Below are 144,179 nucleotides of genomic sequence, written 5' to 3' on the forward strand. Positions count from 1 at the left end.
GAATTGTTGGTAGGGGGTCAAAGTCTCTCCATGCTCTCCCTGTAACCACAGAGAAGCTCTCCAATGGTTTTCAGTCATTATATAAATAGAAATGCAATCTTTTGGGCAAATACTCTCACTGTATTGCAACATTTAGAAAGCCGGTTATGTAGAGTCAAAATCGTAATGAAACATACAGCCTTTTTTTTTTTCCCACTTCGAACATGTATGAATAACACACACACGTATACAAAACTGAAAACATTTTATTTACTTTTGTTCTCTTAACAGGATTCTTAATTATTGTCAGTCTACATGTACTATTCTAGTCGTAAATACAGAGATTCTATTCGCTATCAATATCAAACTCCCAAAATAATCTATCTTAAAATACAATTAGATTAGAGTTACTTTAGAGACCTTTGAAAGAAAATACCATATTTGCTCACGTAATTTGTGCCATCGCATTTTTCGTACACTAATTTTCAAAGAGTTAACTAATTTTTAAACTTTATTTTTATTCCGTGCATTTTTACGCACATTATTATTTTCAATATGGCATGAATTCGATCAAATATCAATTACCCGTACAATGTTATCATTAATTAAGAACTAACAACAGAGAATTCTAAGTCTATATACATTGTATTCGTTATGACTGTCATAAATTTGATTAATGATAACTCAAAATTACTCTTATGTTACAAAATTACAATTAAACAGTAATGTATTCTTGATTACACGATACTAGAATAAAACTCAGATCGACCTCTATTTAAAAAAATACGCATATATTATGTACCCAATTTTTCAGTGGCCAGAATAGATGAGAATTTGCAATAAAAGTGTACAAATTACATGAGCATTTTTTAAAAATTTAATACAACATACATACAACTGAAAAAAAATGATGTATGGATAAAAAGGCACTTATGATCGGATCTTCATTAACTTGTTGACATAAAATAACGAACTAAAATCATACTGGAAGAAATCAAAGAATCCTTCACTAATGAGGTGTTTTTAAGTCAAAATAAATCGTCATACTATATTAAAACAAGAACAATAAAAACATTATGTAATATTCAAACACAATCTTGGAGAGAGCATGTGGATCCCGCATAAATATAGTTAAGTGAATCGTACAATATTAATTATTCACTCGTATTGCAACCACATTGTATATGCCTTTTCAGCATTTCCCAGTCTTGGCCTTCAAGTAACTTATTTCATGTCCTTTAAAATGGAAAAGTACAAAAATATTGATGTCTATTAAACTAATATCTCAGAATAGAGAAGTTCTCGGAGTACACTGCGCAACAAAGAAATGTACGTAACGAGTTTCTCTCCCTTACAAAATAACCAATTTGATATATTGGCTGAAATCAGTCCACGTACTTGTACCCGTGTTGGACGGTCAACTGCAACTGTACACCGAATCATACGCGACAATTTGGCACTCAGAAGTGCACACAAGCGGCGGGTCCATGTTCTGAAGCCAACACATCGCAGAACGGCGGGTGGCATGCAAAAGGCTGTATGAAGGTTATCTGGCAGGTGACAAATGGGGTTATGTGATCACCTTAGATGAAGCATGGGTCTATGAGACAGGATCCCAGCAGAGGCGTGCAATTTACTACCGCCACAGTGATGGAACCGATCATGCAAAGTGGGTTCGCTCCTGCAAGGAGAGTTTTCCAAAGGGATGTATGGTAGTGACTGGTTTCTGCGCAAAAAGAAAGCTTCCGATACACCGGGTGCCATCAAATGTCAAGGTGAATGCAGCGTATTATATCGAGCATGTACTGGAACCCATCTATCGCCAACATGCCCCGGTTTTGTATGGCAATGACAGAGTGTTCATCCACCAGGACAAGGCCAGCAGCCATACTGCCAAACGAACGGTGGCCTACATGACACGTATGGAACAGGAGACAGGTGTAAAGGCTATCCCATTTTGAGACATCCCCGTCAAGTCACCAGATGCATCCCCTATGGACTTCTCTGCTTTCGGCCTCCTCAAACGGAACATCTATAAGCGTCGTCCGACGACACTTGGTGGCCTTTGGAAAGTGTGCAAAGAGGAGTGGGCGAAATTGGATCAGGCAGTGCTCAATAGAGGTCTCCTTCAGTGGAAACTACAATGTCGTGCAATTGTTCACCAACAGGGCTCTCACATCGAACATGATCGCTGGTGGAAACGAGGTTTTACGCCCTAGGGCACGGGTCTGTACTTCACTACCTTCTGTAATTCGAAATAAAGAATGCAGATCATTTTGGGGGGCATAGTCCTTTGTAAATTAATGAAAACTGCCCTCAAAATTAATTCCGAAGCTATTGGAAAATAATTTTAAAAGAGGGAAAACACGTATTTCTATTCACGGCGACCTTTGAAGTGGATGTATGGGAGATAGATACGAGCAGCACCATAGCAACCTTCCACTAAAATGGATGCCATTTGACATACCTTGAACCTGTACATATCCAACAGTAATGATGGTAGTTGTTCCTTTGTTTTGTAGGTACAGTCACGAAAGAAAATATTCTTCTGTTGACAAAATTCTTTTCTTAATAACTCAACAATAAATTAACCTATTACAGTACCGATTTTGGCAAGTTATCAAATTATAACTAACTTATGAATAACAACAAAAAGATTCAAATTAATTAATTTGTTCCCGAGTTATTGGCAAAAGAAAATTTGTCAACTATCAAATACTTTCTTTTCCGTGTGTACTATAACTATAGCCGTCAGAAGAAATGTTGCATATTTGAGCATATTGTCATTTAGTGCTCCAGTGTCACAAGTGAACCGAAAGCTTTGAGTGATAGTAATATCTGTATTGAGAATGAATAAATACACATTTCGTAACTTAGATTTCTCTACATTTTTACGACAACTGGTTACCAACAAAAAATTTTACCTTATTAAATAATAATAAAACTATTTTGCATGTACTTTCATACGCGGTGATGCCCGCCATTAATATGTGTATAGTGACATCTTATTTTACATTATTTTTCTGATAGAAATTCAGAAAAGACAAGTGAAAATATTTTCAGGAATCGTAAATTTTAAATATTTCGTAGACAAAGATAGATATAAGATGACAGTGTCCTTACATCTGCAATATCAGAGAAATGTTTCCGTCTGCTGCCTTGGTTATAAAAATATGACCCATTTGTTGCGAATAACATTATATAAAAACGTATGAAATTTTCATGTTCACCATACGGAGCTTAGGAGGAAACATGAAGTTGATCAGCTTTTGCAGCGCAGTGTTACCAACGAGATATTAATCTACTCTGAGATTATTATTATTATTATTATTATTATTTTAAAATCACGATTCTTATTTTAAAAACAATTTTCAAACTAAAGAAAAAAAAAAAAAAGAACCAGTATCACAATTTCGACTTTGCAGCGGTCTAATACTATGAAACAAAGTAATAACTGCTTTTGAAATAATATTTACCGACGCATAATCTTATCGCTAAATATGACATCAAAACTGAAGGATGTGCAGCAATAAAGAATTCTCAAAGACACGTGTTGTTTCATACCACTTTCTAATTACTAGGCCGCTACAAGGCCCGAACTCTTATCCAAATCTTTGTTTCTCCATTATTTTGAAAATTACTTTAAAAAAAAAAAAAAAAAAAAACCACTGCGTCTCCACATTTCTTTACTTTCCCTTTTTATACGGGAAACATGACAGTATAATAAGGTATACAAAAGGAATAATACAACACATTTGCGTAGTTATAACAAAATATGAAAACGAATAATAAACTCATTTGAAAACACTATATATAACACAAGCTTTGACCGTTGTTCGTTATTTGGTTACTTTAGTGCTTATCAATAACAATACTAAAACAATGCTTTTCATAAAACATAACACATTAATAAGGATCTCTAGTAAATATACACCCATTAAAATAGCTTTATGTATTCATATATTCAATGACACTAATATCAGTATTACGAAAGTTAGTCCAAAAATAATGAATATCTACTTTTTGCCTTGTAATCACCCTTTATTCACATCTATGGGTAGAATATTTTCTTTTGCTCTGACTTTCTTTTATTACCATACCATCCATGGACTGCAAGGCAATTGAAAACATGATCTGGTGAAACAGTTTGGAACAATTTGTGTATAATATTACACTATATTTAAATTTTTGTACTTTAGATTCTTTCCACATTATATCTTTGTTTACTTGTAAGAGGCTATTTTCATCAATATGCTGATAATAAAGGTACTCACAACATTAATACATAACTTCATCATCATTTGGTTTGGAGAATGGATGTATTCAATTATTTCACTTAGAGATCAATGAAAATATATGAGATTATTCATGAGATTTAGACAAGATAGATCTATTATTAATTACTCAACATGAAATCAGTCTTCTCGCTTTCTAATAACAGTTTCCCTGTAAATAACGATTGTTTATATACTTATTATATACAAAGTAATGGACGTACAAATGTAGTACATGACACACTAAGTTTGTGTCATCATTTTTTTAAAATACTTTATTATTTTAAGAAAGGAAAAAAAAAATTGTTTCGCCCTTACAAGTCGTAACACATAAAATGTTTAATAAAAATATCACGATACTTCTACAGGACATGAAATGCAATGGGCTCATTCAGAAGTTAAGCAGTTGAACAAAAGTTGATTTCGTCGAATGGAATGTTGCCTCAACGTTAAATGCCAGTATACACTATGTTTATATTCTTGTAACATTGAAAAAGTTAGTTAACCTGATTTCGCATACCTGTCATCATGATGACCATGATGAAACTGAAGAGTTCTATCAATTTACACAAATAATTTTGCACAGGTTCATTTCCTGTTCAGTATGTATTGCATTCGATACTGCATGATTGCTACTGTATGACTGATGTTACTGAACGCGCCCACTGATTTAGATCGTTAATTTTAATAGAGATCGAACGAATAGCAACAACTAGACAAACACTGTAAGTACAAAGATGTATGCCGCAACATATTAACTGCGAATAAATTCTTAATACCATAGAAGAATAAAAGTGTTGCTGCAAGAAATGTTTGTTTGTAAAATTAATCCCTTAGAAGGTTGTTTTAGCAACAATACTTTACCCAACTTACTTTTCATAAATTCTTTATTGATCATATTGAATCATGTCTTGGCAGAGATAATCTTATTTACTTTAAGGACTTATATATCACTTCTACCACGCAAAATCTTACAGGAATTTCTTACACCTATTTCTTTGCTTCTTAAAACCATCATTTTATTATTATTTTCGCACAAGTGAAGAGTTTATTTTAGGACTAAGAATAAAAAACTGCAAATCTTTTCACAGTACGTATCTTAAAAGAATACTTCAACAATGAACACCAATACTGTCCAGTGAGTTCAAATATTACTTTCAGAATTCTATACAAATATTTTATATGTTCGTCGAATACTATAAAAGTTAGGATACGACTCGAAATTAATTCACTGAGCAATACTACCGATAACTGTAGTAAAAAGTAAGCACAAGAATCCATTGCCAAGTTTTCACAGGAGAAACTGGAATTGACCTCGTACATTATACATGTAACGTTCTCTGGCAAAAGCCAAGCTGTCTTAAAACACATATTTAACAGTTGTACAGATATACGGCTTCTGTTACCACAATGCTTTTCCGTGTTGCATCCCAACAACGTTGGAAAGTAATTTCCATTTTCTTATGAAAGGAAACTAAAATTTGGTGGATACGAAATAAACTTGACTACATTAATCGACACTTACATTCATAGTGAGATTACCAACAAATTCATACACATATAAAGGCTCAGTACAATCACAGCACAGGAATTTCGTTATTATTGCACATATATGTTTCCGCATTCTGTTTCAGCAACTTTTCCATGATTTCAATATTCTTCTTCATTCTACACGAGAGGAAAGTCTTAGTGAACATTTCCAGAATAGATCCAAGTCTTCCAAGACTTTTGATCTCTACTGCACCGTGTTGTTCAAATTTTGTCCTGCAATAATAATAATAATAATAATAATAATAATAATAATAATAATAATAATAATAATAATAATAATAATAATAATAATAATAATACCTAGATTTCATAATACATGTAAACGCACCGATTAGATTTTTTTAAACGTAATTCGCGTGCACACTGTTCTCTATCAGGAACATTTGAAATGTATATTTCTTCTTGGAGAATTTAGCAAATCTGTACCAGTATTTTTCATCATCCGATACATTTTCATCAACTTTTGTCCTTGCTGACTCTTGGCAGTTTTGTTTTAATTTGGTTTGTTATATGGTATGGACATTAGAGACTTTTTCTTTCCTTTTGTCAATTCACACTGATAAGGAAATTACGGGTGAAAACGCACAAAAAGGAAAGCAAAAAGTGTAATGTTAGCAAACAGTGATGTTCGTTTTTCTGCAAGATAGTGTAAACGTCCGCAAAAGCAGGACAGAGTAGAGCACGTGCTGTAACTACAGGGCGTCTATAAAGTCTGACCCCGGGCCATTTTTGCGGAAAAGGGCTGGGTGGATAGAAAAGTCAGCGGACACGTTTCTCGTTATTTTTAGTGGCATATATTTTGAATGAAAAAGTTGTTTCCCAGGTCCCCCTAAGGGTCCAACCAAAATTTTCAAATGGTAAGGGTGGGGGTCAAGTAGTATATCGTTGGAAAGATACTGCGAAAAGAATCAAGATGAAGCAAGTCCCGAGTCTCTACGCTCACTCTGTACAAAATAGTAGGCAATCAAAATGTCAACACAGTTGTCATGAAAGAGTTTGTGACCGCCATTTTGCATAGGGTGCACATAAAGAGTCGGGACTTCCTTCATCTTGTTTCTTTTCACAATACCTTTTCCAACTACACACTACTTGACAACCCTTACCATTTGACAATTCTGGTTGGACCCAGTCTGGGACCCTCCAGTGACCCTGAGGCAATAAGTTTTCATTCAACATGTGTGCTCCGAAAAATAATGAGGTACGTACGCGCCGATGTTTCCATCCACTCAACCGTTTCCGCAAAAATGGCCCGGGGTCAGGCTTTATAAACGCCCTGTCGGTATGGCACGTGTTCTTGCGGACGTTTACACCAGCTTGCAGAAAAACGGACATTACTGTTTGTTTCAGGGGTGCTAACATTACATATGCTTTCATATTTGTGCGTATTTGCCCATTGAGGAAAGTACGTGAGCTCAACCGAACAAATACGCATAGAAATAAGAGTATGAATAGTGTTAGTATCCCTAAAGCGATAGGTGATGTCCGTGTGTCTGCAAGATGGTGCAAATTTGCACCAATAGATGGCGCTACGATATTCCAGGGAAAGCCCGCTCATGTCTATTGCTACACTATTCACATCAGTGCAAACACTTGTTCTTCGCGTGAGGAATGGTTAAATATGTAGTGAGACGTCAAATGGTGCGAGAGTGGTGATCAATCCGATGAATGTAATGCGATTGGTTGGAGTGAAAGTGCGACGCAAAGTACGTCCTGAGGAAGGAATTGGTCTGGAAGATAAGACATTTGCATGTTTTCTAGAAGAATTAATTATGCAAAAATATGGAAATCAGTTAGAAACCGAAAATCTCCGAACGTTACAGCGCAGTAGTGAAGATTGTGAAGAGAATGAAGAGGAAGAAGTGAGAACGTGTAATGACACTGTAAGTCCTGCAAGAGACAATGAAAATAGCCAGAGTGAATACGAACCGTCGCCGAAAAGTTGATGTCGACAGTATGATCACATAGTTTAGTGATGCCACACTGGAGAACATATTCGAGGACAATCATGTGCGCGGATTCATCTTTATATATATATATATATAAACCTCTTGCAACGATACCCGAAACTAAAGAAAAAAGCAATATTAAATGCGTCTTACAATATGTAGCAAAGAAACAGAAAAACACGGCTGCGTTCAAAGGAAATCGTACACTACAGTTAGAGATAATTAAGCAAGATACCACAGCAAAGTTTGATGAAGCTCGAGATATGGGAGTTAGCGTCTATTATTGGCACTTACAACTCTGGGTGATGGAAATAGCCACAAATATATAACTAAGCGTGTATTCTTCGAATTTCACAGCTTCAATAAGATTTATTACAAATTTCAAGCGGCAGTATGGAATAATATCCCGTCGAATCACTATGTTACAACCACGGAAAGAACATGATGAATCACGAAGAAAAGTATCTCAATGGAATTTGTGTGGAACTGTGATCAAAGCTTGTTCAAATACGAATTATCATCAGACCGTACATTGCCGAAGAAAGGAAAGAAAGATACTATCTCGACGTTGCAGTCGATGTATTGTGCAACACACAGCCGACGTCTAGCTGAAAAATTGTATATACCCTTTCAAGAATCCAGAGGTAAATTTGGTCCTCGTGTTGCACGGTACGTGGAAGGAAGATGCCCTCTTAATGTAGTGGTGAACGCAAGTGTGAACGGGAAGATGACGAAAGAACATCTTACCAAGCTTTTTGTGTCGGTATTAAATCCACATTTATCTGACAACGATACATCGCTCGTACTGTTTGACTCTTAATCGAGACACAAGGATGAATATATCCTCCAGGATGCCTCTGTAGGAAAACGTGTCGATATGAAACTAATCCTACCAAAAACTACAAAATATGCTCAACTTTTGGACTATATTTTTTTCGGCAATACAAACTGTTTGCCAAACGCATTACTGACTATCTCTAGTTACGTTCCCGTGCGCAGCAGCCGAATTTACACGATCGGTTCTTTCTCCTGAAATTACATTCAGTCATCAACAATCAGTTCTTGGCGGATATCTATAGACCGATGCTTCGTTAGGCATCACAGAAAGCTGGTTATGACAATGGCGAACCTGTGCAAGGCTTTCAAAAGTGCAATCGATGTGCTTTCCATATAGATATTAAAGAGTATGCGGTGTTCACATGTGACAATTGTTCTTTTGTTACCTGTGCATTCTATAGTCTTTCGTACTGCTTTGGTCATTTTATTGAGAATCCTCATATGCACTTATAGTTACGCCACGTTATCTACGTGCGCCTCTTACTGTGACTTCTCGTGGAGGTTTCCAACGAACATCACCATTTGCTTGAAGATATTGTTTCATCTTGTTTCTTTTCACAATACCTTTCCAACGATCTACTACTTGACTCTCCTTACCATTTGACAATTTTGGTTGGACCCTGTCTGGAATCCCCCGGGGAACCCTAGAACACAACTTTTTCATTCAAAATGATCCCTCCCAAAAATAACGAGATACGTGTTCGCCGATTTTTCCATCCACCCAAATGTTTTCTCAAAAATGGCCCGGCGTCAAACTTTATAGACGCCAAGTAGTTATGGCATGTGCTCTACTTTGCTCTACTCTTGCAGACGTTTACACCATCATGCAAAAAAACGGACATCACTATTTGCTTCCGAGGTGCTAACATTACACATGCTTTTCTTTTTGTACGTGTTCACCCGTTCGAGCCCAAGTAATTTCCTTTTGAGAGCTAATCCAGGGTTCCCTCTTTATTTGGAGAGCACGAATTTCCTGACTTTTCCAGGTCATGATTTACAAATTTCCAGGTCTATATATAATGTTAAAAAAAAAAAAAAAACTACTAACTAAGCGATCTCCCTTGTAATGTACGTCATAACATAAAGAAAGAAACTGCGCAAACGCGATTTGCTTTGGTTTCTAAATTGAAAATTACATCTCGATTTTGCTGCCAGTTAACAACAAAATTATTCGGGTTTTCCAAAAATTGTACATTTCTAGTGAAAGTCCTCACTACTAGAATATTCAGAGCTGAATTTATAATAATTCAGGTGCAAATATTATGTTTTCTTTCATATTTGACAATTTCTGTATATCAATTATAACCAAGAATTTCTTTATAAACTTGCAATAACTTACGCAAAAATGTTTCCTCAAAATACTATCTAACTGCCAAAGTGTAAATTTTTACACATCTCTCGCATGTGGAGGGTAAGAACTGTCTGGCTTCCCCTCATATATGTTGTATACCAAGACACTATGTTGTCAGTATAGTTAATGATTATTAATTGTTTTTGGTTAATATATTACGAATAAGCCAAACTGGTATATTTTTCATAAATGATAAAGTAGTTTTGATTGGAGTCGAGAAATATGTGATAACAAGAATTTTAGGAATGGCCAAAAAAATGCATCAAAAGATTGCAATCTTGGCCAACAATTAGTTTTTGGATCAGGGACCACAAAATTTTTGAATGGCCCCTAAATCGAATTTTCGCATTTTCTACGGAATAAAGCATATATTGAATTAAATGATAGTTTGGATTTAGCTACACTATATGTAGTTCTCCAGATATAAGGCATACAAGAAAATTTTTGATTATCCAATAAACAGGAAATTTATCAGAATTAGTAAAAGCCGGTGTCCTACGTACGAAATAAAGGAAAAAGGTAATTTAAAAAAACGATAAGAACTTCAATAATAATCTGAAACTACAAACGTTTAGCACAAAATAATACTAACTAATACTAAAAGTAAAAACTATCAACATAATTATGTTAACTGAAGTTGTTCTATTGCTGTTAGTAATAAATAATTGATTAATATTTTAGTATGCTATTATTAAGCTTATTAATCAGGAATAACATAACATTAAAAGAAAAAGGTATCTTTGGTTGAAAGTTTCATCAATGCACAGCCGTCACGCGATAAATAGTCACTTTCTTTTACAAGGTGATAAGAGTAATTGAAGTATTTCACTACTCAAATTTTACTCTTAAACGCTAAAAAAACATACCACGGCATACGGAAAAGGTCTTGTACCTTCGTAGCCTGTCGCAAATCACTGCAAACACATCTAAACTTATGTATTAAATCACTCGGGAAGTTGATTCATATCCGAGTAACTTAAACACACTGACAGTATTTCATGTACTCACCATTTTATGATAAGAACTCCGTATGTGTGCTTAGAGATAAAAGCAAATGAAAGCATTAATTTCTCAAATAATAGATGGAAATCTACAACATTACATTATTTTAATTTGACTAAAATACAGCATATATTAAAATTTATTTTTATAAAAATTACTATGTTGTAAACAGGAAATCTTTTTCAGGAGTGGAGATAATCATCTTTGAGTAAATTGAAAACAGACTGAATTTATAAAAACTACGAAATAACGGGGAAAAAGTTCTTTATATCCTCTCTTTCCATTTTATTCCTTTGATTATCGTAAGTTACACCCATTACTACATTCTTTATTGTCTACACAAAACTTTATCTCTTGGCACATAAATTATTTATTCACCTAAGACATTGTTTTCGACATTTTCCAACAAATATCTTTTCCGATTTTTGAAAACTATAGGACGTATCCATCCTTCTTATTCTTGGTGATGTTAACTGACGTTAAAAAAAAAAAAGGAATTAACGAATATTCCTTCAAGAAAGATCTATAGTGGCTTAAAATTTCTGTCGTTACGTGTGCACTAGTAAGGTAATATATAATCCGACTAAATTTTCAATGAATATTATTAATATTAAATGAGAAAAGCTAAAAGGATAATACTCACCGCAAAAGATATGTAACATTTAACAAGTAGCGCCTTCGGAAGAAACCTCTTTCTTCATCGGCTGCTTAAAATTCATCGCGGAATCATGTTTAATTGAAAAAAACAAAAGCAGCAACGGGACGAAACATCAAAGAATCCTATTACATCCATAAAAAGAAACCCATACGTAATTTAGAGAGAGGAGAAATAAATATTATTTGGAGTAATCTTTTCACTACATACTTTTGCCATCTGGAAAGCAAAAAAAGAAAACTGAACAGCAATGTGCAATGACAGTAAGTGCTATTCCCATGTGTTTAATTTTTTGACAGAAGATTTATTTTTACATTTCTTAACTTTTTTTTTTTTTTCATTTTTACTTTTCCAAACTCTCCTTCATCCTTTTTAAATCCTTTTTGAATTTTAAGCAAGTCAATGAAGGAAGAAGGTTCTTTCGAAAGCGTATTTGTTACATGTAGAAGAAAACTCTACTATATATCTTTTGCGGTGAGTATTAGCCTTTTTGCTTTTCTCATTAAATATCATCATCGCTCGCAATACTGTGATCATTAATATAAGTTTATCAATATTACCTAATTACACCATACAACATTATTTTAAAAATGTAATTGACGTACCAGTTAGGATTTCTCTCATCCACCAGAAAGGTTGATGATTCGACCATGTCTGCCGTGTCTGCCCATGTAATATTTCGGCTTCGAATCCAGTATCTTCGGCCTACGATATCCAACCAGCATTCTTCTTCAATATGTACAGCTGGCTCATCCAACAAGGAGATCTCATTATAAAGAAAAGAAACACGAATTTTATTACTTCTACTCCAAAATTATTTTCCTGGATCTATCATAGATCACTGAAATTTGTCCATTGCTAACATGACGGTATTTTAACAAACAAACATAGAAAATTAAATAAAGACTTCAAGTATTATAAAGATTTATAATTACCATTTCTATTTTACATTCTTTAGGATTTTTTTCTCTAAATATTCTAAAATATTTAGTTTTAATCAAATCTGAGACTTCTAAACACCAACTTGTAAATAAAATCAGTCCAATAAGTTTCTAAGTTAAAGGAAGTCAGGATTACGTTGTAGCAAATGTCAGTTTCTTTTAACCTTTCATAAATATGAAGCTGCAAATTTCATTTCCACAGAATACCTTAGAATATACTATCAACATTACACTAAATATCCAAAATGAAATTATATATATATATATATATATATATATATATATATATATATATATATATATATATATATATATATATATATATATATATATATATATATATATAAACTGTGAAAACAACGTTTGTATTTCAAATATCTAATTAAACTACAGAAAACTCTCACTACAAATAATTTTGACAAGCTAATATCACAATTGTGCACAAAAGCGGTAAATTGGATACAGTTCCATCCAATAATGAGTAAGAATATGGAGTAACTAGTGAAACAACAATGTGGGCCGACAGACGAAAGCTTAGAAAACCCATCAACAGATGTTGTACACCACAAACTTATATCGATTGGGATTGAACCAGTAACTCACCGCTTAGAAACTGAAATCTTTAATTTCAACATTCTACAGCTAAGGGAGAAGGATGAAAAGTGAATGATTATGAACGAATTTGTCGAATGAAAAAGTAGGAGAAAACAGTATAAGTCAGAGCCAAACCACAAGCAGGATATCGTTTACCACGAACTCACATGGCCTGGGATCGTACCAGAAGCCTCTGGTGAGCATTGTACCACTGAGCCACCGTTGAAATTAATCGGTGGAAAGAATAATTTAAACCTGCTAAGGGTAAACATATCTTCTTAATACTTTATATCCAATACTTTATTTTGAAATGGTTGCACACTTATTACACTCAGTAAATTTTATACGTAATGATAGGTATAGATTTTGCGGAACAACTCCTTTGACCTTCCACTTGCTTGAACTGATTGACGATATCTAATGTGTGGATATACTACGGTAGGTTGATAAGTTCTCAGCCTACTCAGGTTCAAGCAAAGCTAGATATAAAAGTTATATACGTTCATGAGGCTTATAATTTGTGAAGCTACTGTGCAAAATTTGGTTTGACTAAACCAAATTTAAATTTGTTTTTTTCAGGTCCAAAATTAGGATGTCTATCCACGTCCCAGAAATTAGTAAATTTGAACACCGTGCATTCATCAAATACCTCTTCCTAAAGAGACTCTCGCCGAAGGAGATCCACCACGACACTGGGGGACAAGGCACCATCATATGCCACTGTGAAGAAATGGGCAGCGAACTTCAAACGTGGGCAGTTTGGTCTAAACGATGATCCAAGGTGTGGCAGACCAATTTCAGTAACCTCCCCCGAGATGATTGACGCCATCACAGGATGATTCTCGACAATCGTCGAATCCCGCTCAAACAGATAGAGGACACATTGGGCACTAGTTATGAACGGGTGTGGAAAGTTATCCATGAAGACTTGGATATGAGGAAGGTCGCGGCAAAATGGATTCCGAAACTTTTGAACGCAGATCAGAAACGTGAACGGGTGGAGGCAAGTAAGGCAGTTCTGTCACAATTTCAAGCGGATAAGGCCAATTTTTTTTGCAACGGCTGGTAACAGTGGAAGAAACCTGGTTATATTTCTACGATCCCACGACGAAACAGCAATCGGCGGAATGGCGCCACAGCGGTTCTCCACGTTTGAAGGCTAGGACACAGGGATCCTCTGCTAAGGTCCTTGCTACGGTCTTCTGGGATTGTGAAGAAATTCTATTGTTGGATTATCTGAAATCGGATGAAACCATCAATGCAACTTATTATACATCTCTTCTGGACAAACTGAAAGCAGAACTAAAGGAGAAGAGACGTGGAAAGCTGTGAAAAAGGGTAATCTTCCTCCAGGACAATACGCCCTCACACAAGGCACGTCTGACATTGCAAAAATTGGAAGACCTACGGTTTCAAATACAGAAGCATCCACCTTACTCGCCTGATTTGGCTCCATCAGACTTACATCTCTTTTCTAAATTGAAAATGTTTTTAAAGGGAACGCATTTCAATGGTGCCGATGACGTCATTTCTCAAACAGGCTTGGTTTTCAGAGAATTCATCCGACTTCTACTTGCCTGGCCTGCAAACACTGCAGCGGCGATGTGAAAAGTGCATTGCACTACAAGGGGAATATGTTAAATTAAAACACCAAGCTTCGCTTCGTATCTACTTGTTTTCTCGGTGAGGCTGAGAACTTATCAATCCACCCTCGTACACAAAAAACAAAATTAATTACCTACCAGAAAATATTGAAAACATAATTATGATTCTTTAAATAGGGGCCTATATGTAATAAGAACTGTCCCTAAAACTCTTTGTCATACAGAGAGTTGAAGAAGAAAAAGAAACATCTCATCGTGTACGGTTTGTTGCGATTATGTTTACTATTTCCCGGTACGCAATTCGTTATATATATATATACGAAAGCCGCCATCTTGAATTCACGTCAAGATTTTTAAATGTGAACATGGTCATGAGGCACATCATTTTAGGCTAGAATTTAAATTCAAACACAATTGTGATATCGGTTTGTTGATATCTTAATGTGTTCAAAAAGTTACATTCATTTCAAACTGCTAATTTTACCGCACTGTTTCTGTTGTTGCAGGTGAATAATTAAGCCGCTAACGACAGCAGGGAGGAAGGAGTTGATCAGGGCATGGGGAGGAAGGAGTGCAAGGGCTGTAGCAGCTGAATTCAATGCCAGGCACCCAGATCGACATCCTGTGTCCCATGTTAGTGTCGCCCAACTCTTTCAGAAGTTCATGGATATTGGTTCCATAGCAGATAAACCCAGGTGTGGAAGACCCACGACCGAAACAGATGAAGCCGCATCAGAAGCAGTGCTGCCATCATTTGCTACATCACCACACCGCAGTACCTGTCGTCTATCCATGGAATGTGGTGTCAGCCGTACATCCATCAGACGTATCTTACAGAAAAGCAAGTGGCATCCGTACAAATTGCAACTTCAACATCATCTATCTGAAAATGACCCTGATCGTCGTGTGGACTGGGCCCTTGCACAGTTGCAAACGGATCCCACATTCCACACACAAATTTTCTTTTCCGATGAGGCCAATTTTTAAGTCACTGGGGAAGTGAATAAGCAAAACTGTCGCTATTGGTCCCCGACAAATCCTCAGTGGGTTGACCCTTTCAAAATGGTAGGTACAGGCAAATTAATGTTGTAGTGTGCTCTATGGGGCACCAAATTAATTGGTCCATTCACCATTCCTGGTACCCTCACTGCTGAACGGTATTTGGATATGTTGCGGGATCTCATCCTCCCTTCCATATTGTCCGAGGACGGCACATTTCCACTCTTTTTCCAGCAGGATGGTGCCCCTCCGCATTACGAATTACCGGTCCGTACCTATTTGGATAAACAATTTCCTGGACGTTGGATTGGACCCTGTGGTCCCATTGAATGGCCTGCACGATCACCAGATCTGACGCCCTTGGATTTTTATCTGAAGGCAAAGGTATACGCCGAAAAGATCCGGGATCTTGAACACCTGGAAGAACGCATATTTGCAGCCTGTGCCGATATTTAACCAGAAACTCTTTTGAGGGTCATGGACAATTGGGTTGAACGACTTCCTTGTGCATAACTCGGGATGGGGCCACGTAGAGCACGTGCTCCGCCATGCGTGACAGGTAAAATTAGCAATTTGAAATGCCTGTAACTTTTGAACAAATTGATATCAACAAACCGATTTCACAATTGTGTTTGTCTTTAAATTCTAGCCTAAAATGATGTACCGCATGACCATGTTCCTATTTAAAAATCTTGACGTGAATTCAAGATGGCGGCTTTCAAGATGGCCGCCATCTTGGTCACCATCACAATCCGACTTTCCCCTCGGCCTACTCTGTTACTACATGGTTGTTGTTCACTATTTTCCACGAACACGGATTTTACAAGGGGTGGTAAGGGACTTATGGTTATTTTAGTAGAGTGTTATCTTTCCTTGAGATTCTGAATCGATTCCAAGAAATCGCTTGCCACTGTCTATTGCACTTTTTTTTCTATGACGATTGCCGTTAAGATCGGAAACTATTGATTTCTACCACTTCTGTTTTGAATGTAGGGTTAACGGAGGAGACGGGACCTTTTCTTAAGACGCTGAATCGATTGAAAAAAAATGATTTTATGCCTCTCGATCTCTCACTGTGTTTGCTCTAATATCTGTCCACAAACAGACGGATGGAAATAGCCATTCTATAGGTTTTCTGACTCTTTTTTTTTCTTTTTTTTAAGCATAGTTTGAAGGTTTAAAAGATACGTAGATCACACCAAAAATTCTTGTTTTCCACACTCCTTTGGAAAAATTGTTGATCTATTGACAAATCTATAGACCTGGCAACGCTGAACTGAAGTGGATGAACATAAAACACGATTGCTGAAGATTCTAATTAATTTACCTTCTAATGATGTAGAAAAATAATACCTTTCCCATTTCCATATTTGGATCTTTATATTTAAGAAAATGAATGAAATCTGTAAGTTTTACGTCCCACGGTTATGCCGGTGAGGCTAAAGGAGACGGTGATGATGAGAGATGAGTGAAATGGTGGAATGAAGAAAGTGGGAGGAAACGGGAGAACCCGAGAAAACCCACGAGCACGATGTTTGTCCACTACAAAGTTCACTTGGCGGGGGCTGGGATCGAACCCGGGACTCCAAGCACCAGAGGTGAACGCTCAACCACTGAGCCACCGCGCCCCCCTCTTTATATTTAGGAATACATGAAAACTATTATTTATTGGTTTATTATGGATTCTAAAATTGGGTCTGTTTTCCATAGATGAATCCCTTCTATATCGCATTTCGGTTTCTATGGCCAAACAAATACCAACTGACCACGAGAGTTTCTTTTAAATGAGATCATTCTAATATAGATTCTATAGCACTAACGCGTCACTACAAATCAGTCGCAATTTGATTTGTAAGTCAGCATTTCATTACGCAAAGTAGTTCCGGCAATCACATAGTTAGTCGAACATACCTTTCGCAAAATGCATGGAATAGCATTGACGCAAGTAGCGATCCTCTTCAAATAATGAATTCCAGAATTGTCTGTAAGAAATACGGAAATGTATTTTAAATTAATTATAACACTAAGTACTACACGAACAATGCAAGCTAATCAAACAAGATTTCTTGCTGCTAACATGCAACATACGGTATAAAGTAAGTAAATAACAGAATATTCGCCAGTTTGATATTTTTACGATTAGATTGAGACAGAAAAACAGGAATTGAAAGATCATAACACAAAGCTGGAAATAGTAGTTCTAGGTAACAAAAAGGTCAGAAAGGAAGCTAAATAAATATATTATTAAACAATTGAGTTTCGTTACGCAACTTGAAACTACAAAAGATTTCCAAACTACGCGAATTCAATACTGAAACTGAAGAAGTACATCTGTAACTTTTGGTTGGAATTGATGGATAAGAATAAAGATGGAACCTATTCATCGGACGCTGAATGCATATCAAAAAGCCATTAATCGCTGTCTCTTACTGTTTTTCGTCTACGGAGATCAATATTAAAACACAAAGTATCTACCGAAGTAGGAGATAAATTTCTACCACTTCCTGTATTAGTAAATGGATGCAAGTAAAGATACCATCTTTTCTTCAGACGCTGAAACGGATCCGCAAAACTCCTCATCGCTATTTATTATTGTATTTGATTTACGGCGATCAACGTTAGAACCGGAAGTTGTTAATACCTATCAGTTCAAGTTCAGATAGGGAATTAACGGAATAGACGGAACCTGTAGTTGCGACGCTGAATCGATTCCACGAAAACTTTTGTCGCCATCTCTTATAGTTTTACCGCAAGTAGTATTCAATTTCTACCACTTCCGGTTTTAGTAGAGAGATGTGGGTGAAGATGGTACCTTTTCTTCAGACACTAAACCGATTCCAAAAAGCCGTTGTTCCCGTTTTTGTTCTACGGTGATCGACGTTGAAATCCGAAGTTGTTCATTTCTACCACTTCCGGTTTGAATCGTGGTTTAACAGAGGAAATGGGATCTATTATTGGGAGGATGAATCGATTACCAAAAAAAGTTTTCGATATCTATTATCGTTTTGCTCTGATACCTGTTCACAAACGTTCGGACAGATAGACAGACTGTCCATCCTACATGGCGCATTAAAAAAAAAAAAGCCCATAGTTTTTTTTTACGCGGGATCCGCAACCCTGATGAAGTTGAGCATGCTCATTCTCTGCTTGCAACAGAAATAGAATCGTCTGAATGAAATTGCGTATGTGCGAGTAGCAGTAAAATGAAATGGCTGACGCAATACAAAATCCTACCAAATTTGAAGTGAGATCTGTCATACAATTTCTGAACGTTAAAGGACAGAATGCAATTGACATCTATCGGGCATTGTGTACTATTTACGGACCGACAGTAATTCGTGAGTGGAAATGTTGCAGAGAGTTTTGGAAAGGGTGTTTAAATATTCACGACTATGAGCGTAGCGAAAGGACCAGTGTTCAGACGGACGATCTGGTGGAACGCGTTAACGAGAAAGTGTGATCCAATAGGTGGTTCACAATAACTGACCTCGCCAAACAGTTTCCAAAAGTGTCTGCGAAAACAGTACATCGGATTGGGTTATCACAAACTGTGTAGGAGGTGAGTACCCAAAATACTGATAGACGCTCACAAAAAGCGAAGAATGACAGCTGCACGTGAATTTTTGACCCGCTGGGGGAGGATGGGAATAACTTCTTTTCGCACATAGTAAAGGAGAATGAGACCTGGATATCGTACGCCACTGAGGAGTTGAAGTAATAGTCAATGCACTGGCGGCACTCTGGTTCTCCTAAACCGAAGAAATTCACACAAACACTATAAACACCAATTCACAAAATCATGGCAACCGTGTTTAGGAATCAAGAAGGTGTGGTTCTCATGGAATTCTTGAAATTAGGACGAACAATTACAATACATGTGTACTGCCTAACACTGAATAATCTGAGATGTGCATTTCAAAATCGGCAGAGAGAAATGCTTCCCTCTGGAATTCTTCTCATTCATGACAACCTTACCCACACATAGCTGCTCGTACTGTTGAGGTAGTTCAAACATTTCGATAGGAACTATTCGATCATTCCCCTTTACAGCCTCGGCTTTGTCTCCAGCGATTTCTTTCTTCCTCTTCATTTGAAAAAGTGACCTGTATCGAAGCGTTTCAACAACTGTGAAATGCTCAAGATATCAGTTCTAGACTGGCTGCAATCTCAGGCGGAAGATTTTTACACGGAGAGTATACGGAAGCTTGTATCTCGAGGTTCATGATGACTACGTCGAAAAATAGCCAAGGTATATACTTGTATATCAATCACAATACGTTTCTTCTTCTATCATTTTCTTGTATATATATATATATATATATATATATATATATATATATATATATATCCCTGAGTTACCCGCGGTAGAAAAGTTGCACTAATGCCCGTGCACGGACTTAGAGATCGTGTTTTCTTTTTATTGCTAAAATTTGATTATAATGAAAAACAAACGTTGAAATCTATGACAAACTTTAAAATTACATAAAATAGCAAGTATGGTGGTGGTAATTACGTTTTACGTAATTATATGCTTACAATAATAGGTGTACTTAAAAAATGTCTACTAAAAGCTTGTAACTAAATATCTAACTACAAAAAACGACTTACTAGAAATAACTTATCAAAAAACATTGCTTTCAGGCCAGTATGCTCTCCACAGATGTATCTCTTGCATCTGACACTTGTAAATCTGGGTTTTCTGTTATGCTTCCACGAATAAAACGAACATCTTCCAGCATTACCTTCGACAGTTGCAGGTTGCTGATGATCTGGAACTCCAGCGGCTCTTCGAACCCTTATTTGCAGTTCACGAGGAAGGTTTGTCTTCGCTGCTCTGGGCTGGGAGGGGTAGAAACGGGAGGGGTGCTATACGCACTGGATGCACGTGTTGCCAACTTTAGCGATGTAATAACAAAAAATAACCTACGCCCGGAACGTGAGACCGTGCGCGAGTAACGCAGGGATATTTATATGTGCTCTGCATAAGACTTCCGATACTTATGCATAGTACAGTTTGAGACTCTAATAATGAAAAAGATCTCAACAAGAATGAGAATCAGCCGTCTAAGACTGGCAAGGGGTTTTACCGGTTTGCATATCACCGTTCCGAACATCCATAAACGAAATGAGTTACTTCAATCAGAAGGAAACAGTGGCATACGCAAGAGGGATTCGAGCATTACCTTCCTCCCTTGTGCGGATATTAAGGAAATATAAACATTTACTATATTACGATATATATTCAAAAGACACGCTTGTCTTGAAAGGATATCGAGATTGAGTGCTTATCCCACCAACATACATACACTTGATAATATTCTGCGTACGCCACTGAGCAGGAGAGTACGCCTTCAATCGATGCCTTTATGACATGAAATACTACACGCTGCATATCATAAAGGTAAACGAAGTAATTCATGTTGGGAAATAGTGCTATGTAAGAAAGTATACATTCAAAAAGGTTATACTAAGAAATTAACGAAATTAACACAACTTTTGAAATATAGTTTTTAAAAAAATAAAAAGTATTCTGTAACAAGAAGGATGTTTGGCACAATATTTTAAACTTAATAAAACCGAAAAATCTTGAAAATTTGCACAGGATAAATACAGACATTACAAACCATACTTATATCTCTATAACATGGTAATCAAAATACTAAGAACAATAATTCTACAAATCTTCCAAAAATTAGCACGTATGTAGTAGCAGCTTACCAACTTTTCTCTCAACTTCTTGCACTGATAACACATGTTCCTCTTCTCTCGTTGGATATTTCGTTAGATGTGTTTTCATGACCAATTCCACTGGATAACGATATACATGAGTCATCATTAGATAAGCAACCATGGTCTTAACGCAATCAATTCAGAGATCTGCCTGTGATTTAAAAATAATAAAAGTAAATAAAATGTTTATTTGAAATAATCAAATCTAATTATACAATGAAGAAACAGATGAAAATTCTAAACCTTGCATGAAATCAGTCTAATGATTGTCAGTCTACACTATTTAAAAAAAATGTATGGATTATTGTATTAAAATGGATTAAAATGTAGGCCTATTCAGATAATGCAACGAATTACCTTATTCAAAATTACTTACTTGTTACGCTCCAAATTCGTGAAAAATAGCTCTCATTCTAGATACTTCAAACTCCTTATTTCTTTATCAACACATCCTGAGGTTACGAACACTTTCAACTAGTTTCCCTGTTACATCCTTCATTTAACTACTATTGGAAGAATAACGAGTATTCAATATGTGAAAAGTCACTATTTTTGTGATTACTTCATGTCCATTTCTCTTTCTACTAGTGAAAAAGAGCCTACAAAATGAAGATGGCATTTCAATAGGAAGTAGAATGATTAGGTGTATAGAGTTTGCAGATGATATGGCGCTTATTGCAGAATCTGAAGAGAAAATCAATAAGATATTAGAAAACTTGAGGAAGAGCTTTGAAGAATATGGGATGAAAATATATGTTAGAAAGACAAAAGCCATGGTAACTGTAACCAAGTGGTCGGTCTCAAATATAGAAGTAGGAAGAGAGAAAATAGAACAGGTGACTAGTTTTCGATACCTCGGTAGTATTATTAGTAATGATACAAAGTGTGAACGTGAAGTAAAAGCAAGGATTGGAATAGCAAAAGAAGCCTTTACGAGGAAGAAAACACTATTTTGTGGAACTCTGAATAAAGAGTTGAAAAAAAAGACTCATAAAATGCTTCGTGTGGAGTATTGTTCTATATCGGTCAGAAACACGAACATTATGCAAAAATGATGAAAAACAATGGAAACTTTCGAAATATTGGTGTGGAGAAGAATGGAGAGAATTAACTAGGTCGAACGGAAAACGAACGAAACGGTGTTAGAAATGGTGAGGGAGAAAAGAACAATTTTATACATTATTAAGAAAAGGAAGAAAAACTGGTTGGGAGATTGGATAAGAAAGAGATGTATTCTGAGGGACGTGCAAGAGGGTCTGGTGGCAGGAAAGAGAGGGAGGGGGCGAAGGAAGCTACAATTATTGGACAATGAAAGAAAAGAAATGAAATATTTAAGTTTTACGTCCCACGGTTATGCCAGTGAGGCTAAAGGAGACGGTGATGATGAGAGATGAGTGAAATGGTGGAATGAAGAAAGTGGGGAGAACCCCGAGAAAACTCACGAGAACGGTGTTTGTCCACCACAAAGTCCACACGGCGCGAGCTGAGATCGAACCAGGGACCCAAAGCACCGGAGGTGAACGCTCTACCATTGTAATTATTGGACAATATCGGAACAAAAAAATCGTATGTGAAGACGAAGACGTTAGAGGAAGACCGTGGAGTATGGCAGCTTCTTGGTTGCAGCAAGTGAGCTGCCAATAATGGCAGAATACCTATGATGATGATGACCATGTTCATTTACTACTAAAATTTGTAAAAATATACCTTGTTAGCAAGGGTGGCTTTCAATGATTTCTTAAAAAAGAATCATACTTCAGTCCTAGTTCTGAATAATCTTATGTCCGGGAATCATTAACGAAAAAAGAAAATACTTAGATAAATACATATACTATGAAGAGTATTTAAACTGAAAAACACATATTTAGATTGTTTATTTAAGAAAAAAAAGTAATTACTCCAAAGGCACCCAAAATTAACTAACTGTTAACGTTTCCGCAAAACGTTAGTTACTTCCTCAGCACATACCCTTTCAGAAAACAAACCTTATATGTGGAACTACTACTACGAGGGTCTGCTGATAAGTTCTTGGCCCGACCCCCCTTGCACTACCCTGATGTAATTGATGTCATGTGAAATGTTGATCTTTTATATGTTTAAGTACCAAATTTCACGATTCTACCATAAACGGTTTTTATTTTACAGGTAATTGAATGGACCATGGCGGAGCCAGATGTCAAATTCACCAAAGAGGAGTTGCGAGGTGTAATGAAGTTCATCTTCCTGCAACAGAAGTCGCCCAAGGAAATCCATGGTTGCATGCTAGACACATTGGGTAGACAGTGCCCTTCATACTCCACTCTGAAGAAATGGTGTGCGAACTTCAAGCGTGGTGAATTTTCAACAGAAGATGGTGACAGGTGTGGCAGGCCAGTGTCAGTGTCAACTCCGGAAAACGTGGACCAGATTCATGACCTGATTTTGAGCAACAGACTGATTTCGCTTCAGGAGATAGCTGACAATGTGCACATATCCAAAGAACGTGTTGGGTCAATAATCCATGATCAGTTGGACATGCGCAAGCTTTCTGCGAAATGGATTCCGAAATGTTTGAACGCGGATCAGAAACGCGAACGTGTGAGATCATCGCAGGTGATTTTACGGCATTTTGCGAACTACAAGGACGATTTTTTTAAATCGGCTTGTTACCCAGGATGAAACGTGGTTGCATTACTTTGATCCGGAAACCAAACAGCAGTCATGCGAGTGGCGCCACTCAGGATATCCAAGGCCCAAAAAATTCAAAGCACAAAAGTCCGCAGGGAAGGTACTTGCCTCAATATTCTGGGATAAGGATGGTGTTTTGCTCTCAGACTACCTTTCAAAGGGCCAAACCATAACTACAGAGTATTACTGCAGTTTGCTGGGTAAGGTAAAGGACGCTATTAAAGAAAAGCGCCAGGGAAAGTTGACACGAGGTGTCTTATTCTTGCAGAACAATGCTCCCGTCCACAAGGCTAGCAGAACAATGGATTTTCTGAGGGACCTAGGGTTTCAGTGCATTGACCACCCACCTTACCCGCCAGATCTTGCCCCTTCTGATTATTATCTGTTTCCAAAACTCAAAACAGCACTGAAAGGACAGAAATTTCACAGTGATGAAGATGTGATAACAGCTGCGGAACAGTTTTTTTTTCAGACCTTAGGTTTTTTTTTTTTTTTTTTTTTTTTTTTTTTTTTTTTTTTTTTTTTTTTTTTTTTTTTTTTTTAATGGGTTGGAGAAGTTGCAGCATCGAAGTGCCAAGTGTGTTAACCTTCGAGGCGACTATGTTGAATAGCTTCACATTTCATGCCTGCAGCTCAAGTCATTCTGGGTCGGGCCGAGAACTTATCAGCCCATCCTCGTACTTCGAAGGCTACTGTACTTCAGTTTGAGAAAAAAAATTAAAATTGTGCTCTGAAATGTCTTATGTTAATCAGTCACCAAATTTTTTTCTAACTGTGACTTTAATTTGCTACAAATTTTTACAATCTGTAAAAATTCGCTTGAATTTTATTGAAAATTCGATCTAATATTTCGTAAAATAGATACATGGAGAATGCACTGTTACAATTAACTTCTTTAAAAAGTTGGCTCTCCGAAAAAACCTGAGTATTCCTTATATATTAAAAGTAAGAACCTTCAGCTCTAGTTTAAGGAATACTCAGGTTTTTACGAAGACTCAGCTAAACGAGTAAACAAGAAAGGACTTAATTCTCACAGCACGTTTTGTGCATCTATTTTAAGAAACAATTTTTAAGCTATTTTTTTAAGGATCTAAAACCTTTTAGTAAAATGTACTCAATAAAAGGCACAATTAAATTAGTGATTGATTACGTAAGACACTTTTTCCAAGACCTACGTTTAATTTTTCCTCCACTCAAACATTGTAACCGTCGGAGTAAGGGTGTAGTCTTTGAATATACAAGCCAGGAAATAAAAAGATTCTTTGCGTACAGTTCTAATAGGACTAATTTCATTCAATCAATTGTGTTATTAGTAGACTGATATAAAAACTTTAGCGAAGCAAATAGGACTGAAAAGTAATTTCTTGATTGAAGAGCGAAGCTTCCTACCATTCGACTCGATTGGCATTTGTGTGTCTGCCCGTCCGTATGTTCCACGATAACTCGTACAACTTACCCATCTTAACGAAACTTGGTATTTGTTTTCCTACAACATGCAGAAATAACTCTATTGTTTGGGATTGCAATCCATCAAGTACAAGACGGGTAAAATCCACACCATGTTGCAAGTTTGCGCATGTACACGCAAGACAAATTTTTAATATAAACCACGTAAAAATTATTCGATATAACAAAATTTAATGTATATTTTCTTTCTGGCATGTAAATATTTTCACATGCTTAAGATCAAAATCTACCACGAAAGGGTGAATAAAAACCATCTGAATTTCAAAAGCACCGAGAAGTAGGAGTGTGTAGGGCTGTTCTGGGAGCGGACTGGGTAGCGTACTGCTTAACGCATCGGCACGGTACGCCGAAGATCCCGAATTCGACTCTCGGTCCAATCATACACTTTTTCACTATTTGTGTATTACTGAATTCGCACCGACAGAGGGTTTAGTGTGTAAAAATAAGTTTAAGTCGGTTGTTTCTTTCTATTATTAATATGTGGTTATTTTCATTTATTACTTATGTACCTTTTTTACTCTCTCTTACTTTTTATGTGATTATTTGACCTTATAACTACCTCGAACTTATTATTATTATTACTATTTGTTTTACTTTTTTCTCTTTCTTAATGACAAGGGTGAGGTGGTGGAACAACCCAGGATGAATCTCCTTCGTTTTAATAAAAGCATCTGAATTGAAAACTACTTCTAAAAGAAAGAACGAAATAAATAAATAAATAAATAAATGCAGTCAAACATGAAAGCTCCATAAACATCCCAAAAGCCGTACTTACCGTTCAAATAAGTATGAGAAATGATTTTCTCTTCGCCTTTGGCCCAGTATCACTCATAAATAATAATAATAATAATAATAATAATAATAATAATAATAATAATAATAATAATAATAATAATAATAATAATAATAATAATAATAATAATGATAATGATGATGTTTCTGGCGTTAAAGTAGCCTTCAAGTTGGCGATTAAGACTCCCAGCAACATTGAGAAGTTACTTTCAAGATACAAAAATTATTTTACAGATAAATTATCAATGTCTGGAATTTACAAAGCAATTTGAAAATGTAAGAAATTGTACACCGGCCTGACAAAGAGAAGTTATTCCACTAGGATTAAAACATACAAGTGATATTAGGGGGACTGTCAAGACACCTTCAGGCTTCATATCAGAGAACCAATGATGTTGAAGTACATCATAAAGTTTTTCGCTTATTGAAATGAACGTACTTCAAACTTTCTCTACGGAAACTATAAATCCAACGATAAATTTGGACAAGGGAAACCTTGATAAGAGATGGGATGGGATTACAAAATAATTGAGAATGTGGGAGACAAGTGTGCCCCCCCCCCCCCCCCGCTCCCAAGGAAATTAGCTCTACCAGTGAACTGCCGTGTTCCTACAAGATTTAGAATTTATTGCTCTAAATTTGACTTACACAATTACAAAATCTAGATGTAATTGAAAATAGGATCTGTGATTTGAGACTAGCTACTATATTTATCATAAATCAAATACTTCTCGACTTCAAGTTCCATTTTTCATTTATTCAAAAATGATGCGATTTAGTTATTCTGTCGGTTTTATCTGAACTGCCAATTCAGGCGCTTGCGCTAATGGCTCTGAAGATTTTTTCCATCTGTAAACTGTGAAATTATAATACATCACATCTTAAAATGCTTACCCTACATCTATCATTACTTTTCTACTCAACATCATCCATAAACAATAGTGTATTCTTGGAAGTATTTCAGCAATAAAAATAACTGTCATGTCAAGTGAATAGTACTGCAAGTGTAGGTTTCAGCGCATGGTTAATGTTATATATACTCAACATAGTTATGTTTGAAATTTGGGAGTAATACATGCAACTGCCACTTTCTTCTTAAGTGAATCCCCTTTGCAAGTTTGACCATGTTAATTTTTTCCACGTCTTAAGGAATCCAGAAGGTATTAATTGTTATCTGTATATAAGGTATCAAGGATTCATACATTGAATTTGTATATATATTTGTACTTATCTCATAGTTGGAAATAAGCATGTAATGTGACAGACTAAGCAGGTTTTGTTGTTGTTGTTACATTGAAGATGTTAACAGTAGTTCAACGTAACACTTTGTTCCTTTTTTTCAAATTTTAGGATGTTTGTAGGTTGAATTTTTAACTATATGATATACATCCAATAGTATTTTTGATGCTTAATGTATATTTTAAGACGCATGCTACCTAGTTCGCTTCCTGACCAACCATTCACTTTCATTCTTCATGTCAGCTATAGGGATTATGGAATGAGAAAAGCTCGGCTATATCCTTCATTTATCTCACCCAATATATTATCGATAATAAAATCGGGACGTCTAAGATAGACAGAATACGATGCTCCCAAGAAGAACGCGCGTAGAATGCGTAAGAACCAAGTAGGGAAGCATAAAAGAAAGAGATCTTCGGATAAGACAAGGCGAAAGACAATGATACGTAATTTCTAGCTTTATGTCCCGCAGTTTTGCTCGCTGTAACCTAAAGGAAACGGATAAATAATGAGAGTGAATGTCTACAAAAGAATTGGTGGAATGACAAGGTGGAAGGAAAGGAACACCCGGAAACCTATGGACACGATGTTATTTACCATAGGAGGGAAGTAATATAAAGCATGTCCATCACACGGAGGACTACATAAAGCAAGGTTTTAGGAAAAGGTGGTTTAGTAATAATTAAGACTTTATTGGTTGACACACAATAGCATACAATGGTGGGGTTTCATTTCTGCAATGACGAACTTTCGGGTTCCGAAAGCCACTGACTGAGTGACTAAGATACGTTATAACTAAGAGACAATCAGAATAAAATTGTTCTAGTTTGTATTTCCAGAAAATTGTAGTAGTTTCTATATTGTAAAAAATCAATCTAGTGTCCTTTTTCAAGGTTCACATTGACTTGAACCATATTACACAAACGGTTCTATACGTGTTTCTGCTTCAACATCAAGGCAAACTGTTCAACAGTGTATTAATCCGAAGTAACGTTTTTTAACACAGTGACGTATACTTTGAAAATTAACTGTAATACAGAAGACATGAACTCCTATACGTCTTTCCACAAAATTATGATTATGTAAATGTAATTAGTCCACTACCCACATCAATTGATACCTGGATATATTATTATTATTATTATTTAAGGTAATTGAGAATATTAATTCAGTCAGCAAAACTCCTATTGAGTCGTTAAACCAACGTTCATTTGCCAACACCTTTGGAAATAATAAGTTTAAGGTAGTCAAATACCACTGTATAACTTATCAGCACTTTTATAATTTATCGTGGATGCCTAAAATTCTGTACTAACTGTGAAACGAAAATCGGATTAATAAACTGAATTTAAAATATGACAAGTTATTACTGCAGTCCTCTCATATTGTATATATTTACAACAGTAATTGTACTCAGGAGAAATCTCGGAGTAATAAAGGCTCTTGCTTTCTATATTTATTTTTGTGAATATCTACTTCTTTAATGTGGATATCTACTTCATTAAACAGTATTTTTGAAATCAATTTGAAGATCAATCTATATTATACGTATTAGTGCTATTGCAATTCTTTGTGGAGGCTACGGTGGCTCAGTGCCTGAGCACTTACCTCTGGCGCGTGGGGGTCCCTGGTTCGATCCCCGGCCAAATAAGTTTGTGATAAACAACATCGCGTAGGTTTTTTTCTCGGGGTACACCTGTTTCCTCCCACAATCTTATTCCATCATCATTACTTGCGTTAATCATCCGTCTCGCATAGCCTAAAGAACATAATCATGAAAGATCTAATTCTTTTTTTGTACATGTCCAAAAAAGTCTTGTGTTTAAAAGAAAATGAAAAATTAAGAGTAGTACTGTAGTCATCCCATATTATATTTACAACAACAAATTTTACCAACAAGAAATCTCGGATAAGAGCAATTTAATATTTACTTATGAAATAGTACTAATATTATCCCAATCATCGTCAAAATTACCTTCTCCGCTTTATTTATTTATTTTTAATAAAATATGCCTTAAAAACGATTCTTTATGTAAGTGATGAAGAACTGTGTAAAAACCTTAGTGTCCTGTACAGTATGTCTGGCTTCTTGTAAATGTTTAAATAATTCAGAAACAGCTTCTTTATTGTCTCGAAATCTTTTATGTGCTCTTTCATTTTAATGTTGATGTCCCTTTTAGTTATAACCAGGCCCGTATTTAGGTAAGTGCTATTCTGTGCTCGAATACAGGGCGGCAAAATTTTGGATTTTTTTTAAAAGATTCGTAATAAAGTAATATTTAAAACTAGGAACCCTCCGAGTCCCACACAAGGGTGAGAAAATATGTTAATGTTTTTAATTCGCTCTAATTATACTAGATATTATTTAACTAGCTTATCTGATTGTTTTTAAAGTCATCCTCTCACACCTCCACCCCAAGGGGTGAGGATGAGCTTGAACTTCATGAAAACTGATACCGTTAAACTCAGCGACCTCGAAAACTATGAATTCAACACTAATATCTATCGTTTTGGATCATTTTAAAATGTCGCTGCCTCCCTGGGAAGCGAAGTATGACCTTGAAGTTGAGTTGGATTAAAACTGTCATTATTCATCTCAGCGACTCCAAAAACTATGAATTCCACTCTAATATTGGCCGTTTTCGATTATTTTTAAAATGTTCCCATGTTATTCTTATGGGGACTTTGCACCCTCATATCTCAGCTCAGGTATGACCTAGTTACCTAGAACAGATCATCTGGATCTTTTCTCTGAGAGCTTTAAACCATATTAAACTTTCGTATTTCTATCTACTATGGTTTTCGAGTTAAAAAGCGCTACAGACAGACAGCTTATTGTATTATTAATATAGATGATATTAAATCATTACTGACGGTGAATAATGTAAACAATTATTTTTCCCTATCATCTATCACCAATAGTTCTTGGTGTCTCACACTGACGTCCCCTACCTTCGGGCAGAACACCACATCTAATCATCATTGAAAGAATTAGGCCATTTAAAATTACGTTGTAACTCTCGCAACTTGTAATACCTTAACTGCTACTCAACAAGAGCCTGTATGTTTGCAAGATCAAGGCTTGTTTCTTTGTTTGAGAAATAAGTTTGTGCGAGGGACAAGTGTTCCTTTTCGTGTAAATGTCACTTTCAGCTGTTCGTTTATTTTGACAAAATTGTAAAGTTTTGCACTTACGCCCTTACACTGTAAACATATTTGTATTAACTTCTAGTGCTTTTAATAATAATGTAGTGTATGTTTCAGTGCTTTATTTCAGATCTTTTCATAACTGTGAACATAATGAAGAATACATTGTAATAATTTAATATTCTTTTTTCTTATTTTTGTTATAATTATAGGTTTCTATTACTATAATTTTTTTAAGTTTTGATCTAGTGAATGCTTCAAACTAGACCGACGATAGTTCACGTGTTTTATTTTGTGGGGTCAGCGATTTCTTGGCGCAAATATATTCAGTTAATTTCCTCGTAACCCTTAAACTAATGTAAAGACCACATTTTTTTCGGAACCTCCTTCCGTAATTAGAAAGGAACTGCTTCCATCCCGTATTGCCTCGCTCAAATTGTATCCAATTAGCATACTTCGAATTTGGATCAAAGAGGGCGTGAAAACTGTGATCATTGCTATATCAAAACAGAACAACTTCGTCACCACGTGAATATAATCCCTACTCCTCACCCTCCTTCCCACTCAACTCTATCTCTTATCTTTAGAAAATAAAGAGTTTCTAAGAGTTTCCAAGAAAACCATTTGGAGGCAGCTTGACTTTATTTTAATACCAGAGGTCACTTTTATGAAGATTGGGACAGCGCATGGGACACCTTGAGGAAAAATCGCTACAGGCTCAGAGTACTGGCTTCCATTATAGAAGGGATTCTCGGAAAACTCGATTCCCACCCCCACCCGAAAACGCAAATATTTTTAAAAAATTTAGACATCATTCGCGGCAAGAACCTGCCGAAAAGCCGTTTGTAAGATTTTTTGAAATACAGTACATGAAAAGCAGTTGTTTGCTCCAATGAAGTGAGTATATTATTGATCGAATATAGCGTATACCCGCGTACTGCCTAAATTCTAGAAGGCTATACGATAGTTTCCAAAAATCAGAGGCAGGTATACGCCGTATACCCTCCATTACATCCCTGTCTATTTGGCAGGCATACTTCCAGGATCATATATTTTAAAAGTTCATATATTTCATATATTTTAAAATAATTAAATCGGCTTTTGCAAGCAACCTCTCATCCACTTCCCATGGACAAATTGACTTGATGTTTTGCAGATTGATATATGTATGAACACTACACATCTATTGGTTTGAAATTTCGCGAACATTGACGTATTGAACCCAATATGGCCGATCAAAATGTCAATGTGTCAACGACTCGAGTCTAGAAAACGAATTGTACTAGGGAAGTACAGTATCACTAGACGTGTACGAAAAACATTAAACAGTTCTAAATATCGCTATCTGAAAACCAATATGTCTGAACAAAATCCTGAACCAAACAGCTCGTACTACAAAAATGAAATTTGGTGTAAAGGTCCATTACCACTAGTAGGTGAGGAAAATAATACAAATGGATCATAATTTCTTCATCGTGTATCCAATATAGCCGCGAAATACGCATATAAAATATACACTGTAAACAGTTCAGGTGGTTTCGCATAAAAATTACCTACAATTCACTGGAACAGATTTTGCAGGTGAAATGCCAGTTAAGTTAAAAATGTTGCCAGTTCCTGTGTTATCTGTTTGAAGTGTTACACGCAAACATATACTGGTACTCTTCATTTGGGAAGGTCTAGAACGCACTAGCCACAAACGTCCTAGAATACGCGTCTTAAAGTTTGCAAACCATATATATAACAAAAATCGCCCTAGCCAACACTGGCACCGTGGCTACACAGATAACATCGTGGTTTACGGTCCAAGGATCCTATGTTCGAACCCGGCGAAAATCGAAATCAGATTTTTCGTTACTCACGTAATTATTAATTATTCTATATATTGTTACAGCAAACTAAATATGTATTGGTCTATTTATCATTCATGGAATGTTTCTATTGAAAGTCATGCAACTATACCGATGAAATTACGGCACATGTTTTGGTGAAATTGTGGCGTCAGAGTGCCATATATTTCACCAAAATTTGACGGTATAACTTGTAGAGTGTATAAAAATAAGTGTTAGGTTAAATGGTGTAGATACAGGAAAGAAAGTAGAGACTGTTTGTAGTCAATGGTGCGCTACGGAAGTACATATTAGGTGTTACATGTACTCTCGCAACAATCGGGAATATATGCTCGGAGAAGAAATCTAAAAGGCACATATATATCAAAGGTTATAACAATTGTAAGAACTATAAAGGTATTCTAGCACGTTTGTGGATAGTGCGTTCTAGACCTTCCCAAATGGACAGTACCGGTATATGTTTGCGTGTAACACATCAAACATGTAACACAGGAACTGGCAACTAACCTAACTGGCATTTCACCTGCAAAATCTGTTCCAGTGAATTGTAGGTAATTTTTATGCGAAACCACCTGAACTGTTTACAGTGTATATTTTATATGCGTATTTCGCGGCTATATTGGATACACGATGAAGAAATTATGATCCATTTGTATTATTTTCCTCACCTACTAGTGGTAGTGGACCTTTACACCAAATTTCATTTTTGTAGTACGAACTGTTTGGTTCAGGATTTTGTCCGGCCATATTGGTTTTCAGATGGCGATATTTTGAACTGTTTAATGCTTTTCGTACACGTCTAGTGATACTGTACTTCCCTAGTACAATTCGTTTTCCAGACTCGAGTCGTTGACACATTGACATTTTGATCGGCTATATTGGGTTCAATACAACAACATCAGCGAAATTTCAAACCAATAGATGTGTCAGAAAACATTACGTCAATATGTTCATGGAAAGTGGATGAGAGGTTGCTTGCAAAAGCCGATTGGCATGACCTTTGCCCAGCCATATTGGATTTATCCTTTGCTATCGGCCCGACATATTTTACCAGTATTCCTTCGTGGCTCTCCTCTATCTAAATATATGCGCAGTTTCCGGATCCCCGATTCTTGGAAGAGAACCTTTATTTGTAAGACCCCTCAAGGTTCCGGTTTTGACAACAAAATTTGTATTTTACTATTGGTACGGATTAATATATGGGTTCACTCGACCAGACGGCTCTAACAAAATCTATAGGCAAAATACGATGTCAAACACTTTTCGTAAAAGAAGCAGAGTGTGAATATAAGTAATTTCTGTCATTAGATATCATATTGAAATACATTTTCAATAGGAGTGAACGTATTCTAAGTGTAACTATTTACTGAAGCGGAAGGCGTAAGAATACAAGAATGCGAAAAAAGTGGAAATAAGCGGAGGGAATGTTCTGTTCGTGTTAGCAATAGACATTTGCGATGGATATAATGTAAACATACGATTTTATTACAAGGAATTGTGTGGTAAAGAGCGTCATATTATAAAGTTTTTGCAGCGTCATGGTATGTTGAAACGTAAAATCCACTATGCGAAGTGTGAAAAAGAAGTAAAAATTCAAAACAGACGAATTTCCCCTCGCAGAGGGCCATTTGTACCCTGGAAACCAGTGAAGTTTGAAAGTAAGAATTATTACGATTATTTAAGTGTTTTTGAAGGTGAAAACTATTGCGGATATTTTATGTATTTTTCCACTATCCTTGTTTAGGCGTATGCCCCCCTTCGCTGACGCGGCTGCTCATTACGGACGCACCCCGTCGCTCCTCTCTGGCCCCCCTGCTGCGCTCCTGCCCTCACTCGGTTAGATAGCATTCGAGGTTGTAGTGGCCACCTAGCACAAGTTAGTTCGTGGTTTATGTATTAGCTTCTCATATAGTGCATGCTCTGCAAGAAGAAATCGGAAAATGCAATAAATGTGTGAATATTTGGTAGAGCCGTCTGCTCGAGTAATGCCTAATATATTTCTGATACACATAACAGAAAATTTATAGTAATATATTAAAAAGTAGTCCGAACTCTTATGACAAATCTGCTACATTAAATACAAAATTTTCTGCATACAAAGTGCACTCTCTCAAAATTTCGTCTTGGGCACAAGTCTCAAGTTCCCTGTCAAAATTAGACTCATGTACAAGGATAGGATTCTTTGACTTCCTGTACCAATCATAGCATGAGTTATTATCATTACCGTAACTACCATCTCGTATAGCAATGTTATACATTTCGAAGATGGTTAATTTTGCGTTTAACGTTCCTTTCAGTACTGATGCTACATGACACGTGGATTAACATCTTAAAGGGGAACCCAAACAACATGAAGTTCCATCCGCACTCAAGGCGCGCATACTAGCCCTATAGCCATGAGGGAGGTCCACATATGACAATATTAAATTATCGCACACAAGGAAAGTAAAGCACAAACATTCTCACATTCTTTTGTAAATATAGCAAATTTTGACTATATCTCTTGATGAAAACATGTTGTACACTTATAAATACAAGCAAAAGGACAAAATTTGGTAAAGGGAGATTCAATCTTCAAATTTACAGTTAGCAATGTTTCGAACATTCATTCAATATTGTCAAATATATGTATATATAAAATGAAATCTTTGAGTTTTACATTCCACGGTTATGCCGGTTAGGCTAAAGGAGACAGTGATTATGAGAAATGAATGAAATGGTGGAATGAAGAAAGTGGGAGGAAACGAGAGAACCCCGAGAAAACCCACGCACACGGTATTGTCAAATAGAGAAATAAACCTAATTAACATATTGTTACAGCAGAAATACGACAATAATTTCGTGGATTACTAAAGAAGCATTGCCGTTCTGCCAAGGCGCACAAAGAATGGTAAGCCGATAATATTTGTAATTTAACCTACAGAATCTTGAAACCTTACTGAAAATGAATCTCGTCATACACCTACATATTACTTTTCAAATTCTTTGTCAAAACATGGAACTAATAATTTAGTGCTAAGCCTGGTAAAGCCTGATTTCAAAGAAAATAAATACAATGTAACACCTTACCGTCTCCTTTCTAGTACTCCTTCAAATACAGTTCCAACATATGAAAAAAGTATTAAGCTTAACGAGTAGCTGTTTTGCAACTTTGAACAAATAATGGATTGAAGATTATTTTTAATGAACTTTAGGCTTACTCATTTTCTATTTAGTTAGTTTTACAAACAATGACTAATTGTTTCAAACATGACAATGATCTTTGACAGATACTATCTTCTTTGTAAACACTTACACATTAGGCCGAAAAGCTTTCACGATCTGTAACAAATAAACTAAAGAAAGCTATTTGTTATATAATATATAATTAAAAACTCAACCTAATAAAAAAAACTATTATGTTTTATAAAAATTACTGGTCCACTTTATTGCTGCGACTCACATTTAAATAAAATGCAAAATTATCCTTTCCTGCCTATGATTTCACAAATCACTCTCCTAAACAGAAACGCAATACGTACTTCTTTTGTTTCGCAAATGAATAACAGCAGAACATCAATATTGTTACTTATTGTTCTAGAAAATATTGGTATTATAAGTAAAAGGAGGTAGCCCTATTAGCCCCCTTTCGTTGTTCAAGCATTGGTGTCCTCAGTTGCCCTTTAGTAGTAAGAGGACGAAAATTAAGGTTAAGTTCTGCTGAAAGCATTACATTATTTGTGTTTGTATTCCCTTGTGTCCAGCAAAAATCCTTGGAAAAGTCTCAATTTGTTTGCTTTGATTATGACGTCTCTAGATAGATGATTGTTAAAAATTATTATGCTGACATTATTATTGATAATTATGCTTTTTTCTTTTTAGGTATCAGTGAAAGGACTTACGGACATTCCTTACATATTTGTATAAGTTCATGACTGTTCAACAAAAACAAGGGTCTCTCTCGGATTGTTTTGATACCCCAGTAAAATTTATGATGAGCAACCTAAATAAGTCGTTACGGTTTGCGTCAAAGGAAACACAAAATGTCGATTTAGTTTACAAAAATTGAGTTAAAATCAAATTGATCATTCTCCATCCATATTTAGTAATTTCCATGATAAAATATTCTCCAAATATTCTCATGGGAGCAACATGCGCCGTAAAACCCGTCTGTGGGCAGCCATGCCTTGTCCTCACAAAAATGATCTCCGTATCCCAGGAAAAAAATATGAATACCCGCCAATTAAGATGATAAAAACAGTGCCTACACAGTTCTGGACTAAATAAAGCCCAGAAAAGCTTCCTAATTTACTTTAAAACATTTTGGAAGTACACTGTTAACAATTTTTTATTTCCAATGTTCTGCACTTACACATTGAAAAAGGATCTGAAGTTAGTTTCTAGCTACTTCTTTTTAAATATTCTTTTCTAGTATTCAACCTGTGTCAACCGAACAATTTAATTACTCATTCTACTCACAGCAGACGGTATACACAATACTCAGCAGTTTATTTTTCGAGTGTTAAAAGAAATCAAATTTATGTCACACTTGTCCCTTCAGAAATTGTCAACTCAAGAAAAGTACAACGCAATAACGAAGCTTTCTTTTGTAAGCTTAAATTGCTAATCTTTGTTTGACTATATGATATGCATCGGTTTAAGAATTATTACCATCTCAGTGGCAGAATATTGAGCAACGGTAATAAAAAAAAAAAATCTGTATTGAGAATAGACACACTCAATACATATTAATCACAGGGTTCTACAAATTCAATGCACACTTCACAATATCACCCGCTCTTCTGTTCCTTAACCAGAGGTAGTTATTTGAGATTGTAAACAAACTCAACACACATATGACCACTTCACTGCAAAGAAATAGATAAAAATTAGGAAGCGAGTGAATGTCGAATAACCTCTTCACCAATAACCAGATATGTGAGAAGGCTCTTTGGCGCCTTAAAATTAAAATTAACTGGTTAGCCCTGCTTTGAAGCAAGGGGACATTGAGACAGACTTCGAGGCAAATTGAGGTCAAAATATTCACTTTGGAAAACCTGTAAATTACTGCCATGGACACCCTCATAAAGCGATTGGAGTTCATCACTAAGAACACTTGTTGAATATTCATTTCATATACGTTTTGAGTAAAATAACGATTAGTTTTTATTCGTTAACGACTTTTTTAATGCTTGTCAATTAAAAATTAGCTCCTGGAAAATTTAATATATTAAATTAAAAAATAAAACTCAATTTATTGAACTCAAAAATAAAACTCAACTAATATTTAATCGTTAATTTTCTAACGGATAATTACCAGTCTGGTAATCACAGTAATTAGTACTAAACAACAGGGCAATTAGTAGTTAGTTGGGCTTCATACATTCATCTCTTACCGTGATTTCTTCTAAGATGTTTACAGACAGTGGCGCAGTATTAGAGTAGGCAGGGTAGGTATTGCCTACGGGCGCTGGAAGTTTCGGTATATTAGGGGGCGCCCCAGGTTTTTAATGAAAAAGAAGCAAATTATATAAATAGAGAAGCAAGTTTCGCGGTCTTCCTTTCTGAACATGGTAAGAATAAAAATTCCTGCTCACTTCACTCGCAGTTTATTACATTTGAGTATCAAATTATTGGCATTACTGTAATCTCTTCGAGATTATAGCAATGTATGATTAAGAAATTAATCATCCTGTATTAATACGATATCAGTCTTATATTACATGTACTGAGCTTACTAACTTTAAATAAAATTCCCCTGAGCAACAGGCTTCAACAGTTAATAATAAATTCTATTACCTATAAGATCTGGATTAAAACGAGTTAATTGGCATGATTATGAGGCACAGTACAATCGCCATGTACCGCGGCTACATAGAACCAAGCACAAGCACCAAGGATCGACATACCGGGCAACTGCCTGGGGCACCAACTTTAGCATCCCAAACTAACTTTCGAACATATTTTCTAACATCATTGTAATAAAATGTTAAATATAGGCTAGGATTGAGTGTGGAGGAAAGGGGGGCGAAAAGACACTTTGACCGGGTGAAAATCTTCCTTATGAATTGGACATCTCTGATCTAATAAAAGAATTTGCAGAAGTAAAAGTGAGAAAGAAGCACTTCTAATTTTGTATACAATTTGTAGATTTAAAAAAAAACCGAAAATAGAAAATGACTATAAGTGGTTTCACAAGATTTTATTATTTATTTTATAATTATGTAAAATCGTAACATACTATATAGATATATTCATTTGAAATCCTCTTACTAAAACTTGACACATTACTGTTTATTTATACTACCACTGAAAAAGAAGTCCGAATTTTACATGAATATTTTAATGAACAGGACACTCTGTCCAGTTTAATTTTAAAAGACATACCACAATGATATAAAAAGAAAAAAGGTGAATACCGTCCTACTGATAATTTTCGGTTTATGGCCGTTTCTACGCGTACGCATGTTATAGATGCTTCATGCATGGAGCCTATTCGATGGATCAGGGGGGCACTACATATTTTGCCTACGGGCGCCAAAGACCATCGTTACGCTACTGTTTGGAGAACCCTGCGGAAAGTCGTGGCTGGGCTTTTTCGATATAAATCTTGGATAACAGTACCAATCTGTCTCTAAATATGAAAATTAGCATTCCACGTTAGTTATTCCCTTAGTACGGCACTAATCATCATATTTTGTTTCCTAAACAACCAAGATGAGTATTGTTGAAAAAGAACAAGTTCATCCATCATGGCATCTAGATATAGGAACCATTAAACTTGGACAAGTCCGTTTTAATTTCGAAAATCCTCCTTGTAAGGTATACGGAAAACAATTTGTATTTGTAGAATATAGAAATATATGTCCAATGCATCTAACCTTATAATGGTTGTAATTGTTTTGGAGAAGAGTATTGTCGAGTTCGGCAGTGTCCGCCGTAGTAAACACCCCATGTATTGCTGTTCTGCAAGAAAAGGAAGAGAGTTGAGAGTGGGATTTCCTTTAAACCTACACTGCATTTACACGTAATACACTCCCTTCTTTTTCTACTATTTTCCTTATTCATCCTACACTTGACATTTTTATCTCACTTTTTCCCTTATTCAACTGGGCCTTCAGCCCTCCTTCACTGTTTGAACTTCTCTCTCGATTTATACCTCTTTCTGACACTTTGACATTTTCTTATCCTGGTTGTCACTTTTACCTTAGTGAGTTTCTTACAAAAATTCTCCTTAATGGGGCGTTTACACTTGGTCGATTTAGTCGCACGAATAAATCGACTCGCTGCATTTGCCACTAAATCGAAGCAACTAGGCCGAATCAGATCGATGAATGTGTTCAATTATTTCAACCACAGAAAATAGAACGTCTTTCAATTCAGTTGCTAGTCGATTAGTCGCCTTCGATCAACAAGCGATTAAGTTGAAGTCCCGTTTACACGGTCGATTAAGTTGAAAGTGACGTCATTTCAACTAAATCGAACGCAAATCGACTAAGTGTAAACGCCCCATAAGAGGTGTACAAAAGATAATTTGAGTTTCTGATGAAGCCTATATGTTCAGTTAGTTGGCGAAACTGTCACGCAGTTACTAGTTTATAATAAACATTAGTTTGCTCAAAAATTTGTAATTTAGTGTAAGATAATTTTATTATTGCACTAATATATTCGGAATCAGGCAATTCGATTCATTCGTGTCAACCTTCGCAGTTTACTGCTCATTAATTTTAATCAATTTATATTCGTAATCAATTTCTCCACAAGACAAGTTTTTAGTAATATGGCCGACTTGACTTTATAGTCGCGGCTATCATGTAAATAACTAATTTTGTTTTATTGTTCTTTGCTTTATAAACATATGACAGACGACAGCCGCCCAATAAATGCATGGAACAAATGTCGATAGCAGTTTATGGTTCATAGAACGAAAATAAATGTTTATATTCAATGTAATATAGTGTTTAAATAATGTAGCTTTTAGAGTAAGAATAGAAGAGAATATGACGATTTTCGGGTTGCAGCAAAATTTACTTAGTGTGTATGGGAAGAAAATATCTTCCTTATTAAAAGTGTGCGGAAGCTATAGAAGTTATTGCTCGAACAAGGTATCTTCTGTTTACGTTTTTAGTTTTGTTGTTATAGTGTGTCCATGAAGGCTCTCCACCCGTAGGTTTGAGTATACCAGGGAGCAACTCCATGTAATTTTAATTTATTTGATGCAGACACAGTTTATAGATCCATAGATGAAGTAATGGTGCAGTTTTGCTATACGGATCCACGGATTGTAAAATGTACGGAAAAATTACAGGAAGTCTTTAATTTGCTCATTGTATGTCGAGAACAGAAACGAACCCACTCCTGCGGGGCTAATATTATTACTACTGCTACTATTTATACTATGGTTCCATTTTTGAAACTGCACGAAAATCAGTGTCGTAACAGGAAGTCGGCTTGGAACTTTATTATGGGAGCAGTTGCAGTCCCAGGTGGAGATTCCCGAGATTCCTTTTAAGAGATTTTATACATTATGCATATAAATACAGTGCGCGGGCGTGCTTAAAACTGTATAGGTTTTGTTTAAGAACAGTAGAAATAATTGAAAAAGTATAATTCACATTTTTTCCCGGTAAATGTTTAGCAGAAGGGGCCCAGAAGTAGGGTTAACTACTATATCGCCGGACCAGTTTTAGGAGATTTGCCGGGTCAATTGGAGATTTTTTTTAAGTTTGTGAGGAAAAATGAGTGAAAGTCAGGTAAGGGGAATAGTGGTTGTATTTACTGATTGTTTTTGACGTAAGCGGCACTGTATGTGGAGGCGGATGGACTATTTAGCGGTGAGTTACACTTGTTTTATTATACGGATCCATAAATTGTAAAATGCACAGAAACATTTGGTCAAGTCTTTAATTTGCCCATTTCATGTCGAGAACAGAGCCCCTGCGGGGTTTCTAACCCGTTTCTCCTACTCCTCCTCCTACTACTACTACTTCGTCTTCTTATATTGTGGATCCGTGTAGTAAAACTACACGCCTAATTACGTAATCTAACGTAACGTAATGCAATCCAACCAAATACAGACGAATGCAGTACATTTTGCTACTTTTGTTCAATTTTCAAATTGGTCTGTTGATACAGCAGTAATGCCCAAAAGTACGTAAAAAAAAATACAAAATTTCCGGGAGAAACGAGAGATTTGTACTTAGACCTAAATAACCTAACCAAATCTAACCTAAACTAAAATAAACTAACCTAATATTAATAGAAATAAGTGAAAGTCTATCTTTTTTTCTAAAATTATGGTGGGCCAAATCCCACCAAAGTATCCCCACCAAACATAAACCAAAGTATCCTAATGTGAACAGAAACTACCGATATTATAACATATTTTAAAAAAAGAAAAAATAGCTGGACCCCTTCTGCTAATCATTGTCCGTTCAAAGTAGTGCTGTCAACGGGTCGAGCGACTCATCTCACGTCTCAGTCACCACCGAGCCAACAGCTCGCCCAACCGAGCTGGCTCGATCCGTTGGCTCACCTGAGCTGAGCCGAACCGAGTTAATGGCTCATTTCAACCCAGCTCCCTGGAGCCGATCTGAATCGATCCAATGGTTCATTCCAATCGAGCCGGCTCGGACTGTTAGCTCAGTTGAACCGAGCCGAGCGCGTTGACATCATTAGTTCTCATGTTCCTCCATTCCTGTCGGACAGCCTTTTCGCTACGTATCGTTACGGAGGGTAGTTTTGATTAGTATTTGTATGTTGCATTTACAATACTTTAATTTGGTCTTTCGCAGTGCTACACGTTCCTATAAAAATTGTGATGGTTTTACACTAGTAACGTTATGCAAAATAAAATACAGTTTTTTTACATTGCAGAGATGCCACAATAGCGGAAAACAATATCTAATACGGTCCTTTTTCATATGCCTTTATTTATTTTAACCATTGTGTACTTATAATTGTTTTGCTAGTAACTTACGTTTATAAATATAAAATATAGCTGTATTACATATCATTTAAATCAGTCACCACAAGAAATTTGTTCCGTAGAAATGTCTTTATATACAGAATGTTCATTTTTCTATGTACATTTTTCAAAATGTTGTGTTCTTAACCTTCAGCTGCATCATATAAACCAGTGCCAAAGGAAACCAACTTATGTTAGGTGGTCTCTAAAAGAAATTCACTTCTGCTGCGTAGAGTGCCTGGTTTGATCCCAGCTTGTGCAAAGTGAACTTGTGGTGGACAAACACCGTGTGCTTTGTTTTTTTCATATTCTTCCGTTTTTTCTCTCGCTTTCTTCATTCCACTGTTCCATTCATTTCTACAATCATCGTCTCCTTTAGCCTAGCCGGCATAATCGTGGGAGGTAAAACTAAAATATTTCATTTTTCAAAAGGCTGCTGTGATTAGCCAGTTTATTCCGTAGTATAAATAAGTGAATGATGATGGAAGAATTGAGGAATCAAATGTGAGAGGAAACGGGAGTACCCCGAGAAGACCCACGGACACGATGTTGGCCACCACAAACTTACTTGGCCGGGGATCAAACCAAGGACTCCACGCAGCAGAGGTAACTGCCCTACCACTGAGCCACCATGCCCCCCTGCTGAATGAAAGTGAGTGATAAAATGGAAACAAACGGAAGAGACCTGAGAATGATCACGTACTTGATGTTTGTCTAGGATTAAAGTTGTTATAGAGTTATATAGAGTTACCAGAGTTCGAAAAATATAATGCTTAGCTCATGTGATTGTAATTCTGTGATAGAGTCTCGGGGGCAATTGTGTGAGCTTCGGATTCCGAGTTAGAGGCCCAGTCTCTTGTAACATTGATGGTGAAAAAACATGTTGAACCCCATACATCACACTCCAATGGAATCAAACCCATGAAAATATACAGCAAAGGAAAACATTTCAAGCGTCACCATTCACCTACTTGAAACTTCGTTTATATTGTGTTTAGTAATATTTATTATACTAAATATATTGTTGCAGGTTAACAACAGTAAAAGACGTATATTCTCGGGAATTCAGCCTACTGGAACAATGCATATTGGGAATTATTTTGGAGCAGTACGCAAATGGGTTGAGTTACAGAACGCTGGAGAAGATGTAATTTACAGCATTGTAGACCTACATTCTATTACATTGCCTCAGGTAAAGTAGTCTTTAAAAAATGACAGAAAATAATATACTTATTTTCGTATGAATGCTGTGTGTATGTAAGAATTCACGGGACAAAATTTAAAAAAAAGTTTAAAATTATTCCCTCCAAAATATATGCAGGACTTAAAATTGACGAACAGTGAGACAAATTATTGGAAACACTTAATTTGTAGCTTAGTTTTCTACTGGACCAGGGAGGGAATTAGATCTGTAGTGTTTAGTTTCACATTTTTAATCGTTGTTATGATTGGCTGAATCCGTTTTGTTCAGCGTTTAGAGCTATTTTCCGGGATCTTGTTGTATTTAGATGTAACTCTTTCTTTGTAACTCCTTGTTTTTACAGTGTCTGATGAAGCCAGTGTGTTTAGTTAGTTGGCAAAACTGTCACGCAGTTATTATTTTAAAATAAACGTTGCTTTGTTCAGTGATTTGTTCTTCTAGTTCCATATATGAATATGTTGTTCACAATTTTTTTAAAGATTACTAGGCCTATTTTTCATTTTTACTTTATATTATAATATTACCGTAGGATAATCACAACAATAGCAATAGCACAAAATTACAATTATATGATAATTACAAAAAATGTAAGTGATGTTTTTCTTGGAGCAGACAAAGGTCAAGACAACGCATAGTGGTCGGAAACTTGGAAAAAGCGGACAAAAATAGTTTATTCCGAAACAAGGGAAGTTGACGGACATCTCGCTATCGTTCTATACGTAATTGTTCTTTCTAAATCGATTGCAACTACTGCGAAAGTGACTCGAAGAACCCCTGGTGCACTGCATGCAGTTATATATACACAGGATGGTCCAAAAGTGTGGAAACTCCTCGCATAAATGTCAAATACTGCAAAATATAACAAAAGGAATAATGATGGGGAATAATAAAGGTGAAGAGAAATTGGGAAGGACACAGAAATGAAAGCCACCATCGTGAATCATGCATACAGTGTTACCTTATGCTCAACATAACGTAACATGGCCCGGTGCTTTTGAGCACCTTGTATATTGGAAGGGAAATTTTAAAATTTTATTTAGAATGTAAGAGAAATTTTTATTTTATAGTAGGAAAACCGTAGGTCGAAAATTTTGCGTAGTTTTAGTAAAACAGATCGTTTCAATGGATATTATATGAAGATTACATGATTATTAATTATAGGTTGTATATTTTACGTATTTATCCAAGAATATATCATTATTTTAGACAAATAAGTGTATATTCCAGCTTTTTCAATGGTTTTCAGTTTATTTCTATTCATATTTCGGCATAGGGAATCTTCTCAAGAAAGCTAAAAATTTATTTCGTAAAATCTTCTTCAAAATTCCAAATTAAGAAAGTCAGCCATAATTTCTTCTTGGTGCATCTCTTTGTTTCGATGTAAATTATTTGATTGGATAATCCACAATCACAGCTGCGGCTGAGATTTCGGTTTTCTTTGATCTTCACACAGAAGCCTATCATCCGATAGTTACGTCACGATTATCTTCCAATTAGGGATCATCTTCATGTAATTCTTTGTCTTACGGCGTCAGCCATTTCAGGAGACAGACGTGCAGTGTTTAGCGTCTGCAGAAATTGTGGAATAATTTGTGGTTACGTTAAACTGTGATAAATTCTTCGTTTTGGCGAATATTGGAAATTGTCAGCAGAGATAAACGTGCTGTGTTTGGTGTTTTCAACAAAATTATTAATCCAGTAATATTCCAATTGTGAAGTGATTTCGTATTTCATAAGGGATACTAGCATGGTAGATGTCTGGTGTTACGGAATGAGCTCCTTGGCAAATTTTACGCTCTCGGTCAGCCAGAGAACATAGGAGAAGCCAGAGGAGACGGTGACGGAGAGGAAACATTGAGTCGTTGTGCAGGCATCGAGGAAGAAGAAGTCAAGCGACGCTCGATGGGTTTTTCCGGATAGGTGCTGCAGGAGTTGGTATCCTAAACTGTTTTGAGACCACAATTTAAGAGTTTCCCAGAAAACTCGAGTGGAGAAAGGCGTCAGGAATTTTTTTTTATATATATCAGTTCAGTCTCTGTTTAAGAAGCGGATTCAAGTAAGTAAGAACCAGTGAAAGTGAAACTCACTCCAGGTATTTGGCATCTTTAACTTTTCCTTGTCTCGAGAAACAGATATGTGTGAATATATTTTTCTGGTGTACGTGTAAAATCCATAACATGAAGTGTTAAGTGCGTAAAGTTTTCCCTCAACGCCGCACACATGCAGATTCGGGCAATGTGACATCGTGATTTCATTCGATGGGGGGGAAAAGAAAGCTAGAATCTCAGCACGGAGCGATTGTTGTAACCTCGAGAAAATGTGTGTACCACACACACATTTTCCCCCAGTGAAGAAAAGATGTTTTAGATTCCCCTACAATCTTGAAAGTATTCATTTTCGGTAACACTGCTCGAAATTAAGTTTTATTTATTTTGGCATGTTTTCTTTGGTTTTGAAACAAAATGATTCTAAACGTTGATTTTTGTAAATAAGTGTCGGATTCACGGCTACAGTTAAGTGCAAGGGTACATGAATTTTGCGTACCGGTAACTGAAAACTTTCGGCAATAGGCTAAACCTTCGTAATATTTTAAATCTGATACCCATCAAGGTTAGAAATTGCAGTTTTTTTTATAATTACTAGAAAATACCTTTTTCTTCCTTTTTTAAGAAACTCAATATATTCAAAGCGACACTAATGCAAGTAACCACTGCGTCTTCGGTATGAATGTGGTAGCGAAACAAAAACAAAATATAAATACAAAATAAGGATGGTGCTTTATGAAATAAATGTGTGATTTTTTTTTCATATATATGCTTGTTTAGGTTAAGTTAGTATAGTTAGAATAGGGATTTAGGTTTAAGTATGTCAATATGTAAGTGAATGTTTACCTGTGCTAGATTGTCTAGTGGGTCCGAGCTGCAAGAGAGGTCGCGAAGAGCGTAAATCCTCTACGCCGGCCGCAATCTCTATGCACAGAGAAGTATAAGCACCAAAGAATATATAAACACAAGTGAAATTAGCTAACCACAACAGTAGGCAGTGAAGTATTATTTTCAGTAGTGTATTGTATTTATATTGTGTCCTTTTATTTGTTTTTGCGTGTCGATGCAATGTCAATGATCTGGAAGGCAAGAATATTAAATGAATATTAAAGAATATGAAGATTTTGGGAATATGAGCAAAAGTAAAGAATGTTTCGGCTCTGAACGGTATAGAAATCGATCATATTTCTTAGATGGGTATGTCAGTTTAATGTAAAAATTTTCCTGTTATCGAATATTTTGTCCAACACTATATTCATGAATATTTTAAAGAATAAAACTTACTAGCCGTGAAAACATCTTTCTTTTCGAATACAAAATCTAATTATCTTGTAATTTTAAGAAGTAGTAGGAATATGGAGTTGATGTTTTTGGTATGCATGCGAAGCATGATCAAAACAAAGAGCAGTATGTACAGAATAAGTTTACTGGGGAAATGAAATAGCTGTGAAATGCAGGGAAGAGACTTTCCTTAGTGTGACCGAGTTGAAAACAACCGAATCTGTAGAAAATTTCTCATTTTTATCAGTTTCTATCAAAATCTTAGTTTGGACTTTTTTTTTTTTAATTACAAAATTCTGTTTCAAGATATTTTTTTTTTTTTTAATTCAGATAGGGCTTTCACAGACAACACTAAGATCTTCATTGTGCTCATTGCCAGCTCCACTCGTAGGTCGATGTCCTGTGTCTGTGGTCGTGGTTCACAACCTATTCCCGGATGGGATGTGGATGATGAACTGCAGGCCTGGATATCGGACTGTGAGTCGAGATGGAAGAGAGTTTGGAAGCTTTATATTTCGGGCCAGATTTGAGTTCTATTTTCCGTAGATGATTGGCTTGGTGAGTGTATCAGTGGCTGTTGATGACGAGCCCATACGGGCCCAGTAGGTTCGGTGTCACTAGTCAGTGATACATTCAACATAGCATGTAATCTCAAGGAAAGGGAACATCGTACAAAAACACAAATAGTCAATTACAACATTCAATTAATTCATTTATTTATTTTACTTTTTACTTTTTTTTTTTTTTTTTTTTTTTTTTTTGAACGTAAAAACAGTTTATCAATAGAAAACATAACATGTTCACGCCTTATGTAAATTGGACATCGCTAGCCAGTACGAAGTTATGACAGAAGTTAATATGCATCCAAGAAGCGGTTAAAGGTTCAATGTGCTCTCCCTCCAATTGTATGTGCAGCTAATAAAAAGACGGTGTAAAACAAATGTGTGTTTGGCCTTAGAATACAAAATTAAAGTTGCGGTTTTGCACTCGCACCGTCTTCGAAGAAACACTAATGCTTACCGGAGTGTAATTTAGTTCAGGATTACGTTGTTTCGGTAAGATTAAAAGATTCAGTATAGACTCTTCTTATAAAGTACTGCACTGATGTGTAATATACAGCAGCTCCACATGACTGATAGTTCATCACTGCAATATGTATGAGGCTTGCACGGGAATGCGGCGTAGGATCGAAACTGCGTAGCATCGAAACTGCGTACGATCGAAAAATTCAGCTCAAAACCTGTTTCGATCCTACGCAGTTTCGATCGTACGCAGTTTCGACGCTACGCAGTTTCGACCGTACGCAGTTTCGATCCTACGCAGTTGCCCTGAAATAATTTAAGTTTTAATCATGCGCTCAAAAAATATATATTTTTTTCTCTCTCTTTAATTTGTTTAACCTGTGCAGCTATAAATTAGGGTTATATTCATGGACTCCACACGACCTAAACTGCGTAGGATCGAAACTGCGTACGGTCGAAACTGCGTAGCGTCGAAACTGCGTAGGATCGAAACTGCGTACGGTCGAAACTGCGTAGCGTCGAAACTGCGTACGGTCGAAACTGCGTAGCGTCGAAACTGCGTAGGATCGAAAGTGCGTAGGATCCACACTGCAGGTAGGATGGACAAGTTACAGGCGTATGGATTGAGAATCAATTATGATTTGTAATGATGACTATGTCAGAAGTGTAATACTAACTTTGAAACAGCTTCGACGGAATATAATGTAAAATAGTTATGTAATATGAAGAATTTAAAGTAATGAAGAATATGATGTATGATGAATATTGAAGGATAAGAATAATAATAATGTTTAACGAATATTTCGATTGTAAAGATATTATTTCTAAAGGCTATCAGAAAGTTAGAGAAACAGAAGTCAGATAAAGATTCATATGCTGTTCTGTGTGTACTTGTCTGCGTAATATGAATGAAAATTTATATGATTTTATGTACAGCTTAACGACCTAATCACCAGTTATTCATATGTATGTCAACAACGTTACAATATTGTACTTCGCTTTGGGAGTTTCTCATTTGTACGCTGAACCTCAAATCGATTTATAATTGGAACACGTACCCGTGGGAGTAGGAGCATTTCAATGTATTCCGTTACATTTCACAAAAATATTTTTAACCGTAAAAGATTCGAAATTAAACTACTATTCAAATAGAGAATAAAATTACGAAAGTTTACAACTATTACTGGAAATCAATGCTGTCATCCATTTTGAACATTTTAAAAGAACATAGTTTCTAATGTATTGAAATTTCATTTCTTATGAATAGTTTGAAACGTTGTAAATAGTTGTAAAGAACCTGCAGAAAATTCGTCAAAATCCTCCTACAATGGGGAAGCCGTGTTAGACATGGAGTTAGTGGATGCAGATGGTGGCATTGGAAAAGTCCGGGTCTCCCGAGCACAGTGGTGATATCAGAAACCGCGCCCCAGCCATGAGGCTCCAGAAAAATGGGGTCCCGAAGTTTTGGGCGCGGGTTCTTTCTATACGCCTATTAAACATGGAATTGTATGTGGGTGGTGAAGTTGGAAATGTTCGGGTCGTCTGAGCACAGTGTTAACGTCAGAAATTGGGCCCTTGTCTCAAAGGTCCAAAAATGGTGTCCCGAAATTTTGAGCTTGGCTTCATTATATTTTTCTTTTAAGCATGGAGTTATTGGATACATATTGTGGTGTTGGAAAGCTCCGGGACCTGAGACTCCAGAAATGAGATCCCAAAAGTTTGGGTTCAGGTCTCTTTTATTTGCCTATTTAACATGGTGTTGTACTATAGTGTTAGCGTTTGAAAGGTCGGGGTCGATTAACGAAAGCGGTAATGTCAGAAATTGGGCCCTGGCCTCGAAGCTCCAGAAAATGTGGTTCCGAAATGTTGGACTTGAGTCCACTCTATTTCTCGTTTCTCTATCTTACTTATAATTATTAGATAATAATCTCAGCTCCTAAACACGTATAAAAGATACCGAAGTTATATTTCAGCAAAAAACAATTACCATAAAACATCTCTTTGCATGTGTAATGACTGAAATGTATTATACTTTGCTTCCCTCCCAAATAAATAAATAAATAAATAAACGATTACAGTCGATAAGCGTAAATCTGGCAGAACCTATTTTCCGAAATCTAAAACAAATCACGCAGATTGTTTATTGCTTGTTCGAGATTGTCCACATTACATTTTCGGTCGCGATTGTCCACATCACATTTTCGGTTTTTCATTGTATGTAATTAACTATACCATAACAGAAATTCCCGCTACGAACAAATTACACGTTAGGTATACGCCTATGTGTCTCGTCTCGAGGACTTCTGGGCCGCAGTGGCTTAGTGGCAGAGAGTTCACACATGCTGCGGGGCCCTGGTTCTATACCAACTTGCGCAAAGTGGGGTTTGTGGTGAACAAACACCGTGTGTGAGGGTTTTCTCGGAGTTTCCCTTTCCCACAACTCTTTCATTTCACCATTCCATTTATTCTCATCATCTGCGTCTCCTTTAGTCTACCCAGGATGACAGTCGGACATAAAACTTAAAGATTGCATTTTCATTTTCACATTTGGAGACCCTGTATCTGTGTTCCTTGAGTGCCCCAAATGCTAAATAATAATGGGTTGGAAGGCCCATGAAGTTTAGTACCTGGTACACTCATTATCTCAACTTGCCCAAAAAGTTAAGGGCTCACGTTAAGTTAACGCTCCAAAACTTTGATTTTCACACCTTATTAACTATATTGGCCCAAAAGATGACATTTGTTAGCCCATCGATCTTTATCTCGACTAGCCCAGAAAGTTGGGAGGCTCTGGTGAAGTTAGCCCCCAAATTTTCGGCGCCTATATCACATTTACTATGGGAGAACGAAAGCTGAAATTTGGTAGCCTATCCAGCCCGTAGACAGTACTATGTAGGCCATTCATTCTCTGGACCAGCCCAGAAACTTTGGGGGGGGGGGGGTCACGTTAAATTAGAGCCCGAAATCTTTGGCGCGCATATCTCATTAACCCTTTCGGGACAAAATCGATTTTGGGGTTTTTGGTAGACTTTCAGTTAATGATTTATTGCCCAAACACTGTTATCCCGATTGATATCGTTTACGTCTTGTATTTTAGAAGAGGGACATGGCTATTTTTTGGTGTAAGTTAGATTGCAGTGTTGCTAACGGGAGGGATTATTGAAAAAATGTAGGAGTGAAATTTGAAAAAAAAAATCCCTAGCCGAATTTCATGATTTTTTCTAGCTAGGAACACCGAAGCCACAGGAGTTCAAGTCACCTAAAAAGAATTTTCTGGTATGTTGACAAGGTACAGTAAAAACCTGAAGTCGCTGGCTGCCATACAAATAAGTGCATGAGATGGCACGTTTGCTTTGGGTGGGTGGGTTCTTCTTCACAACTGCTGTCCTGATGTTTCTCACAACGCGTGGTTTCCTGGCTGGACTCCTTTCTTCACTCTCACGACTTGATCTTGACATTTAGGGCTGGTGCTTTTACAGCGCTATTACCCTTCCTACTGCACGCTTGATGATGATGTTGCTGCTTGCCGCACACATTTTCACAATCACTGACTCATTGCATTTTGCATCGGGAAGTGCACATATATGACCTTCGCAATAAGGTGTCACTTTAACAGAAATACTAGCTGCTCACCACAACAACTTCCACAGCGGTGTACGTTACTCACTACTGGATTTACGGGCTACTGACTTCTGGTTCCTTCTTCTACGCTGTGCTCGTTATCAGCACTGTAAACCACCTTGGGTGAACTGATCTGTAGTATATGAAGGACTCAATGGGAGGGGTTACAATCCCCCCTCTTCGGTACGCCACTGCCTAGGTATATGACATATTTAAACGGGATGTGTTGAGTAATAGAAAAGATCTTTTCGCAAACTCTCTCTAGTGCATTTTCTATTTACAAATTGTGGTTAGGTCATTATTAGGTAACTAAATGTAGGCTCGGAAATATGTCTCCATCATGAGACATAACAAAATGGAACGACAGGGGCATCGTACAAAAAATATTTATCCAAATCGCTGCATCACCGAAAATCACGAAAAAAGCACTTTGATGCATCTTAAGTACCATTTACTCTTATAAGCTTGAAAATTAATTTTACTAACAAGGGATGTATCTGGACTCGGACGGAAGAATCTAAATGAAACCATGTAGGTTATATAAATTATTGGACACAAAAACCGTGGGGTCAGTCATTCCCATGTAAAAGTCTGTGTTTGTCGACAGGCGGCATCTTTGTGTTCGGATATGGGGTGAACTATTCATCTTGATACGCCTTTATAACTTTTAAGCGAATAGATATATAACAGTGGCGGCGTAAGACAAACAGGGGCCCGGGGCCAGTGAAGTAGATCGCGGCCTCTATTTTATCAATTGTTATTTATACACTTCTATTTTTGACATACATTTACATAATCATTATTTCTGTTTTGTCCTCCTCCTTTCCCGTTGGGTATATGTTTAGATCATCTTAATCTGGGATATATTAAATAAATGGGGGGTGACATTCAGCAACCCTGTCTATTTTTTAATGTTTAGAACCGCCTTCAGTCCGGTATCTAAAAATCAAACTGGACCATCATTGCATTTTTCTTTTTTCATTTATTTTTAAACAAAGGACACGATTGAAAAAAGATAGGGATACAAGTGTAACGGAAATACAACCCACGACAGAAATAAAATAATCTTAAGAACAAATAAAACGTAAGAACAAAGAATCCAGAATTTATCCTATACTTATACTATCCTAGTATCAATGCGTACTGTAATTAGATGGAGTAGTGGAAGTAATGCTCCTAGTAATACATTTAGAGACAAATTTACGTACAAAACGTAACAATGAGCTGATATTGAAAAAATTGCAAATAATAATACATCCGATGCTATTTCCAAATGTAAGCTCTATGTTTTCTAGAATTTTCTTTTTCGGTTCTCGCATTTGATGTTTCTCCTGTTTCAATTTCTCACATGGTCAAGTTTATTCATAGTTTCTCATCTGTCTGGGTTTAACTACATGTGTTTTATTTGATTAGATGTTTCTCCTACAATTAACCCCATTCACTTTAACATTCGGGTTGAGTTGATTTTAGTTTATCGTAACTTTCAGCAGTGAGGCTATATGAGACGTGGACCTACTGATTAACGTGGAATACGAATCAAATGAGCTCCCACCGGGAATCCAACCCGGGTCTCCCGCGCCAAAGGCGTGTACGCTTAGCCACGAGGGAGCTCCACTTTAACATTCGGTTTCTCTCCAGTATCATACACGACACTTAAACATTTTTTCTTTTTCTTGCCGAACTATCAGTAAATTATGGCTAGAGTAGATTTCTCTCCTGCGTGTCTTCACTTATTTTCCAGTGATAATACACGATCTATTTAGTTCCACTGTTTTTGCCGAACTATCAGTGAATAGTTAAGCACTAGAATATTTCTCTCCTGCTTGTCTTTTTTACTATTGTTTCTAGATTTCACACTTGTTTTATATTGTTTTGTATTTAATAATTCAGTCATGTTGATCTTGTCACTTATGACCACTGGCGGATCCACGGGGAGGGCGGAGGGGGCGACCGCCCCCTCCAAAGGTTTTTAAAAATTTACTTCCAGCATTTACCATTGGGAAGGTCTTTTCCCGACCTATCCAAACTTTGGGACAAGACTACCACAGTCAAATCAAAATGTGTGGTACTTAACAGTACTTAATACAGGAATATTTGAAGTGTGACTACTTCTGTCCCTAGTTCCTTGAGGCGGTCAGTATAAGCCCCAAATGAGCGAGAATATGATTCACAGGTTGGACGAACAGCTGTAGGAAGAAGGGTAAATTTGCACAAAAAAGGTATATTTTAACATTGTGTTCTAGAAAAAGGATATGGAAATGGAATTCGGGTCCCGAAACTTCAAGTACCTTCACCTTGAATAAAGAAAAACATAGAATCTTCAGCGCTCCTTACCGAAAAGCTCTCTGAATCTGAGACTTTTCTTTTGGTTGATTGATTGATATGTATTTATGTCGTTTATCAAAAGCGATGCTTTACATAACTAGAGTTTAAAGTTGGATCTGAACCACTGTAGTGCGTTCGATGCTCAGTCACCCGGAAACAAACCACAGACATGTTGTTCCGTTGGGGGGCGAGCAGGGCGACGGTCCCTAATGCCGAAGTAAGGGGGCGCAAAATTCGGCTAGAAAAAGAAAAGAAGGAAAAAAGAGAGGAAAACTTACTTCGAATATTTTAGATCAACATCAGTATTTTTCTATCTAATATTTAATTTCACCGAGGTCAGATTTATACTTGTGCACATATATAAAATGGAAGGAAGAGAAGTAATAAAAGTGTGCTCAAAAACAAGGAAAAGCAGGGTTTATTTTTGAAAATTTTCTTGTGCCTCGCGCCAACCATGGTGGCGCTTCGCGGCTAGTCTATCGACCTCACTTATATGTACGGGAGCGCCGTCGTATACTCTCGCCCCAAGCGCTGATTTTCCACGGCACGGCACTGACCACATCACCTCATACATCAAAGATCAAAGGTACTTTCGCTACCTACTAGATCAACAAAGAGAGCCGTGATTTTTGGGGTTCAACGCGGAAATATTAGGAAGAGACCAGGGATTCATTGTGACTTTTAATGGCATTTCATCTTTTCTTGGGAAATGACACAAGCTGTTATTGTAATTCATATATAAAAGACGAAGTCCTAAGTGAATAACTTATCATCGCACAGGCCAAACCGCTTAAGCTAGAACTTGAAATTAGAACAGTAGTTAAGATTTGTGTCGTAGGGTATCATTAAGGAAGTGCCGGTATTTTTTGAAAATTCGAAGAAAGGAAGGGGGAATGGTGTGGAAATTATTTTAATAAAATGGCCATCTCTCCGAATCCCTTAAGGTTAGAGACTTGAAATTTGGTATTTGGATTTCTTATTTAAAATAATTTTACTAGCGTGTCAACGTTTTTTGATACTATAGTAAAATGGAGAAAACAAGAGATGGGAGGAAAAGGGACGCGGATTGCAATTATTATAGTAAGATATCAATATCAAAGAATCTTTGAAAGTTAGAAACATGGAATTTCGTATATGGACTTCCCACTTAAAATAATTCAACACATATTTCAGTGCTTTTGATATTTTATCTAAAAGGGAAGAAAAGGGATGGGAAATATTATTATAAGATGTCCATATCTCAGGATCCCTTATGGTTAGAAATATGAAAGTTGGTAATTTGATTTTTTATTTAAAATAGTTCAAAATGTATTTGAGTGGGTTTGTTTGCCACTTAACGTAGAAGGGAAGGAAAAGAGGTGAAGGTGGGTCACTAAAATGTCTTACGAGGTGTTTGAATTTCGTGACAGAGTTTTAGCTCAATTCAATTGTATATGAAAAACACAGAAGGAAGAACGCGAAATATTGTGCCACAGTATCACGTAGGAGCATTTGCAGCTGCGCAAATCTGTCTTCAACATTGGGGGAACAGGTAAGACCGTTCCCATATTTTTTTTAAAATCGATATTCAAAATATTTATAAAGTTGCAAGACAGTGCTGTGGAAGGTTCTGGAGAGCAGAGTTTTCTTGAACATTGGGAGGCAGGCATATTTGAGGCTTATTCTGGGAGGACATCAATTTCATCTCACTTTCCTTTGTGGCAATCGGACACTAATCATCACATTTCTCCCCAAAAGATACATTTCAAATCGGATTATTGGGGGTGCAGTACCCCTAGTTTCAAGATTGGAGGGGCGTCCTCCTCATCCCCCCCCCCCCGGATTTGCGCCAGTGAGAATTTGCTATATTGTGCGAGGCTGTATGCCGAGCAAATTGGAGGTCTCAGGGCAAAGCTCCACCCTGCGCGAAGGATACGATATTATAATTGTATTGTTGTTGTAGGCATAGCTATAATTATACTATGTTTCGTGGACCCCACAAATATAGAGATAGATGAATTTTGTAACATTATTTATGCATGTATACTTTTGTTATCTACTTTTGCGTAGACCGAGCCTTCCTTTTTTCCAACTGTTGTCCCGCAATTGTTATTCAAAATATAAATTATTAGATCAAATTGTACACTCTTTCGTTAAAATGAAGGCCATCGTCAATACAGTATTTTTTTTTATGCAAGTGCTGTGCAATACAGTGCATCTGATATATTGCAGTGACTATGTGTGAAGTGAATCATGTCACCACCTCGCTTCCAAAACGGAAATGCGTATTTAATTTAAATTTATAGAAAGCATGTACTTTCATATAAAAACAATACAAGTTCGGGTCCCAGTATGGCATCTGGGAATCAGGTTTACACCCCCCTCCAGCCCCGGATTCATATGCGTCCCTTTCTTGCAAATTAGAATTCTGGTCACCTTGAGGCTACGTTCATCTTCCAGGAAGCGAACCGCCCCTCCCAAACGATCCTTCTGGATCCGCTAGTGCTTATGACTATTTCCATTACTACTTATTAACATACTTAGTATTAAAATATATTATAACAAAAAGTCCTGAATATATTGAATAATTGGGGATATAGTATAGATTAAATATGTGAGCACAGAATTCCACTACAGGTTATACCATCCTACTTTTCATTAACACCTATCACAAGTCAATTGACATATCTTGATGGCTTCTTATTACTCTTTCGGTACTTTTGTATTATTACCTTAATTTGAAACATGAAACTACTTTCGACAGTAGTTCCACTACCATATTAGTCTGTGTTCCACAAACATTCAGAATGATACCTTCCTTGCTTTGGTAGCAGCGAAAGTCTCAACTATATTATCAAAATCCAAAGTGGATACTATATTTCATTTTCGATAGGAAGAATGGTCAGTTTCGTGAGTCTTTCGTGACTCATTATGGAGCTCAAGGATGATTTTATCAATTTCATTTTACTGAAAGACCTTTCACATGATGTGACAGATACGGGCAGTGTTATGAAAATCTGAAAAGCGGTTGCCAAACTTTTGTAAACTTCAAGCTCCATTAAAGATACATATTTCAGTATGCATTGTGGAGAAAAGTCAAGTTTTTCTTTAGCTTTCTGAGCACACCTTAGTGAACAGATTATATCCTTGCAATCCTGAAATAATTCTACGCCATCCAGATCATTCGGGTAGAACAAAGCCAAATCAAAGAAACATTCTTTTAGCCTTTCCTTGCTCTCATCGTCTAGCTGCTGCACAAAGTTGGCCATAGAACACAGGAATCCAAATCTGTCGTTCAGGTCGTGCATCTGAGTAAAATTGTCATACATTTGTTGTCTCATCTTATCTAGAATTTCATTGAAAGAGCGCTTCACTTCGGCCTGTGCAGTCAGAGGTTCACCCTTTGCTACTTCTCCAGGCATGTATCTCCTTCTCCTACTGCGTGTACCTAGAGTTATGTTCCATTCTCTGCAACTTCCTTCAGCTGCGGATATGATTTCCTCGTCCAGCTCAAGTCTCCAGATATCAATGGTGTCAACCAGACTCTGTAACTGAACAAGGGTTTGATTGAAACTCATATCCTGAGATTGAAGGCAATTTTGGATCCAATCAATATATGAAAGAACTGCAGACCAGAAATACAATAAAGCGATGAAGTTACATGACTGGATGCTTGCAAGAAGACCAGCGTCTCCTCTAGTAACAAGCGTTTCAGTCGAAGTGTCACACAGTTCTTCCAACAAATCAATTGCTTGATCCAACTGACTACAAAGTGCCTTCACAGCTTCTGCTTTTGAACTCCATCTGGCGTCACTTTCATGTTTCAGACCAATCTTTACGTGCTTTTGCAGCATATTCCATCAGTGAGTAGATCTAGAGAAGAATACAAACATTCCATTGCTCCTAAGAAAGTGACCGCCAGAACGTTAACGTGCGCAGCATATACGCCACAAGGTTCAATAATTTTTTGTTACAAGAAACGCAAATGGCCAAAGGACGTATATTCCTTATCAAAATTTGAACTCCAGAATATTGCCTGGCCATTGTAGCCTGATTTATCGTAAGACTGGCCTCTGCAATCTTAATATCAAGCCTATCACGTTGAGGTTTCTTCAGCATTTCAGCAGATATACTCTCAGCAATCTTTCCTTCGACAGTGATGAAATCAATAAATGCTTCCGGAACTTGAACAGAATCACGCTGTATGTCAACAAATCGAATGATTTATCACAACTGTTCCACATGAGAACAATCAGGAGTTGAATTAAATATTATGCTGAAGTATTTGGAATATTTGAATTTTGAACACTTGTTTTCTTATTGAACATTTTTTTCACTCTAAATTTTTGGGCTGAAATGTAAATTCATAAGCCAAAAATCAAGAGCAAAAATGGGGAAACCAATCAAGCAAAAGGATTTCGCTCGCTGAAAATTCAACTTGTAAAGGACAAAAGAAAAAAAAAATGTAAATAAGTGAATCAGCGACTATAGCGTCTCCACCAAAGAGCTTTTAGTTAGCAACATAATGCTAATATCCTAATAAAGCATTATGTACATTGATCCCTCCTTTCTGCCTTTCTCTTGAACTAATAAATAGATAAATAGTGATATTTTAGGAAGCAGGCTAGCAGACGGGGCCCCATTACTTTCATCATAAGACGTTAAAAGGTAAACAACACAATATACTATGACTTTCTTTTATTATATTTTAATCTACACAGCTTTTCCTTTAAATTTCTGAGATTATTGAACAGAGTGAAACTTTTATTCATATTTTAATCCACATACATTTTTCCTTTAAATTTCCTTGGGGCCCCAAGAGCGTGAAAAGTTTACTTTACTTTATCTATTTTTCACCTATATTCAGAGCTTTTTTCTTTAAATTTCTTTGAGAGCCTCCACGATAATGAAACTTTTATTTTATTTATTTTTAATATACATTCAGTTTTTTTCTTTAAATTTCTTTGCGGGTCCCCAAGAGAGTGAGGCCCGAAGCTATAGCTTGTTTAGCTTACACGGAAGTCCAGCGCTGATTAGCTTTATTACACATATATTTCTGTTGTTTCATCCGTTATTTGAGGTAATATTGATTGACAAATAATTTCGTTTACTTTTAGGGAAGGTGTAAATTATAAAACTTGGCGGCCCAAATGCGTCTCTGCTAACAAGGTTCCTTAGTAATTATTTATTACCTACCGCCGGGGGCCCCTACACAGTGGGGTCTGGGGCGGGAGCACCGCTCGCCCCGCCCTTACGCCGCCACTGATATATAATGCTGGGATTTTGCACATACAAATATCAGCAGGGTGACATTTTCTGGCATACTCTTCAATACCACCAAATTAACAGTGTTGCCAACCCATCACAAAGTTATTTTTTTTAATGGCACTACGTCAGGTTATTATAAATTTCAAATCTACATTCAAAGCAAAAACAAACCAAACCAAACTTGTTGTTCATTGTTGCAAACCGAGGACGCTACAGCATCACCAATATTCAGGAACGCGAAAATTTTGGAGGCCTCTACAATGCTAATAACTGAAGTAAGACGGACGGAACAGTTGCAAGGAATTGAAAATTGCATTTCCAAGGACTATTTCGAAAAAAAAAATAGTGCTTAGATACGTACCATGTCTAATTACGTAGATTCTTTTTAAAGGTTGTGAGGATCATAATACTGTAAAATTGTTGTTTATTGTTGACACCAGTGTGGAATCCAAAAGTGTTCTCTGTGTGGTTTCTGTCCTAAAATGAGGAAATATCTTCGATTGACGAGTTTGAGTCGTATATGGGTGTGCATGATGTCTCCGAGGTGAAAGTGGCGAAATCCGTATTAAAATTGGTGTTGTGGTTATTTTATTATAAAGAAATAAAAAAATAGGCCTAATGAACGTTAAAATTCCGTAATCTTTAACAATGAAATCTAGTGCAACGGAAAAACGAAAAGTGCATTTTTATCAGTTACTATTCGTTAAAAGTGTATGTTTGAAATTTTCAACAATAACAATGAGTGAAACAAAACAATTTTAATAACATATAACCATAATATGGATACATCAAACATTTCAAACGATGTGCAATGTGCTCATTGTAATAAACATTTTCTTAGCCAAAGAGGCTTATCCATTCACACAGGGAAATGTCATCACGCGACACGCAAGAGTAAGGACAGTAACGTGAAACTTCAACAGCCTACCAACTATATTTCGGATTTATTAACCTTAGATTTCAGTGACAATTCTTCTGAACTTTTAACCAAAATGAATGATCTTATGTCTTATTTGAAGGCTAATGTTCCGGTTCATCGTCGTGTCCCGCGCGGTGCTCGTTCATCGGTAGCTGATTCTCTATGTGATATTATTCGTAATATCAACAACACCAATAATGTTGATTCTTGGATCGACCTTTTAGTTTTCCCCTACGCAGTGCTTTGCATTCCACCGCGTTCTGAGAAAGTAAGTAATCTCACCACTTGGATGAAGCTAAGAGTTAGAAACTGGAGGGAACATCAGCGTGAAGTATTAACAAAGCAGCATCGAGGGACCAACGAACTTCGCAAACCACAAAAATCCGGTTCAATCAATACGAAAAGCATCGAACAAAAATTAGCAGATGGTGATATACGTGGCGCTATCAGACTACTGATATCCGATGACACTGTGGCTACGCCAGATACGTCAGTACTACATGCTCTACGAGAAAAACATCCAGCCCACGTTCACTCATTCATCAATCCCGAACCACCTGAGGACTCGACTACAGTAACTAAAGTCTCTTCCATCGAATTATTAAAGGCTATAAAATCCTTCCCCTCTGGTTCGGCAGGCGGAATGGATAATCTCCGTCCCTCAATCTTAAAAGATCTACTTATAAATCAAGACTTTGATTCAAGGGAACGGTTAACCACATCCATTTGTGAATTTATGCACTTAATTATATCTGGGAAAGTGCCGACCATTTTACGACCAATTTTTTTTGGTGCTTCACTTATAGCACTGAAGAAGAAAAGCGGTGGAATTCGCCCAATAGCTGTTGGCAATGTTTGGAGACGCTTATCAGCAAAAATTATCTGCTTCCGGATACGAGATTCATTAATTAATATACTATCACCACACCAACTTGGGGTCTGTATACCATTCGGAGCAGAATCAGCCGTACATGCTGCCAGAATGTACTACTCATCTTCCCATACTGAAGTGAAAGCATTTTTGAAAATTGACTTCCGCAACGCCTTCAATGAACTCAACCGCGACTCAATGTTACAATCTGTTAAAACTAACTTTCCAACGTACTATCCATACATCTACCAATGCTACTCCGAACCAAGCAATCTTTTTATAAGGGATAACATAATTCACTCACAACGTGGAGTACAGCAAGGCGACCCACTTGGACCAGCACTGTTCGCCCTAACAATCCATCACATTATTAAGGATATTAACACAGATTTAAATATCTGGTACTTGGATGACGGTACCATAGCTGGAAATATCGACGTAGTACTACGCGCTTTTAATAAAATTCGTCTAGAAGCTTCATCTATTGGATTGTTTCTTAACTCTGCCAAATGTGAAGTGAGTTTTCTGAGCGCCAGAGCTGATGAAGTCCATGACCTTTATGAAAAGTTTAACGAAGTAGCACCTGGTATCAAACTCTTATCACCTACCAATGCGGAACTTTTAGGGGCTGCCATCTCTACCGAATCAAGGAGCAAAATTTTATTGGACAAGATATCAAAATTAGAATTCTTCTTTTCTCAATTATCAAAACTTTCTGCACACTCCGCTTATTATTTACTACGAGCTTCACTCTCACTTCCAAGATTACTGTATTTCCTCCGTTGCTCCCCTTCTTGGCAGGATGATAAATTACTTGACAAATTCGACCACACTCTTAGAACAGGACTGGAATCCATTCTAAACTGTTCTTTGAAAGACAGTTCATGGTTACAAGCTTCCTTACCAGTTGAGAATGGAGGCCTTGGGATTCGTCGAGCCATGGATATCGCCATACCTTCTTTCCTCGCATCATTCTATGGCTCACGAGAACTAATTGGATCTCTTCTTCAACAGGAAGTTGACTTAGACTCGATTCGAGATGTACAAGAATGCACCGATAAATGGACTAGTCTGGTTGGAATGGATCCCCCACCTATCGACAAAAGACATGTTCAGTCTGTTTGGGATGAACCTATAGTCAAGCTTCGTTTATCTTCACTCCTATCATCAACTAATAACCCAGATGACAAAGCCAGGCTGTTAGCTGTCTCTTCCTCCAAAAACGGAGCATGGCTTCAAGCCCTACCTTCTCACACACTCGGGCTACACCTTTCTAATGAGAGCTTTCGTATTGCTACAGCTCTGCGCTTAGGTGCTAATATTTGTGAGCCTCACTTTTGTCCTGCTTGCAACGCATATGTTGATAATAAAGGATTACATGGCCTTTCATGTAAAAAAAGTGCGGGAAGACAATCTCGACATCATATTGTAAACGACATTATTTGTAGAGCCCTCGTTTCAGCGGGAGTTCCTTCAATAAAAGAACCAAATGGTTGTTGCCGCTCTGATGGTAAAAGGCCTGATGGCATGACCTTGGTACCGTGGAAAAATGGAAAAGCACTAGTCTGGGATTTCACATGTTCCGATACGTTTGCTCCTTCCAACTTACCCCATTCTTCAATTCAGGCAGGTCTCGTCGCCGCTCACAGAGAATCAGACAAAAGACTAAAATACTCAAACCTATTGGACAAATATTGGTTTGTAACAGTAGCAATAGAAACCAGTGGGTCTTGGGGTCACGAAGGATTTAATTTAATTAATGAAGTTGGTCATCGAATAGCAATCAAAACTGGTGACCCCCGAGCTACTGCATTCCTTTTCCAACGTATCAGCATCGCCATCCAGCGCGGGAATGTGTCATCGATCTTAGGCACATTACCTCCTGGTAAAGAACTGGACGAGATTTTTCTTCTATAACACACAATAAGACGGAAGGAGACATATCCGAGGAGGCTGACAACCACTTTGACTATGTTCATGAAGAATGTTTTGAATCCAGTTTGGATAAATATATATTGTTTGAAGTCATGGCTAATACCGGGAACTGTATTAGATCGAATAGACTACAACATAGAACAAGGCCAAGTGCAGGTACAAGAAGGACTTCAGCAGCTGCAGAAAGCAGAGAAACATCAGAAAAGAAGTCGGAAAATGATGTGTGTTCTAGGAGTGGCAGCTTTTACAATCTTCTTGATGGTGCTGTTGATTGTGGTGAAATCTTAAAATGTTTTTATTTTACTAATTGTGCTTTGAACAAGACTGAAGAATAATTAATGATTCCTTTTATGAATTCGTCGTCTTCTGCTTTAATGCGACATTTATGTATAATATATGTTAATATTAATATTATATTTGAATTTCCATTTTCTTTCAGCGCGACATAATAGTTCAATTACAATGCAAGAACAAAAGAATTTCTATTTTCTGTCGACTTGCTTCTGTATGTGAATTTCTCAATCAATAAATAAATTTTAAGTTTACGGCAATTTGATAATTCAAACCGTTCTGGAGGTACAATAATTATTGTTAAAGTTACCAATATTTCCTAAAATAACGTAGTCCTAGTTGCGATAAATTTTGAAAATGACATTTTTCTTCCCGATCAAAATGTAATGCTGAAAAGCCTGTCAATAATTTTCAAAATGTACAAAATATTCCTCTCACACACAAATTCCACATAAAAGTTGTGCAATTCATATTTTCTTTTCTCAATTTAAAAAAGCATTACATTCACCACATTAATAAAATATTGTTCACGAAACCAGTCAATTAAAAAAATAATAAAATTTACAATATAATTAACCATATTTGCAGTGTAAAAAAACATATTTACAATATTTACCATAGCCAATTACATTCGGCATCATTGCTCATAATTAGGGATGCGCACGAGACGAGTCGAGACAGGATTTTCCTTACAATTTCGAGTCGAGACACGGCTCTTCGAATAGAGAAATATACATTTTTCGAGTCGAGACATCACTTTTACAGCACATTTTCGAGACGAGACAGCCACAAATCTTGTCTCGTGCGCATCCCTACTCATAATTCAAATACGTATTAAAGTAAAATAAATTGAAATGTCCCTTATTTTTTTTAAACATCCACATAAAATATACATTCACTAACATAATGAAAATGGCAATTTAACATTTCAATCGTAGACTTCAAAGCAGCAAAAGCAATTTTCTTTTGGGTGAATTTAGGCACCCCAAGTTTTGTAAACACGTTTCTTGCAACATGTGTTTTAGCTCCCCTGGATCCTATGACCAAGGGGAGAACCTCAAATCGCTTGTTATAATGGACCTAATGTTTAAGTCTTTCATACTTAGTTATTTTCTCTTCTTTTGCCCTTACATCCATGTCATTTCCTTCAAACGTAATGATAATGTCAATTACATACTAACACAGTTATTCTCAACAATTAGGTCTTGTTTCAATTGTACATTCTCAATATCAAACTCTAGCTCTTTACCCCTCTGATAGCCTCTTAACGCGCAATGTCTTTCAATAATTTGAACAATCTGGTTATGCCTGACTATACGTCTGTTGGCATAGTGATTTCTGATGATAAGTGATTTGGAGATACGCTCAATTTTTTGAAATTCTTAGAACCCCACTTCCTCTCCTCTTCCACATCGAATTTCCAAAAACCCTTCCTTAGTGGTACCCTACGTCATAAATTATACATACTGTGCACATTTCAAGTTCCTACCTTAAGCGATTTGGCCTGTACGAGGATCAGTCAGTCGGGGGGGGGGGGGGGAGGTTGTTCATGAAGAACACCAATGTAATGTATTTCTATAAAACTGCATATAAGACAAAACAACTGGAAGTTCCAAACAATAAGTAGAAGAGATTTAAATTCAAACAGATGTACTGATGCCATTAAAAATTAAAACAACATTACACTACTACAATTATCCATATTTACAGTGATTTCCATACACACATATATATATACATATATATATATATATATATATATATATATATATATATATATATATATATATATATATATATATATAATGCCTGCCATACGTCCCGTAAAAAACGGGAGTCCCGATTTTGGACTCAAGTGTCCTGCGTCCCCATCAATTTAGACGGGACAGGCAAGTGTCCCGTATTTTAGTTCCGTCCCATTTCAGCTCTCAATATAAGCTTATCTATATCAATATGAGCAAGATGCAACGTTCATTGTTTAAGAAAAGAAAATTATGTTTCGTATAATAAATGAATAGCATTTCTTGTACTAATATTCTTTGTGAAAATCCATTAACAACTTTTTTTTTTGGGGTAAAGACAATTTTCTTGAGTCATCCTAGAATGGGTACTATTATGTCTATGTACGACATTGTAGATTGATGATTTTTTCGTCTGCTAGATTCTTAAATAACATTATTTGGGTAGCATTTTCAAATAAAAATCTCATGTAAATGAAAAACACTCTACAGAAGCATAAAGTTTCCTGAGAACGCTTTAGATTGTTCGCTATTTCTTTGTATCCATTTCAAATATTGCAGTGAAAATGTTTCAAAAAAATGTATTGCGTTGTAAAGTTCTTTAAGTGGGGGAAGAGATCGAAGGTGTCCCGTATTATCATGGAAAAAATATGACAGGCTTTATATATATATATTATAAATATATATTATAAAGTACTATATGAATGAAATTGAGTCGTATATTGTAATGTATGAATGAAAAAGGATATTAAAGTAATTTTTATATAGGGGAAAGTGGGATAGAAATGGGTAACTAAGGTTTGATGTGTTGTCAAAGTCAAGATTGGCAACAAAATGGAATGATGATCAGAACAATTACTCTTGACTTATAATTCGTGAATACTACAAAAATGTGATAGGTTCTGTCTATTGTTTTGCATATATGTTTTGCACAAAAAAGCAAATCACCCGGAAGTACCCTAATGGTGGGGTAAGACCAGGTGTACATGCTAATCGGGTTTCACCCCACATGTATCGAGTATGAAAAACGTGGCATCGCTAAACTAATACAATTTTATAGTTTATTTTATGTATGTATTAGTATGTTCATTTGTGTTACGTAAGTCCTCATGAAATGTGCAACAAGGAGTAATAATTACCTATTCAGTCACTAACAATCATTGCAATCCCGTCGACCACTGAAAGAAAAACTACAGTAAACACGATACAAGACGCTGACGGTTGTAGCAGCGGGGCGAAATGGCAGTTCCTTCTTTACGTGTTAAAGGCTGCCGAAAACATGAAAAAATGAATTCTAAAGGTCCATAGCTCCAAAACTATGGGATCTACTGTTGTCGAGTCAAGACTTCACTAAGGAACTAGTATGTGCTCTATCCAAAAATACATGTTTTATATTCCTAAGGTACTCACGCAACAATTTTTATGGAGGTAGTTGGAGAATACTTTATATCATAGGCCCGTAGTTAAACTCCCTCTATAAAAATTGTTGTGGAAGCACCTCAGGATTCTCACACACGCATTTTTGGATAGGGCACATACTAGTTTCTAAGTTAAGTCTTGACCCGACTGCGGTAGGTCCCATAGTTTTGGAGCTATGGACCTTTAAAATTCCTTTTTTCATGTTTTTGGCAGCCTATAACACGTAAACCGTCGCTTGTAGAGGGATAAATTCTTAAGGTCTTTTGAATTTGGCTAATCAGAGTGCTCCTTTAACCCGCGTATATTCGACGATAACCGTTCGGGATAAAATCTGCTCGCCATGTAGACCTAATTTTATTACAAAATGACGACTGTCTATTTACTTTATTTTATAGTTCTTCCATATTCACTTTCAAATGATCGGCGCCAGTTGCCATCTAATAAAGTTGATGCGTTTGTTGCTTCTAGTACACAACCACTTTGAAAAAAGAAGCAATAAATGCATCAAATGTGGGAGATTAATTTAGAACACCAAAATGGTACATGCCTAGCACATCTTGTGCTGTTAGGGTTTCTTCAGAAACATTTTGTAAAACAATTGAAAACACATCGCGCGGTTTGTATTTTGAAATTTTGCGTATACTTGGATTTGTTTAAGTATTTCTTTCTACTGTGTTTGCCTGTAGCTTCAGTTCATAAGCCTTTATAATTAGATACCCAACATATTTGGCAATCACGCAGAAAACAACACCGAAGATTCTACACTTGTATTAACACACAGGCTGTGTGTCATTTCAACTAGCGGCATTTGACACACAACTCCAAACGGAGAGTGAGTTGTTCTAACCACTTGTTTGTGTTATATTTTAACACAATCGTGCTAACACATAGGCATGTCGTTGAAATAATACAACGATTTTTTACAGATAGGCACTTCCAGTAGAACTACAAGGATTAAATTTGGCAAAGTTTTTAGCCTCCTGGGACTATATAGAAAATTTCCAAAAGTGAATATTTTCCATTTTTAGCAGCTTTAAAGAGACAAAAAACTGTGTAATTTAAATAGACTTTTTGGATGTACAAAATCTCATATTTTAGGTACCGTAATTGAAATCGGAATAAAAACTAGGGATTTTGGTATGTTAGTAGGTTTATGAGGCGCGAGGCCGTAGGATGAGAAATTTTGTATCTGGCGACAAATTCCCACCTACTTAAAACTAAACTGATTATATAAACATTCAATTTTGCCAATTGCCAAGTTCATAAAGAAATTGAAAATCACAGCAACTGGGTAAGTAAGAAAATGCTAATCCAAATGTCAATTGAAAGAAACGGAAGTCTTTTAAGTAAATATTGGCAACAACGCATTCTAATTTTCCAACTTGGTCAAAAGTTAGCAGGGTTGGAAAAAATACAGTTTTTTTTAAAAAAAGAACAAAACGCGTGTTTAAAACATGAAAAAAGTGTTTAAAATGTTTTAAAGATGTTTTAAAAAACACACAAAAAAGTACATGTTTTAAACATTTTGAACAGTTTAAAATATTATTTTAAACATATTTCAAAATCGTGTAATCACGTATTTATTAAGACTTTTTGCTCTTTCAACCGATCTTTTCATTTATTTTATTCTCTTTAAGACTACACAGTGTTGGGTACAGAACATTTCCGTATAGATTAGTAATTTTGAACTTATTTCATATAACGACCCCTTTTATTACACCCTCTTGCCAGCGACTCTCATACAGTAAGTATTTTCTTGGATATAGTAAACTTTTAAGGTAGCTTTTAAAATTTACCAACTATAGAGGTTTCACACAATCCATCAATATACATGGCAAAACAAAAGTCTTCACCATCCTTGTGCGTTGACAACGGGTTGAGGGAGAATGATGAATCTTGGAAGTGGTCTGACACATCAGATGGTGCTATCAAGCATCATGGCGAACATCTGTGCTTAGTATTCGAAATTTCAAATGCAAATGGTGTCATGTTACATGAGGGCTAGAATTTTACCAGAAATGCTGTTGTGCGGTTATTTTAACCATAAAGAAAATCACTTCGAGTTACCGCTTCTAAAAGTTTTGTAGTTATGCCTTTAGGGGCTAAGCTAGCGTTTCGTGGAGGCGGGTGAGATTTTTGTTGCAAAATTTGATTACTATTTCATAACACTGGTGCTAATAAAATTATTTTATGATAATAGGGCTACGTTTTCGAAAAGTAATGTTTGAAGCACACTTCATATTGTGCTAACTTTATATTTTCTGCAAGTCTATGTAATTGGTTGTTTTTTGAGTCAAAAATTTATTGACGAAAGGTAATATTTGGGACGTTCAGAGCACAATAGATCCAAATCCATTTTCAATAAACTTCAGTTTTCCTCAGCAAATGAATTATATTTCAAAAAATAATACTTCGCAGTCAAGAATCCAAAACAAATGTAACTAAAACCATGCGAAAAGGCGTGGGATAGTTTCATATGACAGCCGCTAGTAAGGGCGTCAGTGGAACAGGAGGGCAACCACCCTCATCCGCACCCTGCATTTCAGATTTTGGGGACGGTAAGACAGTTTTAGAAATCTTTTGATAAGCAAAGTCCAACAGAATAAGCCTGAGGTAATTACACCGAATAAATACGAAGAACATACAGATGATTAAAACTGGGAAGTTGCTTAGGTCCAATTTCCTGAATTTTAAGCAGGCCCGAAACTCGAAAGTAGAGCCACCTTTGAAATCCTTGGGTAAAAAAAATATACAAGAAAGCAATATAGGCCTATAGCTCCTTACGGCCAATGATCAAAATCCGTATTTATTCGGTGCAGGGACTTCAATTTTTAAATGTTGGACTTTGCTAAGCAAAATGTTTCTAAATCTGCATTACTGCCCCCAAAAATCTGAAATTCAGGGTAGAAGACGGATGATTTCTAAACGAACGCCCCTATCTAGCGGCAATCATACAAAATTCTAGATTCCTTTTTTTCAGGTAGTTTTTCTTTCTTTCATCTCGGATTCGTGGTTGTGAAAATATGACATTTTACGTCGATGTATTCTTTTGAACACATTCTGCATTTATGTAACGTAATTATGCATCATTGACTATGACATTCGGAGCTTGACTTGTTAATCATTCCAACGCTGCAACATACACAATACAAGTATAATGTTAATATCTTAAATATATGAGCAAGGAGGGGGAAGGGAAAATTAGCCCTCCTCCCCATTCCGTCAACGCCCTTGTCTAGCGGTTGTCCTATGAAACTCTAGTCCATACGCTTTCCCGTGGTTTTTGTTTCATTTATTTCATACCCTATGCTACGAAGATATTACGTTTGCTGAGCAAAAGTGAACCTTTCTGAAAATGAACTTGGATCCCTTGTGCTCTAAATGTTGAGTTGAAGCCAAATTTATCCTGCAACCCAAGTTTGTTCGAAACATATAAAATTAGTTTGTTTAGTTTGATTGATTACAACTTGCATCAGTAGCAAGGCTATATGAGACAGGGCTTTTTGTTTAAAGTGGGATCTGACCCACTAATTTTGAAATTTTACGTGGGATCGCAGTCAAAATCTATACAGCAAATTCCGACGCCTCGTGTCTCTATCCTCAAAAATTAATGTTAAAAGACTGAATATTGCACCCTGTAGCGTGGTACATACATACAAACAAACAAATTGAGATCAAATTGTCCCAGACCTTGACGTTCAGCACTAACGTTATAATAAGTATCACACTTGGTTAGTTACACGATCGACTGCCATACCTTGCGTTTCTCACCTGGTCTCTTCATACAAGCTATGCCAAGTTGTAAAGTTTCAAAGAAAATTTAGAACTGTGGTGGGGAAGAGGTACGAAATAAAGTTTTCATAATATAATGTAAAAGATATTGTTGATACAAAATTAATTGTTACCTGAAGTTTCCAGTTGCATCTCAGCCACACCACTGACGTTAGATTCATCAGAAGCAATTTTCGGATCAACATTTTTACCATTTGTTTGGGTTTCCATTTTTACCAAGCATTGTATTTTTCATAATGATTTTCGTTCTTGGATCTAAACCACCCATTTCTTTCTTACACGTTTTGCAACAAACTCGTTTGATCGTTTACTTACCTGATTGAGTTTGAGTTACTCTAATAAATTTGTACCAAATCATGTCCTTTTCTTCACGTATAACCCATGTTAAACGATTCCATGTTGTACGGAGACAGAACTAACATGTACTGTACAAACGAATGCTTGCGATATTTTAATTTCAGAACCTCAACGTCGCAATGAATATAACACAACAGTTTGTTTCCGTGATAATTATTTTATTTATTTTTTAATATCAGTTCTATAAGTAGTCCAACCTTCGACTACTACACTTTCTCGCAAGTTAACTGAGAAGCATTTAAACAATACAATATACGTTAAAAATAAGGAGGAAAAGAGACAAAATAAATTGTAGATCACCACATTGACCTGCTGTAGCCACGAGAAATCAAACCATTCACATGGGAAGAAAATAGTCTTCTGATTGGGGAGCAGTTTTGGACAGTTCTCTTGCTCTGGAAGATTTTTTTTTTTTTTTTTTTACGAACATAAAATAAAATGCAAATAAACATATGTTTAAGACAAGTCTTCAAAATACACGTGTTTAAAACAAAATGTTTAAAACATAAACAAAACTTGTTTTAAACAAAATCAATTGTTTAAAAAAAGTTTTAATCATTTGTTTTAAATATTTTGTTTTAAACAAAACAACCCTGGAATTTAGTAAATTTGGGACGAAGTCCAAACTAGCAAAAACTTGAACTAATTACATGAACCTTCGATTGTGCCACCTGCAAAGTCTATAAAAGAAGTGACAATTCACAGCAACTAGGTAACTAAGAAAATGTTAAGCTAAGTCAATTGAACTTAACGGCAATCTTCTGAACAAGGAATTTGCCAACTTGATCAGAAGTAGTGGCCTTTGGGGGGAGGCTTCTCCTTTCTCCCTGCTGAGACAAGACTTAGCTTTTTTGGTCCTCCTGAATAAGTCATAGTCCCCCAAGAAAAACTTCCTGGGTACACCCCTGTATGATTATTTAATTATATTTGTCACTATTTTATTTGTCAGTTTCGTTTCTATGCAGTTTCGATCGTACGCAGTTTCGATCGTACGCAGTTTCGATCCTACGCAGTTTCGACGCTACGCAGTTTCGATCGTACGCAGTTTCGATCCTACGCAGTTTCGACGCTACGCAGTTTCGACCCTACGAAGTTTCGATCCTACGCAGTTTCGACGCTACGCAGTTTCGGTCGTATACAGTTTTGATCCTACTCCGGTTTTTCCCTATATAACTTCAAAAAATTACTATTACTTAATATTCTGTGATTATAAAATAATTGTTTTTTTATTGCTTGATCATATGACCTTATCTGTTTTCGATCCTACGCCGGTTTTAGTTTGGATCGTACGCAGTTTCGATCGTACGCAGTTTCGATCGTACGCAGTTTCGACGCTACGCAGTTTCGATCCTACGCATGTAACCCGCTTGCACTACAACTTTGATTCAGTGACGAAGGGCAATCCAAATTATTTGCAAGACAATATGCCTTTTCCCTTTGTAAGGTTCAGATAGCGGATCTAGATTGTGACCACAACACACATTACTCATCACGCATTTCCGATTAAATGGGGCTGAGTCCTTCAGTTGCACTTGAATGCAGCTACTTCCAATGCTCAAGCTTTGTACTACTCATGGTCAAGTCAACCTTAGTTTGCAGGTAAGCAAGGATAAGCTCAGACTGCAAAGCTACTAACATCAGCGTATATGTAACTTTTCGGTAACACTAACAAAGCTATTATAAATGATATGACAATGGATAACAAATAAAACTCTTCACTAAACACACAGTATTTGAGCCCAATGTACTATTCAACCGCTTTAATCGACCTTAGAAACAATATAAATGGTTAAAATATACCATATTGTTTGGTTCATTTTTTACTGATTTTTCGGCATTTTTATTTGCTCATGTTTACACGCATTTTATAGACAGCGAAAACATTCTTATGTCCTGAAACTCCGGATTTGGAAGCAGGAGAAATACTTATAATCAAATATCAATACCCATTTCATAGGGAGCGAAGTTGACAAAATCGATTTTTGAACGCTTTTTCCCAGTTTCCGACCACTGTGCGACGCAGTAGTTGTTTGAAACCCACCATAACTCATCTGGTGTTTTATGTAGAATGGCGGCAGAATTGTTTGCATTCAATTCGTCCAGTGTGTGCTGATTATTTCTGTATACCTTACTCGATTGATATACTCCCACCTCACAGAAAGAAGCCACACGTCGAAAGGTCCGGTATAATCTCGAAAGCCATAGACTCTTTGATACCGTCCTCTCCGTCTTGAATGCTTCATATACTGCACTCGTGTTGGGACGTCAGTTTGATATGTGCGCTATTGCACCATCTTGTTAGGAAAAGGCGTTACCTCATTTTTTCTCACTTAGTTGTTACATTTAACGATCAAAGTTAATAGTGTCAATAAAGAAGAATAGACCGATTATCCTGCGTGCCTACAAAACTTATATCTTAATCATAAAGGGGGTTTCAAATATTGATCTGGGGTTAGTATTGGTCCAAATACTGTTATTCAGGCTATCAGCAAGTCAGAAAGATTCTCAGCCATGCTTTATCTGACATTAAATACAGCGAAGGATTCAATACAATGATTTCCTGTAGCCATATACAGTACCTAACACGTTTCACATAATCCGGAGGCTTAAGTTCCTAGAAAAATATAATTTTGTATCGTTTAATAAATTTTAAATCTAACTTAAGTATACGACATGTGTCGTCAGATTCCCGTTTCTTGGGATTATTACCTGTTTGACTTCTGAGGGCTTTGCAACATACGTCTGCGCACTTCCACAGTATTGTTTTCAATTCGCACTTTCTTCTGTATTATATGTCCTGTCATAAACTGAACCCATTTCAAAAGATTCGTAATTAGTTTCTATATTTCGTACTTCTAAGGTGCTGGCGTGTTGAGAAACTTTTCCCTGAAATGTGCTCTGACACCCTTGAATGGTCTGAATGTAAAGTATCTTTCCGCTATGAAAATAGACATCTCAAGATTTAAGTCCATTCCGCAACTCGATACTCATCAACTTTACAACAACTACTTGTTTCAGCTGTTGCTGATAATTCTTCTTACATTACGTTAGTCACGCGCAGAACATTTGAACCGTTCACAATCATTGTTCTTGAAGAAAACTCATGTACAAGGATCCAGCAACAAACTTTTAGTTGCCGCACCGTGTGTAATAATTTTCTATCATCTCTTCATCGTTGAATCTTCATTAACTAATTATTCAGTCGATTGCTATTTCTATTCCATGCATAACGCAGACAAACCAATGAAAATTATAAAATTTTATTTAATTTTACAAGAGTCTATTTTCTCTTCCAAAATTATGTCTGTGCCCTGAAATAAAATAGCAAATTCATACCTGAAACTTTCATCATATTCTCATTTGTAGTATAATAGTTTTAATAAAACGAATACACCGTAAGAAATGAACAATTTATGTCGAAAGTAAAATGCAAAATATGCAAGTAAATATTAGTTCTTAGCAAAAATGCTCCTGCGTTGGATCCCGATCATGAAAATGGTATTAACATACTGTTACAGGTCTTCTCTGATCTATTTTTCAGTGTATATTCTGGTACTGGACTGGAATCAGAGAAGTCCTTAAACAGTGTGTTATGATTCTCATGTTCGAGGTGCAGGCTAGGGGCATTTTTGTACTATAATAAACATACACTATGTGATCAAAAGTATCCGGACACCCGGCTGAAAGTGAATTACAAGTTCGTGGCGCCCTCTATCGGTACTGCTGGAATTCAATATGGTGTTGGCTACCCTTAGCCTTGATGACAGCTTCCACTCTCGCAGGCATACTTTCAATCAGGCGCTTGGAGGTTTCTTGGGGAATGGCAACCCATTCTTCACGGAGTGCTGAACTGAGGAGAGGTATCGACGTAGGTCGGTGAGGCCTGGCACGAAGTCGGTGTTCCAAAACATCCCAGAGGTGTTCTATAGGATTCAACTCAGGACTCTGTGCAGGCCAGTCCATTACAGGGATGTTATGGTCGTGTAACCCCTCCGCCACAGGCCGTGTAGTGTGAACAGGTGCTCGATCGTGTTGAAAGATGCAATCACCATCCCCGAATTGCTCTTCAACAGTGGGAAGCAAGTAGGTGCTTAAAACATCAATGTAGGCCTGCGCTGTGAGAGTGCCACGCAAAACAACAAGGGGTGCAAGCCCCCTCCAACTTATAACACTAGTGGAGTCCCGCTCAGCTCTCGCCAAAATATGTTAGAGTAGTGGCATAGCAAAAAGAGTATAGCATTTTGGTGTTATACTTATTCTTGATTATTTTTCTACGAGGGGACATTCTTGAATCATGAAAATTAAGACTGTGAATAAAAAAAAAAAAAAAACAAATTTTTGTGTAGTTTGTAGAACTTCACTATTTTCACTTTTGGACTTCCATTCTTCAAAACAGAACTACAAGCATTTAAACAGTATAAATATTAGTTACGAAGCATGACACTAATAACGACAGGAAACTTGTGCAAACTTTAAGGCTGTCGCAGAAATGACTTTAGTTGCATAAACATTTTTCCATTATCCACAATCTTCTTGCAGAAATAACTACTAGTATCTTCTCTGTGAAAAATGTTATGTATACTATCTTTTGTTTATTAATGTATTTTTTTCTCCTGGAAATTTTTCACAAAGAAGATAATTACACTATAAATTACATTTTTTTTTTCATAGTCTTAATTTTGATAGTTCAAAACTGTGCCCTTGTGGATTAATAATCAAGAATAAGTGTAGCAGCGGAAGAAGAGTTACTGATGAAGACTCCAGTGAGGGTAGAAATCATTTATAATAATACAATATACTTTTGAAGTTCAAAGTTAGTACTTAATTTTAATTTAATAATATACCGTATATCCTATAATATTCATTAACAAGTATCGAACAGACTAAATTGTGACGTCTCGCTTTCTTGTGCTCCAATAAAATGAAACCTACATAGTAAGAATCTGGAAAACGAAAATCTTCTTGTACGATAACTAGCATAGTTTACCAAAATAAAATTATTAGGAAACCGACTGAAATTAATATTTCTTTTAATAACCACTTCTCAAACGAAGTAAAAAAGTTTATCACTAAGAACGTGAACACAAAAGTATCCAACGAACAACACGTACGTAGGCAAAATGTTAATACTTTCGACAACTCACTGTTTTTACATGTAGTAACTAGTCAAGAAAAATGATAAATAGTACAGTAAAAATAAAAAAGCAAAAGTTCTTCAGGATATGACGAGGTTTCCGGTAAAAGTTTAAGGCAATGCTCTCATGAAATTACAAATATCTTACGTTTTATATCAAATAACTCATTTAGTGCTGTTGTTCATGAGGCATTGAAGTTAGCAGTTATTAAACTCTTATATAAAAGTAGTAATAAAGATCATACGTCGAACTATATACCAATATCCTGTCTATCTACTTTCTCCATATTTTTTGAAAAACTTACAAGCTTCCTTAATAATTTTAACTTAATTTCTACTGCTTAAAATGGCTTTAGATCAAATAAATCTACTGAAACTGTTATTTCCTCGTTTCTCTATTCCGTTCTAAGTTTTTTAAACAATAAGGAGTATGTAACTGGCATATTACTTGATCGTAGCAAAGGATTCGAGACGATTAATCATGAAGTATTACTCAGAAAACAACAAGATTTTGGAATTAGGGAGAATGCCTATAAATGGTTTAAATCTTGTATCTCCAACCGGGGTCAAACTGTTGAAATTATTTTTCACACTCGTAACGCACAAGAAATAAGCACGTATTATTCGGACACTAAAAAGTTCCACAAGCTTAACATTAACGTTAATCATATAACCTTTTTTTTTTTTTTTTTTTTTTTTTTTTTTTTTTTTTTTTAATGCAATTTTTTGTTAATTTATGTAACGTTGAGTTGCTGGCAAAATTAACATTTTAAAAGTAACACTTTTTAAGTTTCTGAATAGAAATAGACCTACATTGTTTATTACTGTGGGTATTGTTAAAAGGAAACACCATTTCTCAGACACAAAACAGAAACTATTTCTACATAGAGTCTACTTCAAAACCATCGTAGGCCCATTAAGTATGTAGGTAAATATAGAATTAAAATAGGCCTGTCACATAATTCTAACTCTCTTTTCTGAACGTGTTTGTTGCTGACTCGTCGTGTTAATTGCAAACTCCTTCTCTCTACAGAATTACAAGAAAGAAGGTGTCTGCTCAGAAGATTCTCAAAAAACGTAACGTATGGTTATGCTTTCAGTGTCCTGATTGCTTCACTTGTGCATTCTGTCCGGCGTTTAAACTGTGTTTCTTGAACTCAGTATATTCAAAAGAAAGATGTTCTGAATCGGATCTTTTGTTTTAAGAAAGGTTTACAAATCTTGATTGTGAGCTTTGTGGAGAATGCAGTGGATACTTATGGAGTATAGTTTTTGAAAGAAGTTTCTTTTTGGTTTACAAATCTTCATTTTGAGCTTTGTGGACAATATACTGGATAATTATAGAGTAAATGGGTCGGTGTATAGACTTCGTAGTTTATTCCATATTTTTATTTCTCTGTTTTAGAATCCAGAAGTATTGAAGAGAAACATTTTGGAGATGACTGCCTCCTTGCTGGCCTGTGGTATAAATCCAGAGAAGTGTATTCTATTTCAGCAGTCTGCTGTAAGTGTGCATGGTGAATAGGACTTTACGTGAATTTGTGTTCAAAAGTGTTATGCTGGTGTGATATATATGTAAGTCAATGAAATCAAATTTGTTTCCAGTAATTCAAGTTTTTTTTAATGTATCCTAATTTTTGTCTTTCTGTCTCTAGACATCGAGTGCTTGTAAATCACAAAAGGTTGGGGATGAAAGGATGAAACAAAAAATAAAATAGAAAAATGTCAGAGGGCGCATAAGTAGGTATGACATAATTGAAAATGGTATGACATATGATATATTATTGGAAAAGTTATGATAAACAAACTGCTTTCATAGGGAAGAGTTGTTCGTGCGGGGTATTATTTACGAAAACCGGGGAGATAATTTCTGTTCTGGTATTATAGTACAGTTAAATGGTAACCATTCCGTAAATGATTCCTTACGTGAACAACTTTTCATCGATGTATGAGATGAGATAGTATACCTTGCCATTTAAAATTTTCGGGATACCCTCCCCCTTCCATAGTGCCCCATAATAAAAGACCCTGTGGGGAAAGTAGAACACTCCAGTCGATGGACTCTGAACTTTTTCGATCTCACTTATTATTATTATTATTATTATTATTATTATTATTATTATTATTATTATTATTATTATTATTATTATTATTATTGTCTTTAGCCGTTTGTGATACATAAATAACGGAGGTTTTATCCGAAATACTTGGTGTATGTCAGAAATATGAAGTTGCTTGCCTCATGCTTCCACGCACTATGGTTCTCCATATCTCTTTTCTTCTTCCAGTCCCTTTCTCCTTTTCGTGATTTTGTATATGATCGTTCCAGGAGAAAAATGAAAACAATGTAGTTTTTTAAATTATTATTTTCTCTTCTTCCTTGTTAAAAGTGTGCTTTTATTGTATGTCTAGATGACTGCTATTTTATTAACTCCTCGGGAGAATTCCAATTTATATAAATAGTCTATTTTCCATATTTTAATTTTTTTATATTATTATTATTATTATTATTATTATTATTTAACGTAACAATGAATGCCGCATAAAGTAGTGGTCGAAATTTAGGGAGAAACCTTTCTTCATTTCATGGAATTTTAAGTGGAATTCCTTTACCTCATGTGTTCCCGGAGTATTGTGTTATATATCATAATGTTTCATTATTTAACGTCTCAAATGTATGTAAAAAAAGAACAAAATTGCACAGAAAATTAATATTGCAGGTGAAACAACATGCAGAATTATCATGGATTTTGGGCTGCCTAACAACAATGGCGAGACTTGGTCATTTGCCACAATATAAGGAAAAATCCGCAGCCTTAAAGGAAGTACCACTTGGTTTATATGTGTATCCTGTGCTACAGTGTGCAGATATTTTATTATATAGGTAAGTATTTGTAATATATTACAATATATTTCATGTTACGTAATACAAGGTGAGCTGAATATTGGAAATAGTATGTTCCATATATTATTAATTGACTGTAGCTAACTTTTATCGTTTTGTAGTAACAACCAGTAGCGATTCGTGGTCTGTAGAAGCACCGGTTACAATGTTGCAATATCAAAAGTATGTAGTTACGCGCAAGTGTTCCCCTCCCCCAGCATTCTTGAGTCTTATCCAAAAAATATTAAGGAAATATGAAGAGGAAAAGTCTTTTCAAGCTCCATTTGTATATTTATTGATTAAAGTGAATTCTCTAATATTGATTTAATGTACAAAGTGTGTTCAAAAAGTTTTGCACAGTGGTCTCTAATTTTTTTATTTGTTGCAGGAGGAGAATGAATTTTTTTGTGAACATACTTGGAACATTTAGCTATAAGTTGGTATATAAAAGTATTTTCTTTTATTTACAGGTGAGCCATAATGGACCATGAAATAGATGTTAGATTGAGACAACGGTCGGTAATGGAGTTCCTCTTCAAGACCGGCGATGGCTCTGCCACATCGATTCACAGGAAGTTGCTCCCTGTTTATGGGGAGGACACATTGGATCGCAGCAGTATCCAGCGGTGTTTGCTGAGGTTTTAAGAAGGTGATTTCTCTACTGGACAATCCACGATGCGGTAGACCATTGACGGTAGTGAGTGATGTGAGGAAGTAGACCATTAATCAAATCATCCAAAATGACAGATGTGTGACGACATGACAGCTTGCTGAAATGACTGGTTTGTCAATGGGTAGTGTGGTATCAGTGGTACAGCCACTAGGATACAGAAAAATCTGTGCACGTTGGATACCTAAATTATTGACAAGAGAAATGAAAAAGATGAGGAAGGATGTGTGCGAGGGTCTCATGACGACCTTTACTGAAGAGTGGAAACAGTGTTTTGACGGCGTCATTATCCAGGATGAAACATAGTTGTTTTTGTCCGAACCTGAGAGCAAAACACGTCTGAAGGCCCACCTGCGCTGTAAAACATTTGATGTGAGAAAGACCTTATTTCCTGTGTCAAGCGATGGTGTAAAAGTCAATCTCCAGAATTTTACCAAAGTGCATTTACATCATGGAAAGAATGTTGCACGAGATGCGTCACAGCTGATGAAGGCTACATTTAGTAGGCTCAGTGTATAGCTAAATGTTCCAAGTATGTTCACGAAAATTTCATTCTCCTCCTGCAACAAATAAAAAAAAATAGAGACCACTGTACAAAACTTTTTGAACACCCTTTGTATAAGTTATTCCCTTTTTTTTTTTTTAACAACCACTATCAATGTACGTTTATACACTATTTATATGCAAACCTTCTACGTTCATGTTATTGAACGAGAGATAAATGGAATATATAGCATGTGCTGTAAGCCATGAATCCAAAAAGAAGAAAATTGCATATATTCATGCACACAGTTAAACAAAATTATTTAATTAAGTAAACTATGCATTATTTAAAGTGGAAGTTCTTTCTTCGTTCGTTCCGAGCTTCAAATTTTTCTATGACTTCATTGAAATCTGAAATAATCCTCGCCAAGTTTTTCTGAATAGAAAGCATCGCTACTGCAAATATTTTCCGCTTTATTTTCTTCAGAGTACAGAAACACCTCTCTCCTCCAACAATATGCAATTTGTTAGCATTTCTTTATATGAATATAAGGGACAAAAAGTTCATTTTCAGTAACTACGTATTTTTGTCTGCTGTTCTACTATAAAGAAGCATGAAATATAAGATTTTTCCTTCGAAAATGAAAAAAATAATAATAATAGTTTAAAATTCCAGCAGTTTAGGCTAAAGAAGACAGATGAGTATTGAAAGTGAATGATTTGAGATTATTTTTTATGCTCTCCGCCGGAAATCGAACACGAGATCATGTGCACGAACGACACAGAGCTAAGACATTTTCTCCTTCGAGACTCGACCCCCCCCCCCCAGAATAGGATATTTTTTATTTTAAAAATAAAATCTATAACAAGAATTTTTACCTTTGTATTATAAATGTAAAATAAAATCTATTGACTTCGAATGACCGCCCTCCCCCAAACATTCAGCCTGTATTCGCCCCTGTTATCACCAGACGCGTATTTGTTCTTTGCGAGTTCCTGTTTGGCGAATAACTTCTTTCTTCCAAGCGTCTATATCTCGCTCAATCTATCAATTGAGTCAAGCGCTGCCAAGCGGAGGAATTCGTAACTACTACAGAAGCTGACTATATACCAGTTGTGGACAAAGTAGCAACTGGAAGAGCGCAATACGGGAGGATAGCAGCGATGCAAAAATAAATCCACTTCCTCGTGTTAAGAGATAGGAGCTCGCTGCCATATGCTTAATGTTACTGCTTCCAGTGGCAACGCTCCCTGCAACTGGATTTGTAAATCACTCTCTTTCTTTCAGTTTTTTTAATTTAACTTTTTAGAAATGCATCAGTACTGTTTTGCGCTCAAGAGCAAAGGTTTATTTTTTACTGATCCACTACTTTAATACTTAAAAATATCTTTAGTATTGAAAAGTATCCGGTTGCACAACCATGCAACATATACCAGCCGCCGCTGGTAACAACATGAAAACATGCTAACCTTATTTTAACTGCAATTGTACTGAATATTTGTTTATATTGTTGATAGGATACTTACGTGCTGATAAATATTAGTATTAATAGAATGTTAAATCAGTTTTCTGAGTTGACTAATGTAGATGATTTGAACAATAATATGGATATCACTCATAATTATGTAAAATTTGTTTGGCAAATAAGTAATATATGTACTAATACTTATTGTTAAACTGGCATACTAGTAGTACAAATATAAATATGGAAGAGAAGTATTATAATTATTTCTTTATTTGTCATCTAGCATCTCAAGTCGTAATACAGAGAAATATCGTGTCTCCATGACACAATTGCTCTACAGGAAGACATAAATTATCTTACAGGCTGGTGTGAAATGTGGCACTTGAAACTCAACAGTAAGAAATGTGACAGTATTACTATTACTTTGAAAAAGTCTCCTGTTCCCTCCACATACCATATCAACGATTCCCCTATCACACATTCTGCTAGTCATAATGATCTTGAAGTCATCTTTGATTCAAAACTCACATTCTCTGACCACATCTCCTCAATACTAAAGAGTTCAATGCGCATGTTGGGACTTCTTTATCGATTCACCGAACTACGCACTGTTTCTTCATTAGCAACTTTTTATAAGACTTTAATAGCGCCTAAGATCGAATACTGCTCTCCCATATGGGCCATGGCAGCACCTACACATCTCTCCAGACTTGATTCTGTTCTCAATTTCTTCATCGCTATAGTCCGTTTTCGTGTTCCTGCACTTCGAATATTATCTAAGAGAGAACTCTTGCGACATCTTAATATTCAGACTCCTGAAGTACGCAGGATTGTCTCTGACCTGAAATATCTGCATAAAATAGTTAATGGAAACTTAAGATCGGAAATATTACTTCAGGAACTATCCTTACGTGTCCATTCCCGCATCACCCGGAATACCCACCTATTCCATCTTGCCCGTCCTAGGTTGGCTATTATACAGAGGTCTCTTTTTTATAGAATACCAAACTGTTATAATCAAGTAACAACTGATGTGGACATTTTTTCGAGCTACCCAGTGTTTGAAAGAGCAATTAAACGAGCTTTGACGGAATAGTTTTACTCTTACACTCTTTTTTCTATGTTGTTGTTATTGTTGTCTTGTTTTCTTTTTTCTTTCTTTTGTTAGCATGTCCCTGTGTAAAATGGCAAAGTTATGCTGTATCTGGGAATCTGTTCAATAAATAAAATAAATAATGCATATGGCTACAATTAAGCAAAAATAATTGTACGCATTTTGTATATAAATGCGTTTCTCTTCAATACATTTTGCTTTTATCATAAATGAAATAAGATATTGAAGGACTTTTCTATTGTTTAACATGGTGTTGGAGTAATTAGTTTGCAAGATATCAAACACTTTGGGCTAACAGTCAGTATGAAGCCTTGTTTATAGTTACAGTTATCTCACTTGCTTGTAGCTTTAAATCCCAAATAATCATAGCTTGAAAGTTTTCTCTGAAACCTTCGTCTAATTAAACACAGCAAAGATATAGGAACTCACTTGGGAAGGACTGCAAAAACCGTAAAGTAGTTGAGTCAAACTCGTAAATTGATAGTGTGACTCAATGTGGAATGCAGAGCTCAAGTTAAGTGTTCTTTTGATTGGTAAGTAAGAGTTGAATTCTCACTTGTGGTTTTATTACGTCAGACTGCGATGCATTTTTTAATCATTATCTTCAGTTCGTTAATTATGTTTACTCTGGCAATGCTTGTTGATAGGGAGTTTAGAATGTTGACTATTTTTTAAAAGAATAGTTTATGGGTTTCAGCCTGGCTTCAAATAAAATTCTTGAATCTATAATATTGTGCTGATTCACTGCATTAATGACATCTGGTGTCCTAACGGAGCGAGTTCTTCCAGTGCGAGGCTTATCCTCGACAGCCAATGTTTCATTATATCGCTGTATAAACGAATTTCTGTGTAATGTTCAGTTCCTGTAGTAACGTAAAGATGGTTGTTGGAGGGTGTCCGCACATGTGTAGAGCCAAAACTGCAACATGATCTTTCTTTCCCCACTCCATTTTCAGTCTGCAAGAAACAAAGGACAACAATGGTGTTGTAGGTTCAGCCAAAATTATTAAGGTTTCACAGAAATGCTAGATTATTTTCATACATCATTTCTAATCGTTGACATTTTTCGTACCTGTTTGCAACAAAACTTTTGACCAAACTGTATATACTTCTAAGGTTCTGGTGGTGAAAGTCGTGTTATCTTATAGAGGTATAGATTATGATAAGATTCTTTCTTCCAACAGAGCAACTCATGTACCAGTCGGGGAAGATCAGTTACAACATATTCAATTGGCGCAGCATTTATCAAAAGCATTCAATCGTAAATACGGAGAAGTTTTTCCCTATCCTAAAGCAATTATAGGAGGTAAGTATACACTTTTTGTGGTATATGTAGAAAATTTTAAGAATATCTAGTATCTTACTCTAAAATTTTGAGTTAAAATAAAATCCTCTATTCGAACTGCTCAAATAGACTTCTTGGGATAGACTCTTAGGCAAGTGAATTGCGAAGTATAAAAGAAAAACTGAAGCAAGAACGAAAGAATCATGATAGAAGTGGGAAATATACATTTCGCGTTACAGGGAGAAAACTTAGAAAATCTCAAAGAAGGGGTTAAAATAATTCATTTTGATAGGAATTTGCAAAATTAGGTTAAAATAATGGAAAGTTACTATGTAAAATAAATAGGAAGTTTTACTCGGGTAGTGGGAAAAGTGGAGGTTGTAGTGATTCTGGGTAAGTGGCTGAAAGAAAAGATAACTAAAGCAGAATTAATAGGTGATCGAGTAATGGAAAGACTGAAGAGAAAGAAGAGTCTGGCTTTAGTATCCGTCATACACGATAGAAAAAAGAAAACGACGAATGAAAGAAGAAATTCCAAGTAGTGAGAAAAAAAGGCACATCCGTAACTGTAGTTGGTAATTTGAGTGCTCTTAGGTAGCAAGATAAAGAAGATAATAAATGCATAGTAATTATCATTTAGGGTAAAGAAATAAGAGAGAAGAGAGACTGATCAGTTCTTACCAACATCTTTATGCCTGATGATAGAGAGCATGTGGTTCAACCAGGATATATAAAGAAAATACTCATGAAGTAGTGGCGTACACAAGGAATGGTTTTAGTATTCATTTCATTTTTATCTGTCATCGTCTCCTTTATCTTAAACAACAGAATCGTGGGACGTAAAACTCAAAAATACAATATAATATGGTAAGATTATCTTCGTTTACTGGAATATATTACTAGAAGGAGCTCTCCAATTGTACAGGGTGTATCTAACCTCGTGGGTCCAATTTATGTAGATGGCAGAAGTGTCCAATGGGAATATTGTGAGGTAGGGAACCTAAACGCCTATTTCAAGCACCACAACTTCTTGAACAAGTCAGAAATTGTACTAATTATAGTGTTTATCGTGTTGATGTAATCTACTTTATTTTGAATGAGATTATCGAAATTTTTCATTACATTATCGAAATTATTTGTAACAGATTCACTACATCTGATTGCTCAATTTTTCTCAACGGACACGCGCTTTCGTAATTTTTCATAAAAGAAACAAAATTTCTCAGTCTTTGGTGGTACTGGCAGACAAAATAGTAAACGATCGAATTACGTTTATACAATAACAGCCATTTACATTTTTGGTATCTTTTGTTGTATATTCAATGTGTTAGAAAAGATAAGAAAATTTTACCTTCCCAGGTATGTTGGAAGAAGGTAAAATGCTTATTCCTAAACGTACATGTTTTCAAAATCACCTGCTTTCCTTACTGAATTTCAGACTGAAGCTCTTCTTAGTCCATTTCTTTAAATCACTTTATTGACTGATAAAAAAAAAAGTGATATAAAAGTTTGTAAAAACAGAAGCTTTTAGTTCTTCGAGTTTATGTATACGAATTGATGTGAAAAATGAAGAAATCTTTTTCCTGTGAAAAGTGTTGAGATTGGTTTTGCTACACTTACTGCCTTTAAAAAATACCAACAAATAACAGACTTGTACTTTTTTTTTTTCGCCTAAATTACAGAAAGTGTGTGCAGAAATTTGTTCTTAAAATTCTAGAGAAGTCGCCTTTAAATTATAAATTGACTAGACCTCTTTCGTGTTTGGGTCTTAATGTTTCTGCAGAATCTGATGTTGAAATGAATCGAATGAACTCTCTTTCAGTTGAACTAGTTGAATATAACTTGTTAGATGTCCGTAGGATAAACAGTTGCAAAGCAGTTCAAAGAGTCATATCCGAATCCAAATTGTAAAAGAATTATGAGTCAAAATCTAGAACTTACCAGCGTTTGGATGATTTTGGTTAAATAATTTGGAAGAAATGTTGTTAAAATGATTCTGATTTTCTCTTGGAAATTCAAATCTAGAAAGAAGATTTTCAATGAATACAGAATGAGTAGCTAATAATTTGAAAGAACTAACTTTAGTAGCTCACAGACTTAGTAAGATTCAGTAGCTTCTTCTGGTGGCCTTGAGAAACTATCCATAAGCAAATCTGTAATTCATTATGGACGACATGCTCATACTCGTTTTGCAGAAGCAAAGAATCAGCGTCAAAGAGAACAAGAAAAGAAATGAAAATATGCTGAAGAAGTAAAATAAAGATTATTCTAAACGAGCGTAAATTTAAGACGACTAAAATAATGGAAGATGTGCGCAATATTGATGAGCAATTAAAGTGTTTGAAGAAGTGAAATAAATTATAACATCATATTGATTTTTTTTTTTTTTCTAGTGATATGTCGTTAATGTACCGCAGCCAGTTTTCGGCATAAACGCATACCATTTTTTGATCTCACTATGACTTTTTCCCTTCATATGTTAAAAAACTTTCATCATGTAACTAAATTTATAGGTTAAAGTTTCAGGGAAGTTGTTTAATTCCTTACTTTATGCATGAATTTTTAGTAGATAAGTGCTCTGTAATTTCATAATGAAATACATTGTTTTTAAATTGTTCTAGTTGATTAGGGAAAAATGTATTACTTATGTAACACCATTGTCATGTTTTCTTGGTTTCATTTTTCCATCAAAATGGAAAAAGTGTGTTACTAATTATATATCAAAGAAAATTTTTAAGACTTCTGGAAAACCGGAAAAAGTCAGAGAATTCTTTCCGGCAATTTTTGTAGCCACTCTGAAAAGATAAAAAGTGGGAATACAGTCGGTGAACCGAACTCAGAATCTCCTGGGTGTAAAGCTGTGGAACACAGCCTCTGTTGCCGAGCCAAGCCTATTGCTGGCCGGGGTCGGCCACCGAATAAAATTATATTTATTCCTTAGACTAGGTTACTTGCCTACCAAATTTCGTTCAGACTCAACCAGTATTTACCGAGAAATAAAGTACTACATACAACCCGATCCGAGTGTGTGTCTGACCGATCTCGGCGACCAAATATAGCGATCTTTATTCCGTAGACAATGGACTACTTGCCCACCAAATTTGATTCAAATCCGGTCAGGGATAGGCTCTGCTCGGCTCAGCACGGCTAGAGAAATTAAGTACCACATACAAGCCATGTCAAGCTTGTCCCTACCGAGCCTGGCCATCAAATATAGTAATCCTTAGACGAGACCTACTTGGCCACCTAATTTGGATTAAATGCGGCCAGTAATTGCGAAGAATTAAAGTACTAGACACAAATTTGTAGGATTTACGATTTACGGATAAACACAGTGTTGATTGCGAAGAATAAAGTACTAGACACAAACCTGTAGGATTTACGATTTACGGAGAAACACAGTGTTGATTGCGAGAGCCCTAGCTCTAGATGTGCACGTGTAGTGAATTTACGGGGCAGATATGTTAAGGTTCTCCAAAACGATGCAGTTAGTTTTGGACTTTCCATCAAAGGAGATGTGCACAGAGAGTCTTTATCCCTGAGTCGCGTTCCACTTCTTCTTGAAAACAGAATATGTCTTCTAAAATTCTGCTTGAAAGCGTTCAGTTACAGCGGACGAGGTTCCTGCGTATTCCAAAACACACAACCACCGTACACGTTTACTGAACGCCGTATGTGCCACTTCTGTCTTCCATTGGCATGCCATGACTATGCGCTTGTTTGTTTCTTTGTTTTACTAAATACTTGGAGAGCTTTTCTTTGTATCAACATAAGAATTATAATGAAACTCTTTATCTGTTGAGATTTTTAGATATTTCATAGACATACAACACAGTGCTTTTGCTTGAAAAAAAGATGATATTTAGTCAAAGCAGATTCTTATTTTATATGATTTAATTCCATTTATAATGAGAATACAGGACCTTTGGAAGGAAGATGGGTAATTATGTTTGTTACGGGATTGTAAAATAAGAACTGTGAATCCATTAATATCAGAAGAAATTAAAAGTGTTAAAATGATGAACAAGGTAAAAGAGTTAGGTGAGGATATACATAAATCAAGAGTTGTATCAGGTATCTGAGAATTTTTCAATTCTAGCATTCTTTCCTAGAGCCATTTTAGGTAGTTTTTTGGAAGTCACAAATCAATTTAAATAGTTTCAATGGCACGGATGAGTTTTGAAACTTTACTAAAATTAGTTTAAAATTATGAAAACCCAAAAAAATTTCCAAAGCTTCTGAATCAAGTTATTACATATTACGCTATTCTTAGTGTTTTATAAGTAATGCCGAGTTAGTTTCTCTGAAACAAGAGAGAAGTTCTGCGGTTTTGTTTTGCGTTCTTATGCAGTATCGAGATTATAAGGACGGAGCGTATTATTAAAGTGGGATCTGAAATTATACTCGGGTTTGTATTCGACGCATTGTACTTCCAGCACGATTTGTACTTGGGGATAGTCTGGAGATTAGTATTCATACAAGACAATAATATTGTATGAAAAGTTTGACATGTAAATAAATAAATCAGCGTTAACAAAGTATAAAACAATTCTGAAAATCATGAAGAAATAATGTTTTAAATAGTTGGCTTTGGAAATAGATTCATATACAAATGATTTCGTCTATTAGCTCTTTATTTTTATGTAAGTTGCAGTATTCTGTTTATTGAAGTACATGAATATTTTCTGTTGTGCTTTTACTGGTGGATTTCTTGTTCAATGTTTATTAAACTGTTCGTTGTTATTCCAGATGAAACTGTCAGTCGTTTGAAGAGCTTGAGGAATCCAGATAAGAAAATGTCCAAATCAGAACAAGATCCTCGGAGTAGAATAGAACTTTCAGATCCCCCGGAAGTGATAACAGAGAAATTTAAGAAAGCTATAACAGATTTTACTTCAGCAGTGACTTTTGATCCAGCGAACCGACCTGGTGTATCTAATTTAATTACGATTCATTCCCTTTTCAGTGGTAAAACGGAAACAGAAATTTGCAAGGAAAATGTAGGTATTGACACAGGGCAATACAAACTAGTAGTGGCAGAAGTAGTATATGAAAACTTACATAAGATTAGGACAGAAATCCAAAAGTTACTCAACGAACCGCAGTATCTAGAGCAGGTATTAAATAAAGGTAGTGAGAAAGCTTCAAATATAGCAGAAGAGACCATAGATATTGTGAAAAGTTTTGTTGGACTGAAAGTTTCGTGATAATTGCGATGCTTCAATAATGTCTATCATTTTTAGCGTTTTAATAAGATATATATCTATGTAAAATGTATAAATGATTATACACTTACTAATTTATAATGTTCAATTTTGTACATACTTTATTCTAGACGAACTGTGTAAGAGCTACACAATCTTGAGATAAGTTTTGTAAGAATATAACAAACTGAGATATCAAAAATATTTTGATCAGGTCTAAATAAAGAATATGCACTTAATTGTCAATCTTTGCCTTTTCTTGCTCTTACGAAATATTGTACAGTTGTTGCAATATTTGTAAAACAAAATTAGTCGATGTGAGATATCATGTATAATAAGATAGTATACATGTATCTTAGTGAGTTTAATCTTAAAATAGTAGGTAAGTTAGTTGTAAGGTCTAAATCTGAAAGCTAACCTGAAAACAAGAATGAGGTAAAAACAGAATGTTCTTATAAAAATTTAATACTAAGACCTCCTGTTGGATTAATTCTTGTCTATATATATATATATATTGGTTTCAAAGCCATGGGATAATCCCACAGGGAGTCCTAGTATTATATTTTAATTATATATATATATATAAATATATATATATATAGGGGTTGGACAAAACAATCTAAAACGTTTGCAAAAGTGTGAAAATCATACCTAGTATGGTGTGGGGCCTCCTTTTGCGTCGAAAACAGCTTGGATCCGACGTGGAATGGACGTATACAGCTTCTGAATCTGGTGTGTGGAATTTTGTACCATTGTTCCTCCAAAACATGCTCCAGTTCCGTAAGGGATGCTGGTGGAAGGTAATGAGACCGAACACGCCTTTCTAACTCAGACCACAATGGCTCAATGATGTTCAGATATGGTAATTGTGGGGCCCAGGGCAGGTGTGATAGCTCCTGCTCATGCTCCTCAAACCATGATTTCACCGTTTTTGCAGCGTGAGAGGGTGCCAAATCATCTTGGTAGATGCCATCACCATCAGGGAACAATATGTGTAGAACCTGGTCCCCCAAAATGGCCTCATACGCCTTAGCATTCATCATTCCATGCAGGGCTACGATGGGACCTGCAGAAAACCACGATATCACTGTCCATATTGTAATAGAACCACCCCCATGCTTTACAGTTGGGAGCAGACAGTCTGTATCATACGCCTGCGACGGTGTTCTCCACACGTAAACACGACCGGTTGTTGGAAACAAGGTGAAGGCCGATTCATCGGACCACATTACGTGCATTACGTGTTTCCACTGCTCATGAGTTCACGCCTTGTGTTCCTTGCACCACTGGATACGCCTCTTCGCATTTACTGCTGTGACCAGGGGTTTGGCGATAGCGGCCCTGCCATGAATTTTAATTTTATGAAGTTCCCGTCGCACTATTTATGATGAAACCTGGTTCTGTAGGCCGGAATTGAGTTCAGACGTAATTTTCGTTGCAGTAGTATTCTTTTTAGGTGCTACAATCCGTTTTAATGCCCTCCAGTCCCTATCTGACAGGATTGTCTTTCAACCACTGTTGTGCTTTGCAGACGTCGTTTGCCCATGAATTGTGTATGCCCTCGTGACATTGGACACAATGCCTTTCGATACCCCCACAATGTTCGCCACTGTTGCCACTGAAGCTTCAACCAGACGGGCACCAACGATCATGCCTCTTTGGAAGTCTGTCAGGTCGCCCATTTTACCGCATCACTTTCACACCACGACAATCACAGGTGAACTGGTTACTGCTGACGGAAGAGGAAGGTCCACATGACACATTGAAAACAAAAAAACGATATATACATATATGGGTGGCCCAAAAGTAGGTATACACCCTGCATTGATCAAGTAGAACATTCTAGTTAATGTGTTTATTTGTTCCGGCTCTTCCGAACTTAAGATATAAGTAAACATACATTAAGAACAAATAATAAAGAGAGTCAGTCTACCTGATGGATAACAATAAGAAATTATACAAAATGCAATACGGTACTGTATACCTTCTTTTGGGCCACTATATATATATATATATATGTCACCCACCATTTCAGACATTCTTCAAATTTTATAAATATGTTTGTTTACTTTTTACTTAAACTGTGAACACTACAAAAAAAAAAAAAAAAAAAGGACGATGTGCTGTTTCTGTTTTGTCCAAATCTTGCATACTAATCGCTGGCATTCTTATAAGCTGTACATGCAACGTAACTAAACCAGGCTCTGCAGATAAAGTTCTGTACGTAGGCTACGAAATAACACGATCTGGATACCTCGTTTACACGTGGCGTATTGTTCAACGACGAGGTCTATTTCTTCGTATTGAGAGATCAATCGACATAATCTCGGTACTTGTGTGACAGCAGTCTGAGTTGGGTTAATCCGAGAAAGGAACATAGTCTTGCAAAAGTAATGATGTGGTGTGTCATATGAGACGTCTGCAATCGTTGGTTCATTTTTCATCAGCATTTTCTTAACGGCGCAACAGTACCCGACGCTCCTCCAGAAACATGTGTTTTCTTTCCTTCTGAACCAAGAAGGCAACTTTCCTTCTTTTCAACACGATAGACCCCTCCCAACTATGACGTTGGTGTGCGTTAATAGCTCGATGCACAATTCCCAGGAAAGTAGATAGGTCTCCGTATTCCCGTGGAATGGCCACCCAGATGACTTGATCTACATCCCTTGATTTCTGTTTGTGGGGCTATCTAGAGCAGATGGTATATGGTGAGAAATCCCGTGCACTTACAAGAACGCATTCAGCACGAGTGTGACCACATTTCACCGGACATCCTGTTGCATCTATAGCTAGAGTGGGTGCAACGATTACGATTGTGGATCAGACGGGATGGGCACCAATTAGAATATGTGCTGTAGCGTACCGTTGGACAGTAATTTTCAAACTTTAAATATTAATAACATGCCAAACATACAAGATATGAAAGGAATAATTTCACCTATGAATTCCCGAGTTAACGCCGGTATTATTTTATACGCGACATGCCCTTCTTCCCATTTGAAATTTCGAATTTGCGTTTAACCCTATATTGCGCAATTTATTAATTGTTTCGAGAAAAAAATATTTAGATGTTTTTTCTTACTGTATTCGCGTATCTAAACCAAACTAATAATAAATTTTGACATTCACATTTACCATATGACGTCAGTAGAATTGTGTATTTGAATTAACATTGCGCAATTATGAACCTTATTTGTTTAATTTTTCATTAATATGCAATACAGAATTTTTTAGACGTTACAGACTTGCTTTACACCTAGTATTGCGCAGATTTTCATAACATGCTTTAGTAAACAATATGTATTCTAAGGTATGCTGAAACATAGTATGTTTAATCTGAAATTAATAACATATCTTTCATGGATCACACCTATTATGTATAGAATGACAGTAAACAATTTTTCTTTGAAGTGAAACACAATGCCGTAAGACATGTTATTAGCAACTTGGCGAATTCTATAGAATGAAATCCAATAGAATCTTGTCCTTGGTATGCGAAAATGGACATGAACATTACGGTTCCTAAATATTTCTAATTCTAACTTAGTTAGTTTCAAAGGTTTATTGGGGTCCTTCTGGTTAGAATATAAAATGCTTTCACGAACGATTAAATCCAGAATATCAGCACTAAAAACATTTGGAAATATTCAATTGGAGATCTGATTTCATTTAGAGAAGACAAACTCGATTTCTATTGTGGTGACTGAAGAGGTGGATAACTTCTTGTTATTCTTTTCCATTCGGGCTGACGACTGGCAGCAGTTGTAGCCTGACTGGAATTGGCATTTACTGTTTCATCTGAAGAAAGAAAAAAAAGCAAACGATTCTTTTAATTTATTAATCTAAAAGTATCTATTTCAATAAAATCAATGTAAAATACTGGAGTACAATAGTTTTGAACATATCTTCTGATCCATTTGAAGTTTCAGATTTAGGATGCCATTCTTCATCGTCTGAATCTAGAACTCCTAACTCTATCGCTTACCTAGAGCTGCTATCCTCACTGTCGTCAGGAGGTATATATGGCTGAACGAGTCGTTTTTCCGAAATATATTCTTGCTCACCTGTTAAAGTAATATAAGCTTTTACAGTCTTCAAGAATCTTTATCGGCAATAAATCGGTAAATAATACTAAAGAGTAACAGAAAGTAAAGAGAGAGAAAGAGTAACTGAGGTTTTCAAAATAACACAAAATCAAAAAAAAAAAAAGAGAAAGATGTCTGAAATGACGTTGTTACGTTTAGTATTTTTTTTCGTGTTCAACTTCATATTATTTTTATTCATAAGTTGGTAACACTGAAAGCATACACTGCACGCAACAATGCTTTCCATGAGCCAATAAAAATTCCAACAAAATTCAAAGAAAAGAAGGTAAGAAACCAACCTTTCAAACTTTCCATTAGGCCTCATCGAAGAAATGTTTGATTCTTAGTAAAAGAGGTTCGTAGTTGCGCAATGTTAATCAGAATATACAAACATATTTCGGACGATCAAATACAAAACGAAATTAGTGTGATAAGTTACAAGTACTTAAAATAAACAACAGACACATACCTTCTAGAAAAATATTTTTTCAAAGAAAAATTTCCCTTTTTTCGACTCCTCTTGCTTCAAAAATAAACAAAGCAATGCATTTCACCCACGCTGTATCCGCCCTCGCAACAGAAACTGCTGGAAAACCTCTCCTTCCGAAAGAGATGCAATTATGAGTGTTCATAACAGATGGCACGGCATAAAGGAAATCATCTGAAACAGAAGTGGCACCATCTACGGTATGACTTTCAAAGTATCACACTCAACATGGTTTGTTAATTTGAATTAACACTGCGCAATATAGGGTTAAGATAAGGTCTACAAGTTGCATCCCCTCTCCACTACACAGATTTCACATTTTGCTCTGTGGTGTCAAAATACAAGGATGACTTTTAACTCATCCTATATTATAAAATATTTTTTTTTTTCAAGAATCTCGTTTCTTCAAAGCAATTTTTTTTCTCTAATAAATATTACGTTAAAATCTACTTGTAATAAAAAATAAACAATTTTGAGATTATATTTTTTAACATCATATATTCACTTGTTTTTCAACTAAGTTTATTATTTTAGCATTTATATTTCCAGTAACTGGATTACCAAATTCTATAAATAGCAGTCAAGACAGTACTATAAGGTATACTGAACACCTGGCTCCAACTTTCTTCATGCATTTTCTATCGTTATTTTTGTTTCATTGTGTACTTACAAGTAATAACAGTTATCGTAGACAACTTTCTCTACCCCCGTTGGGCCACAGTAAGGAAATGTCTATGACTTTTAAACACCATTCATAGCTTTAATTTTGCCAATTAGGTTGCAGTACACAGTGATTGTGCCACGTGGAATCGTCTTGCCATCACACGTTGCGTAGGAGAGTTTTCCTGCAGGGCCATTCGGCTCAATTTCCGAACTACAGGTGAAGTCACCGCAGTACGCTGTTGCTTTCTGCTCCCCTTACTGGGTGAACGAAGTGCTGGGACATGATGTTTATGTCGAGTAAGTTTGGTCATAATGGTCGTTGATCCCAATGCACATCCATTTTTCTTGCACTGCTTTTGAATCTGTGTCACAGAAAACTTGACGTGGAAAAGTGCTACGATGTAGCTTTCCCAAAACCCATTCACCTTGGGAGCCATGATCCACACACGTGCGCGCGAACTTAATACTAGAGGCATTTTGCTTTCTTCTGCTGTCGATTCTGTGAGCAGGGATGAAGGTTTAAAATCGGACAGATGTAGACAGAGATATAGATATAGATTAACCTTTATTATTATTGTTTATTTTATTTTATTATTTTGGCTGTTGTTTAGCTTTAGCTTTTTCACGTAGTAGTAGTAGCAGTAGTAGTAGTAGGAGTAGGAGGAGGAACGGGTTAGAAGCCCCCGCTAGGGTACGTTGTTTTCTGTTCTCGACCTAAAATGGGCAATCACTTCCACTTACTTTTACCTACTGTCTTTAAAAAAATGTGTACGACATTTTCTCAACACTATCAACTCATTTCTCCTGTAAATCATCCTGTTTTTCACTAATTTTGGTCTCCCATTTCTAACCAATTACCATTATTTTTTTATATAGTAACAAAATATTCTAAATTTTAAGACTTAATTTCAAGCCTTCTTCTCTATTCAATGTGTTATCGTGCAATTTTATTTCTATTGCTTCTCGTAACCTCTTATATCCATGAGAGTATCTGTATATCACCGACTCATTTTGAAACAAAATTTTATACTTTTCTTCTACTGCATGTTACGCTAATGCTTACTTCTCTAGTTGATTTAACCGTATGTATCTCATATACTCCTTACATTTAGCTTTAATCGTACGTCGTGTTTGTCCAATCCACATTCACACGGGATTGAGAAAATATCTGAAGTGTCTAATCTTTGTTTTGATCTTTCACAGAACGTAACATTAGTGTGATCTTTAAAGACGGCATGTGGATTGTTTTAATTTCAGATTTTTTCACTAAACGTATTTTATTAGACGTATCATGAATAAATGGTCTGAATGCAAACTTCTGTCTTTCTTCCCCAGTTCTGTCTTAATTCTGCTTCTTAAACATTTTAGGTAATTTGTCATTGCCGTTGTGATATATTTTTTATTATAACCATTTTGTAGAAAAATATGTTTCAGATGACTTACTTCTTGTAGGTTATCTTTATCTGATATCCCTTGACTCTGTGTAATAATGTATGTAGTAATGCATTCTTCTGGGATGGGTGGTGATAGGAATCGGTATGAGTAGGTTTACTGTATACATTGTGACCTAATCGTCCCAAGATTTTCCTCAAAATTAATATATCCAGACACAGATCTCCCCTTCTTTTTCAATTTCTATTGTTACTTTAGTAATTTATTGGGATGTATGCTGTTTAGGTGATTTTGAAATTAAGTTAATTCATCCCTTCCATTTATTCAAACTACAGTTGTATGTAGATTGGGGTAACCAGGCGTACTGGTTTTCACAGTATAGTACTGTTTTTCAAAGAGCTGTCCTGTGTGTTGCGAAGACGCCTAGACAATCGACGATCTTTCCAAATCACATAACTCACTTTTTGAATGTTCGTTTCTGTTCTTGACGTGCAAGGTCGTTCTGGACGCGGGTCGTCTGTGATCATTTCTCATCCCTCTTTAAAACGTTTAAACATTCAAACACTTGTGTGCGTGATAAGCAATAATTTCCGTACACTGATTTTAACATGTCGTACGTTTCTGTTGCGGATTTTCCCAGCTTGCACAGAAATTTCACATTAGCACGCTCTTCCATTTTAACACACAGCATTTTTCCGACAGAGTACAGACGTATGTTCCGCTTTGTACAAAGACCACAGCAAAACTGATTGACCTGTATCCAGGGTAGTCTGCCATTCAGTAGCCAGGGTATCGTGCTATAGAATAATGCGCCTGTGTGAAGTTGGCCCCCCAAAAGGTATTTATTGGGCCAGAAAGTACTTCATTTGGGCTGTTTGGGCTAGCAACTTTTAGCGTTTGGGCTACTCTGGAAACAAAGCTATAGCCTCACAAATTTTGAGGGGCCAACTTCACGTTAGCCCCACAAGTGTTTGGGCCAGACGAGATTTTTATTGGGCTGGATAATACTTCGTTTGGGCTGATTGAGTCAGCAACGTTTAGCGTTTGGGCTATTATAGTTTCCGAAATATGGGCTATTAAACTTTTTGAAAAGTGATTTTCCTGCTTCTTTTGTCGGGACCAACTTCACTAATATGAAATTTCTGACAAACATGTTTATTTGAATTTACAATACTTTGTGTCGACTAGCAGTTTAGGAAGTTTCAAGATTTGGGCTGTTTTCGAAACAGAATTAGAGCTTCACAAAGTTCGGGGGACCAACTTCACATTAGCCCCCAAGTGATTGGGCCAGACGAGATTTTTATTGGGCTGGATAGTACTTCGTTTGAGCTGATTGGGTCAGCAACGTTCAGCGTTTGGGCTATTATAGTTTCCGAAATATGGGCTATTAAACTTTTTCAAACGTGATTTTCCTGCTTCTTTTGTCGGGGTCAACTTCACTAATATGATAGTTCTGACAAACATGTTTATTGGAATTTACAGTACTTTGTGTCGACTAGCAGTTTAGGAAGTTTCAAGATTTGGGCTGTTTTCGAAACAGAATTAGAGCTTCACAAAGTTCGGGGGACCAACTTCACATTAGCCCCCAAGTGATTGGGCCAGACGAGATTTTTATTGGGCTGGATAGTACTTCGTTTGAGCTGATTGGGTCAGCAACGTTCAGCGTTTGGGCTATTATAGTTTCCGAAATATAGGCTATTAAACTTTTTCAAACGTGATTTTCCTGCTTCTTTTGTCGGGGTCAACTTCACTAATATGATAGTTCTGACAAACATGTTTATTGGAATTTACAGTACTTTGTGTCGACTAGCAGTTTAGGAAGTTTCAAGATTTGGGCTGTTTTCGAAACAGAATTAGAGCTTCACAAAGTTCGGGGGACCAACTTCACATTAGCCCCCAAGTGATTGGGCCAGACGAGATTTTTATTGGGCTGGATAGTACTTCGTTTGAGCTGATTGAGTCAGCAACTTTTAGCGTTTGGGCTATTATAGTTTCCGAAATATGGGCTATTAAACTCTGGAAAATTATTTTCCTGCTTCTTTGGTCGGGGTTATCTTCACTAATGTGATATTTCAGACAAGTACTTTTACTAATTAGTGCAATTTTTCTGTCTTTTTTTTTTTTTTTTTTTTTTAGTTCTTTGAATGTTATTTGTAATGGAGATTATACTTGTGCCAATTAATTTGAGATAGATTAATATACCAGTTACTATATACTCAAATATACGATGTTTTCTTCGTCTTCATGTAATACAATTTGGAATTCTTTTTCGTAAGATTTTGTCTAATGCTGCCTAATATGCATATATCCAGATTTTAGTATTTCATTATACGAAATCCGGATTTTGGCTTTCGGCATTTCATTATCCGAAGTCCGTTTTCGGTTCTTGACATTTCGTTATCCGAAATTCTAATTTCGGTTCCTAACATTTTATTATCGGAAATTCGGATTTCGGTTTAAATTCTAAATCCGGATTTTTGACAGCGCTAATTTTGTGTAAGTAGTTATCGGCTTTAATCCCCTAAATTTATTTTACTGGAAAACAATTACTGTCTTAATAAACTGTAAAAGCAATAACTTTACAATTGCGGTTATATACGGTAATCTGACCTATGAATAAGACACTGGTGAAAATTATATATACTACATACATAATTGAATTGCGTCAAACCTTGAAGAATGATGTCCAAATAATTTTTATATCCATTCATTCTTTCCTTTTTACGTAAGCCTTTTGTGAATACGTGGATAATATATACACCTGTGTTTGATGCAAAAGCTCCAGGTTTGATTCCCAATGGAGTCTCAAGGAACATATAGTATTCTAATTAGTCTCCTTTATATTATTATTATTATTATTATTATTATTATTATTATTATTATTATTATTATTATTATTATTATTATTATTATTAACAATTCTTTGTAATTTTTAAGCCGAATATTCATCCACATTATATTGTATATAGGGAAAGCAATAAGAAAGCAATCTTTTTTTTCTCAGTTCGTTTATTTCAAAAGATTACGATGAGCACTTCATGTTTCTAGGGAAGTACTTGAATCCTTCTGCTCCACCTTGCTAAAAACGAAATACAAAATTATGAATTTGAAGTATAAAGCTTTTTTATATTTTTCGCCTATTTATAAAAGTATCAACGCAGGTGGGTCAAGTTTTTGCTGGAGTCTTGGCAGTCTTGGTATTCTTACACATTTAGTCTTGGTTTTGGTCTTGCATATTCATCCTCGGTCCAGGAGCGTAACAAGGCTGGCGAAACCGGGGAGAGCCCCCGTTCAAAGGCGATCACAGTGCCCGCAGGTACAGTTGTAAATAAATGGGAGTTGTAATTACAATATCTACATTTTAATAGTGACGTGCAGTTTCTCACGGTGCAATTTCACACGGTCCTGTTTATCGGATTAATCATTCTGCAGGTACCGTGCACTTTCACACGGTCCACCTGTCAATCATTTGATTCATCTTGAAAACGCTTTCACTATAGGAGGGAGGACACAGAACAACTGTCAACTAACTAAGAACAGAAAAAGAGCAAACACAACTTAAATATGAAGAATTGCAATTAATACTACAGGAGGACAGATTAGGAAATGTTTTACTTTCACAAAAAGAATAATCAAAATAACCGGAAATTAAAATAACTGAAGAACAAGACAGAAGAAAATATAAGCAAACCAAAGTTATAGTAAGGAAGGAGAGAAAATAATAACATAAACAATATGAAATTGAAATAAGTAGGAAAAATAATAACAAAAATTATCGCAAATTGAAATAGATGAAAACAAAAAAGAATAGCAAATGAAAATAAATAATAAGAACAGAAAAGAAACATAAAAATTGTAATCATTAGAAATAGGAGATAGAACAATCACAAATTAAAATAAATAAGTAATAAAATAAGCAGCACATCAGAGAATTCAGTCAGGAAGTTCAAAAATCGAAAAAAATGAGCCCACCCCAAAGCATAGAAAAACGTTGTTACTTGTGAAACACAAAACATTAGCTGTATACTCCAAGGCGGTTTGAAGACGAACCTTGTCGTCTTGATATTTTCCGAGCGAACAGCACATTGCTGAGGTAGAACATTCATACTTCTGTACATCGTCAATCCATTTTGTATAATTCATAGTTCATTATTTCAGCTTTTGGAGATGGATGGGTAGGAGCAAGTTCGAGCGAGCTCTTTTGAAACTCGACTCGACTCGAAATAGACATCTTTAAGCTTGAGTCGAGAACTCGGCTCGAACAATTTCCTCCAACTCGACCCGAATTGAGGTTAATTTTCGAGTCGAGTTGAGCTAAATCGAGCCAAATGCTGTGTGTAATTTCAAGTACTTTCTTCAGGTATCCTACATAGACAATATAATTATTATCAATGATATTACTACTGCTAGAACTTATTATTATTATTATTATTATTATTATTATTATTATTATTATTATTATTATTATTATTATTATTATTATTATTATTATTATTATTATTATTATTAACAACAACAACAACAACACAGCATATAAAGAGGAAAGACAGGCGGTTTGTATCTGAATACCAAAATCTAAGTCGAGTCTAGGAGGCAATGACACCGTTTACGAGCTTTTCGGTTTGAGTTCCGGAGAAGCAAGTATTCGGGCTCGAGCCAAAAATCATTAAAAGTTATAGGGCATCGGGCAAACATGTTCAAAAATGCTCGGCCCGGATTTAGGGCTGTCAACGGCTCAAGCTGCTCGGGTCACAGCTCATTCACTATCGAGCTGAACCGAGAAGTTGGCCGAGCTTACAACTCATCCAACCGAGCCGGCTCAAGCCATGTGCTAAGTTGAGCCGAGTCAAACCGAGCCGATGGACTCATTTCAACCCAGCCTGCTCAAGCTATCGGCTCAATTGAGGTAGTATTAATTCAATTGTTATTATTTATTTTAACTTGTGTTTGCTCAGTTTCTGTTCTTACTTAGTTGACATTTGTTCTGTCCTCCCTGCCCCTATAGTGAAAGCGGTTTCAGGATGAATTACATGATTGACAGGTGGACCGTGTGAGAATGCACCACACCTGCAGAATGATTAATCCGATAAAAGGAGACGGTGCGAAATTGCTCGATAGTGAGCACTGTGTGAAACTGTACAGTGCGAAATCGCACGGAATCATTTTAATGGTTTTGGGTGACCACTTCCAACCTCTGCCAAATGTAAATTTAGTACTATCGTAGAAATTAATGACGAAATTCTGTGTCAAAACCTCTTGCATAATGTGTGGAACATTGCATCTTTCTTCAACATTTGGTGTTCCACCGATGTATAGTCCAAACAATTTATAAGATAAGAAAAATCCCTTCCTATTACATTAAAACCTATTATTTCCGGCAGCAAAATATCTGAAGGTCTAACCTCTTTCAAATACAGACCAAATCTTAATAGCCCAAAATACTAAAACATGATGACCAATCACCCCAAACGAAATACTATCCAGCCCAATAAAATTTTCTTCAGGTCCAGTCACTTGGAAGAACTTGAACGTGGTCCCCCAAAATATGTGAAGCTCTAATTCTGTTAAAGTACAGCCCAAATCTTGAAACTTCCTAAACTGCTAGTCGACACAAAGTACTGTAAATTCCAATAAACATGTTTGTCAGAACTATCATATTAGTGAAGTTGGCCCCGACAAAAGAAGCAGGAAAATCACTTTTGAAAAAGTTTAATAGCCCATATTTCGAAAACTATAATAGCCCAAACGCTAAAAGTTGCTGACCCAATCAGCTCAAACGAAGTACTATCCAGCCCAATAAAAATCTCTTCTGGCCCAATCACTTGGGGGCTAATGTGAAGTTGGCCCCCCAAACTCTGTGAAGCTCTAATTCTGTTTCGAAAACACCCCAAATCTTGAAACTTCCTAAACTGCTAGTCGACACAAAGTACTGTAAATTCCAATAAACATGTTCGTCAGAAATATCATATTAGTGAAGTTGGTCCCGACAAAAGAAGCAGGAAAATCACTTTTGAAAAAGTTTAATAGCCCATATTTCGAAAACTATAATAGCCCAAACGCTAAAAGTTGCTGACCCAATCAGCTCAAACGAAGTACTATCCAGCCCAATAAAAATCTCGTCTGGCCCAATCACTTGGGGGCTAATGTGAAGTTGGCCCCTCAAACTCTGTGAAGCTCTAATTCTGTTTCGAAAACATCCCAAATCTTGAAACTTCCTAAACTGCTAGTCGACAAAAAGTACTGTAAATTCCAATAAACATGTTCGTCAGAAATATCATATTAGTGAAGTTGACCCCGACAAAAGAAGCAGGAAAATCACTTTTTAAAAGGTTTGATAGCCCATATTTCGGAAACTATAATAGCCCAAACGCTAAAAGTTGCTGACCCAATCAGCTCAAACGAAGTACTATCCAGCCCAATAAAAATCTCTTCTGGCCCAATCACTTGGGGGCTAATGTGAAGTTGGCCCCCAAACTTTGTGAAGTTCTAATTCTGTTTCGAAAACAGCCCAAATCTTGAAACTTCCTAAACTGCTAGTCGACACAAAGTACTGTAAATTCCAATAAACATGTTTGTCAGAACTATCATATTAGTGAAGTTGGCCCCGACAAAAGAAGCAGGAAAATCACGTTTGAAAAAGTTTAATAGCCCATATTTCGAAAACTATAATAGCCCAAACGCTAAAAGTTGCTGACCCAATCAGCGCAAACGAAGTACTATCTAGCCCAATAAAAATCTCTTCTGGCCCAATCACTTGGGGGCTAATGTGAAGTTGGCCCCCAAACTTTGTGAAGCTCTAATTCTGTTTCGAAAACACCCCAAATCTTGAAACTTCCTAAACTGCTAGTCGACACAAAGTATTGTAAATTCAAATAAACATGTTTGTCAGAAATTTCATATTAGTGAAGTTGGTCCCGACAAAAGAAGCAGGAAAATCACTTTTCAAAAAGTTTAATCGCCCATATTTCGGAAACTATAATAGTCCAAACGCTAAACGTTGCTGGCCCAATCAGCCCAAACGAAGTACTACCCAGCCCAATAAAAATCTCGTCTGGCCCAAGCACTTGGGAGGCTAACGTGAAGTCGGCCCCTCAAACTTTGTGAAGCTGTAGCTTTGTTTCCAGAGTAGCCCAAACGCTAAAAGTTGCTAGCCCAAACAGCCCAAATGAAGTACTTTCTAGCCCAATACATATCTCGTTCAGCCCAACCTTTTGGCGGGCCAACTTCACACAGGCGAATAATGCATTGGTTTACCTTCATGTACACGATGTTTACTAGTAGCTAAATCAAGCTGGGTTTTTTTCTAGCCATACCTCGTATACTATCATACTTGTGTCCTACTTTTCCTTTGTCAGAATCTGGTCACCCTAATGTAGATGATAAAAGAACCTGAATTTAATCTTCAAAATGGGAATCTCAAACTGATTTAATAATTGAAAAGGGTAATTTTATATTTTGCATGTTACCGTAAGATTTGAGGGCGAGATATGGAAGTGAATAGTCTAAGGGAAGAAAAAATAGAAAAACATGAGGTGCATATAGATACATTTGGGAACCGAAAATGTTTGAGGTGCTTCTTCCCAAAAGCTCTGACTTCTACATATAGAAAGTTTAATATTCACGTTTTTTCCAAAAGATAACTAATTATGTAATTAAATCTTTCATAAAAATCTTTAATATACATTTGGATTATTTTAATTAGATTTATTGATCAAGTTTTCTACTATAAAACATTTTACTGTAGATCTTGTATTTGTTAAGAATTTTGATCCTATGCTATGTAAGTGCAACAATTCGACGTCAATCTCAAGATCCTTTTCGTAACAATTGAAGTGCTTGAACATAACCAATTTCATACATGCAATGTCAAAGTTATGTTCCTACCATCTTGGTTGCACTTTGATCCAATTTAAAAACATTGACTGTCAACATGGATTTGTATCCACGACATAAATATACCTTTTATAGGTGTTTACAGTATAGACTATATTAATAGGTAGTTAACACCAGTATATTGGTGTTGTTCTACAACTTACTTTTTTTATAGTTTTATTATTATATATTTGTCTTTTAATATTTTATATTAAACTTTCATATCTCATTCTTAAAAGAAAATAAAGAAAATAGGAGGAAAGGAAAAGAAAAGAGAAGAGAAACAAAAAAGAAGGGACAAAGAAAAAGGAAAAACGAGAAGAAGAATCGTATATTAATACATTTGTGTAATAATTAATCGAGCTATATATATATATATATATATATATATATATATATATATATATATATATATATATATATATATATATATATATAACTGAATTTTTATATTGTTTATATATATTCTATATGGCTCGTTTGTTTGCAAATAGATTGGCCTTTTGAAGTCTTTCAATAGTAAGTTAAAAAATGTTTTTAAAAATTAGTTCTTTTCGAGAGACATTATATATAAATATATCAATCTGGTAATCAGTATTTTTTTACGTTTTGTAATGATTTCATATATTTTGAGAGGAAAGATGAATAGAAATGTCATTCTCCTGGCTGTCCCTATGTACAAATATTACTAATAACTCTTGTATATTTTCTTTTGATGTCAATTCTATTTCATAAATTTCACATACAATATTTGAAATATATATATATATCAAACTCTGTCCTTAATATTTCTGTCATTCTTCTGGATGATTTCTCGTCTCTTTCAAGATCACATTTAATTATATTTACAAAATCGTAAGAGTTCTTTTTATACAGATAGTACCTTCTATATCTGTGATATTGGCAGTATTCTTCAAACTGCCTGTTGCATCAGCCAATTTCTGAGTAAGTGTACTGCGAAGTAGGTATGTCATACTTTGCTGCATTTCCAGTCATTTTTCTGGCGGGTAATTTTAGTTTGTTTTTTTACAATATATAAATTAATTAGCTTTCTTGAGAAAGACAAAGCAGATATGCTTAAAATGAGTACATCATTTCGTGTAACAGATAAATACGGTGTAAGATATTAACGAAATGTTAGTGAAATGTCTTTCTATTGTCGTAATTACGCAGTCATTCTCCTGGCATTTTCGTGCCAGGAGAATGACCGACTAGCCAGGATAATGGCAACTACTACGTTATTAGGAGTCAGAGCACCCAGACTTTACTTATAAGGGATCTGAAGTGGGCTTCCTTGTCACTTGCAGATGGCGAGAAAGAAGCAAAATAATGAAGAGCGTCTTCAGAAAAAAGGGAACCTGAACGTTGTAGGTATGAGAGACTGAAGCTAAAAGCTGCGGAGTGTCCTTCCTTCGCTGCAGAATTGAAAGAAGTGTCCAGAATGAAACACTAAAGAAGACGGAAGAAAGGATGGATTAAGCTCATCAAAGAAATATCAGAAAGGGAAAAGCGAATGAAGAGAAAACAGTGGCGTCAAAACACAGCAAGAATGAGACAAAGGCGGAGATTAGCAAGTAATACGAATATTTCTTGTGATATTATTCCACCAGACAGTGCTTCGGAACGCAAGGATGTTCCACATCCCCCAGAAATTGTGGCAGAAATTAGAAAGACAACAGAACAGGAGAAAAAGAAAGTCAGAAGAGAAAAAATCGCGAGTTGAGAGCAAAGAATAAAGTGATTAAACATGTGAAGAGAAAGTTGGATAAATACAAGAAACGGCTGCAAAGATTGAAAATAAAATCTTCGAGGGAAATTAGCTCAAAGAATCATTTTAACTCTAAGAAAGAAACTAGGAAAGCTCATAGATTTAAAAAAAAAAAAAAAAGGAGTGAAATAAGAAAAGGACTTCTCTTTGGTGAAGTTATGAATCAACAGTTAACACAATCAGTTGAGACAATGAAGGGTGGGGCTCAGAGAGAAAAAAACAAATGTTACACTTAATAACCAGAGGGAAATTATTAAAAAAGTATCGGATGTTGTCCGCAGCTAGATTTCTGAAAAAAGGACGTGTAAAAATGTTATAAAGGCAGAAAATACCAGAGTGCGCAAGACAGCTACTCTGAAGCTTCAACGGGATATAATCTCGTTTTACGAACAGGACAATGTCAGTAGGATATTTCCAGGAAAAAAAGGATTATGTCAGTTCTAAGTGTGGAAAGCATCAACGAAGGGTATTGGAAGATGACATGACCACCTAATATACAAAGTATTTGAGAGATAACCCGAAAAGGAAACCTATCAGCTATAGTACATTTACCCGGTACCGGCCAAAATGGGTGACGAAAATGACTATCAGTGAAAGAGAGATGTGCAAATGTGTGAAGCATTCAAATATGGAAATGTTAGCCAAAGCTCTCTATGCATGTGGCTGTTTAGATGTGTCAAAACCAGACTCGGTGTTAGAAATAATTTTCTGTGACTCGCAAGAGGAACAATGTTTATTAAGAGAATGTGAAAGGTGCAACAAGAAAATCATTTTCAAGGAATTCGATGATCATGAAGCCGAATATTCAAAGTTGATCACAAAAACTGAAAATTATACGGATAGCAATGGATCAGTGAAATCAGTGAAAAAAGTTGTTAAAGAAAAAATAAATACAACAGTTTCAAAAATAGCAAATAAGTTAATAGAAACAGTAGATGATTTTTCGAAGCATGTGGCTCGAGTAAGGCACCAACAAAATAGTTTGAGATTGCATAGAGAGACCATAACTCAAAAAGAAGCAATAATTGACATGGATTTTAGTGAAAATTACGCATGTAAGTATCCAGAAGAAATACAATCATTTAACTTTGGAGGATCAATACAACAAGTGGCAATGCATACGGTGGTCATTTATACCCACGACCACTAATTAATATACGAACTTTTTGTACTCTGCCCAGTAACCGTCTACATGGAGTACCTGCGATTGGGCTCATCTTTAACCAGCGATGAAGCAACTGTCACTGACTATAGATAGGCCTATAATCCATTTCTGGAGTGACAGCCCTCTTACTCAATACAGGGGCGGATCCAGGGGGGGGCGATCGGGGCGATCGCCCCCCCCCCAGAAGAGGGAACTTTCTTATTTTATATATATAAATAAAACCCATCCCAAAGTTTGGAGCCCTTAAAAGTAGCAGTATGGCAACCCACCGCCCCCCCCAGAAGTCGGCCCTGGATCCGCCCCTGACTCAATATAGGAATAACTTGATGTTTAGTGTTCTGTACAGTGATTTTTTTTAAATGTACCCAAATATATCTGAAGCCACCTGAAACTATCATGAAGCTGATCATGGTAAAGGCGCACCAGATGGCATTGGAGACACATGGAAACGAGTGGCAGGCAACATAGTAGCACAGGGTAAGATATTGCAAACTCAGCAGCTTTAGTCAAGTGTTTAAAAGAGAGCATGCAAAGTGTAATCATTGAAGAGATACCGTCCGAAGATATTAAACAAATACAACGCAAATTACACTAGTTAACAAATTTAAACTTTTTGTTTGTTACATGAGAAAAATCACCTGATCGTAAAGGAACTTTTTGCGCTGAATTCGAATATGCACTCGGTTTCTCTCCATCACGTACAGTTTTCCCTAACAGAGGGATTTTCGGGAAATTCCCTCAAAAATTTCCCTTTTTCAGATATTTTATTCCCCTAGCTCCTGTCCCCTTACATATAGTAACATAGAAATTATACCTAAGTATACCTTGATTTATATTTAATAAACCCTAAAAGTTTCGTAAAAATCGCTTTGTTCTTTCTAGAGAAATAAATATATTTATATGTATACTGTGTGCACTGTTTATTGCACCTTATAGTAATGCTTTCAGATCTCCTGAGTTGGGGTAAAAACGATTTGCTTTATTACTACAAACACAGACATAAAAATGAATATTTACAATAGTAAACAACACACTTGTATTGCTCTCTGTAAATTAGAAACGTGTATAAAAATAGAATGTACTTCCAACGTATATTTTTTTAAACGTACAGTATATGTATATCTTAATACATATATATACAATTCTCCAAGTTTTTTCGTTTTGTTCATGAAATGGTTATCAATATTTGTTATCAAATGTAACAGAATGCAAAAGAAAGAAAGAATGGAATACAGACTCATTGTTGACAACAATGAACTAATGCAGTCTGAATTTTCCACTACGGCAGCGTTTCCCAACCTTTTTCAACTTGCGGCACACTGCAGGTGTTACTTGGATTCTCGCGGCACACTTACAGATATTATTTGTAAATATAAAACACAGCGGTATTTTTCTGTGATTATTGATCTCCTTCTCACAGAGAAGAAGACTCTATCACTAGTTTTTCCCCGTGATAAATCATTATGCTTATTTTTGATTCTAATTTAAAAATAGAAAACAATTGCAATGAAATATTGGACTCAGGGTTTTAAAAATACGCTTTCTTTTTAAAAACTGTATCCAACCCTTTACTAAGAAGAAAAATCACTAAATAACGAACGAACAAACAAATCTCATTTATTTTTAAAACACAAATGTAGGTAATTTGTCGAAAGGATTGAATGATATTTTAAATTTTCAAGTTACGAAATAGTCTGTAACAATAAAGAAGCAATAATGGTCATAACAATGATAACAAATACTTTTTTCAACATTAGAAATGTACAGAACAGTAACCCGGTATGAAACTTAAAATTGTAGGTTCATAGTAGAGGTTCATAGTAATGTGAAATACAAATATACATTTTGCCCTACGTTTTGCAATTTGATTGCAATAAAATTAATAATTTTGTTTCCATTCCTCGCGGCACACCAGCGGCCCATTCACGGCACACCAGTGTGCCGCGGCACACCGGTTGGGAAACGCTGCACTACGGTATCGTTTCCCCCCTCCCCCCGCGCATTTCTTTCTTGTGTTCTTGACACCTGGTGAGGGAGTTTTGTACATTTTTATATTGACGTGTGGTTTAACACTACTTCACTTTCAAAGTTGTCTTTGCTGCTAAGAGTGCTTTCATGTTTGATCTTAACGGCATTATACCCAACTAAGACCAGAAGTTTAGTTTGTGATCAGTACAATGGCATCAAGAGGACGGCGTTCGTGTGTTAACTCACCAAATAGTTTTTGTTATGTGTGTGGCCAGTTTGTAGTTAAAGGACAGTGTAGATTCATTACGCCATCGGTGAAACTAGTATATTATATATATTTCGGATGTCGTGTGGGAGATCAGGTCAAAACTTGGGCACCCAACATAATTTGTGCGTCGTGCTACGTCACTTTACTTGCATGGGCCAAAGGGAAACGGAGGTTCATGAAATTTGCTGTACCAATGGTGTGGAGAGAACCCACCAACCATCTGGATGATTGTTATTTTTGTCTCACAGTAGTTAAGGGACATTCTAAAAAAAAAGCAAATACACAATAAGTTATCCCAACGTTAAATCCGCAATTAGACCTATTCCGCACGGGGATGAACTTCCACTTCCCGAGCCCCCTACCAACTGGGAAGAGATATGGCCAAAAGACTCTGATGATGATCATGACCTTGATGAACCATCGACATCAACATGTACTCCCATGCGCAAAAAATATTGCGCGTATACTGTAACTCACGATTTTTCGCAATTATTCCATTTTCCTTATGTTTATGGGTAAAATTCAGTTATTAGTATGTGGAGATAATAGAAAGCAATCCATCTAAGGAGATATTTCCAAAAAATATAATAAAATAATAAAAATATAAGCAAAAAACAAAATTATGTTCGGTTTTGTGTATACTGGCAATAATGTTTTCGAGGGATTTTTTTGCAGTAGCACAGCACGATTGCAGAGGGAATAACTTTAGTTGAATCAAGTAACTGGAAAGTGGACTAATATATTGCATTTATTGGCTTAAATCTAGGGTGTAAATTGTCTACCAAATATAAATTAGCTTCTGTAACCAAGATGTTATACGGAAGTATAGAAACAAAGAGAAAAACTGTTGTCTTAAGTTTGGAAGTGACATGCTCTATAGCCATGAACATTTATTTGTTAAGAAAAAGACAGACAACAAAAGGTAGTCTGTGTGGTCAAGTGGGTAGAGTGGCGGCCTAGTAATTCTTATATTGTTTTGACACCAGATCGAATCCCATGCGATCCCATCCAATTTTTTCTTTAAAAAACATTGTAGAAAGAGTATAATTTTTATGTTAATAAGAACCGAAACAATATAATAATGAAATAACTTTTTGTTTTTTCTGATGACGTATTTATTTAGAATTAGTGTATTATTACTAATAGCGATTGTTTTCAGTTTATGGTATGATATGGTTAATCATTCCCTCTCCGTCAGCAGAAGTAACTTCAACTCACTGCGAGTGTCTGTGAGTCAGGAACAGTAAAAAAAACAAAACATGCGCGACCTGCTGCCTTACACACAGCGTGGCGAACACAGTCACAGCGATAGCTCGTTGTCATGAAGAAAAAAAAAAAGCTGATGTTAAATTACTGTTCTAGTGTTTCAGTGTGTGTGTTTCTTTTTAGAGTATTGACTCTCTCTCTCTCTCTCTCCTTTTGTTTCATATCCACAAATGCAACAAATGCAATCATAAGTCTGTGTAAGGAAATAAAGGATGCTTTCTTTAAACAAAACTAAATTAACAACTCTATTTGTGAGGAACACGAATGCTTCCAAAAGATGCCATGGGTATTAATTATAATCATACCGATTTATACAGTAGCGTGAAAAACTGGTAATAAAATGATGTAACATGCATAAGCTTTTTTTTCTAGCGTGACAACACATTAAACATAACAAATTAAATTTTTGGGATTACAAATTATCACCTTACGTGTCGGTATAGCCTATTCGTTTTCACAGTCGAGCGACGAAAGAAGAAAGTGTGGTGATAGTTATAAAAACCGAATACCAGATTTCAATGAATTCAAGCTACAATGCTCCTACATATCGAAAAAAATATTTTTCGATGTCTGTCCATCTATTCGTCTCTCGGTTCGTCACGCTTTTACATGCACTCAAATAGAGGCCATACTGTTCAACGTATCTGGACCGAATTCTAGACATAACGTTTTAATAACATACTATCTTTCGAATTTTATATCCTTCGACACCTAAAAGTAAGGGTAATTTACTGAAGGATTAAAATTTAAAATAATTCAATTTTCTCAAGAAAAAAAGCTGTGACGATTTTATTTACTTTTTATAAATATATATTTTATTAACAAATATCCACCGTATATGAATATTTTTTCTGAGAAAATATATATGGTGTAATTTACTGTATGGTATGCGTTCTTTTTCCACAATTTTCTCAACCACATTTCATAAATAAACGTATTATTAATAACCTAACAATATGACAACTCGTTCGAAGGAGTAGTTTACTCTTAGGGTGAGCTTTCCCCCGATGGTTTTCCCATTAATGCCTCAGGCAATTTTGTTCATATTTCGTAAAGAAACGTTTCATTAATAAACTAAGATACAGCATAAATCGTTTATTCCGTTAACATACAGAAGAAGTGGTTTTCTCAAGGGTGGAATTTTTTTTTGACAATTTTCTCAGTAATAATTGAGACAAATTTCTTCTAACTTCAGTAAAAATATTGTCTGTAACACTCTTACAATATGCATAACTCGCTTGTTCCGAAAAGAAAAATCCAAAAGAGAGAGTTTACTTTGACAGTGAAATTTTTCCCGACGATTTGCTTAAAAATTATTCGATATACTGTCAAAATTACAGATAGAAGAGTTTACCTTTGGGGGTAAGCTTTTAACGATGACCTTCCTAAAAACAACTCAGGAGATGGTTGTTGTTCTTATTTTATAAATACATGTTACATAAATAACCTAGCTATATGGTATAATTCCCTCATCCGGAAAATCTAGAAGTGGTATAATACTTTTGACAGTAAGTTTTACCCTGCGATTTTCTCAAGAACGACTCAGGCGATTGTGTTCGTATTTCATAAATAAATGTTTTATAAAAACACTAACAATATAGCATAGCTTGTTTGTCCTGAAAAGATCCACAAAGGATAATTTATTCTTGGGGTGACTTTTTTCATGATTTTCTCAGAAATTACTCAGACGCTTTTGCTTATAGTTCGCATACAATTATATCCTTAATAATTCCAATATATGGATCAAGTTATTTCTAACCAAAATATGACCAATGGGTACTTTACGTTTGGGCCTGAAGTTTCTTCTAGCAAGGTTTTCCAAAATATTATTTTATTCGCAATTTCCTAAATAAATGTTTCAATAATAGTTGCAGCCTAACACGAGTCAGTGTAAGAAATTCAAGCGAGAAAGTACAGTGCGTTTGCTCCGTACCCTTTCTTAAATGTATTTTTAATGTTACACCTAATCACAATTTTCCGAACAAAATCGAAACCTCTTTTTAAATGTGCCTTGTTGTGGTCAAATGGTTCAAGTGCATTGGTTCTGGATTTGATTTCCAGTGAGAGCTAGTGTATTTTCGTCCAAGAGATGTTACACGTCGGTGCAAAGAAAAAAAGTGTTTAAATAAGCCTAACCAAGCTAATCAACAAAGAAATAATACAATGTTACGAAATTATCGTAGAAACATTGTTAATATTAGGTAGGTGCGACTGAAATGTCCAAACGATGATTGCCAATTCCAAAGGTAAAAAAGTGAAAAATACAATGCCAGGTTAATCAGTGGCCTCTAGGTAAAGCTATCCTACTAACATAAGAAGTGATTGAGACGCCAAAAAATGTTGTAATCACTGGGAGACATGTTAGGAGAATACAGAGGTGAGAGAGAGTTTAATACTGCGAATCATGGATAGTCTTCACTTTCGTTTGAGGGCGAATATTGAAGTCCGTAGGCCTACATAGGTTTGCATTGAAATGAACATTCTTTGTTTTCGGCCGGCGGGAGCTCAGGTGGTTCAGATTCCACTTTAATCAGTAGGTCCACGTCTCATATAGCCTCGCTGCTGAAAGAGACGATAAACTCAAAATCACATCACACATCTTTGTTTTCGCCTTTGTTTTAGCCCATAAATGTCTCTGTTCATGAGCTCCTTAGTGGATATGCGGTTAGCGCATGCACCTTTGGCGTGGAAGACACGGCTTCGATTCCCGGCGAGAGCTCACGTGGTTTAGAGTCCACGTTAATCAGTAGGCCGAAGTCTCATATAGCTTCGTTGCTGAACGAGACGATAAACTGAAACTCAATGTCTTTGTTCATAAATTTCTTTGTGTATGGTTTTGCATATACGTGGCATGGATATTAAATTTTGATTTCTACGCCATATGTATCTAATTACATACACACCTATAAAACGAACACAACAAACTTGGAATATCTACATTGTTTGCGTATGGAAAATCATCACGTTCTGCTGCACAGGAGAGCCGTGTGTATGGAATTCCATACACGTGGCAATCAACCTATTAAGAAATGTATAATAATAATAATAATAATAATAATAATAATAATAATAATAATAATAATAATAATAATAATAATAATAATAATAAACAGAAAACGATACGATCATTTACATCATTTATAAACATAAGTTAACATTTAATAAGCATATAACTGCAATGGAATTAAGTTGTTTCTCTCTCTCCCTTAACGCAACAGCCCTTATTGTGCTAAGGCGTAGAAGAGAACTTGTAGCACTCACGATTTGGGGCGGTGTGCGGTCAGAACATCGGATCCCTTTGTTGTTAGTCCTAGCTTTCTAGACGGATGCAGTTATTCCCGACTAGCAGCGTTCACCCCGCTTCGCTGCGGTCACCCCGGAACGCAATAAACTTTGTTACTTAGATAATTTTTACTTTTTCGCTTTCAAGTGATATGATAAAAACCATAGAAGATTGCAGTAAATGTTAACATTATATCGCCTGTCATTTATGTTAACCCGCCCCGCTTCGCTGCGGTCACCCCGGAACGCAATAAACTTTGTTACTTAGATAATTTTTACTTTTTCGCTTTCAAGTGATATGATAAAAACCATAGTAGATTGCAGTAAATGTTAACATTATATCGCCTGTCATTTATGTTAACCCGCCGAGTGACACGGTCATGCGGGTTGCATATAAATACGTTTATTTTTACCTATGATGAACTAACAAAGGATTTGTACGTTATGGACACTTGAATGGTCAATTATCTCAAGACACTGGTAATTGAAAATTAAAGTGATATGATAAAAACCATCTAGGGAACCCCCCAAAAATGAAAGAAATTGGTTCAGCCGTATTAGCGTGATGAGGGAACAAAGGATTTGTGCGTTCTCTTTTATATATAAGATTGAATATACAAGCAAATAGACTTTTGCATTATCCCTCAATGTGATACTTGTGGTTGCTTAACCGTATACAGACAGCTGTCCATGGAAGAATCGTTGATAATAATAATAATAATAATAATAATAATAATAATAATAATAATAATAATAATAATAATAATAAATAACAGAAACTCGACAAATATTCTTGCAAATAATAGGAAACAGTTTGCGTCACACTGTTCACTTTGCTAGACACACCAGTGTGCCGCGTTATACCAATTGTGCCACACTGGAATATAGGGTATGGCTTTTTAATTTTTTCCAACTATTCCAACTGCTTCAATTGAAATGGATCTATAACAATAAGAGAGTGAATTTAGTCTTCTTACCCTTCGATTTAGAAATAAGGTTCGCGAGAATTTCATAAAAGAATAATATACTCAGAAGTGTATATAGTAGTTTGTTTTATTCGAAATTACATACTTCCTACAACTGTTTTTTGATTGAAATGATTTGAAATGAAACCTTTAAGTTTTACGTCCCACGTTATGCCGGCTAGGCTAAAGGAGACAGTGATGATAAGAAATGAATGAAATGGTCGAATGAAGAAAGTGGGATAAAACGGGAGAACCCCGAGAAAACTCACGCACACAGTGTCCAGCACAAGGTTCACTTGGCGCGAGCATAGATCGAACCGAGGAATCCATGCACAAGAGGAGAACGCTCTACCACTGAAACACCGTGGCCTCTGAAATTGCTTAAAGGAGAAAGGGACTACTTTATGAAAACTTGATGACAAACACATTTGTTAAAAAATACATGCTTTTCGTGAAATATTGCTTATAGACATGGGCGGATTAAGGCTTTTGGGGACCTAGAGCCGACTATTTTAAGGGGGCCCTATGTTAAGAATAGTTCCAGTGCATAAATTTTCTTTGCTGCCTTCCACAGCCTCATAGGTTTATGGAACTACCGAGAACTATGCTGTAATATTTGAATGTGCTCCAAGTTTAGAATAATTAGTTTAGTTAAATCCATTATTAACAATTAAATAATTGCATTCATTATTAACAGTTAAATGCTGCTGATGGAAAGACTTAAATCTAGCGATACCGCGAGCGTAACGAGCGGAAAAAAATTAGCATCGGTCTGGAGCCTATAATATAAGTTGATTACTATATTTTACTGTTAAACAGAGGGATTTTAAAGAGTCCTCTGAGCTTGGGGTCCCGAGGCCTGGGCTCCATTGGCTCGCCCTTAATCCGCTAATGCCTATAGATTATAAATTAAAGGGGACGGGCAGGGTCCGTTCTAAAAATTCCGGCCCGTGCAGACCGCTAGCCCCTGTGTATATGCTATCTTTGGAAATACAGTAGAGTTTCGTTTATCCGACATAAAACAGACAGGCAGAATGCCGGATAATATGGGTGTGTTAAGGAAAGACCTATTAAAAATCAAACTATGATATAATTTTACATATTACTCATCTAATAATCATGTTTTGCAAGAAACAAATATAATGCATTGACTCAGGGACGTATCCAGCGTGAGGTCCTGGAAGCTGTCCCTTTCCAAACCTCAAACACTTTTTAATGAACCTACTTTTTTCCTTTTGAGGTTCTTTTATATCAGATTACTTTGAGTCAGTGTTCAAACTGTGGGCAATGCGTTGTTGTTATAATTCTAACAAGTAACACTTCCCCAGTATAACACTCCGATTTTGATAAAATTTGGCAGGTAGATATTACACATAAAGTAAACAAATAAGTGCTTTTTTATTTTTTTGCGGAAAAACGGTTTTAGGGGGCAAAAGCCCTCACCCAAAATTTTGAAAGTTGACGCCCGAAAGGCAAAAACAAGTGGACCAAAGCGAACGAAATTGTGCACAGATATTGCAGACGTAAAATTAGGGAATACGTATTTTGTATTTTCCTGGAAAAAACGGTTAGGTGGGGCACAGACACCTCCAAACCTTTGATCATGAAATATCAAAAGTGCTAGTAACATGTACGATGTGTGTAAAGGACATGAAGAATTGCAACGACACTTTGTGTATGAACAATACGCAAAAAATAAACGAATATGGTTTTTGTTTATTTTCTGCGGAAAAACGGTTCTAGGGGAAAAAGCCCCGACCCAAAATTTTGAAAGTTGACACCTGAAAGGTAAGAAAAAGTGAACCGAAGTGAATGAAATTGTGCATAGATATTTTAGACGAAAAATGAGGGAATACGGGTTTCGTATTTTCCTGGAAAAAACGGTTAGGTGGGGCACAGACTCCTCCAAACCTTTGATCATGAAATAACAAAAGTGCTAATAACAGTATGTCAGAAGTGCCCAAATTTACATGAAAAAAATAAACAAATACGGCTTTTTTTATTTCCTGTGAAAAAAACGGTCTTAGGGGGCAAAAGGTCCTACCCAGAATTTTGAAATTTGACGCCCGAAAGGGAAGAAGAAATCGACCGAACTGAATGAAATTGTTCACAAATGTTGTAGAGGTAAGATGAGGGAATACGTGTTTCGTATTTTCCTGAAAAGAAAAATACTGTTGAGTGGACCGTGGTGTTGAGTGTCGGAAGGAGTGGACCGAAGCCAATGAAATTGTCTATAGATATTGGATATGATAAATAAAGCCTCTCCTGTTTCACAAGTGTCTCCATCAGATTTATTCAAATTTGGCAGATCAACAACAATCACAAACAGTATAGCGTATTTTATAGTATTTCACGAGGCAACTTTAACCCTTACAATGATTTTCCGCATAAACAAAAACACGTGCCGATTAATTTCCTGTTTTCTGTTGATGTGCCAAAATTGATAGGGACATCTTAAAAACACGAAAGTCCTTATTTTACATGCAGTCTATACAATATCTACACACAATTTCATTTGCTTCGGTCCACTCCTTCCTGCACTTTTACGGTAATATTTTTTTTTTCGGAGTGGCTCTAGGCTCCAACACTGTTTTTCCGTACAAATTAAAACACATTTCATTTATTGTTTTGCAAATTGTCCCTATACGAAGTTTCGTTGCAATTCTCCATACTTTTAGGAACTTCTGACGTATACTTATTTGCACTTTTGATATTTCGTAATAACCAACTAAGAAGATCCGTGCCCCACTCAACCGTTTTCTTTTTCAGGAAAATACGAAACACAATTACCTCAATTTATGTCTAGAATATGTGTGCACGATTTCATCCAATTCGGTGCACTTCTTGTTGCCTTTTTGGCCTTAAATTTCAAAATTTTGGGTGGGGAATTCTTCCCTCTAAAACCATTTTTTCGCAGAAAAAAACCGTATTCGTTTGTTTTTTGTATATTGTCCCTACACAATGTGTCGTTCCAATTCTTCATGTAAATTTGGGCACTTCTGACATACTGTTATTAGCACTTTTGATATTTCACGATCAAAGTTTTGGAGGGGTCTGTGTCCCACCCAAACGTTTTTCTTTTCTTTTTTCCAGGAAAATACAAAACCCGTATTCCCTCATTTTACGTCTACAATATTTGGGCACAATTTCTTTCATTTAGATTCACTTTTTCTTGCCTTTCGGGCATCAACATTCAAAATTTTGGATGGGGGCTTTTGCCCCCAAAAGCCATTTTTTCGCCAGAAAATAAAAAAAAACAGGTATTCGTTTAGTTTTTGCGTATCGTATATACACAAAGTGTCGTTGGAATTCTTCGTCCTTTACACACATCTGACATATTGTTACTAGCACTTTTGATATTTCGTGATCAAAGGTTTGGAGGAGTCTGTGCCCCACCTAACCGTTTTTTCCAGGAAAATACAAAACACGTATTCCTTCATTTTACGTCTGCCATATCTGTGCACAATTTCGTTCACTTTGGTCCACTTGTTTTTGCCTTTCGGGCGTCAATTTTCAAAATTTTGGGTGGGGGCTTTTGCCCCCTAAAATCGTTTTTCCACAGAAAAAAAGAAACATGTATTCGTTTATTTTATGTGTAGTATCTACCTGCCAAATTTTATCAAAATCGGAGTGTTACTTGTAAGAATATACCGTAATGCCATTAACCAGGTGGAATTAAAGCACACTTTTAAATGGGATTATAATTTCGTTTCTGTTTTGTTTATAACATTACTGTATTAGAACGATACACTCATAGCCATTTGCTATTTTTTTATGTGATATACGTAGCAGACAGTTTTCCTTACATGTCTCTAGAAAATATTTTTTGATTTCGTTTGTGTTACAATGCAGTTTGACCGGTTCATAAATGAAAAGTAAGAAACGTTTAAGAGAAATACAGAACTGTTGCATTGTTATTATTATTATTATTATTATTATTATTATTATTATTATTATTATTATTATTATTATTATTATTATTATTATTATTATTGATATTTTTGAAACATTAGAATTACATGCTTACGAGAATTCGTGTTGGGCTCCCTCCGAAAAGAAAAGCTGGATACGTGCCTGCACTGAATGATAGACGTATGAGTCATGGTATAGACGGGCGTGCTAGGCGATCGAGTCCGGAGCATCGAAAACAGACCACAACTTGCAGTTCTTCTTGCCAATTGATGCTGCTTTTTACCTGCTATGATATGTCGGATAATAATGTGGAATAAACGAAGGTCGAGACCATGGCGTATTGGTGTTTCATGCACCTAAACCTGTAAAATATTTGTGCCGAAAACATCTTTCACTCACTAGCTAAATTTGTGGGTATGATCGCACATCTTCCCTTATAAAGTATAGTCTTATAAAGAATATATATAGCATGCTAAAAACCTAAAGACCAAATTCAATAATTTTCTATAGTTTTCTTTTTTAACAACGGGAAACTTGTTTAATTCATCACGATTAATCACGTTTGATACTAAGATGTCTGTTTGTGTCTATATATATTTTTCATACTTTATTGGAGACAATTTTTTTTCAAGAAAAGAGGATGATAAAAGAAGCTATACAACAGCATACACTAATTCTAAATAAATACGTCATCAGAAAAAACAAAAAGTTATTTCATTATTATATTGTTTCGGTTCTTATTAACATAAAAATTATACACTTTCTACAATGTTTTTTAAAAAAAAAATTGGATGGGATCGCATGGGATTCGATCTGGTGTCAAAACAATATAAGAATTACTAGTCCGCCACTCTACCCACTTGACCACACAGACTACCTTTTGTTGCCTGTCTTTTTCTTAACAAATAAATGCTCATGGCTATAGAGCATGTCACTTCCAAACTTAAGACAACAGTTTTTCTCTTTGTTTCTATACTTCCGTATAACATCTTGGTTACAGAAGCTAATTTATATTTGGTAGACAATTTACACCCTAGATTTAAGCCAATAAATGCAATATATTAGTCCACTTTCCAGTTCCTTGATTCAACTAAAGTTATTCCCTCTGCAATCGTGCTGTGCTACTGCAAAAAATCCCTCGAAAACATTATTGTCAGTATACACAAAACCGAACATAATTTTGTTTTTTGCTTATATTTTTATTATTTTATTATATTTTTTGGAAATATCTCCTTAGATGGATTGCTTTCTATTATCTCCACATACTAATAACTGAATTTTACCCATAAACATAAGGAAAATGGAATAATTGCGAAAAATCGTGAGTTACAGTATACGCGCAATATTTTTTGCGCATGGGAGTACATCCAAGGATCCAACGTTCATCCCTGACTATGTTCGCGAGCCACATTTCATCCGGCAATGTGAACTTAATGACCTAGTCCGTGATTTGCACCTGACAAAACAAGAGGCGGAACTTCTGGGATCAAGGCTCCAGCAGTGGAACTTATTGGATGCAGAAACGAACATATCAGTGTACAGGAAAAGGCATGTTCAATTTTCAAGCTATTTCTCAATGCAAGATAATGTGTGCGTATGTACGGATATAAATGGGTTGATGGCGGAGCTAGGAATTCCTTACGTTCCAGAAGAATGGAGGTTATTTATCGACGCGTCAAAGGTCAGCCTTAAAGCTGTCCTTTTACATAATGGAAATAAAAAACCTTCTATACCACTTGCGCACTCAGTGAAGATTAAGGAATCCTATGACACCATGTCAACTTTGTTAAATCTTATAAATTACAAGGACCATTGTTGGCAAATATGTTGTGATCTCAAGGTAGTTGGTATTTTATTAGGACTGCAGTGCGGTTACACGAAGTACCAATGTCTTTTATGTTTATGGGATAGACGAGCTGATGACAAACATTATGAAGTGAAGGAATGGGAACCTAGAGTGAATTACGTACCTGGAGAATGCAACGTCAATACGCTCCTTTGGTAGATCCTAATAAGATATTACTACCGCCACTTATGAAACCGCCACTTAGATATCAAGTTAAGACTTATGAAAAACTTTGTCAAAGCCATGGACACATCTGGTGAAGGTTTCAAGTATTTGCGAGATAAGTTCCCTAACCTGAGTGATGCTAAGATTTCAGCGGGAGTGTTTATTGGTCCCAGGGGTGTAGCCAAGGGGGGGCCCATCGGGGCCAGGCCCCCCCAAATGGTTTCCTGGCCCCCCCAAATGACCAGCTTTTAAAACATCATAGTAAAATTATCTCGCTTCATTCATTTAAAAGTAACAAATTTTATTGACAATTAATAATTTACGGTAAAATAGTATGGAGAAATATTGTTTTTCCATACCGATCGAAAAATAGTATAGATCTCTTACTTATACCGATCGAAAAATAGGATACTTTTTTGACAGGAGATTACACAATTTACTGCGATTTATATTTGACAATTTGAAGACAAACGTTTTAGCAAGGTACTACAAATTTAGCCATAAAACAAAGGTACTAAACTGATTTGTAAGTACAGTATATTTTTATATGCTTTAGCAAGTGTTTTAAAAGACATAGAGGATGGAAAATTTGGTGAGAAACAATGTTTTTATTCAATTTTGATTTCATTCGCTCTCTCGTTTATTTCTACTCAGTGTAATAAAATAATTATGTTTTTTTTTTAAAGTCACGAATAATAAATAAGTATTTTTGTCAGGAAACCGTAAAGAAATTAAGTGAAATTTCAAAGAAAATCAATCTTGTGTAGATAGGTTCTGTATACAAGGTCTTAAATTTAAATATAAGGGTAAGCAAGAAAAGTTCTGTCGCTTTTTCACCCATCACATTCGAACATCGATATGTCACCTACCTGGAAGATCAAAAATAGTCCCCATCAGCATCGACGACCTTCTGAAAACGTTCTGGACGGCCATGGAATCCATCGCGGTAGAACTGGGTGGGCCGTGAAACGAAGAAGGTATCAGGTGCATTTTGGACTTTTACTAGGGATTTGAACTGGCGTCCTCTAAGGTGATTGTCCAAAGAATGGAACAGGTGATAATCGGACGTTGCAATACCTGGGGAATATAGTGGTTGCAATATTGTTTCCCATCCAAGGCGGAGAATTGTCCTGAGTCATCCTAGCCAAGTGGGACTTAGCGTTGTACCGTAAACGAGGACCCATTTGCAATTCAGAAGTGATGACTCCAGAGTTTTGAGTTTTTGTTGAGCACAGCTCAACTGCTGACACTACACAGTTGTATTGATACTCTGACCAGCTGGTAGCAGTTCCCGATGCAGGGTGCACCAAACACACAGAAGGACCTTCTTCTGGTACAGTGCTAGTTACGGCTGTTTTGAAATCGGTTCATGGGATGCTAACCAATGATGACGGCACCGTGGAGCTTCGTATAGGACCCACTTTTTATCACATGTCAACGCCCTGTCCAGAAAAGGCTCCGAAACAGTAAATAAACACAGGCGACTGCCGCGTTGCCTTCTGACCCGGAGTCAAAATATGTGAGACCCATTGACCCAACTTGTAGTGCTTCCCAAGTTGATGGATGTGCTGCCGAATGGTTTCTCCACACACTGAATTGTAGTCCCAGTTCCTCTTTGTACATGTGTTGGTCTTCTGGTACGTGGTGTTTTCGGGTGTTTCGTCATCGTCCTTAGACATGTTAAACCATCGCTGCACTATCCGCGTCGTCACGACACCCTCACCAAAGGCCTCGCATATCTTCTGTCCCGCTACAGCAGCGTTTGACCTCCATTTGAACTCGTTCAGCATACATGCTCTTATGATGCTCTGTGGATGTCCCATGTTCGCTCTGCCTTTATGTAAGTTCATTGTGTATCTGAATTGCCACAACCAGGTAGTATGTTGGATATACCCACACCAACAACTGACGTTCGCCTTATCTCCACTCGCATTCAACTCACGGTGTGAGGTCCAATTGAACACAGACCTCCACGAAAAGGGACAGAACTTTCTTGGTTACCTTTATAGTTATGCACAAAAGTATAGCGTTTGGTCGCAGGCAGTAGTTCTTGATTGAGCATAATAACAACTATCTTGAATATAATTTATGGATAATAATAATAATAATAATAATAATAATAATAATAATAATAATAATAATAATAATAATAATAATAATAATAATAATAATAATAATAATAATAATAAGTAGAAGAAAAAGAAGAAGAAGAAGCTAAAATAATGTTTTTAGTTTTCCAACACTAGCAGCAACACATTTTTTTGGCTTTGTACATTGTAGCTGCCCCCCCTCAAAAACGACGGGCCCCTCCTACACAAACCTGCTGGCTACACCCCTGATTGGTCCCCAAATTAGGAAATTAATGCTTGATGATAGCTTTGACAGCAAGTTAAACAGTGCTGAGCTAGCTGCCTGGACAGCATTTAAGTGTGTTGTGCGCAACTTTCTGGGCAATAACAAAGCTGAGAGTTACACAGAAATCGTACAGGACATGATACAGAAATACAAAGAGTTGGGTTGTAGGATGTCTTTAAAAATCCACTTTTTGCACTCCCACCTCAGCTTCTTTCCTGCTAACCTAGGTGCTGTCAGCGACGAACAGGGGGAAAGATTCCACCAAGATATAATGGCAATGGAGAAAAGGTACCAGGGACGATGGGATCCTTCAATGATGGGGGACTATTGTTGGGGTCTTGTTAGAGAATGCAACATTTCTTGCAAAAGAAGGAAGTAGTGTACGTTTTTGTAACCCAATGGAAGTTTCATATATTGTGAGAGTTTTGATTGTCTTTTCATGACCTTTTGGTACATTTGTATTATTGTTTATTGTAAATTGTCACACTTGTAAATTATATTGTATTATATTTTATATATGTGTTTGTGGTAATAAAGCAAAACGTTTTACCTCAACTTAAGAGATCTGAAAGCATTACTATAAGGTGCAATAAACAGTACACACAGTATACATACAAACATATTTATTTCTCTAGAAAGAATAAAGCGATTATTACGAAACTTGGAGGGTTTGTTAAATATGAATCAAAGTATACTTAGGTATAATTTCTATGTTAGTATATGCAAGGGGACAAGATCTTGGGGTGTAAAATAAACGAAAAGGGAAATTTTTGAGGGATTTTCCCGAAAATCCCTCTGTTACGGGAAAATCGTACGTGATGGAGAAAAACCGAGTGCATATTCGAATTCAGCGCAAAAAGTTCCTTTAAGAACAGGTATTTCCTTTTATGTAACAAAACCTTTGTTAACTAGTGTTATTCAGGAGAAAGGTAAAAAAAATTAAAGAAACTATGTCTGTACATCAAGTGGTCACTGAAAAGGATACAAGTAACAGACGATTGTTCAGAATGAGAATGCTGTCTTGTTTTGATTGTACAGACTATATTCTCATATGAATTAGATCAGTACTCTAATTCTTAAATTCCAACCAAAGAGAAATTCAGAGTTAAAGACATTTATAGTAGTGATGATGACGCATCTTGTGCAAACGTTCCTTCTTCGGTACACATTAAAGAGGGAAAATTTATTCGCGTTAATATAAAGGGTAGAGAAAGGTCATTTCAGTACATTGCACTGTGTAGAAGTGATGTCAAGGGTAGTGAAGTGAATGTTGAGTATCTTATTCAATGTGATAAAGACATGAGACTATGGAAGAGGAACCTCAATGGTATTACTTACAGTTGTACTGTTCATGAATTACTGAAGTTATTCCATAACCAGAAATTATTGTAAAAGGAAAGCGTGAGTTCTATAAATTTTAAGAATAGAATGGTAAACAAGTACTCTAAGTTCTTTTAAATTTAATGATATATTTGCTTCTATACTATTATGAAAGCTAAAGATCAGCCTCTTATATTTATTATTGAACACGGACAAAAGTCACACTCTTTGAGGAAAATATTGTTTTATGGAAGTTATATGAAGAATATATCAATTGCATTAAATTTGTACTTTCCAACAAACAAAGCTTGTATGATGGAATGGTATAGGCCTATTTATTTCCAGACTTCTTGTCTAATAGCCGTCGAGTTTCAGGTTAGTATTTGTGTCATAGGCTATATTCTTTAAGATAGCATGTTGCTGTTCCTAGTTTCGCACATAGAAATGTAAATTTAAATTAGATTGAACGACTGTGATGTTACTGTTATATATCATTTTCTAAAACATACAATATATTATATACGTTTGTATGCATCTTCTAATTAAAACTAATTATTATGTCATACATGTCGCTTTATTATTTTATATTCTCCCTATTCTTTACAGAAAATATAATTTTAAACTTTGTTTCACGCTCTGACTCCTTTACATTTTAAATATAGTTAAAGATTATCCTTATATTAACGCTTAAGGTTATGTGAGTCTCTGACTGCCAGTTATGAGCATAAAATTAAAACATGGAAAGAGGCCTAAGTGTCATTCTCCTGGCTTCGCTGTCATTCTCCTGGTCCATGGATTTTTCTTTTTACTGTAAAAATTGTGAAAACCTTAATAAATGAATTGGCCTCGACCATGAATGCTTTAAACTTTTAGTGCGTATGGTAAGTGCTAATTATGAGAATGATATTTTAATTTCGCCGTTTTTAGTCTCCAAAAAGCCAATTTATTTGCAAATGATCCATATATATATATGTGGGAAACCGGGGTATTCGCGAACACTGAGGTAATGGCGAATACCCAAGTTTACGCCCAAGGACGCTTGTTAGAAAACAGACGATTCTGCTGCACGCTAGCGGAAAGACTTAGAAAAATGTAGCATAAATTTGATGACAGTCAGTTGAATGGATTGCCAGGAAGAAGACATTTTGTTGTTTTTGTCGATTCACTTGTAAAGTTGATTCAACAATCTGGGCAAGATAAATTGTCTCTTATCTTATAAATATTGTTACAGATAAGGCTATATGTTCCCCTAGATTTGAGCATTAGTTCTTTGTAATCTTACTAGCCTGAATGCAGTCAACAATTAGTTTCAACTATAAAAATAAAATGGCGTCTCATAGGGAAATGCCAGGCAGAATGTTTGTCATTACCTCGGAGTGTTTGGGATTGCCCCATGGTGTGAAATAAATTATCAAAAATGTTTAAATAAGTTTTTTTAATTGAAAAGTAAGTAATAAATTAATGAAATTGGTTTAGGAAATAGATCCATGTCTTGGTAATAAGTGTTATTAGCTTTATTAATTACGATCATAGGTGGAGATTAGAGGAGAGGGGGCAGTTGCCCCCCACTTTTTTGAAGTGATCCCTTAAGGTGATCTGGTACCCCTAGCAACCTTGAAAGTTAGTCCATTTAAAAAGCATTGCAAAGTTTTTCACTATTTTCTTCTTTATTATTAAAGTTACAAACGTCAAAATTTGAACAAACCTAGAGGAGACACATATCTATGTCTTGTGTGTTTTAGATTTTGAAAAAAACACAGTAAAAAAGCTTCCATGTTCCACAGTTAAAAACTTGGCAACGCAGATGTAACCCTCCCACTCAAATTTTGAGTTGGTGTCTTCTTTTGTTGAAATGTCTATTGACTCCTGTGTGAACCTCCCTGTCCGCGTTTAGCGGTCGTCTTTCTGCCTGTCCTTCGAGTCGTGGTTGCTTGAAATGTGAATACCGACGGATAATCACTTTATGAGTGACAGCAGGAGGGATAGCAGTACAAATGTCTGTGCCGTGAAAAGACAACGGAAAGCGAGATATTCCTGCCGACCGAGGAAAAACATCGCACGACTTTCGGCTTCAGAAACATAAGAAAAGAGAATAAAAGAAGTGCTATTGTGTTTCATATTTCTGTGGTTATTTCTTCCGTTTCTATGTAGCTTTATTTCAATGCAGTATTTGAATCTTGAATGAAAGATGATAAATCGAATGGTTGATAGACAGGTAAACAGATAGAAGTAATATAATATAATATAATATAATATAATATAATATATATATATATATATATATATATATATATATATATATATATATATATATATATATATATATATATATATATATATATATATAGAGAGAGAGAGAGAGAGAGAGAGAGAGAGAGAGAGAGAGAGATAAATATAGATAGATAAGCATATAAATGCAGAAAAAATATTTTCTAAAAATGATAAATAGCTAGAAACAATATATAGGACCTAACACATCAAACTGAAGCTCTTGGAAAGTATGTACATTAGTAAAGAAATACTTTCAAACAGTGGCGTACTTTAAGATGTGTTGGTACAGGTTGTAATCCCTCCTTTCATATCTATTGAAATTAGAATATTTTAGCTTTCATCCTGGATCAACAACAATCTTCCTGTGTGGAGAAGGTGCTTACATATACGTACGACGACACATCACAATGTTTAGAAAATGTAAACGAGTAGAGAATATACACACCCAGGCAGAGGTCCCTATTTTCCCCTGAAGGTTACCATTCTTCCCATTTACTGTCCTCCCCCCAAATTTACCATTCTTTATTATGACAATTACTTATTTAAAAATGTTATTCATGCTAAGTTCTCCTTCATACTTAGTGTTCATCAGTCGGTGGCTATCGAGCTCAATCCCCCCCCCCCGAAATAAATTTGTTATATTCACAACTTCATTAAAATTTGTCGGCACCTAAAAGGAAAAATATAAGTGCTTATTCTCGTATTGTGCATACCCATTCCCGAAACAAATTCCTAAATACGTCACTCGTGTTCATAAAAGCATCATTGTGGTATAATTAAAATTCGATTGTTCCACTTTCGATGACAAATTATGTCCCTCCTCTAAAAAAAAAAAAAAAAAAAAAAAAAAAAAAATCATAGGTGCAACCTGTGCCCCAAAACTTGACTGTGGGCACCCCTGTAATCCAAAGAAGGCTAGGAAATGAAGTTTCTTTGTTTAAAATCTTTCCCAAGCCCATAAACACCCCCTAACACCAACCAAACTTTCTTTACACACATCCCTGGTCGTAACAAAATATATTGCTTCCTTTGCGTTTCTGTAAAAATATGTATCACTATTCTAAATGCTCTCCCTCTTGGGTTTTGAACACCTCACAAAATAAAATTCCCAGCGTACTTACTGATTAAACGGGAGACTCAAGTGAGATGCCCGATTGCAATACGTACATTTCCAGGGTTTCCCACAGGGAAGTATTGCGTCGCACACTACACCATACATCTTTTAGGTGAGAACTGTTAATTTTATGCAAAGATTGAAGACTATAAAGAAATGCATTCCAGTGAAATTAACAATAAACAGAGAGACGGACCACCGAGACTGATTGGAATCTAAAGATGTGGGGGTGGGGGTGGGAAATGTTTATATGGAGATGGACAGTGTCAGAGGAAGAAGTCTACATCTGTTCTACGAAACACAATACTAAGCGGATATTATTATTATTATTATTATTATTATTATTATTATTATTATTATTATTACTATTATTATTATTATTATTATTATTATTATTATTATTATTATTATTATTATTATTATGGGCTCTATATTTAAACTCGACTAACGAATATTTCTGGTTACGCGTATGCCTTCAAACATAAATGGAAAACATTCTTATGTATCTTATTTTATCCTGTAGGGATGGCATAGAGACTTGTAGGCGGATCCTGAGGGAAGGGTCGTTCGCCACCTCCAGTGACACAAGCACCAGTGATGCAAAAGTTCAAGTCTGTAGATAATAAAACTAAAGTAACCCTAAGTAGCAATGTTACAACTCACCGCTACCCCATCCATCAGGAATCCATCCTGGATCCGTCCTTGTGTCGTCTGGAGTCGAAAATATGTCATGTGAAAAGAAAAGGTATGAAAAATGTCATCGTACAGCCTTTTGCGTCGATTTCCTTATAAATTGTGAGAGGCCCGTCCTAGTGTGCTAATTGACGAGGGGATGCCAGGGATTTCTCCTCTGAGAAATTTTTATCCCCCTGCAAGAGAAAATTTTCATTTCAGACAGCAATAACTTTTCCCCACTCTTACGTGTGTGATGGCTGGGTGGGTATATGAGTGAAATTCATCCGCCCTGGGAAAAATATTCAATTCCCACACTGACCCGTCGAGTTATCCAATTTTTATATAACGTAGTGAAGAATTTTTTTGCGAAATAAAGTAGTGGTGTTTATTTTGTGAAATAAAGTACTGGTACTGAGGAATCTACTTACATAGTTGTGCAACTACGGCGGGGGTAGGGGGCCTGCTCCCTTCCTAAATTTTTTAGCCCCTCAAACCACAATGCATCCTATGACATTGATACGGAGACCCATTGCACGATTGTTACGATTGCCCCCCTAGCATATCTATGCTCCCCAAACTTCAGTAGCTGGTTGCGAGCCTGGTCAACAAGGTTTTCACAGATATTACATAATTTAAACAAATTTGTATAATGCAAAATAAATTTACTACTAAATCATGCTTAGGTATGCGCACGAGACGAGTCGAGACACGGCTTTTCCAATAGAGAAATATACATTTTTCGAGTCAAGACATCACTTTTACAGCAAATTTTCGAGACGAGACAACCACAAATCTTGTCTCGTGCGCATCCCTAATCATGCTCAATTTTAAAATAATCCAACATTATTTACTTACAAAGAACATAAAATGTTGCGTGAGCCGTTACCCAGCTTTATCAAACTTGGTTCTCTTCTGTTCGAACTCACAATGAAAGTTTGCACAAGATATTTCATACGAATTTGAAGGGTGTATCTATGCACATGATACCCAGATAGAATCTCACAGCCTTCAGGCGCCTTGCGAACTTCATTTATTAGAAAAAAAAAATCTAAAATTAGGAACTGCTAGTGTGAACATTACATGGATCTATATTTTTTTCCTTCTCCGCTTCCAGGAAAAGGGAGATATAGACATTACACATGAGTATATGGTAATTTATACAATATTGTATTGTCACCGGACATGTGCATGAAAAATTAAAAAAAAAAAAAAAAGTTCTAGGGGATAGTATAGAAGTGGCCATGTGGACAGGCAACAAAGAATGAAAGTGATTTTTAAAAAAGCAGGCCCTAGGAATTTTGCCCACATGCCATTTCACTTGATCATATTTCCCTCAAAAATTATTCATGTAAATATCTCTCAATTATTTCTGAAGAGACGGTTTCGACCTCGCTTTCAAAGGGTAATTTTGTCCTAGATTGATTCCAACAATATTTTTTCTATAATCTTTCCCAAAGGTCACAAATTGACATCTATACTATGTTATTTTGCGGAAATGGTAAGCTGACAAGTGACAACTACCCTTCCAGGAATTCGCAGAATGAAAAGAAAGAAAAAAAGAGAGAGGGAGAGAGATGAGAAAAGAAGGTTTCGGTTGTATGATCTGTCAGGAAAGTAAATGTACACCTGTTTTTCGAGTCTGGCATTCCTGCTCTCCATCCGTGGAGAGTATGAGAATTAAATCAATCAAATGTTTACTGAGGGGCAAAAAGAAAAATTTAATCTGAATAAGACATTGCAGAGGGACACAAGCTGTGAATACGAATAGTGCATAATGTAAATAAAGGACGACACCGAAAGAGAAAGCCAGAAACAGCTGTTAAATTTAGAAAAAAGAGTAAAAATTGTTGAAGTGGGAACATAAAACACAAATACAACAAATACGCCGAAAACTAAATGTTCACCATGCTATGATGTTGGTGTAGTGGCTAAGGTGCTGGCTTACAAATGCAAAGGTCGCCAGTTCGAATCTTCGGTGAGGACATTTTTAAAAATTTTTGTTTATAATACATGCAGCTCATGAGAGATGGTAAAAGAGATCGTATTTAGTCTTTTGTAGCAATTATTATTGGTAAGGTTTAGTACTGGTAATACTTTTTGTCTTTGCGTATTGCTTTTATTCTTTACTTCATTTCAAAAGAGAAAAATATCCGAACAAATGCCACCAAAATTCCTCATATTTTGAATGTAAACGCTATTTGCAATTAGTAAAGAATAAAAATTGAACGTTCCGATGTAGCTGCAAAAAGTAAAAAGAAAAACATGGAAGTAAACCATACTCATGGTTATTAAAAATACAATTTCTACATGCCTTACACCTCCCGACCACGTTTCTACGTTAGCAAGTAAGAGGTTTGTGTTTAGGTCAGGCTGGTCAATACGTTTTGCAAAGGGGCCCGGTTTAGCTCTGACGCACCACAGGTGCGAGAAGGGAGCAAAACACTTTTTCTCTCTCCCTCTGTGTGTCTGTTTATCTATCTGTATATATATAACGCTATTTGTGAATGCCGTAACCACCCTAATTTTCAGCGGATTGAGATGAAACTTGGCACAAACATTAATTGTTGAAATATCTTCAGTTCGTTAACCAGAATAATCACACGAAAATGTTCAAAATGGCGGCCCTTTAAACTCTTAAAAACTTCGAAGGGAACCAAATTTCCCCCATAAATGGGTATTCAGAAAGTTTGAAAAACTTTTCCTCTTTCACTGAAATATTTGTGTGCAGAGACTTATTGAAATATTGGACCCGATTAATCGCATAAAGAATGTTCACGCCCTTTCGCTACGGTCAGGCTTTTTTTTTTTGCAGGAGGGGGTTATTTTCGTATCGGAACAAGATGATTGCTAGTGATGATAGGAAATTACACATTGAAAGTGAAGTAACTTGTGAAACGTGTTATTTGAAAGAATAATATAATAAATGTGCTTTCCTCTAACACAGAGAGAGCGTGAATGGCGAGGAGTGTTATTTGGTTTGCTTTTTAGTAACACATTGCATTGCAAATAAAGGTAGGCAACATTAGTAGTAAGTAAAATAATAATAATAATAACAATAATAATAATAATAATAATAATAATAATAATAATAATAATAATAATAATAATAATAATAATAATAATAATAATAATAATAATAATAATAGGTGTTGTTTGTGGCAAGGCAATATCTTCCTCAATTCTTCTTCAAACGTAATGATTGTAACGCCATATCTCCCTTACAAACAAAATATTAGCAATTTATATCGAGAGAACGGGAAACTGTTGAGTGATGGGAGCAACTTTGGACAGTATGCACTCATAGTACTCAGAAAAATAAGCGACTTCAACGAAAAATGAACGAAGAGTCATTGCCGTGGGTAGTCATGGAGCCAAGCAGAGCCCTCTTTAGGCAAAATGACGATAACTTATATCCAGAGAACAGGAGGTGATAGTGAGATGGGACCAACGTTGGACACCGTGGACCCATAAGGCGCATCGAAAAAATTAGGGGGGCGGGCGCCAGCCAGCCTTACTTATTTCCACATAATAATATAAAATTATATTGTCGAAATACACACACGAGTTAGCTAGTAATATTTCATATTATTATTATTATTATTATTATTATTATTATTATTATTATTATTATTATTATTATTATTATTATTATTATTATCGACAGCGTCTTTTCATTACGTGTGCATGTTTGACATGAAGCCAAAGAGAAGATCCATCATTCGTAGAAAGAATAAGAATAGCCAGTTACTTTAATTGTGAACGACGGTGAAAAATACGAAAAGAGACAACCTTAGCGAAAAGAAACAATAATTTCTCTCAAATGGATAAAATAATCAAGCCGAGATAGATTCGAACTTGCATGGACGGCGTGAACAGCCAGTTCATTGTCCACTTTTTTTTTTTTTTTAACTGACTCACCGAATGTGTTTTAGTAACTTACTTATTGCTAATTTTACTTGCTTCACTCGTTTAACTTGCTTTTTCTAATAACTTATAACGATAGGGACACGAACACAGAAACATCGAGGACAGTTAAAAATCATAAATGCTCTCCCACCGGGAATCGAACCCGGGACACCATGCACCAAAGGCGCACGTGCTAGCCACTAGACCAGCGGGCAGTGTTGTTAGGGATTACGACCACTGTATTGCCAGCTATCACTTCTGTGGGTTGTATACTATGATCACATGTTTCTTCTTTGCTGGAAGAGTTAAACCTACATTCTATGTAATACATGAGGTATTTAGACCTACATGCTCTTCATATAATGTAATAAAAGTGTCATGCTGGGAATAAGAAAAAGAACATTCCTTGGACAAAACGGAAACTATTGGCATCAGAAATATTTATCTACGAGGCATGCGCAGTAGTATATTTCAGAATAGTTACTGTTTAGTTCAGTAAACGAAGAAAGGGGTATAAAAAAGCAAATATGTCGAGTCAACGAGATTGACCAGAGTTGACAGAGGCGGAGTAGTAATACAACAACTTCGTTAAATTGATAATTGGTTCTTTATTCTGTAGTAGATCGTATCACAACTTTACGGGAGAGCAGAGAAAGACTTACTAACGCTGTCCTATAGTATGCATTAGTAACACGATCATACAGACACAAATGGATGTAACTGTGAGTACTACAACTTGGATTTAACGAAAGCCGTTTAGATATTCAGTGGTTTGCAGGGTTGTATAAGACACAAAAAGTTAAGACACAATACAATTCTTCATACCTCAGCTTCCAGTAACTAGATACATGCAATTTCAGGATAGATACTGAAACTGCTGTCGGATTTTAATACATGACGTATTGCAGGATACAAAATGCTTTGCATTACTTGTTTGTTTGTAGACAGCTACTAGCTTAGTGTTCTGAAAGGTTGTGTATAAACTAGGGATAGTCAATTCCGGAATTATTACTTTCCGGACTCCCGAAAGTAAAACCGGAAAAATTCCGGAATTCGGAAAATTCCGATTTTGGAATGGTTCCGGAATTTAGAAATTTCTGATTTCTTTAATATTCCGGGATTCGGAAACATCCGATTTTTTTCGAAATCCGGAGTCTTTCTCAATTCCGGAATTTTCTAAATTCCGGATTGTTTCCGAGTTCCGAAATTATTCTGAATTCCGATGTTTAACTGAATTTCATAATTTTCCGAAATCCGGAAAGTGAAAGTTCCGCTTCCGAAAAATGAAATTATTTTGGTTAATATGAATCGTGGCGGAAATAAGTCTTTGACCAGGTAATGGCGACTTCTTTGAAAGAAATGGGGTGTATGAGAATTCAATCTGTCATATTTATAGTTTCGTGTGGAGAAAAAACAAACTTGTGAACCAGCGGTTTAAGAACAACTCAAGTTATTAATGTAAACTTTTCCGACTTCATAAAAAAAAAAAAAAAATACGAAAGAAATTTTGAATCGAAGAAATATAACATACAAGTTTGCAAGCGGAGACAAAGAAACCTTACGTAATCAAACTGAAAACGAATCTTTTACCGCATAGCGATCGCGGTTGAATGGTCAAGGTGCTTGTGCGAATGCACATTGTAATGTTTTTTTTTTACTTTAGGATTTTGATGGCGATTGATCAGCGATAACATATGTTTTATTATATTCAGATATTTGAATACTCGGATGCAATATTTGAACTACCAAATCTTCAGGAATAATAATAATAATAATAATAATAATAATAATAATAATAATAATAATAATAATAATAATAATAATAATTATTATTATTATTATTATTATTATTATTATTATTATATCAACACCGTTTATAATCTTTAGAATTGTATCTGAATAGTAAAAGCTAATTGACTGTCGATCTCGGTCGTCGAGAAGTCTTCAGGAGGGAAGGACATCGGTCACGTTCTGGGTTTGAGTTCCGAAGGGGCAAGTTTTCGGGCTCGAGCCAAAAATTGTTAAGAGTTATAGGCTTCAGCCAAACATGTTCAAAACAGCTGGGACCGGGTTTAGGCTTGTCAACGGCTCGAGCGGCTCGGCTTACAGCTCATTCACTATCGAACCGAACCAAGAAGTGAGCCGAGCCAACAGCTCACCCAACCGAGCCGATTTCAGCCATCGGCTTAGTTGAGCTGAATCGAAACGTGCCGATGGACTAATTTCAACTTAGCTGGCTTGAACCGGTTCACATGAGCCGAGTAGGGTACCCATCCCAACCGAGAAAGCTCGAGCCACCGGCTCAATTGAGCTGAGTCGATGGCTCGTTCCAACTGAGCCGGATCGGGTCATCGGCTCATCCCAACCGAGCCGACTCGAGATGTTCGCTCAGTTGATACGAGCAGAGCCGGTTGATATCGCTACCCGAGTTGGTCTTCTGCTTGGGCTCAAAAATTCGACAGTGCAGGTCTCAGCCTTGATTTTAAGAACAACAGTATACTTATATTGGTGATTACGACATTTGAGGCTGTCTCGTAATAATAAAAAGAAACCCTTGTCTTCTCGTTATCTAGACGAGACAAGATACACAAAAATTGCCCCACGAGATGCACTAAAATTACGAGACGAGACGCACCCCTATCGTGAGCAGCACTAAAAAGTATTCCATATTAGTGCTTACATTTCTCATGGCTTTCGCTTTCCAGTCTAATCAGGCCATTATTTGAAAAAGTTAAAACGAGCTGAACGAGCGAGCGAGCCATTATCAAACTCGACTCAACTCGAAACTCGCCCTGGAAAACAGCTCGACCTTGATCGCTACGCGGTAAACGATTCGTCTTTAGTCTGGCTACGTTAGGTTTCTTTGTCTCCGCTTGCAAACTTGTATGTTATATTTCTTCGATTCAAAATGTCTTTCGTATTTCTTTTATGATGTCCGAAAAGTTTACATTAATAATTTGAGTTTTCCTTAAACCGTTGGTTCACAAGTTTGTATTTTCTCCACACGAAACTACAAATATGACAGATTGAATTCCCATACTCTCTATTTCTTTCAAAGCAGTCGCCATTACCTGGTCAAAGACTTATTTCCACCATGATTCATATTAACCAAAATAAATTCATTTTTTGGAAGCGGAACTTTCACTTTCCGGATTTCGGAAAATTATGGAATTCAGTTAAACTCCATAATTCAGAAGCATTCCGGAACTTGGGAAAAATCCGGAATTTAGATAATTCCGAAATTTAGAAAAATTCCGGGTTTAAAAAAACCGGATTGTTCCGAATTCCGGAATGTAAACGAAATCAGAAATTTCTAAATTCGGGATTTTTCCGAATTCCGGAATTATTCCAAAATCGGAATTTTCCGAATTCCGGAATTATTCCAAAATCGGAATTTTCCGAATTCCGGAATTTGTCCGGTTTTACTTTCGGGAGTCCGGAAAGTCATATTCCGGAATTGGCTATCTCTAGTTTATACACAACCTTTCAGAACACTAAGCTAGTAGCTGTCTACAAACAAAGAAGTAATGCAAAGCATTTTGTATCCTGCAATACGTCATGTATTAAAATCCGACAGCAGTTTCAGTATCTATCCTGAAATTGCATGTATCTAGTTACTGGAAGCTGAGGTATGAAGAATTGTATTGTGTCTTAACTTTTTGTGTCTTATACAACCCTGCAAACCACTGAATATCTAAACGGCTTTCGTTAAATCCAAGTTGTAGTACTCACAGTTACATCCATTTGTGTCTGTATGATCGTGTTACTAATGCATACTATAGGACAGCGTTAGTAAGTCTTTCTCTGCTCTCCCGTAAAGTTGTGATACGATCTACTACAGAATAAAGAACCAATTATCAATTTAACGAAGTTGTTGTATTACTACTCCGCCTCTGTCAACTCTGGTCAATCTCGTTGACTCGACATATTTGCTTTTTTATACCCCTTTCTTCGTTTACTGAACTAAACAGTAACTATTCTGAAATATACTACTGCGCATGCCTCGTAGATAAATATTTCTGATGCCAATAGTTTCCGTTTTGTCCAAGGAATGTTCTTTTTCTTATTCCCAGCATGACACTTTTATTACATTATATGAAGAGCATGTAGGTCTAAATACCTCATGTATTACATAGAATGTAGGTTTAACTCTTCCAGCAAAGAAGAAACATGTGATCATAGTATACAACCCACAGAAGTGATAGCTGGCAATAAAGTGGTCGTAATCCCTAACAACACTGCCCGCTGGTCTAGTGGCTAGCACGTGCGCCTTTGGTGCATGGTGTCCCGGGTTCGATTCCCGGTGGGAGAGCATTTATGATTTTTAACTGTCCTCGATGTTTCTGTGTTCGTGTCCCTGTCGTTATAAGTTATTAGAAAAAGCAAGTTAAACGAGTGAAGCAAGTAAAATTAGCAATAAGTAAGTTACTAAAACACATTCGGTGAGTCAGTTAAAAAAAAAAAAAAAAAAAAAAAGTGGACAATGAACTGGCTGTTCGCGCCGTCCATGCAACTTCGAATCTATCTCGGCTTGATTTTTTTATCCATTTGAGAGAAAGTATTGTTTCTTTTCGCTAAGGTTGTCTCTTTTCGTATTTTTCGCCGTCGTTCACAATTAAAGTAACTGGCTATTCTTATTCTTTCTACGAATGATGGATCTTCTCTTTGGCTTCATGTCAAACATGCACACGTAATGAAAAGACGCTGTCGATAATAATAATAATAATAATAATAATAATAATAATAATAATAATAATAATAATAATAATAACAATAATAATAATAATAATAATAATAATAATAATAATAATAAAAATAATAATAATAATAATATGAAATATTACTAGCTAACTCGTGTGTGTATTTCGACAATATAATTTTATATTATTATGTGGAAATAAGTAAGGCTGGCTGGCGCCCGCCCCCCTAATTTTTTCAATGCGCCTTATGGGTCCACGGTGTCCAACGTTGGTCCCATCTCACTATCACCTCCTGTTCTCTCGATATAAGTTATTGTCATTTTCCCTAAAGAGGGCTCTGCTTGGCTCCATGACTACCCACGGCAATGACTCTTCGTTCATTTTTCGTTGAAGTCGCTTATTTTTCTGAGTACTATGAGTGCATACTGTCCAAAGTTGCTCCCATCACTCAACAGTTTCCCGTTCTCTCGATATAAATTGCTAATATTTTGTTTGTAAGGGAGATATGGCGTTACAATCATTACGTTTGAAGAAGAATTGAGGAAGATATTGCCTTGCCACAAACAACACCTATTATTATTATTATTATTATTATTATTATTATTATTATTATTATTATTATTATTATTATTATTATTATTATTATTATTATTATTATTATTATTTTACTTACTACTAATGTTGCCTACCTTTATTTGCAATGCAATGTGTTACTAAAAAGCAAACCAAATAACACTCCTCGCCATTCACGCTCTCTCTGTGTTAGAGGAAAGCACATTTATTATATTATTCTTTCAAATAACACGTTTCACATGTTACTTCACTTTCAATGTGTAATTTCCTATCATCACTAGCAATCATCTTGTTCCGATACGAAAATAACCCCCTTCTGCAAAAAAAAAAAAAAAAAAAAAAAAAAAAAAAAAAAAAAAAGCCTGACCGTAGCGAAAGGGCGTGAACATTCTTTATGCGATTAATCGGGTCCAATATTTCAATAAGTCTCTGCACACAAATATTTCAGTAAAAGAGGAAAAGTTATTCAAACTTTCTGAATACCCATTTATGGGGGAAATTTGGTTCCCTTCGAAGTTTTTAAGAGTTTAAAGGGCCGCCATTTTGAACATTTTCGTGTGATTATTCTGGTTAACGAACTGAAGATATTTCAACAATTAATGTTTGTGCCAAGTTTCATCTCAATCCGCTGAAAATTAGGGTGGTTACGGCATTCACAAATAGCGTTATATATATACAGATAGATAAACAGACACACAGAGGGAGAGAGAAAAAGTGTTTTGCTCCCTTCTCGCACCTGTGGTGCGTCAGAGCTAAACCGGGCCCCTTTGCAAAACGTATTGACCAGCCTGACCTAAACACAAACCTCTTACTTGCTAACGTAGAAACGTGGTCGGGAGGTGTAAGGCATGTAGAAATTGTATTTTTAATAACCATGAGTATGGTTTACTTCCATGTTTTTCTTTTTACTTTTTGCAGCTACATCGAAACGTTCAATTTTTATTCTTTACTAATTGCAAATAGCGTTTACATTCAAAATATGAGGAATTTTGGTGGCATTTGTTCGGATATTTTTCTCTTTTGAAATGAAGAAAAGAATAAAAGCGATACGCAAAGACAAAAAGTATTATCAGTACTAAACCTTACCAATAATAATTGCTACAAAAGACTAAATACGATCTCTTTTACCATCTCTCATGAGCTGCATGTATTATAAACAAAAATTTTTAAAAATGTCCTCGCCTAAGATTCGAACTGGCGACCTTTGCATTTGTAAGCCAGCACCTTAGCCACTACACCAACATCATAGCATGGTGAACGTTTAGTTTTCGGCGTATTTGTTGTATTTGTGTTTTATGTTCCCACTTCAACAATTTTTACTCTTTTTTCTAAATTTAACAGCTGTTTCTGGCTTTCTCTTTCGGTGTCGTCCTTTATTTACATTATGCACTATTCGTATTCACAGCTTGTGTCCCTCTGCAATGTCTTATTCAGATTAAACTTTTCTTTTTGCCCCTCAGTAAACATTTGATTGATTTAATTCTCATACTCTCCACGGATGGAGAGCAGGAATGCCAGACTCGAAAAACAGGTGTACATTTACTTTCCTGACAGATCATACCGCTGTTTATGAGTCACCTGATTGGAACAACTTGAGCGAGGCAGAGAACTGAACTTGCCGCTCGACTCGGGCGGAAAGGAAAAACTACCGTCGCAGGGAGTTCAGGTCTTACTGTTGCCATGTTTTCAAAGTTGAAGATAAAAGTTTCCTTACTGTGTTTTTTTCAAAATCTAAAACACACAAGGCATAGATATGTGTCTCCTCTAGGTTTGTTCAAATTTTGACGTTTGTAACTTTAATAATAAAGAAGAAAATAGTGAAAAACTTTGCAATGCTTTTTAAATGGACTAACTTTCAAGGTTGCTAGGGGTACCAGATCACCTTAATGTAATAGTTTTATTTGGAAATGTAAAGGTTTTGTACGTATTGCTGGTTCACAGGGAAAAAATGGTGCCATTAATATTTGCCGTTGCGAGAGTACATATTGGTTATTTGTCTTCTCGTGTAAAGAAAGCTACAGGAATTGAGTTTTAATTGCCACGGAAAATGGCCCAGAATTAACCTATCGGAGCGCAACAGCTCCAGTGTACTTTCATTTCTTCATACAAGGGCTCGATATATTAGTCAGCCCCTTTAAAACTAATTGAGAGAACATTTCGAAAAAAAAATCTTTAATTACACAAAAATTGACAGTTTTAAAATGTCTTTTCTTTTCTTCTTTCTAATAGTAAGGAATATTGATTAAAAAGAAAGTAATAAAAACAACTTCTACCTTTCCCATTCTTTTGTATTAAATTTGTACTTTCCAAGAAACAAAGCTTGTATGATGGAACGGTATATTTATTTCCAGACTTCTTGTCTAATAGTCGTCGAGTTTCAGGTTAGTATTTGTGTCATAGGCTATACCCCCAAGATGCATCAATTTCTTTTACCTATAGCATTTATGATATTCCGGAGCACCTGCCGCTGGAGTCACTCTTCCGCTCGCTCTGTATACTGCCTGTCGAAACAACGATTCATAGCGTACGACAAAAACAAAAAATGACCGCTAGGTGGCAGGGCCAGCCGAGGCTTGTTTTCGTCTACTTCAATGTAGCTCGTATCAGTAAGTACGCCAGAAATTTTTACTTGGGGGGTGTTCAAAATAAAAAAGGGGGTTGCTCTCAGAATAGTGATATACATTTTTAAACAGACTCAAATAAAACATTATATTTTGTTACGCAACTATTGCAATACTACTACTACTACTACTACTACTACTACTACTACTACTACTTATTATTATTATTATTATTATTATTATTATTATTATTATTATTATTATTATTATTATTATTATTATTATTATTATTATTATTATTATTATTATTATTATATCAGCTCTTCGCAGTGGTAGGTTCAATAAACTAAGTTCACACATTTGAGCATTTATTATTATTATTAAGCTAAGTAATACACTGAAACCTCTCAAAACGAACATCAGTGGAACCGATTATTTGTCCGTAAATGAGAGATGTCCATAAAAGGAAGGGTTCTCTCTCATAACACTACACCACACATATTTAAGGCACGGAAAAATAAGAAACTTTGTCCTCTTATGAAGGTGTCCACTATTGAGACATGGCCGTTAAGAGAAGTTTTACTGTATTAGGAATTAACCTCCATTATTTTACCCAGTAATTACATTTGAATTGATTACATACGAATTATTGTAATTATTTGCAAAAATCTGCTATTATTTCAATTTATTCACCCAAAGCAAGTTTTAGTGGGTGATTTTTTCCCAAAATATTAATTGGGAAAAAATCCCTCGTCCCACACTGACATCACAATCGTTTAGTAATTAATACTGTACATAGTTCCAATTTTATTATTTTAATATTCTAACCCTGTTGTTAACGTTAATTGTTGTAATATTATTTGATCTCTTAATCTCCGTTCCTGCCCCTTCTTGGCTATGTTATTGGCTATGAATATCTTTTATAAGAAAATTATTCATTGAAATTGTTTTCCAGAAATCCAGTTTTTCAATTTACAAATATTTTGTGTCTTTCTGTTTTGTCTTTTTTAATGTACCCTAATTTTAATAGTCCCAGGGCTCGTAGTGGTCTGGTCTCTTGTAAATAGTTGTAAAGTTACCAAAAATGACCAAAAGCACACGAAAAAGTGACCAAAATCTCATCATGCCCCTTTTTCCTTTGTCAATTTCTCCACCTCTCTCTTTGTTGTTTTGTTTCTTCTTTACTTCTTTTTGAGCTTCCTCCTTTCTTAGGTTTTCTAAGTATGCTTTGTAGTTACGATAAGCAGACGTAAAAAGCTTCTGAGTAAGTGGAACCAGTTCTGGCCTATTTCCGAATTTCTTCATCCCAGACATTACATTAACTTAGCATTAAGAGTTCTCAAAAACGTGAAATATTCAAATTCATCACCTACTCCTAAGAAGAACACACAAGAAGCATAACACAAGACGAACATGAGGAACCACACAAACAAACACACACACACACAATATTCAGCGGAGCGTTAACTATTACGAGAGAAAACTAAAAGATTATTATTATAGAAGAAAGAATAGACACAGAAGAGTTCTCAACCCCACCTTGAGAGCTTAAGCATCTACCAACCGTCCACTGTGCTTTAGAAAGAATAAAAGCTGAAGTGAGAATAAAGCTGACTGTTTCACATGTGGCAGCAAGTACTGAAGCTTTCAGAAGAGTATTGAGTAACAAGTTTCTGCCTTTTTCCATTTGTTTTTATACTTTTCTTAGGAAACTGTCAATCCAAAACATAAATAACACGAAAAAAAAGTGACTCGCTATGAGCCCTGTTCCGCTCAATAAATTTACATGAATAAAAATATACTTTACAAAAAATTAAGCTAGCGCCAAATGCATTCCCGCATGACACTAGACTCAGTCTAAAAAATATATAATTCTTACTTTGATCGATCTCTTCATTTCTAAAACATTTTGACTACACCCTTCTAACGTCCGTCCGTTGATACACCACTTGCAGAACAGGCTCGAAACTAGCCACAGAGCTTTGGGGGGGCATGAATATCTTAGAAGGGATCAATTCATTAAAAATTCTCTTACAAATTTCTAAATTGTGCATTTTTTATTAAGGTCTGAAGGGGACATGAAAAATTTACGGAGAGCCAGGCGCTCCCTAGCACCCCTCTGGTTGCGAGCCTGTTGCAGAGTAGCAGTTACCAACTGAATCTGGTATAGACTTATTACTACATTGTCACAGTCATCTGCATCTGTCCATCAATCTCTTTTCTCGGAAATGACCGCGGAGCCCAGGAGGGTAGGTATGAGGGGTCTGTTTTGTCAATTGTTTCGATCGAAACACCGCCCGAAACAATGAGGTCATGTGGTTCTCGAAGCCGTACATGAAAACGAGGTCGCTTCGTATTTTGAAATGAAATAAAGAAATAAGAGTAGAGCCTTCTTTCCTCAACGCTAAACCTTTTTTAACTTGATGTAATAAATAACCTATATGATACCAATTGATACAGTTGGATTTGGGGAAGTATTCCTTTTTCATCCAGGGGTGTGTGTAAAGAAATTTGGAGAGGTGTTAGGGGGGTGTTGGGGGGTGTAGATTACTCCCTGGCTCGTATACAGTAATTCAGCATATTTTCCCCCAATTTTTGTAGGAAATAGTACACTTTTTCAATAATTTACTTACATACGGCAAAGTTGTATATATTTTTTAAATAAGAATTTTACTTTTAATTAACAAAAGAAGAAATTCTACAAAGCAAAATCGCGAGTGAATGTGCGCCAGTGTTGCTGTTACGGTATTTTACGTGTCTGAGTGAATGAATGAATGATTCTTTGTTAATGAATGATTTTTACACTTTGTGAATTTCGCTATGAAACGCAGATTATCAGGTAATACGTTCATTCTTTAAAAAAAAAAAAAAAGAAAAAAAGAAAGAAAAGAAAGAAAATAAGAACTGAAAATCCTGGATCTAGTGGAACTGATGCTGCGAGCGAAAATACTGAACTGCCGATTAATACTTCACCCCAACCTTCCACTTCTAAAAGTGAGATTTTGGTGTCTGAAGAATGCATCGAGAAAGGAAATGTTAGTGTGAGTGCTGTGTGTGAAAAGGACATTTATCCCACTTATGAATTGCAAGCAAACAGGTTACGTGATCGTGATCCTCTTCGTGGGAAAGATGCTGCTATTCCTTATTTTAAAGATGGTCCGTTTCAACCTTACCTAAAGGACTACCCTGAAACTAATGGAAGAAGTTTTAGGTATGTATGGTTTGAACAGTATAAATGGTTAGAATACAGTGTTTCTGGAAACAGTGCGTTTCGCTTCCCTTGTCGTTTGTTTGTACACACGGGCTGTTATGATGAAGCTTTTGTATCCAGAGGGTTCCGGAACTGGAAAAAAGCTTCTAAGCGTTTCCAGGAACATGAACATACTTCTGCACATCTTCGTGCAAATTTGCAGTGGCAAGAGGAGTTGAAGTCAACCAGTAGCGTAGTTGAGTTGATTAGTGCCCAGCATAAAGATGAAGTACAAAATAACCGTCAATATTTGAAACATCTGTGCGAGAGTTTACTGTACCTTGCAAAACAAGGACTTGCTATTAGAGGTCATAAGGAAAATGATTCTTCTGAGAATCAGGGTAAATTTATCGAACTGTAGAAATTACGATCCATTGATAACAAATTGATAAAACAATACTTCACTGATCGCAACAAATATTTCAAATATGTTCATCATGACATTCAGAACGAATTGTTGGAAATTATGGGGGATCAAACTAAAACTTCTATCATTGAAAACGTAAAAAGTAGTCAGTTTTTTTTTCACTAATTATAGATGAGGGTCGTGATATTTCAAATGCTGAGCAGGTAGCACTAATAATTAGATACGTGACGGCTGAGCTTATGATAAAAGAAAACTTTATAGGATTTTTTAAAGCAATGCAAACCGATGGAGCTTATATTTACGAACTTGTAGTTCGAGTATTAACTGAACTTTTTCTCGATTATTCATCCATAGTTGCCTTATGCTTTGATGGTGCCGCTAACATGTCTGGCAAAAACAAGGGTGTAGCAGTAAAATTCAAGGGACAGAATTCAAATATTCTTATGTTCATTGTTACATGCATACTTTAAATCTTGCTCTTCTGGATGTGTCAAAGAGCGTCATGTTTGTACATAACGTTTTCAGTACCTTGAACAAATTGTATAATTTCATTGAAGCATCACCGAAACGGCATGCAATTTTCGAAAAAGTAAAATTATCCAAAAGCAGTCCGTCTCAAGTAAATCTAACTTTGAAGGCCCTCAGTGACACGAGATTCAGTTGCAGGTATGAAAGTCTTCGTGCTATCAAACAACATTTCGTGGAAATCGTAGAAGCACTTAAAGACATAGATGAAAATGATAATAATGTTGGTGGGGAAGCACATGGACTGGTAACATCTACAGTATTTCAAAGTTTGACTTTATTTTTGTTTTAAATAGAATGCTGAAAGTGTTTCAGATGACAAATATTTTATCCAAATATCTTCAGTCCGCAACTATTTGTGTTCTGAACGTCATCCATCTTGTTGATGGAGTCTTAAAGAGCCTAGAAAAATCAGTAATGAGGAAGTATTTAAAAAGCATTGGGAGGAAGCTATTCGTTTTTGTGAAGAAAATAACTTCCAGGGACCTGAAATGCCCCGAAAGAGAAAGGTACCGCTTAAACTTGGTGGAGGTTCTATCAACGTGGATTTCTCCTCAGTTCAAAAATATTTTCTGCAGTCTG

General features: G+C 36.0%; 2 protein-coding genes across 8 annotated transcripts; one reads left to right on the plus strand and one right to left on the minus strand.

The window, feature by feature from the left end:
• Positions 1-227: 227 nt before the first annotated feature.
• Positions 228-36,210, minus strand: LOC145686485 (PRELI domain-containing protein 2-like). 5 transcript variants are annotated; one of them, XM_081759842.1, is made up of 6 exons: positions 36,068-36,210; positions 21,452-21,614; positions 17,645-17,715; positions 12,201-12,361; positions 10,947-10,975; positions 5,892-6,017 (listed from the first exon to the last, which is right to left on the minus strand). In XM_081759842.1, the coding sequence occupies exons 2-5, from the start codon at positions 21,582-21,584 to the stop codon at positions 10,951-10,953; spliced, it is 390 nt and encodes a 129-aa protein (XP_081615968.1). In that variant the 5' UTR covers positions 21,585-21,614; positions 36,068-36,210; the 3' UTR covers positions 5,892-6,017; positions 10,947-10,950. The 5 variants fall into 5 exon arrangements, with proteins under 5 accessions (XP_081615965.1, XP_081615967.1, XP_081615966.1 ...); XM_081759839.1 differs by lacking the exon at positions 10,947-10,975 and having other exon boundaries at positions 228-6,017; XM_081759841.1 differs by lacking the exons at positions 10,947-10,975; positions 36,068-36,210 and adding an exon at positions 35,921-36,043 and having other exon boundaries at positions 228-6,017.
• A 4,259-nt stretch (positions 36,211-40,469) lies between these two features.
• On the plus strand, positions 40,470-89,122 carry TrpRS-m (Tryptophanyl-tRNA synthetase, mitochondrial). 3 transcript variants are annotated; one of them, XM_081759844.1, is made up of 6 exons: positions 40,470-40,709; positions 43,602-43,763; positions 77,176-77,274; positions 78,491-78,654; positions 83,572-83,693; positions 88,422-89,122. In XM_081759844.1, the coding sequence occupies exons 1-6, from the start codon at positions 40,605-40,607 to the stop codon at positions 88,877-88,879; spliced, it is 1,110 nt and encodes a 369-aa protein (XP_081615970.1). In that variant the 5' UTR covers positions 40,470-40,604; the 3' UTR covers positions 88,880-89,122. The 3 variants fall into 3 exon arrangements, with proteins under 3 accessions (XP_081615970.1, XP_081615972.1, XP_081615971.1); XM_081759846.1 differs by lacking the exon at positions 40,470-40,709 and adding an exon at positions 40,762-40,895; XM_081759845.1 differs by lacking the exon at positions 40,470-40,709 and adding an exon at positions 41,135-41,357.
• Positions 89,123-144,179: the final 55,057 nt, after the last annotated feature.

The sequence above is a fragment of the Thermobia domestica genome, chromosome 5, assembly GCF_964235325.1.
Source record: "Thermobia domestica chromosome 5, izTheDome1.hap1.1, whole genome shotgun sequence".
NCBI classification, from domain to species: domain Eukaryota; kingdom Metazoa; phylum Arthropoda; class Insecta; order Zygentoma; family Lepismatidae; genus Thermobia; species Thermobia domestica.

What these genes read in the sequence shown, in the direction of transcription:
- TrpRS-m (XM_081759844.1), top strand. Translation starts at nt 40,605, where the DNA reads ATGACGATTTTCGGGTTGCAGCAAAATTTACTTAGTGTGTATGGGAAG. An exon ending in GAAGTTATTGCTCGAACAAG is followed by an intron (nt 40,710 to 43,601) that starts GTATCTTCTGTT and finishes ATATTGTTGCAG; the next exon opens with GTTAACAACAGTAAAAGACG. An exon ending in GCAGATATTTTATTATATAG is followed by an intron (nt 78,655 to 83,571) that starts GTAAGTATTTGT and finishes TTCTTCCAACAG; the next exon opens with AGCAACTCATGTACCAGTCG.
- LOC145686485 (XM_081759839.1), bottom strand. Translation starts at nt 21,584, where the DNA reads ATGGTTGCTTATCTAATGATGACTCATGTATATCGTTATCCAGTGGAA. An exon ending in TTCCATGCATTTTGCGAAAG is followed by an intron (nt 12,362 to 17,644) that starts GTATGTTCGACT and finishes CTTTATAATGAG; the next exon opens with ATCTCCTTGTTGGATGAGCC. An exon ending in GATGAGAGAAATCCTAACTG is followed by an intron (nt 6,018 to 12,200) that starts GTACGTCAATTA and finishes TTATTATTGCAG; the next exon opens with GACAAAATTTGAACAACACG.